Consider the following 143,493-nt stretch of genomic DNA (forward strand, 5'->3'; position numbering starts at 1 on the left):
TAAGTTATAATAATACAAGGCTCATGCCTAAGACAGACAGTCATTCTTTGACAAATTCCTCATTCATGTTCACCGAGGCATAGTCATTGGGTTAGAATGAAACGCTGTAAGACTTTCCAAAAAGCTTCGTAAAGAAAAATATGTCCTTGTCCGGGTTAGAACATGGAGCCATCGCCTGTCCGGGACAGTCAGGACATCCAGCAAATCAAATGGTATGGCGAGAGAGAGCTGATCGTCAATTCCTAGTGGGAACGATTTTGGCTTCTAGAACCGCCTGCCCAAAAATGTCTTACTACATATGGCTGTCGCCGGAAAATGAGTTCAGCGACAGGCAAGCGGGCTGCGGTTGACTCGCGTCAAAGAATATTTGATTTTACCCAATAACCGGCGAGGAAGATGTAATTCTTCGTCTCACTCGCCACATATTGATAAGGTTAACGCCCATTAAGGCATCAAGGAAAACAATTATCAATCAGGGCCGCGTTCACGAAGATTAAGCCATGATAGGGGATCATTCCGAGCGCTGTTCCATTCTACATTCGAGTTTACTTACACAAATACTTTACACGGCCCAAATGGAAGCAAAAGCGATATGAATATAAACCTAATAACTACAAAAGTATTAAGCAAATGTATTGCAAGAAAAACCCAATGGTCAGTACAAGACAAAACCTACAATCAAAACTCGTATATCCCAGTCAAAAAAGATCATTGGAACCAATTGGAAATTTCCGATTGGAACCATTTGGTTTTCCTATTGGAACCAGTTGTGTTTTCGGACACTTAATCAATTGCAGCTAATGGGTGAGACCAACTGCACACACTTGGATCCAATGGGTCACGCCAACTGCATGCAATGAGTCCCATATGGCATACCAATGGGATCCAATGGGCCACACCCATTGCATACAATGGGTCCAATTAGACACCATTTGGGACATGACATACCAATGGGATCCAATGGGCCACACCCATTGCATACAATGGGTCTAATTAGACATATCATTTGGAACAAAAGGAAGACTGACGATTTGAATATTTACTAGGCATGTGGAGACTGATATTTACATGCTTGATAGAAATGAAGGAGCACAGCTAGGGAAGCATATACATCTCACACAAGAATACACAGTTGCACAGTAACATATATATGACACGAGATCGCTACACACACCCAGCAAGCACATTTCTGCTTCTGCTTATTCGGTCGTTTCAGCGATGGTGGCGGCGCTGCGCGGCCTGTTTTTGAAGCAGCGAGCCGGTGGTCGCTCATTGAGGCGCGGGCGACCGCATTAGTTTGGAGCGTGGAGATGTGAACAGAAAACGAATATTTTTGCGATTCCGAGATTTGCAAATCAATAAACTCTTTGACAAAGCAAATATGTTGTTCCTTCCAAGGAGCAAATGTGTAAAAAGCAGCGTTTCAGTTCGCTTGGCCGATTTGTAAAACGTTTTGATTTTACGACCCATGTGGTTTCTGAGCCAAGTATTTTGTTGAGTCAATAAGCCGCGTTGTCGGTGCATTCATGCTCGCGAATCGCTTAAAATTTGGGTTTAATATCATGCCATCATAGCTACACGCAAGTGCTGCAGTGTTTAAACACCAAGCTGATATGAAACGTATGGTGATACTTTTTTGAGGTGGACGTGCAAAAGAGGGAGCCCTTTCTCTCAATAATAACCGCCTACAGTTCTCCGCGTGCAGCTATTCGTTACAGCTGTCGGTCAGCTTTAGTTTATCCTCATTAACCACCAGGAGAAAAATTAATAAAAACGAAGGATAAGATTTGTAACTATGACTTCCTGGCCTTACCGCGTCGACATAACGATACGAAACGCGCACATTCTTCAGATGTATTTTCATTTTCCGACGGGGTGAGCAATGGAAGCGATATTTTTGAAATATGCTAACATTTTAGTTGTATTTTAATTTTTCGGACGGGGTGAGCAATGGATCTGAACAAACGCAATCATTTTTTTTTTTTTTTTTTGAGATGTCTTCTCCCTACTTGATCATGCGCTCTTCTCCCGGTAGTGCAAATAACACACCTCGATAGTTAATTTCGACTGTTTCATTAAGCTCAAACGGCCGTTTCCTTAATATTTTGGACAGTAGCATACGTTTGCCTCAAACTGCTTCATGGTATACGCTGAAGACAAACAAGCTGTTATATACTCGGTATATGAGCACGTGAACAATATATACGTCCAATGGGCGCTCTGAAACATTCCATAAAATAAAATTTGAATATCCGAAAAACTGTCGCTTAAAGAGTTTGCCGCCCTTTAATGCGGCATGTTTAGTACATGCGACAATACTGACGGAGTTTTCACTTGCGAGCTAGCGAATCCATGCGCACTCGTATCAACGAACGTTTAATTTTATTTTGAAACTGTAGGTGAAATCGTAGATAACTTCGTATTTGAAACTGATATGACATACCGCTGCTTATCTAAACTCTAATTCTCTCATGTTTCCACATTGCCATGCATCATAACTGGCTTTTTTCCTCTTCCTCCTAGCCAGTGCAAAGCAGCAGGCCATATAATTATTGTTCTCTCCACCCTGCAGCTTCCTCTCAATCAAGTCTCGTTCTCTGTGTTTCTTTGCGTCACTGCTTTCAGGTTCGTGATCAGCTGAGCCAGTGCGCTACGTGGGATGCCATGCAGGAAGTAGCCACTGAAATCCTTCTCCGGGCCATTCCAGACGTGAGGATGGGCCGCCATGACGTGGCCACGGCGATGCGAGGTTTCCGTGACCTCGTCGTCATCAGCTCAAACTACCAGCCAGACGCTAAATTCTGCGGCAATGTGGTGCTGGTCAAAGCATCTCAACCACGAGAAATGTCGAGACAGCTACCGCCAGACTACGGCGTCTCAGAAGTGAGAGCACATCAGATCTTTCATTTGCATACTGGTATAAAAAAAAAAAAAACCGCAGACGTTTATCCCGGTTAAAGTTTGTTGTGCGAGCGAAAGCTCTCCTAAGCATTGCTACATGGTCATACTGGCTTTTCGTCCCTATGCAAGCTCCTCGTTCTTCGTCCGTTGCTGCATCGAGGCAATCCCGCTTTCTCTCCGGTGTTGCTTCACGGTGAGCTACATCGTCTGGACGATCAGACTCAGCCGGGTGCATGCGCTGAAGCGTTGACGCACTCGGACATACCGGCATGCACCTCATTCATGGCGAGTCTGAGCAATTACCACGGGGAAACACAGCGGAGAGCCTCTCTGTCCACGGTCCAGACAATCGCTTGGTGATCTAGGGTAGTGCTATGACGAAGAAGACTTAGAAGCGGGCAGTGGCGTGGGCAGCAGTCCCGCGTGGCTCAAGGTTTAATGCAATGTCGCTGTTTAAGAGTATAGATTTCTTACGCTTTAAAATGTGTGTCGGGGGTGATTTGAGTGCAAGATGTTTGTGGAGAGGGAGACACTTAATATCCGGTTTCAATCAATGGTCCGACATGACAGCTTTAACGACTCGATTCTGCAGTTTTCCTTGCCTTGCGGATCGTCTTACGCGTACATGCGATTTGCCCTTCCTTTAATCGCGCTAATATTTTAATTATGTTTGTTACTTCATACACACACTGATTGCCATTGAGCCGAAGTTATGTGATCAAAGATCGCCCGACATCGATGTAAAGCCCCGTCTTAACCAAGCCGTACGAATGTGCCTTCATGACCTACTCGGGATTCAGGGGTATCGATGGACTTTTTTTCCTATCTAACCCTCCCTTCTCAAAGGGGATATCCAAGTTTGCAGCTCCTGACAGATCAGGCCGATCACGTGCCAACTACCACCTACCAGTGCCATACCAGTGATTTTAGTGTGAAAGCTTTTATCCAGAGACTCGGGGCCCTAGCGAAGTCGCGCTCTCTCGGTCTCGTCTGGGCAAGTACGCTGGCTTCCGAGACAATAGTCTGTCCAACGAATATCTCGAAGGCTACACGGAAACATCGCGGCGAGTACTATTGCTCGTTATAAGCAGAAATTCGGGTTAAACATCCTCAATTTTTCGCTCACAGTGCCGACGCCGACTATTCTGAAGCCAGATTTTCTTGAAAACGATGCTTTTAACGGTATCAGGTTAAAAAGAACTTTTACTACGGCATTGAGTGGTGCTCATCTCTAAAAAAAAAAAAAAAACATTTCAGGTGATGTGTTTCTGCCATAGCCTCCTTTGTTTCTACTTGATCTCCACGTTGGCTCATTTCGCAGTCATTTCTTTCTTTGTTCTTGCTAAGCGGGTGTTCTCGCTCTATTTCGCGATGAAACTACACATTGAGATGAATACTTTCTGGACATACCGTTAAAGGTTTCCTGCTCCTCTGATGCGCTTTAAAATTTGGTTTGCGATGTGGTAGCTGCGTCAGTACCAGTTTGTTCTGGGAGCGCACAAAAATCAATGAAGTTTGATAAAGAGTTCGAATTTCGCAGTAGTTTCGGAGCTGGTTGTCATACTGGTCATATGGCTTGTAGCAGCATTCACACACGTCTCCCTCTTATATTCGGCAAGGCAAGGGGGAGAGATGCCTGTACGTTGAAATGAGATACCTGATTCTAGTCACATTACTTAAACCTTAAAATTCTGTTCGTTTTTTTTTTTTTTTTTTTTGCTATTTATTGTCAATGCCTCAGCATTGGGCTGAGGATATGCCAATTTAGGCGTCATCTTTCACCATATCATGGAAAGCGCTTGGAAAAAATAGGGTGTGCCGCCAGTTTTATAGATGACATACAGAGATAATGACATTATTTTTGCCCTTCTTTGCACAATTTTTCAGTTCGTTCAAGGGAAAACGGAAGTGAAAGTGGTCGACGGCTCTCACGAGCAATTCATCCTGGGACAAGGAGCCAGGCTTTGCGCGGCCATCATTGCTCAGCAGGTCTTGGGGTAAAGAAAGACCTGAAACAATTAAAACAATCTAAAAAGGCAGGGCCGTTTAAATGCCATTGAACTGCGACAGACATTAAGTGTATTCTACCGCAAGTGCCCAGAAGTAGAAGTACTGCCTTTCCAACACCAGTGGCTGCTTCGTACGAAGAAATACATCCCTTTCTACACAATAAATCATGCTTTTAGGGTCACGCCATTTCAGATTTGAATTTTCTTGAGCTTTTTTTTTTATTGCTAGTGGCTAATCCTAGCATCATATCAGCTCGAGAAGAGCTGTTCCCATGGGTGAACCACGTCCCATCAAAATGAGACCATCAAATTCTAAATCTACTATTTTTGACGTCTCCTTTGCACCGGGAGACGGGGAAACATAGAAAGAGCAATATTGATGGGGACGATACAGAGGTATATATAGCCCATGAATGGAGAACGTTGCGAGACGACTGACGCTACCTCTAGACCAGAGAGCCCAAAACCCAAAAGTTTTCAATACGTCAAGTATATGAAAGCAGAAGCATGCATTCAAGATTATTATGAAGTAGAAGAAAAACATGAAGTTAGCGTTTACCAGCCGCCAAAAAGTGCGCAATACAGCTGACCAGTCTATCTACCAAGGGTAACATAAAAGCATAACTGCAAAATACAAATTTAAAGCTGCATTATAGAGCATCTTTTCCGTAGCGTGTTTCAAAATTAAATGTCGTTGTTTGCTCCCATTCCTCACTTGGTTATTTGTAATATTCTTTTACGCTTGTCCTGTTATCTTTTTTATTTTAATTTTTTGCGTGCTTACTTCGTTCTGAGCGTGATTTCAGAGCCTCCTCTTCATTTGTCAATATTTTGTCATTACATTGTTCATGACTTATATCCGCCTCTTCTCTGTACAATGAAGGTCTGAACCATGAGGCTATTATAGGAAAATAGCTAAATTATTCCTGAGACAAGATAAAATGTGTCACTAGACAATGGCGTCGCGGTGTGGTGTTCATTCAAGGTATACTAGCTATTAAGCATGTGTCGATGAGGCTGCTTGGGGATTCTCTAGGGGTACAGGTATCATGCTGTCTAGTTTTAGAGCGCAGCTTTTTGGCGTGCGTTCCTGCGTTTCACGTCATCGTCGCCGTCGTCGTCGGCGTTGTCCCTCGTAACCACCTCCACAGCCGAGGCAGCACGCCCAAAACAGCACGCGCAAAACCGCAAAACCGCAAAACATCAGCCCATCAGTAGATAAGTCCGATAGAGGACTCCCCACCTAAAGGTAAGTACCGCGGAATAGAAGGAGAGAAAAGAAGTATAGAACAGAATAAATCAGAATGGTGCCAAAACAAAAAGAGAAGAAATTAAAGGAGCAAGAAATTAGAATTGATAGGTGCGACAACCTGAGGAGTGATATTGTGTGGTGGTTGTGCAAGGAAATTCGCGGCGAGAGACATAGAAAAACCATCGCCTGCTCTCTAGCCCCCGCAGCCAAAAGAAGGTCCCGACCCTTCACCAAGTCCTGGGAGCGCGCGCAAGCAGCTTTCAACAACGCGAGTGACAAAGAACGCGAGCGCGCGCAAAGCGAGTTGCTCCCGCGTGCAGAAGCTGCAAAGACACGAATGTCTACAGGCGAGCTATTCACTCTGCCCGACCGATTACATGGCGTTGGCTGGAGAGGGCGCTGTTCACTGGCGCGCGCAGCGCTACCCTGCGATGCTTGGATCCCCTATTTCACCAAGTCCTCGAAAGGACTCTGATTCCTCCTTGAATTTTATTTTCTCTGCGAGGTCATTCATACGCTCATCACCACCGACCAAGAATCTTCTACGATCCTTCTGGTTTGTTTGTTGGTTTCGTCGCTTTCACATTAAAAAAAAAAAAATAGTTGTGGTTTAGCTCTGGTTAACCCTAGTTGAATTGCGAAAGCAACGGAGGAAGCTTCTTTTGCCTGCTACACGCCCTGTCAGTGTAAGGTGCTGCATTATTGGGGACACTTAAGTTCATCCTTTAGGACATGACGCGATAGCGTAAGCTACTAGCCCACATATAAAGTCACTCTTCAACCAAGCCGTATGGACGTGCTTACGTGTCGTAGGGGTAACCAGAATACAAAACTGTTCTAGCAGGCTGATTCTGATATCACCCTCTCATATGAAAGGAGCGACCCGAGTTGAAAGGTCCTGCCCGTGGCATAGGGGTAACGTGAATTCAAATCGGAGCGGATTTATCCCGATCGGGGTCTAACCCGGACACTCGGATTAAACTAAATGTTGACCCGACACGAATTGTAAGCTGCAAACTACTGAATAATTTGATGTTGTTTTTGACGTACAGCTTTTTTTTTTTCTTCGGATTACCTTTAGACGTCTTTTCTGGAAATCTAACTCGCCGGAATTCCTAGCAAAAAATATATGAAACAGAGCGCCGGAGACAAAGAGGGAGAGAGAAAGCGGCTGGTGGCCTGCTTCGCACATTGTTTTATACAAATGGGAGAAATTATTTTCCTCCATTGAGGGTTATAGAATATATATGTTAATGGTTCTTATTAAAACTGACTGCTCACTATCCCCCCCCCCCCTCCCTCCCCTGAAACACGCATTTTCGCTGGCTACTCGCTTCAGCAACTTCCGTCATCGACGCATTGCTATTTACATGGTTACGCTAAACACATCACGCAACACAGTATCAAAAGCAGCGCGCCAGAAAGTTTACTTTTTGCTGCAACGGAAGTCACAAGAGCCGCCTGGGCGTCGTCTGCTAGAAAGTTGCCTTAGAGCGCCGCTATACGGCAAACAAAAAGCAGTAGAGCAGGTATCTGTAGTTTAGTGAACAGGCATACGACGTCGTGGAGGAATGCGCAGGAGCCTGCGCACGAGCCAAACAGTGGCCGAGTGATGAGGAGTTGACGGAAGTTGCGCGCAGCTGCCCAGCAACTGTGTTCAGTACCTGCAGGTTCGCTTTTCCACGGCTATTCGCGCTGGGAATGTTTTGAGCTTTCCGGAGTTTCGCGGCTACGAAATGACGGAATTTCGTTCGCATTGTGCGGAGTACGTCGAGGTGGCCTGCTGACGTTCCGCAAGAATGATGCATGCGGTGCTTCCTGACAGGAGCCACGGTAAGTCCCGTTTTTTTGCAACGCGTGTGGGCAAAACGCGAATGAGGTTGGTTTGTCAGCGGGCAAAGGAACGAAGTGAAAAAAACATCATCAAAACGAGAACATGCTTTGGGTGGGCTGGGCCGGTCGCCCCGTTTTCACATTGCTGCCGATCAGACGCATTCGTTTTGTGTGGTGCAAGGACGTCTTACAACCGCACTTAGCAGCAAAAATTGTGTTCACCGAGCCGTCACTAAAGGCACAAGTCTGCTGGCTGGGAGACTGTGCCCGAGTTCGGAGAGCTTAGTGCGTTCAACTTCTCGAATCCCCGGCTACAGCCTGCTATTCTGAAAAACCATGTTTCCGTGAGGCGCTTTCTAGACGACGCATATATCCAGCCGTGCTTTTGTAGGCCCGCGGCCAAACATTCTTCCCTGCGTGTAAACGCGACCGAAAGGCGAATCGAGATCCGAAGCTCGTTAGAAAGGAAAGTTTGTTTGTGTGGGCAAGCGCCAAACGATTCTCGAACTCCCCTTCTCTTGTCTGCCCCTTCCTATGGTATGCAGTCAATTCGAAAGTGAGCGTAGCTTGTTGCAATTCTCGGTGGATCGAGTCGTGGGCCTGCCATCCGTTATTTTATGTCATATAAAACCCCTGACGAAGTTTGAGGAGCTTCATTTTTACGGCAGCCCCGCCGCGGTATCTCAGCGGTTAGGACTCTAAACTACTGATCCCCGGGATGCAGGTTCGATCCCGGCCACGGCGGCAAGATTTTGATGGAGGCGAAAGTATATTGTGCGACTTAAGTGCGTGTAAAAAGTCCCAGTTGGTCGAAATTAAGCCAAGGCTTTCTACTACTTCGTCCCTCGTAACCCATGTCGCTTTGAGACATTAAACATCATATACAATTCATTGGAATGATTTATAACTATTTGAAAAAAGGAAAAAAAAAATAGGACTGGAATTTGAGTGCTTTGAGCTCGTTAAAATCTTGACTGCAAACCCACAGACAGGGGAAGATGTAGCTAGGCTATATGTCTACAAAGGTAGGAATCCCTTTGCATTCTGGAGAAACTTGTAATCTTTGCAGCATTCCTGTTCCAAATAGTAAAGTTATTGGTGCTCTGACTTTCATATATCGGCATTTACTGCTAAGAAGCATGCTTCGGACGTATTTGGCCAAAGCATGAAAGTATGTTTCTGGAAATCAGTTGTGCACCCTAATGAGCCCCTCATTTTCTCTACTTTTCTCTGCTTAATAGTTGCATACTGTTATTTCTGGGCTGGTTAACAGCCAGCATGCAAACCTCGACATCACTGGATCCTGATGGATGCATCAAGCCTCTTTTGATAGAGTGCTGGCTAACCCAGATGTCACAACTGGTATTAGGTGGCAGAAAATGAATGGGTACTGCCTGCGTCTGTCACATGCTTCCAAGCATGCAGCATCCGAAACTCTGCAGCTAATATGTTTACTGCCCATAGTGTTCCAGTATTCTTGACAATGCATTAGTAGCATGTGTTCATAAGTCATCCTAAACATCTTGTTGCCCATTACATTACCAAAAACTTCACTGTTTATCCTTGTTTAATGCTGAACTCCTTGTTGCAGTAATGAGAATGAAAAGCTGTCAGAGAGTGATGAGTGTTTAGTCATGCACACAGTCATCAGCAGGTTGAATAGATGAGTGGAATTAGTTGGTGGTTGTTAATAACAGAGTTGTTATTTGTCTCCCTATATTATTTGTCTACCAACAGCTGTGTGCCCTGCTGTGGTGGCACAGTGGTTAGGGTGCTGTACGATGTCGGGGCATGTTAAAGAACCTCAGGTGGTCGAAATTTCCGGAGCCCTCCACTAAGGCGTCTCTCAAATCGCCTTGAAACATTAAACCCCACAAACTGAACTAACTAAACTTAGCCAGTAGCTGTTTGATTTCTATGCATTGACATCATGTGGAGAACTGCGTTTTGTTCACTGCACAGCCCAGCAACCAAGTGGAACAACTCCTCTTCGTTGTTGTCCAGGTTGCCATGCACTGTGCTCCAGTCTGCTGCTCTGAGACTCAGCCATGGACCTTGTGGAACCTGAAGTGAGTAAAGCTCTCTGTCTTGTTTGATGTGGAAGGTGCTAGTCAGCAGAAGCATTTGCTACCAAAGGCTTGACTATTCTGCTCCGTCACAGTTTGTAGTTTGTCATGTCACTACATTACAAAGTTTAGAGGCAATGGTAAATTTTGTATTTATCTTTGGACAGGATGGAGTCTTTTGGTTTGTTAATGATGGTGGCAAGTTATTCGAGTCTACTTGAAAAGGGAAAAATGAATGCGACTATGTGACTTTGTTACAGTGAGGTACATGCTGACTTCATGAGCTTGTTTGAAGCGAGAAGAAATAAACGACAAGGGTCGAATCGAAAGTTGGCGCAGCCTGCTGTTGCTGGACTGGAAAAAATTTTACAAACATGGTAAAGACAGGATAACTTCATTAAAAAAAGGTTATGAGGGCAATTTAGGCTTTAGCTCCTTGATTTGTCTTTTTTTCTCGTGAGATGTTTTAATATGTTCATATTGGAACCTCCATTGCAAAAATCTGTTCATTCGTCCGTCCATCTGCTTTTGTTGACAGGTAGCAAAGTGGAGAGAAGGAAGTCTTATGTGTAGAGCCAAACGTTTCACACGGTGATTAATGGACTAGATCATTCCATCTGCTCGCACGATCTGAACCCTTTGTTTTGATAATAGCGGATTACCCCCACAGCAGTAAAATTTCCTATACTTGTAATTAGCAGTGCTGAATTGAGAAATGACCATAATGCCTAGCTTGACAGTCTGCATTAGCGGCCAGAGCACACTGCCAGTAGATTTTTTCTTTTTCTTTACTATGCAAAGATGCTAATGAAGGAGTTTTATTAATTAGAAATTGGAATTTTATTAATTGGGGATTGATCTCACTGAAGCCTGTTTTGCTTTGGCTCTCATCAGATTGAGCTCAATATGTGAATGCAAGTTGCACATAGAACTGTGTACATTTTTGCATTCTTTTAAACAGCTTTCACGGGCAAAATTTAGTATTCCATAGTGGACTGCATGGTTATGTTCGCTCTCACTGAGCCAATCTAAGACATGAGCTTAGCTTAGCCAGCCATATCATTTTTGCATTGCATTTATTATATCATTTTTGCAAGCTGTTTATTTCAGCACAGGTACACTGGTGCATCTTTTCTTGGTGCTGACCAGTTAAGCAGACCCAATATACATTGTGGGCAGAGCACACTCTTCAGCATTACAATGCTTCATCCTTCAAACATATCCATCTACAAGTTGACATGCCATCTGAGGAAGCCTGATAGGCCACTAGCTCTTGTGTACATATAATTTTCAAAACCTCAAAATTCATCTCTGTGTTTACGCTTTGGGCATAGTTTTCGTTGTGTGTATTCAATAATCAGAGGCTTTTCTGGGCGAAGATGCAGTGTCAAATATCCCGAGTAATTTGAGAAATAAATCTTTTTCTTCTTTTCCCACAAAGGCTGACTGGGAGACATGAAGTTTAGATTTTCACAGGTTTTTAAAAATCAAGGTTCACTTCATTGAAGCATGACAGCAATGCTTTGACTACAGAAGGCAAACCTGTAACAGTGCCCTTGAGTGATGACAGTAGTGTAGTGTTGATAGCTCTGAATTGACACCTTTCCTTATGCTAGTGCAGTTTTTATTTTGTTGTGCCAAGTGATGATTGCAGCTACTTTTGCTTCTTCGTGCAGAGGGAATGCCTGCAGTTTCATGTGGATCCTGGCGAGCTGCCAGCAGAGCTAGCCAGCACCGTCCAGGCAATAAAGGAGGTAAATAAATAAATGCCTGCTGCAACGGTGGTCGTTGAGTGCTCTGTGCCACAGCCCAGGTTCAGTATTCTTGACCCAGCTGGAGTTTGGGAACGTGCTCTCGAAGTGTTCATTAGCTGGATAGGTCCACTTCGATCTCTGCTAGTTTGTATAGTACCCCAGGTGTAGAGGTGCGGGCTTCTTGACCACAGATGACCCATCTTTCCTGTTACGTTGGCTTGGTTGAAACTGCTTAATGCGAAAGTGAATACTGCTAAAATGGATTCTATGCTCTAACCACCTGAGCTAAACCCCACTTGCAGCAGCTACATGTTAAAGTCCTCTGGTTATCTAATTCGGAGGAGTCTTCCACTTTCCCTCGTAACCCATGTGGTTCCTTGGGACATTTACCCTGCAATTCGCATTATGTTAAAGCAGTCAAGATTTTTTGCAACTAACTCTCTTCAAGGCACTGACGGTAGCATTTGCCCTTTCTGGATCAAGGGAAGGGAAATCTTCCAGAATACAACCACAGACATTTGCCATTTATGGTACACCTCATACAACTGCCAATGTGCCTACAGTGCACCCCACACAACTCACACAACACTGCCCGTTGTGGGACTTTGCTTGCAACCGTCACTTACACGCGACACAGTAAAACCTCATTGATACGATTTTTTAAAAATAGCAGAAAAAAACGTATTATCCGGGAAAATGTATGATCCGAACTGTATAATATAAAAAAAAATTAACTGCTCAATGAGGTACAAAGGCATTTCGAATTGAGACTTTCGCCGAATAAAAGTGTAGATTAGCATGTATAGACATGAAGTGTGCACAACTCCTTGTATAGCTCTCGCAGAATTCGTTCCGTACTTGCGTTGTCCGAAACACGGAAGAAATTTAGCAACAGATCTGGTTCGTAGAAGGAATAATGAGCCAAGATTACTTCCTTGGTTATTTTAGGATGCTTCACCCCTGTACAGCAGTGACATGTGGAGAAGCCACCTTGAGGGGTTGCAGTCGCCGCTTGTTTGCTTATACTTCTTTCCCCAGACTCGGCCTGCTCGTGTGCAAGCAAATGTAGTAAAAGCTCAGTAATTGAAACTTCTCGGGACTGGGAAAAAAGTTTGAATTATTAACAGAATTATCAACAGAAATACTTATCCATATTTCCGAATTAATAGGGGTCGAATTAATGATTATTTAGTTGCAAGATTCGGAGGTTGCGCAGAAGAGAAGAGCAAGTAGCCGCGGTGAACCCTTTCCCTCTGGCACCGCCGGCCATTGCGCTGGTCGTGACACGATTTAGGCTTTATCCACACTTCCATAAATTTACCTGGTTTCATCTTCTGTCCCCGTTTTGGATGTGCGCAGCCTCTAACTATGTCTCCCTATCGTGGAGGCACCAGGCCGCCCACGCGGCAGCACATACTTTGAATTATCCTTAATGGAAACGACTCGCATTCGAATTAAAGGTCTTTTTTATAGGCAGGCCTCTGTAGAGCTTGGCTGTACCAAGTAGTGTAGTTCAAATTATCTGAATGTTTGAATTATCGAAATTCGATTTAACAAGCTTTCACTGTAGTTATCAAATGGTTCATCCCTATGTCCCTAAGGAACCACAGAGGAGCCACCGCGTTTCTTCTCATAAATTAATGTTTCTGCGGGAACGGGCGTCTCATATGTTGACTCGTTGGCTTTCTTTGATGCTTTGCCCCGTTGCACCCAGGCACTGCAGAGAAGCAACTGTGGCGGGTAATCGCCGATTATCAGTTTTTCATGTCACGGGCGCTCGTTAGCTTATGTCCAGTTGATAGCAAAATGAATTATACGACCGCAGTTTGTCGAAATTTCAAACGTAGTAACCGGGAAATTGTCTTATCCGGAAACATTAACCAGGAGAAAAAGGGCGTAACTCTATGGGACATGTTTTACTAACCGCGATTTTTAACATACAAAACGGAAAATCGTATGAACTGGGAATGTATTAATGAGGTTCTACTGTATCTGCTGAGAACATCGGCTGCTGTGCAGTCGAAGTTGCAGTATCCTGCTTGTTAATGAGAGAAAGGAAACCCCCTCCTGGGAAAAAGAGTGGAACCACTCACAAGTTGTCACTGCTGGAATATTTCTGTGCAGACGGCCGAAAGGGTGCTGTTCCGCTGGAAGAAGTTTCCTCTTCGTCTGCCAGCACCTGTTTTTGAACTTCCACCTGCCCTGCTGGGCACTGATGCGGATGGCCGCAAGGTACGTGTGCATACGTGCATGTTCTTGCACTGCGCTTGTGCAAAGCCAGGCTGGGGGGGCAGCGCACATTTGTACAGCCTGTGAACTGAGGGTGTTTTTCGTCTACCACCACCGCTATACAGTTGAAAAGCTGTCATTCTATCCTTGTTCTGCAGGCTTCCTGCCTGCTTGTGTATGAAGCACCATGGTGCTTTTGACGTGCAATTGTGATTTTGGTGTGTTAATGTTTTTTGGTACTCTATATCAGTTGTAGTCAACCCTGCAGCAGCACACTGTTTGCTTCATTGCCTTTACTATTTTCAAGAAAAATTGAGGAAAGGTTTAATACAGCTAAACCTAAGTAGGCAAAGCGAAAGCACTCGACTCCTCCATGGATGTATTCGAACTTCAAGGACACCACAATTTGGTCTACGACACGAAGGTATCGAGGGAATTTTGAAGAGGGAGGTTATGCATAGTTAATAACTGTCCAGCGACATAGTTCAGAACTCGCACTCCAGATAGTACCGGCGGATACTTATAGTCATTGCTAATGCTGTATAGCGAGTCTTTAGCCTTGAGTAAACAGTCCTTACAATTCTAGGCAACACAAAAGTGTCGGGGGCATATTAAAAGGGAAACTCCTCGGAGGCAAACCAGATGGGCAGCAGTGGCGGTGGAGGGAAAGGGTAGGCAAGGGGACTGGAAGGCTGTGTGACATTGTGTCAGGCAATGTTGTAAATTTGTGAAGATACGTACCGGTACGAATGAAGTTTACGAAGTATGTGAAGGAGGAGAATAAGCAGATGTGCGATGTAGAAGAAAAAGAAGTGAACGCCGTCGGCTCCGCATGCCACACGCGCAAAGTAGAAGTCTGCAGAGGCCACGCACCACTAGGCACGGTCAAGGCCATAGAAAACACGCACCGACCAAGTTACGGAAGGGCTTAGTAAATTTTCGCTTTAAAAAGAAAATGAGATACTATGAAAATTATGTTGTAACACAAGCCCCACAATTTATAAACAACAGATGTACACATATGGGATGGTTGGATAGTTGGTTGATATGTAAAACTCTTAGAAAGGGGGGGTCTCTTTTTGTTTATTTTCTTAATTAGCGAGTTCTGGCATCGCTCATTCGTCCACCGGAGTGTGCTGAAACCCATTGACCTGCATTTGACTTGTACTGCTTCAGTAGTTAAATCTCGTTACAAGAGACACTCGATTATAAGAGACATTTGAAAATGGTTTGGTTGGTTTTCCTATGTCTGCCTGTTAACAACATTGCATACAAGAGACATGGTTACAAGAGACACTCGGTTACTAAGGACAACTTTTTCAGGTCCGTGGAGTAAATTCTTCACTATTTAGAAGAGACACAACCCAGGTGTGCTCATGCAATGCATCGGAACATACCAACTCGTACATGATGCACTTTAGATTCCCTTAGCGAAATTCTGTTCCATATCAGTGTCCTTTTTGTTGTGTGTGTCAGGAACTGAGAAGTGCTTCCCCACGATTGGAAAGTCAAAACGGCATCGCATTACTGTTACCTATGAAGCAAATCAAAATGCATGAATGACATCCAGCATTTTTAACTCCTCACTGTTAAAATTTGATCACAATATGAAAGCGTAAAATCCTGATGTCTTTCTCTTTGTGAATCATCTGAGGGTGACGAGCCTGTAAGCATCTGAGGGTGCCGAGCATGTAAGAGTGCTTCAAAGGTATTAGAGCAACAGGAAGGCTTGCAAAGTGAAGTGCTTTACCTCCAAAATTTGGGAAGCAATACACTCTGCACTCACAAAAATACATACTAGTATGAATGACTTCTTTAAGCTTTCCTGAACAATTTCCTGTTGAAGCGTGTGAATGCATTTATATACCGATGTGCAGTAAACTGATCAACACAGTGATTTTAGAATATTTGGTTACAAGAGACCTTGCTTACCAGAGATGTTTTTCAGGTCCCTTGAGTGTCTCTTGTAACGAGGTTCAACTAAGTTCTCTGTGGGGCATGATGGCCACTTGCCCCTGATTGTTGGCATAGCAGCTTTGGTGTTGTCCATAACGGCGGCTATAGAGACACTGAATGACGGATGCAGAATGTTGGTCGCAACACCATTTTAACGGCGGAAGAAATTCATGGCAGAAAAAACTCCAACAAAGCAACCCGTTTATGTGTTTCATATGGGTTTTCTAGCTTAGCTTACAAGTGATATGAGCACCAAGGTACGAGTTAACAGATTAGAGAGCTAACCATAAAGATGGTGTCGGTAAATATAGTTAGTCAGCGGGAAGTGTGCACAATTTTACATTTTTCAACATTTAATTTGGCTCGTTTCACACCAGGATACAATGCTGTTAATATTGGGCAGCAGAATGTTCATGTCAGTGTTAGTTACTAATTCCCAGAAAAGAAAAAGAAATGTTGGAGGGGAAAACTTGGAGGCAGTTTTAATTTTAATCACGGATGCCGCTGATGTTACATATGGTAGATTGAAGTTGTTTACATGGGGATGATAGGTGATTTCATATCTATCAGCATCATCGGCTTCCTTACCCTAAACCTATGTGCACACCTTTTTAATATTTTTTGCACCCTCAAACGGAACTGTTGTCACCACCCGAGACACTGTGGAAAGCCACGATGAGTGAGTTGGGGGTAAGATTTGTTATTAATTTTGTCTGCTTAGCTCAGCTCCCATGCATCTTAACTAGTGATGTCAAGGACTGGTTAAGGTCTGCTCCGTAAGCCAGTGAAATAAAATCGCATGCTTTGTTGGCTGAAAAATTGATTCAGTGATTCAAGTGGACTGTAGGCAGAACAACAAAGCCACAAATGCTCAAACTAAATGGTTGGAGACGCATTACAGAGCATAAAAGTGACACACATGATTTGCCCACCATAATCACTTCTGTTTTTTCTTTATTGAGAGGTTCATTGCAAATGCATCATAGAAGTAACTCACCGTGCTCGTTCCTCACGGGCGGTTTCAACGTGGAAGAGGTTCAGGAAATGTCGATATTGTTCCCGAGGGGGACAATCTGCGCACCTTACTTAGGGAGTTTACTTTCCCTTAGCGTTCCTTCGATAGCTGCTCAAAAAATAAAATAAATTGTGGCATGCTTTACATGCTTTACCTGCGACGTAGTATATTTGAACCATTGACTAACACAGATGTCTTGAACATTGTTTCGCCTGCTCCCCGATTTTTTTCTACTTATCACGGTAATGTTCACCAAAGTTATTATATTCCACTAATAAAATAGCATATTTTTCTGTTTGAAAGGCGTGTATGAACAGTGCAATAATTCTGCTTCATTTCGCTACATGACAACGTAATGATTCATTTTGTCTGCTGTAAGGGAAAAGAGAGAAGGAGCTTGAGGTGGCTAAAGTGTACCCTTCGAGCCTTCCACTGTGGTGGGCCTCATGACCGTTCTTTGGCATTGGTGAACTAGAATCAAACATGTATTAATTAATTGCCATTATTCTGTTTGGATCCTATTGGACTGTCGATTGTGTTCTGTCCGTTGAGCGGCGGTAAACCAGGAAAAAGGTCTTTTTTTTTGTGCACGTGTACTTTGAGTAGCACTGGCCACTTGTTTCTTCTGAGGTTTATTGAAGGAGTCTATGCGTCACCCTCATCGTTTGCCGTCCCTTTGTGTCGCTTATGCACGCATTCTCAGACGCACACGACTAGCCTGCGGGATGTGTTCACGGCGCCCAACTTTGAGGAGGCAGATGCGGTGACCCGGGATGCCAAGGGCCGGCCACCCCGGTTGGACCAGGCCCAGCTGCGCTCTATCCGGGAACATGGGTGAGCTAACCACAGAAGCCATGCCTACAATTTAGGCTGACAGAGAAGAACTTCAGGACACTCGGAAGGCTCATAGAAAGCTGTTTACTAAAGCTATAAAACGCGCATGAGTAATAGGTATTCAGTCAATATTTTCTTGAATGCAACATTTTTTTAAGCTAGCGTCACTAACACCGAAAATCCCCGGCATCTCCCCTTGCGGATCCTAGTTCATGTGCGTGCCCTTTGCTAGTCACTTAATCACTAATTGCTCGATTTGGGGCCTCTTATTATCTCACATACACTCAATTAACATACAGTCACAAGGTATCACATTATATAAAAGATGACCCTGCATGTATGGAAAGACCCGCGCAAACGTGCGTGCATGACCTAGGAGTAGTGTGTCGGACTGGACATCCAGGGGTCCCCGTGGGTTTGATTTCCATCACAATAAAGCTGCCGAAGTTGGCAGCTTCTGGGGATTCGGCCATGACATGTGATCTTGTGACGTTACGCAACTCGCTGACCAATCTGTGCCGAGCCATGTTACTTGCCGGCTACTGTTTTGCTTGGGACATGCATGTGATTTTTTCCAAAACCAGTACAGCCACCTAACACTAATGCCAGATTTTCTGGAGAACCTTGCCTTTCACGCTATCTTGTTCATCTAGTCCTTCCAAGGCACGCTTGCTTCCCCTGGAGACTTTTTGGCGCATAGGTCATGCTGAAGGGCAGTGTCCGCTAACGGTACTTGCTGCATGGTGCTATGAGAAGGTGACGACAGTTGGCTTAACTCGGCAAGGTGTATTAGGTAAAATCCTGAACTTGCTTCGAATTTTGAGAACACTTTGGCTTTCCGAAAGCTGCCCATTATCTGCTCAACAGTTGATATTTGGAATCACTCCCTTCTCATGAGCGTTCAGTTTACTGGAGTTGACACAAATCCTGACTTTACAGGATGGCTTCATTTCTTGCACGATTGGTGCACACCATTCTGTTGGATTCCTGACCTTTCCGTACATGCCTTTCTACTAAAGCCTATCATGTTCCTGCTTCATTGCTTGATTGATCGGGATGGGGTTGACTTGGCACAGGAAGCTGCATCAGAAGTTTCTAGTTCGTCTGAAAGTCGAGCTGTGCAGGTTTATCATGGGATACTTTGTCTTCTGAGAGCAATTGTTCTTGCAGACAATTTCTGCTTTAAACTTTCTGCGAGAGCAAATTCTTACATCACTGTGTCTATTAGGAGAACTGTGGATACCCGGGAAAGTTTCTTCATCCATCGTGACTTCCACTCGTGCATCAACTTTCATTTACACTTCATGGCCATTTATCTGTGCCATCACTAAACTGCACAGGCAACTTGCTTTGACATGAATGTGCCAAGGAGAATTAGTCATTGTTATCAAGAGGGCGATGCCACCAAGTTTTCTTGCTTGGTGCTTAATTCGACAAGCTTTTTCCAAATGGGCCAGCTTGAAGGCATTTTTGTTGCTTTGCAGGACAACTAGTTTACAGGCACGACAAACCTGCGCAATGAGCAAAACTTTTTCCACAAGCGCATTCTCTGTGGCACTCAAGCGTACCCTTCCCCCTGCTCGTCTGTAACTTCATACTCTTTCAAATTCGCTTGCTGTTAGGTATATTTGGGCTTTCACTAAAGCGGTGACCAAAGTTAACCTGAGTCCTCCTGAAGCTCTTCAGACAGGGCCTTGTCTAGAAGGCCAGTAACGAAGCAGTTCCTCATTAAGCATTTTTCATGCCACCGAACTCGCACTTCTCTGCTAATTCGTTGCGCTCGGTTGCGACCTCATGTACAGCTTAACCTGGCTGCTGCCGCTGTCGGTAGAAGTGAGTGCTCTTGCGCTCAGTTTTTTTCGTGTCCACGAAGTAGGCTTCTGACTTCAACTTTGTGACCTTGTAGTTCTTCAGGTCTTGGTCTTCTACAGCGAACAGCCAAGGAATCTCTCCTGACTTTCAACCCATTGGTAAAAAAGGGGTACTTGAATTTCGCTTTTTTCGTCGGGACTGGATTCAAAGATGTAGTCCTCAAATTCCTTGATCCATGAGAGCCATTCAGTAAGTTGGATGGTAGCTCATTTCATGCCTTAGTAAAGTGATGTTCATTACTGATAGGATTTCCTTTGTTTTTAAGAGGATCTGCTCATAAAAGCCTATTTCATTTGTTCCTCATAACAAAAGCAGAAGTGTTTTTTTTTTTTTTTCAGCCAATATGTCGTTATGGGCTGCCATTCCTGAACTGCTTGCTACAGAATGCTAGTGCAGAATTAGGCCAGAAGGGTGGTTAATTTGAAAGAAATTTTCTGCAGGTATCGGCACAAAAATGGTAATGAGACTTGCAGACACCTTTGGCACTTGGCGAAGTTTCTCTCACAAGAGAAGCCGCGACTTAAGAGCACTTGTGAATTTCAGTAGCTAGCTAGGTACTAGTTGTTGTGCAGTTTCTTTATGTAGTTAGGGTCGAATTTCAGACAGCATTGAAATAATTGAGTAATCATTCATTAGGACCTGTCTGAGTACAGCCATATGGGCACAAAGAAAAACTGTACAGCTTTCAAAGAAACTTTGCAGTTGAATCTGGCTTAAGAACTACTGCCAATGCAGGGTAGTTCTGACAGCTAAGCTGAGAAGGCTGGCTTACAAATGGTAGAACAGTGCCGAGTTTGTTCCACATCAGCCTGTTGATAGCTGAATTTTTTCTGGCTAATGGTGATGTGTTGGGGCTTTTGTGGCCAACAGGGAGTTTGAGGTGGGGAGCCGGGCATTCCCGGGACGTACTCACCGTTGGCGGCTCAGTCCGGCGGTGCAGAGTGGGCGGGCCGGTGCCCAGCGCATTCTGTTGCGGGACGTGGCACTGGCTCTGCGACTGCTGGTGGTCACCGCCCGCAACCGGCTCGACTCACACTTCCTCAGCCTGAGGGCCGCGTGGGTCGCCCTGTCACGCGCCTGCTTCCTGCTGCTGGGTAAGCGAATGCTTGGCACGTTCACGCAGCTGGTCTTGCGAGTGTAAACCTCGTTGCCTGTTGTCCAAGCTAGGGAGGGTTATGGAAAGGGTCGCGGAAGCTGAAGTGCATGTTTGTGCAGATGCCCTCGTGGGACTGCCATCGGTGTCGGCGAGCCTGCTGACATCTAGGCTACAGGAGGAGCGCGTCAAACATCTCGTGGCTGAGCTCACCATTGAGGTGGGTGACGTCATCTGGCGTTGCATCATCTGACCGCACCCACAGTTCTGCCCTCGCCTCTTACTGGTGGATTGCACCAATAGCTGTGCCGCATATTTTGTTGTAGATTTTTTTTTTGTTTTATCAGTAATTTCGGAAATAGTTAATACCACAGGTCAACTTAAATTTAACGAATGTTTTGACTGCCAAGTTAATCGTCTTCTTGTAATTGAGTTCAGTTAAATCGTGGCTGACTTGTCCGAGCATTGTTCTAACTTTACCATTGGCCTTGCCTGCCATTGCGCACTATGTGTATGCGTGCCGTGCACCTGCAAGCACCTTTCTAACACACAAAGGGTGCTTGAAGCTAATTAAAAACGAATGGCGTTGATTGTGCCCATAGCTGGAAGTGTGCAGTCTGTTAAGTAGCCTAGCTGGCATTTTGTGAGGCTAGCTTTTTGCCTGTGCGTCAGCATTACATACCTGCCAGTCCTCCCAATTCTCCCAGGAGACTCCCGATTTTCGACTGAACGTTCCGATTGTACGATCACTGCCCTAAATCTCTTAATAAGTAGTCCGGTGCGTGAATGGTGTTTGCAAAACCGGCGGCACTAAGACATCCACAGCCACATCTTGATCACCCGCATCAGCCTCTGTGGCCGCACCAGCACCACAGACATCATCGGCTATGCACTTAGCCAATCAAAGCCAGTTTGAGCCAAAGCTAAAGTAGGTGTGGCTAGCTGCATAAAAAGAAAATAAATAGATGTGTGCCGTGCTGGTTCTGACTAGTAGAAGCATGGTGGTCATTTCTAGCCGCCGGATATACGGCATCGAAACACAACTGGTATAGCACCTTTCTCTCTTTTTCTCCCTGCTCCGTTTATTTATTTGTTTTTATCTCTCCAGGTTGGCAAGTATGGAATTATAACTTGCGAGCTGAAAGAAGCCCTCATGGCAAACTCCTCTTCCTTCTTCTCTTGCAGGCAGACACTGAGAACCAGCTGGAGCAGCTCTGCCTCTTTGTGCGCTACCAGATCAAGAAGCAGACATTCGAGAAGTGCCATTTGGTAAGAAGCCTACCACTCTTCCTCCACGGTTTCTTTGGCCACAACTGTCAGAAGTACATTTGCAGACCTACCGAAATTGGTTCATTGAACTTCTACAGCTACTAAAGGATAAGCAGAAAAAACAAAAGAAGCTTGTATTAGTTGAGCCTTGGCTTTCTGTTGTAGTGTCAGTTCTGAGGCAGGGTATGCAAGCCTCTCATCAGTTCTTTTTGACCCCCCCCCCCCCCCCCCCCTTTCTTTTTTTTTCTTTCATTGTAATTTTTACACATTAATTACACATAAATAGTCAGCTTAAAATTAACAAGTGGGGAAGTTTGAAGACTTTGAAGTCTTCAAAGTTGAAGTTTGAAGGGACTCATCTTTTAATTCTTTTGGGGTCATCCCACCATAGTCAATGTTGTGATGCAAAAGCCCTTCTTTAGCATGTGAAAAACATTTCGCGACAGAGAAAATTTGTTGTCGATTTTGTTACGGCAGAGTTCACTAGGATAGCCTGCGCAAGCAGCTACACAGTGTGAAGAGTGTTCAGTTTTGCCCCATTGCCTTGGACCTACCAGGGTGAGGAGAGGCTACCGACTGTGCCGTATGTCTACCGGACGCCCAAGGGTCAGCTGATTGACCTCCGTCTCTACAACACCGGTAAGTGCTCATTTCAGCCAATGCGCTGTGAGCATACTCATCGGTTGATTTCGTTGCAGAGCTTCTGCGTAGTGCCATGCCCTTTCTGGCTCACGTCCTGGAGAGGGAACTGCGTGGCTGGTTCCCTGCCTTTCGGGAAGCCCTGGTTGCCAAGCTCAGAGGTGGGACCTCTTTCTCCCCTCTATAGGCGTGTTGATGCTCAGACATGCTTATCAAGCACTGGGCAGGGGGCTATCATTAGGGCTTCATAGTGACAGCTATGTGCGCGACATTCCTCATAATCGTGTTATCACTGACGCAGCTGGTGATCATGCGCACCTCACCATCGGTCCCCGTGACTGCTCACATGCATTTAGCTATTCTTCCAACACTAGCACGGCAGCCCCACGCCCATCCATTCCCCTTATCCCAAGCTCCAACACCATGCCATTATACAAAGACAATTCACATGCCCAGTTCACAGACCATACCTGCTTATTTCTCAGTTTTTAACATAAATATCCGTAATTGTTATAAAAAAGTTACCCTTTATAGACAAAGGACACATAATTGTGGAGAAAAAGGAAAGATGCACGAAAGGCGAGAAGAAAGAGGAGTTTCAAACTGCCTAAAACGTTTGATGAGATTGTGTGCAGGAAATACAGCCAGGTGTACACATAACCTTCATTTCAACAAAATCGTCCTGTGAATCTAAATTCACTCTTTTACATTGAGGCCGATGCATCGCTGCAACATTCTGCGCCCTTCTTTCTTTTCTTTTTCTGATAAAGAAAGCTTCTTTCAGTTCACAGGCAACATGGTCATCATGGCATTTAATTAATGCGACGGTTCCCTCAGAAATGGGTATGCACAGGGCATGTTCACAATCTCCACGATAGAGGGACAGATTTGGTTCCGAGTGTGCAAAAGAAAATTTGTTTGCAAAATCTCCATTGCTTTTCATAGCTTCGTTTTGTAGAGAGGCATATGTATCAAGTCTGAACCAGCAGTACTGGTTCTCGAAATTATATAGGCTTGTCAGTTTAGTAATTTTATTGCAGCTTAAAAATAGATATTCATGCACTTCGACTTGATGCACTTCGACTTGAAGCGTGTTGTGAAGTTCAGTGCTTTTTCATGTCTGTAGTGCCACGAACTGGTGCTTGGACACCTGAGCTTTGCCAGTGTAGTGCAGGCATCTTAAAAGGGAGGACGCTGGACGCTGAGGACAAATCAGAGTTGCCCGCTGCAGTGGCGCAGTGGTCAGGACGCTTGACTGCTAAGCCCAAAGGCATGGCCTGTCTCGGCTGCTGCGGCCACTTTTGAATGGAGGCGAAAAGCAAGGCATTGGTAAAGAACTCCAGGTGGTTGGAATTTCTGGAGCCCCCCACTACAGCATCCCCATAGCCTGAGGAGCTTTTGGACGTTAAACCCTATAAACCAAACCAAACCGAATTAAAGCTGACCTTTGGTGACAAAGCATTAAGGTACCCTAACTACAACAAAGAGACTACTTTAACAGAAAATAGCGTTATGTACTATATAAAGTAGCAAAGGTATACAAAATTAAAAATGGGTGCTTCTGCGACAGACCTTGTTAACAGGTAAGCTGCAGTTGTGTTGAAGCGCTTTTATTTTAATTTTTTTACACAGTTCTCTGAAGTCACAGTTTCCAGCAAGTCTCTTTCAGTCTTCATGTTGTGAGTTTAAAATCGTGGAAGGAAATTTTCTAATCTAAATTTCTCACCAATAAGGCGTGCCTCTTGGTGGTGGATACTACGTAGAGAAAAACAAGGCCAGAATTTCTGTTTATTACGATCAGTATTAGTTAATGAAAATATGTCCAGCTTGCTTTTGGGCACGTTTACCTAACAGAGCTTCTCCCTCTTTTTCTTTTCCACAGCAAAAAAGCTGACGGACAGCGACATAGAAAAGGTGAGCTTGTTCTCTGGTGTCAACTCTTGACAACATATTTTGAAAGTGAAAAGGAAAATGTGAGAGCTGTGATTGTGGTACTGCACCAGTAGGCTGGGGACGGCTGCCCGGCACTTATCTCACCCCGCAGCTGCATCGCTTCTTATAAGTACATAGGCCGAAAAAAATGTTGGTAAAGAAAGCTTTGACTAACATTAAAAATGAGCGGATATGTTATAAATATGCCCTAAATGTCAAGCATTGCCAGTAAACCACATGTTAAGGGGAAGCTGTTGACTGCAACCAGGGTTTATGTACTGTTGCGTAAAGTGAAAGTGTACCCACAACTTGCAGCACTTAGCAGTAGAAGCCCGTTCCAAATACCATGAGCAAGGCGTGTGCATACCATCTCAGTCTGAGCTTGTCGCGCAACTATATCCACCTTTCCATTTTTGCACCAGCAGCTGTCGAGGACAGTGCGTTATCACACGTGATGCATCACAATTAACTCCCTTGAAGCTTGTACTCTAGGTGCATGTGTTGCTAGAATCGACCAACTTAGGATCAGAATGTCCGTAATCTAGCAACTTTGTTGCACAGTTCCTAGAAACTGAAAGGGCCTTGTACAGTGCACGTGGCGAACTTGCTCGGCACGGGAAGGATTGGGGCGGGGAGGTCCGGTTATGTTTCCCCGAAAAAGTACACACCATTGTGAGGAACCGGGAGCAGCCTAAGACAACGGGCTTTGTTCACCGTCATTGTGGAAAAGATGTGGCGTGCGTGGCGAATGAGTTTAATGTGTGCTTTTCTGAATGGATAGAGACCCATGCTCCGTTTAGGTAGTAATGAAGCTTGGACACATGTTGGTAGCTGAGCAATGACTGTTTCTTAACCCAGTGCGTTTCTTCTTTTCCTAATTTATTCTGAATATCACAGTGGGCTTTAATTCAAGGGGGGTTCATAACACTCTTGAACAGTGGATAAATTGATGTAAAAAAAAGATGTTCTGCAGGGACTGCAAAACATAGCTAAAGGAAAGAACATTAATAAAAAAGCAAATGCGTGAACACTGGGTGCAATATAATGCGAAAAATGAAATTGTTACGAACCTGTTAAAAAACCCCTCTCGGAGGAACTAGTTTCTTCGGCTGTGGGCTGAATGTGGATGGGCTTAATCAAATTTTGCTATGCTACAAGCACAGTTGAATGACTAACTTAGCAATGCCCTTAAAGCTCATTTTTATTTAAAGATCTGTATGCATCACAACAATAGTGCATTTATACAAATGCTAGAAATGTGCATTTCCAATTGCAAAAGTTCACCAGTTCTGTTGTGAAAGCATACTTGATTGGCATGTTCAATGATTTTATTTGAAGGATGGTTTCATTTGTAAATGGGCAGTGCGTGGTAAGCCCGTAATAGTCAAACACGGGGTTTTGGCATCATAGGCACATTTGGCATGTTGAAAAAGTGTTATCTCTGGGCGTTATATCTCATGAAAGAAAAATGCTAAAGGCACCCCCTTTTGACTAGAACCGCTCTTTCCTGCCACGTGCCATGTTGTCACTCGTGTTCTTCTCTGTGCATTGCAGCAAGCCAAAGTGGCCGTGCAGGACGAGTACCTGAGGCGCGTCTCAGACGCGGTTGGTCGGGACCCCGGCCTCGAAAATCTGGCGCCAGGTTTGGGCCGGCTGCTGTCTGAACAAGCTCAAACCACAGTGTTGATCCAGCGGGCCCTGGACGTTGTTCGTGACCGGACAGAGCACTACGTGGCACAAGTAAGGCCCTCTCCTACAGCATGTTAGGCAATGTTCAAAAGAGCATGCTTATATGCTGCTGTGTATGCTCACTGTTGTCTTCCTTTATGCCTGCCAGCCCCATTTGTGTATGAGTGCATGTGTCTGATTTTTGGTATTCATAGAGGCACTGAGATCAGTGCTATTAGCAGTGTGTGTGAGTGAAGGCGTCCACTACAACAGACCTACTGCTAGTGGGCAGGGCAGCACGAGTGCACGTTGGAGTTGCGAAAATAAATGTATGGGATCTCACGTGTATCTTGATTTTCTTTCGTCCCTCCAGTGGGGGTATATATACCGACTGGAAAGGCAATAAAAAACCAGTTGCCACTCAGCGCTGTGTTTGTCTTTACTCGTTTTTTCTTCTTGTCCAGCCTGTCACGCTGTAGGTATGGAACATAGGAGGTCATGGCAAAGGAAGGGCTGAGGAATAATAAAGACACGGAAACCACAAGTGTCTCGGTTATGTGTTGCACCACCTGTGGGGCGTCGAGGTCAGTGCAGTTGTTGAGAAGCCCACAGCAAGACTGCCTATGGGGGTACTGTACTCTGCCGAGCAAGAGTTTGGAGTGTGAACTCTCTTTTGTTTGGACTTGCAGGAGCGGGACCGGCTGCAGGAGGAGTTTCCCGTGCTCTCCCTGATTGGGCCATGGCTTCGCAGTCACCTGCGGGCGGTGCAGGGCCAGCTGGAGCGGGAGCACTGCCTGGAGGCCCATGAGACAGCCCTGGCCCTGTGCCGGGAACGGGGCCTCTGCCAGGCAGCCTACTTTGTGGCCAGGGACCTTTCCTTCCTCAGGGAGCAGGCACCGGCCCTGGCCTCAGAGCTGGCGCGGCTCAGGGCCCCCACCCGCACCTTCACCTGGCAGACACACGTGTGGAGACCGTCCCGATGGCAGGTGAGCGTCTTGGTATTGGGCTGCTCTTACAGGAGGTTTTAGAAGCGTTTGCTCAGTTCAAAATGTGTGCACAATATGTGCCTTTCTTGTAGAAGTAGAGCAGTTTGGGCGAGTTGGTAACGATCTACAGAAGAAAGAACTTCGCAGGACGAATGTTCGTCCTGCGCAGTCCTTTCTTCTGTCCCTCTGTTTTCTCGCGCTGTCCGATGAGATGTGCCTTTCTACTTGTGGCTATGAGGAAAACGTTCCACTTTTTGCTTCTTGTCTGTACAGGATGGGGGCACGTGGAGCACTGTTGCAACTGAAGTAGTTAAAGAAAGACTTATGCTCAGAATAAACTGGTTAATAAAATCGAAGGTTGGAGTTCTCATCTGGCTAGTGAGCAAGGCTTCTGTATGAAAGCGCCTTTGGTAGGCTTTGGTGATGACGCCCTAGAAGCAGGAATTATGAACACCCATTGCTGCAAAAAAAAAAAAAAAATGGAAGCTGTGGTGCATTGTACAAACCACCATCATTGGCAGACCGATGGACAGGAATACAGACAACCCTTTGAGTGGTTGGCCTCCGAGCTTGGCTCCTGCATAGTGTGACATCGTTTTAAAAATGTGCAGGTTCGGCGGGTAGGTGGTCCATCCTCGGAGGGTGGCCTGCCTGGTGGCGGGGGTGACACCCTGCTGCTGAGTGAGCGCCCCACGTACGTGGCCGAGAAGCAGAGCACGCGGCTGACCTCCACCCGGCTGCCCCTGTGGCGATGGGGGAACTTCTGCCACCGCACCTGGGCGCACACTTGCAATGCCATGTTCCTGCTTGGGGTGAGTGTGCAAGCCTTCCCTTTCAACCTGCTCCCCGCATGCAGCAGTGCCCACTCTTATTGGCCGCTTAGCCTTTCCAGAAGAAGCCCAGTTGTTACATATAATTTTTCAAAAAACATTCTCTGTTTATTGCTACAGGCACACGCATGTAGGCTCTTCTGTTGGGGTGAGTTGTTTTGAGTGAGCTGTCTTGCACATGCTCTCCAAATGTGACTAGACAGTTTTTGAATGATCACTAACAACTTTGCCTAATTCTGTGACATTTAGGACTGTGGGCAACAGTTTGGAAATGCAGCGTCTGTCGGGATCGGTGTTCAACTAGAGTGTGGCCAACAGCTGTCGTCAGCGCGTTCACTATGATTAGTTGTGCTATCACCATCACTAAGTCGCTTTCTTTTGCTGAAGGGCCCAGTGAACAGTTGACTGCTAAAGTTCTCATTCCTCCTCCTACTACCTGCTTGTGATTGCTGCCACTTGGTGGCACTGTGCCCTAGAAAAATGGCAGCAAAGAATCAGTGGAAAGAGCCTCACATATTTTGTCTTGCACAGTGACAAAGCTGTGCTTGGAACGGTGTCGACAAAATTGCAGTGATTTTTGTTTTGATGGATGTCAAGGTCTATGTCACTGAAACTAGAAGAAAGATCTTTAGCTCCAGATTTAGCCCCCCCCCCCCCCCCCTCTTTCTTTTTTTTAGCTTTGTTGTGACTATAAATGGAGAAGAAATGCCATAAGTTATCCAGCAGTGTATCACATGGCATATGCAAAGCCTCTACACATGCGTCACTTGAAATGTCTTTGTTATGCACGGGGCTGCTAGCATGGCCGTCCAGTGACTAGTTAATCTGAAAGTCCCGTGGAGCTGCTATTGACCGCAGGTACTGTGTCATTTTGCAGATCCTGATCCCATGGTGCAGTCCCCTGAGCTTGCGTAGCCTGGTCCTTCCACGGCCCTTCATGCCAGACTTTGAGGTCAACCAGGAAGATGTGAGTCTCACGTGCTTACCTAACACTGTGTGTTCATGCCGATCATTAGTTGAGGGAGGAATAAAGCACTTCACTTTCACTGTGCTCGAGTGTATAGCCAGCCTATCAGGGATGCTGAAGGGAAGTAGTGTAAATGGGAACAAGAACAGGAGAGCATGCTGCCGGGCTAGTTGGTGTTTCATGATGTGAAGAAGTCAGTGTGAAAATTGGGTGAAGTACAAAACAAGAGCACTGGTGAACTTCTTGTGTGCCTCCCTTCTGTTGTTTGTCGGTTTTTGAGCGAAAGGCCAACTACTGCATGTACATACAAACCAGAGTTTCACCTGGCTCTGACTCAATGACCTTTAAACCAGGCTAAGGTCAAATGAAGCTCACCCTCCAAGACTAACAATGTATGTAAATGTAAATTGGTTTATAGGAAAGGTGCAGTAACTGTCGCACTTTTTCGTGCACACCTCAGCGGCCTGAGGAAAGGGAAGGAGGTGGGAGTGAAAAAGAGAAAGATGTGCCGTAGTGGAGGACTGCGGAATAATTTTGATCATGTGCGGACCGTAAGTCCGCAAGCGTGCAGAGTGGGACAGGGAAATGACTTGGGCTGAGACATTCTAGTCGAAATTAAAAGAAAAAAAAGCAGAAAGAAATGGGCATCGGCATGACATGTAACGCGAAGGGAAGATAACCGACGGTTGCTAAAAGTAACAAATTGAATTCCAAGGGAAGGCAAGCGTGACAGGGGGTGGCAGAAAGTTAGGCAGGTGAATGAGATTAAAACGTTTGCAGAGGTTAAGTGGATGCATCCAGCACAGGACTGAGTTAATCAAAGTGATATGGGAGAGACCTTTGCCCTGCTGGGGTGTAGTCCGTCTGATGATGGTGATGATGGTGTTGATCTTTGACCTTTAATGTGTGCTGACTTTGCACAGTGTACAGATGCCTTTCCATTTCTCCTCCATCGAAACTCAGCCACAAAGGCCAGGTTTGAACCTTAAGCGTAGATTGGTTTATGGAAAAAGAAAAGCACAGTATCTGTCACACTTCTTGTGGTGCTATAAAGTCGAGGCACTGTCAGAGCCCAAGAAGAAATGTTTGCAGAAGCTCTTGCGATCTTGTACTTCTGAATTTTCTTGCTTCGTGATATCAAGGAAAGGCAAACATTTCGCATTTTCCACAATGTGTGGATGCAACGTCAGTTTTTCTCACGGACAGCAAATGTGATTCGAAGTTGAAACTTGAACTGAATTTCATTAGTGTGTGTGCAATACATATGACATACACTGCTAGCAAAAGGCCATCAGTCAGGACCTGGATTTGAGCAAAGCCACAACAAATTTTTGAAGCTAGTAAAGTTAGCTTCTGCAAACTCCGTTCAAGATTAACTCATTGGATACTGCCTAAAAGTTTAGGCAATCCCCTTCACCCTTCCCATTGGCGCAAATGAAAAATGTTCTTATTTTCGATCTCACCAGGTTGAAAAATATGCAGATAGCGCTTCTCGAGCCTCTGCTGCGTGGGGCATCTTTGTCTACATGCCTGCAGTGTGCATGTACTAGGGGCATATGTGACCTGCTGATCGGAGAGCTCTGTTGCTAGGGCACACAATTCCCTAACGGCTTAGTTTCGAGAAAATGAAACAAAGCCTTCTCTTTTCTTCTTTGTTCACACTGCTCCAAGCGCAAGTTTCCAGTGCTTCTTTACACATGGTTCTTTTTCTCTCCCAGTGTGCCCAAGCTGCATGCACTTCACATGCCATGCTGTTTGTGCAGTGAATGCCATATGTTCTGTCTCCACCGTATGAGCATTAACGGACTGTGTTTGTAGCAAACAAATTGACCCAACCAAGCTACAGCTTATAGTTGAAACACTTGGTGAGGGCCGTCATGTTTTAAAGAAACTATCCGTTTAACTGAACATTTTTTGTTCTTTTCATTTTTCTCTCCACGATGGTATTCCTCCTTCTTCTCCCCTGCCTTCTTCTTGTTTTTTGTCTTCTTTTCTTCTGCTTCGTTTTTCTCTCTCTCTTCTTCTCGCCTCACTTGCCCTGGGTCTTAGTTTGGCTTGTCTTGGCTTCGCTTCGATCAGCTTGGGTGCCAGCCAAGGCAAGCCAGACCAATTATAGTACAACAGGCTCCAGTTGCGTGATGGCTCAGAGAGGTTTCCCAATAATGGCTCTCCTTGTGAAACATTTGTGTGCCACTGTGGGAGGGTCTTATGATCATTAATTGCTTATGAAAAGTGCAGCCTTCTGGCAGCTTCCAAAAAGGCAAGGGCAAATTGTGTGTGTTGGTTTAACACAGTCCAGTCGAGTGCATTTCATTGACATCACTGGTGTTGTCCTGGTGTCACCCTGTAGGGGAGACTGCAGCCCCGCAAGTCATCATCCACGCAAACCCTTTGCTCCCGGTTGAATCGGCTGTGGAGGCACATCTCAAAATCGAGAACGGACTTTGAGGCTCAGCCAGATTCCGGTGAGGAGGTTTTCCGCCAGCAGCAACCTTTCCTTGTCCTGTAGCCGTGTCTCTGTTCATGCAGCGGCAAGTTTCTAACCGCTGATGTCCTCTGGTGCTTCCAACTTTGGACCATAAATATGTTTGAATTGAGCCGTGGTTCCATTTCTCGTTCTTGCTAAAAATCTGTTCTGTGTCTCTTTTTTTGGTTGCGTTGATGCTTGGGCGGCAGGAAAGGACACACACTTTCCTGAGAAAATTAGATTCAAACATTTTTACGCCACTCATGTCAACTTTATGGAGTTAAGACTGCACAGGACTATGTGGCTACCATTAATAATGGAAGAGGGTGTAGCCTCGTGTTGGCGATCCACAGTCCAAGTACAGTCCTGACATATTCCTGCAGTTTTGTTATGAATGCGCCCGCCGTTGCCAGCAACAGCGTTTTATTTTCCCTCCCCTATTTCAGCTTATGAAATCTGCGTTTTCAGCAGGAGTAGCATATTTGTCATTAGAATACAGCAATCACTCAATGTGAGCTAACTTCAGTGCTAGCCATTGGTGGTTCTTTAAGCTGACAGAGTTTACGCATTAACCACTTCCCTGTGTCACCCTCCTTCTGCCACCAGGCTTTGTAGGCAAGGGCCTGAGCAGGCACCTGAACCGCATCTGGAACTACCTCTTCAAGGGCCTGGTGGGCACCGTGCTGCTGGTGCTGCTTTTCCCCATTGTGTCGCTCGTCGTCTGCTCAGCATCACTGGTGGCTGCACTCCTGGCACCACTCTGGTGGGTGAACTCCTCGTTTTTCTGCGTGAAAATTCCTTCGATAGTTGGGCATCATTTTGACTTTTTGTACCTATGTTTAGACCATGAACAATCATTACCTTTATGTGTTACCCCCCCCCTTATGTAATACCCACCTGGGGCCTTTAAGGGTATAATAAATTATGATGATCATCATCATCATTACCAAGGATAAAACACGAACCCAAAAATTAGGTGTCTACACTTATTTAAGACGACAGAATTGTAGAACATATAGAGGCACATCACATACGTAGAATTATCATTCTAACAAGTTACGCATTGATGAAGGTTTGAGGCATTTGTGGTACTCCTGAAAGATGAATGCAATAGTGCTGAAGTTTCTTTCAGTGCTCTAACTTGTGGCTGGAATGACTGGCATGTTCTCAGCAAGAAGAACAAGTTTTGGGTAAGCAGCTTCTTCAAAAGTGCCCTAGCTCTAAACCTAGCTCTGAATCTAAGCAAAGGGCTCATTGCGTGGCCAACTACTCAGTCAACTCATCTGGCTCACTGTGTGGCCTGTGTGGCCATCACATTTGCTTTTCACGACTCTGGCAAGACACCGCAACTGCATTGCCTGCGCCAAGAAACATTAGGAAACCCAAGCACCGCGGATGCTTTGAGCTTTGTCCTGCCACTACCGAGGCCATGTTGAGGCAGGAGAAAGCCACAGCAGAGACGCGTGACCGGCGACAGCGTGCCGTGAATCTCAAAACGGATACCTAACATCTGCGTTGGTGTCAGCAAAGCGAAACTGAATGGCCCACAAGCGGCCCTTTTACTCGGTCATTGGCAGCTAGCAAATGTCCACTCACGGTGATGAGACATGGAGAAAACATGAGTGGGTGTTGGAAATGAACTCTGAAGTTATTCGCGTTTTCATAGAAGTGTTCGTGCATATGGTTACCAGTGAAACCATATTCACGTTTTCGTAAAGGTTGCATATGCTCGAGATCGGGGTGCCCGGCCCGGCCTGGCCCATCCTTGGCTCAGGCCCGGCCCGAGGCAGCAGGCTAACGAGCGAGACGGGCCGGGTACAGGCTTTCGGTCCAGCCCGAGCCCCTGAACAGCTCTGCTTCAGAATGCAATCCTGTGTCAAGGTAAACATTGGTAAGAGAGCGTTTCGCTATTTCTGCACGTGCAGGATGCCATGTGTGATGCTCGTCTTTCATCTGGTCATGGTGCTTGCCTACGACTTCGACTCGCCAGGTGTGTTGCGCTCGCTGCTCCTTTGGATGCCTTTTGTCATGTGGCCGTGAAGGAAAGACGAGAGTGCAGTCCACAAGGTTACATGCACAAATACGATCAATTTGTATAAAACTTGTGCACACCGCCGCAATTGTAATGCACTTCATTGACCCGCCAATAGCTTTGGCCACTTTTGTTTGAAATTCTTTGTCTTTCGACACTTTTGTGGGTATGTGTGCAGCCTTAACCCAACAATGCATACTCACATTAAGTGAGTATGCACATTAAGTGAGTATGCATTGTTGGGCCATATTTTTATATGCACTATGCTCTCTCTCTCTCTCTCTCTCTCTCTCTCTCTCTCTCTCTCTCTCTCTCTCTCTCTCTCTCTCTCTCTCTCTCTCTCTCTCTCTCTTTCTCTCCCCTTGTCTCCTAATGTTACATTATCATTTTCCTTTCCATAGCTAATTTTAAGTTCTAGATTTTAATTAGGGCCACCACATTTCTGTCCCCATAAGTGAGTACTGGTATGGTACACCTGTCTTGTATACTTTCCTCTCCAGGGATAGTGTAGGTAGCTTTAATAATTTGAGAGTAATACCTGCTGAATGCACTCCTCCACCCCAGTCTTGTCCTCAATGACTGTCTTTTGTTGCTTCTGTGCACAGCCCCAGAACGCAACCGCATCTGTGTGCTGGGCGAAGCCATCTTGTGGCAGGGACTGGTCCTAGGCCTCATGCAGCCGGTCGTGGCAGCACTGGTGGCTCTCGTCCTATGCCCCATAGCAGCGGGCTGCATCTTTCTGGGTCAGTTGTTCTGCCTTTGTTGCACTTATTGATGGGTCAGAGTATGGAATGCATTCACAGCACACAGTTAATGCCCACTGCTTGTTTGCCAGCTGGTGTGAAGCGTGGCAGAAGGCGTAGGAAGATTTTCCAGTGCCAAGACGAAACAGGCAAAAGTTCATGACGTGGTTCAGCAGTGACGCTGCCCTTATACCAAAACTGTTTCAGACTCGCTCCTCTCGAATTGGGCTGCGCCTTTTGCTGGTTATTCAATGAAACATATCATCGCCACTTCGAAGTGTCGAAGTTTTAGTCTCGAAGCCCGCTTACAAGAAACACGACAAGCCACCATCGTCACAGCGAACTTTTAGTGATATTTTGAGGTGTTGCCTTTTTCTCCATCTTGCTGAAAAAAAACTAGTAGTGTATGCATCAAGAGTGTGGGGATGACATCGGGCTTGCGTGTCTTGCACATTGATTAAGCGGCAGCCGCTCTTGTAAACTTTGTGAAAACCTCGGGTGACGCGGCCAAGAAAAAAAATGGCTGCTAGGTACAATCCGCCCTTCCAAATGGGCGCGACTACATGGAGCTGGTGTGTTTGCTTTATGTAGTTCATTGCAGTTCTCAACGAGGTGACCCCAGGGCTCCGCCATTTATTTCATAAGCTGAAGCTTGGGGAGGGCTAACCCTGCAAGCTCGTGCTCGCTTGGCTGCGCAAGGTTCATGGAGGTGAATGCGTCGAAATGATCGCTTCTGCATAAGGGAAGCACGAGTGTGCATAATATGGCACAGAAGTGGCTAACATAAACGAAAAATCTGAGAGATTTTACGTGGACGAGATTAATAAAGCCTAATGCTTGCAAGGAAAAATGTAGAGCCGCACACTTGAGCTGCTCAGCTGTCGACTGCTGTTAAAAACCTGATTATAGTTGCAACCAGGTTTTCATTATATTCAGTTTTCGCCTGAATATTTGAAAGGACAAAGCAGAGCAGAAACCAAACTGAGGATAAATGTAGAGAAATCTTTCTAGAAAGTGTTTACTTTACTTGAAGTTATAGTAACAGTAAAACACTTCGCGATCCCGCTGAGGTCGAGTGTGACGTGACTGCGGCAGCACCCTTTGCCGCAGCTCGATCGAAGCAACAACGAGTGGGGCTGGGAGAGGGGAGGAGTTAGAGTGTGTTGGAAGCACCATGGCCAGCCTGGTTGAAAGTGCGTGGTTGGTTGGGCTACCGCCACCAGGCGAAGAGACGCCTGCATATTCACTCATGTTCCCGCTCTTGATCTGCCTGCCACCGCCGGCTCATCGCCTCGCATCGCCAGCACTGTCCCGCTGCTGACACACAAGGACTATCGGCGGCGGAATGTCGCGAGTAACCACATGACAACATCGGGTGCACATTGCTCGCCCCCGTGTTTGTTTGTTTTTACTGCGTTCAAGCATGAACTAACGTAGTGCCATGTAGATTCACTGTTGGCACTGAAATATGATTCGTTATATCAACTGCAGTCACTCGTTGTGATTGTAGACGTTCCTCTCATGTCATTTCATGTTTTGTCATCGTGAAACTTACGCAGTTTTGCTAAATTTCCAGTAATTTTATTTTAATACTTCAAAAATTGCTCCAAATTGCATTTTGCCAGTGACATCACTTGCTTCAAGTTGTTAGCGTGTGGTGCGTACTTCCAATCTTCTCCCAGAAATAAAAGTCTATTAGTATCAAGCAACCTAATGCTGTCATCTGACGGCATCTCGTGAGTTGTTTCTAGAGGCAATAAGTCTGTGCATGCAAATGTTATTGTGTTATTGAATAGTGAATTAAATTAGTTTGAACCACAGTCAAGGAATACTGAGAAATCATCTACAAATTTTAAAGCCTTGCTTAAGTTAAATTTTGCAAGGCAGCGACTAAGGCCTCTGTAAAGTGGAGTGGGCGATACAAGAGCCATATTCCTTCTTTTGGCAGATGTGGCTGCCCATCCCACTGAATAGAAATAGATTGAAGGTAAAGGCTAAGTTAATGTTCGGGACATGTTCTGGAAAGCTTAATTTCCAAATCTAACGGTGCAGTCTTGTACGCAGGAGAGCATGTTAGATTATGGTAATGAATAAAATGAGCCCTTTATAAGGGTCTAATGGTCACTTGGGTTGACGACTTTACATAATCCAAAACAGCATCAGAGTAACCACCTGTGAACATGTCACCTGAGCAGCGTGCCTTGAAGAGGATATAACAGAATAACAAAAGCAAAAGGCTGTACGCGAGGGCAGCTAGCAAATGTGAGCAAATCCATGAAACATTTGGCAACTTGCAGAATTATAGGAAAGATCACTTACAAGAATGTTTTTCACAACCAAAAACTGTCGTTCACAGATAGCACTCTCGTACAGTTTATGACATTCTCACGCTTAATCTGGCTGAGAAGGAAGTTGTTGAAAGGGCGCGATACAGTTGCCGAAAAAGCTTTCCTGTGAGTCCGAAATTTCCGCTGACTATGGCAATAATGCCATGTCTTCTTATCTACAACAAATACTCGCAGTGTCCCCTTTTATGTCCAGGTTAGAGCAGTGAATCCAGGAGCAAGGTGAGTCTGGTGCTCTCGAGAAGGGAGTGCCCTGTCCTGTCTTTCTTGAGCTTATATAAGTCTGCAAGCACGAACCAACTAGCTTCGCAACACATATTAAGGGAGTGCATCATTGTACCCTTTTGATAACTGCCCCATACACTTAGTCATGAAATCTGTCTGCAGTAGTCATAGATTAGTTTAAACAGATTGAAGGACGTCCTCCTCTTCCTTTTTTGAGCCACTGACCCATCTCCACATGCACTAGCTCCTTTTGTAAGGCAGAGTGCTGCTGGAGAGAACATAACGCTGAGCCAGGAGGGAGCACAGGTGCAAATCTAAACAATGCTTCATGGATTGTCTTATTGATTTTTAGGCCCACCATTTGCTTTTGCCTGTCTAAGCCATTGACCGTAATTTGTAATTTGTCCTCCTGACACTTAGCAGGGCAATATCATCAGTGTCATTACATGAGGAATTGATTAATCTCATTTGATTGACTCTAATTGAAAATGTAATTGAACCAAATATAAGCCACTTGCTAATTAAATTAATTTTGATTTGATTGAATGTCAACCACCTGCTGGGTCTGGTGGGTTGCAAAGCAGAGTGTCCCCATTTACATTTTAGGGGAGAGTAGGGAGGGGCCGGAAGGTGGCTGCCACCAGGGTCTATATTCAGAGTATGCATTGTTTTCAAAAGTGTCGCTATCCCCCTGACCACGAGTCATCTGATTGATGGACACGCCGGAACTGGAATCGGTGGTGACATCTGCCTCTGGTGTTTCCATCAATCAGGCGACTCTAAGTAGGGGAGGTAATGACACTTATGAAAACAATGCAGGCTCGGAATACGGACCCAGAAGAACCAAGAGAGTAGACACCATGCAAAGGGCTCTGACTAAAGCTGAGAAATGCGCATTGTGAAGAGGATTGGCACGGGAACAATTCATGGTAGCCACTCGCTGAATGTAGTTTCTGCGGCACAATGCCACGCTACATGGCTGGGCCAAAGCTCTAATGGCTTTTGGGGATGATTGCGCTGAGGTGCAACCACAGCTGTGTTCTTTTCTTGGCGCAGTGGCAATGCTCCGGTGGGTGGGAGTCCGATGCTGGGATGCGCTCCTGTTCCACGGTGTGGTGAAACGCCGTGCTCGAGTGCCGCTCGGAGACAGCTGGATGGTGACCAGGGTGGCTGGACCGGGGCTTTCGCAAGACCACCTCTACCAGGTATTGTCCTCCTCCGCTTGCACGCACACACAGACAGTGAGAGAGGTGGGCCAACCATCTTCTTTCCCTGCTAGTATCCTTGTACATGAACATCAATGAATCTGACAGAAGGTAAGGAAGGAAAAAGTACGGCGACCATAGTAGTAGAAGGGAAGACAAAAGTAATTAAAAAAAAAAAAAAAACTTAGAACCCAGCACTATTCAATAGCACAAAAAAAAACTATAGAGATATACAAATCACTAATTTTAAGTGCTAAATGAATGCTGATAGTAATAGTTAAGTGTGAATTGAATCAAATTATACTTATTTTAAATATTTACATTATATACTATACTTGGGATTAGAGAGTGCAGGCGGAGGCCGTGGCCAGGCACACTCACAACTCATCTCAGGAGCCTTCCATCATGTTGCTATCACATCACAACGCGTTCTCCCTTGCACTCAAATCTACTCCTCGCTCTAACTCCACACGCAGCTACAGCTAGTTCATTCCAGTCCAACCACACCTTTGGTTGTCGGCATGCTGTGACAAATGGCAAGCCTCCAGCGTCTCCCACGGGCTCCTTTTCCTCGGTGCTGATTTCTCCTCACCCACTGGTGCCTTCACTGCAGAAGTGACAAGGCAAACTGAAGGAGAAGATTGGAGCACCAGCGCCTGTGCACCGTAACGATCAACACCTCCAATCACACTGGGATGAAAACTTCATAAATGCAAATTTAGAGGCTGGAAAACCCAAGTGGCGCATGAGCTCCAAACAAACAGGAGTGCTTTGTTACTTTTTGTCTTGTCATTGCTTCGGCCTCTAGGATTGAAGCCCTATTTCCTCTGTCTACTTCCCATTCGTATCATTTGTACTTTTGATGAACATGGAGAGCGTCCTTCACCTTTTGAGCATTCGCCCATTCGCCCTCGCTTGTGGCCTGAAGACAACACTTATCGGCTACGATCCTGTTGGTGTTTGTTCGCAGGCGATAAGGTATCGCCTGCTGAAGGAGATAATCACACCCAGGATCGAATACCTGCTTTCTACGTACCCTGGCTATTCCTCCTTCACATGTTCTGCACATACTTTCTCACACATACTTATTAGCTTACGGTCATAAGCTACCACACGGTGCGTAATGCCACTCTATCCTAGAAGGCAGGTAACCCTGACAGATTCCTTTTGCATGTCCCACCCAAACCAATTTTCTGCTCTCAGTTTCCTATGGAGAACTTAATCTTTTCAGATGCTGTTTTCTGCTTCTGACGAAATGAAATGTTTTCCTGCCTAAAATGTGTATAATCAGGCTTTGTCAAAAGCAGTTTGTTAATTTTTTATTGCAAAATACCTAGTGGTTCATTTTTTGCAGCAATATGAAACATCCAAATGCTGCGTTTCAATAAATAAATACTGAAAAGATCGTGGAAATAGCTTCTATTTCAAAGGTGCTCATTGAACCGGAAATTGTGGAAAAAAAAAAAATAGAGATATTACTACTGGCAGCAAAATATGTCGGCATAAAAATGGCGGACAGCATGCTACCCTGCACATTGTTTTGTAAAATATTGTTGACTGCACTTGGTGCATTCCATTAAAAAGAAAAAAAAACCTCTTGTTTGCATTCTGAAGGATGCAAAATTCCTCTGAAACTAAGAGATCATTGATATGTGTTGCGAGTTCGCTTTGAACGCAGTAGTGCAGATGCTGCTCTACCCTGTTGTCTCTTTTAGCATTGTCCCTTTGGTTTTCCTTCTGCGTGGTCTGCTTGTCCTCCGTCTAGATTCCAGTTTTTGTGCTCGCCTCCGAGTTTTTTCTATTTCGGTAAATGCCGGTAAGGTGCAACGGTTTGCGGTGCGCTCTCTTTTTGAGGAGCGTTGGTGAGCTGCCGTTGATTGACAGTGTGGCAAATATAGGTCACCTTTGGCAAAACTTGATGCAGGTCAACCCTGAGCAAGCCTTGGCTGCATTCTTAGCAAAGGTGGAATCGGAACAGCTCCTGATCTATGGGCAGCAGACCGAACAGCAGATCTTGGAGCCACTCAAGGCCTACGAGTGAGTGAGCCTTGCTCATTTGCCGAGCCTTCATACCTTATCGAGGAAAAGTTTCGTTGTACTAGGCAATATCAGCTTACCTCTTCTTGTTTGGAAACAAGTGTCTTTATCCACTGCTTGCATCAGGCAGGATAGGGCATGCCAAGAAAAGCGACCTAGCTGTGGAGATTAAACGTGTGTGGATCGTGTCCTTGAGAGTGTTCCCTGTTATATCTGGGATAGGGCTTCTCGGCTGACTAAGGAAGCAGTTGAGGAGTTTTGGGTGACTTGATTTCAGAAATATAGGTGAACGTATCTTGAGAATTGGAGAGGAATGCGGGGGACAGTTGAGTATTAACCTTCAGCAGTTTATTGTGAACCACGCAGCGGAATTCTGTGAGCACATCATGGCCGGATATCATGCATGCCCAGCAAGGAAATTTCATTACTGTCACTAGTGTTGCACTGAACCTTGTAGTGAAATAGTATTGCAGTGAATGGTCATGACATGCCTCGCTCCATCCGTAGTTTACTACCCGCCGGGGTGGCGCAGTGGTTACGGCGCTCGACTACTGTTCCCAAGGACGCGGGATCGAATCCCGGCCTCGGTGGCCTCTTTTCGATGGAGGCAAAAAGCAGAGTGCCCGTGTGCTGTGCGATGTCAGTGCACGTTAAAGAACCCCAGGTGGTCGAAATTTCCGGAGTCCTCCACTACGGCGTCTCTCATAGCCTGAGTCGCTTTGGGACGTTAAACCCCACAAACCAACCAACCATCCGTAGTTTACAACAAAGTGTTGGAAAAAAAAACAAAAAAAAAATTAGTAGTACTTGCATTTTAGTGCAAGAGAGCTTCCAACCTGGCACGATGAATTTTGCCGATTTCCACATTCCAGTTTCCATGCGCCTAACCAAGTGTTGCTATGGCAGCAACAAAGCCTAGCTTTACTATACAAGAAATGAAGGTGACTTGCTATGAGTGTGACTATCATGACTAAACCTAATTGGACCTAATTGACACTAATTATGTTAACACTAATTGGTCATTTTTCGAGTATTGCTATGGAAACAACTAAGCCTAGCTTTGCCATGCATGAAATGACTATGACTTGCTAGAAGCAACCATGACTACCATGAGTACGTACATGACTAAGAACAAAGCTGATTAGATCTAACCAACACTAATTAGGCGTATAAACTAAGCCAAACCATTGTCTGAGAAAGCTGTAGAGGTAATTTTCCTCTGTAGCCATGTGGCTACTCTCAGGTGGATGCCAACGTTTAGACGGAGGCTTGGACAAGTTGCTACATCACAGAAAGGTAAACCAGCACAGAACACGGGACGAAGACCGGCGCGTTATGTAATCGCGTTCTTTCTTCATCTCATATTCTGCACTAGTTTACCTTTCTAGGAATGCTGGTGAGTTATCCAGCATGTTTTTACTACACATTTTCATCTGCTTCCAGATTAGTACCCATATGCTGCTAATTGTCACCATAAGTGGACACTGCTTCTCCTATCGTGGCGCAGCCGCTTTGTGGAGCAATGCTTCGGTCCATTCGCGGCCACTTTGGCTCGAGACCGGGGTCCCTATCGGGACCTGGAGGCCGAGCTGAGCAACATGGTGTCGGCGCTCAAGGCCGAGGTGGACAAACGCCGGCGTGAGCTGCAGCTGGGCCTTGGGGTGAGCGCTCGACAGCGCACACGTATGTCAGCCGGCGGCCTGCAGTCGGCGCTGGCTGCGGGGGCGGGCCTGGCCCAGCAGTTGCTTCCGCGGTTGCCGTCAGCCTACTGGCATGAGCGGACACTCGAGGAGAAGGACTGGCTTGGTGAGGGCGCACATACATCCTTTGACCCTTTAGCCCTGTAATTATGCACAAACTTGCTAAACGTGTCAGGTGAAAGGTTCTAACTTCCATGATTTCATCACTGATTGTCCCTTCTTTGCAGAAACATAAAAAACTGATAGATTTGTCAAGAAGTATGTGACTAAAAAATAATTGAATTTAGTTGACTGTGATCATTTCTGAGCATCTAAGGAAAGTAAAACTATTTGCACAAACTGCAAAATAACTAAATTCAAAAATAAAAACTTTAGGTGCTGTAATTTTTTTTTTTTCCCCTGTTTTAATGTTACGGTTAGTTCTTGCACACATTTGCTTTATGGCAGGCATGTGTAGTAAATATTGTTGTAGGATAACTATTTACAGACAGGTATACTGCAAGCCCAAAGGTCGATGGCTTGAGACACCAAGTCTGCTCACAAGCATGCACACTACAGTGTCAGAATAGTCAACCTCATTACTGAGTCATTCACTTCTTCGTCCTCTGAGGGCTTTAGCATCACCCCCCCCCCCCCCCCCTTTTTGTCACTGAAAAAGCACAGTCCTGGTAAATACTAGACTGGCAAGATAAAGTTGGAATAAGGATTGAACAACCTCAATCTGTTGTCTAGTGGACGGGGGCTTTAGATGCAGACGGGCCATCTTATATGTCACGGTGGTCACAAGGCATAGAATGCTCTAAAGGGTCATATAGCAAAGCAGAAGGTTTTCGCAGATCCCCACGCAGTGAGGCAGTACTCGTAGCATGGTAAGTGAGCCCTGAGAATAGTAGACATTATAGTGGTGAGGGTCACTGTGGTGTTCCAGTGAACCTGTGTGCTACAAGACAGACAGCGTTAGCTGTAACCTTAGGCTGTCATGTGATGTAACTGTCAGGTGGCCACCCAGCTGAGTGAAAGGGGAAACAGGCATTTTCAACTGCTAACATCAGTGGTGCATCCTGTTTCAGTGGAATTCTTATTTTTCTAGAATAATAGTAATACATCATTTGATAGATACGTTAGGGTTCTGAATATAGCAGCTTACCACGCTCCCCTACTTCGCCTAATACTACCCACTTATTGGGCAGAAACTTGGAGTTTGTTAACTTGAGTTGAGAACCCTGGATTTTATCATGGAAGGGAAGACGATACAAGAGATGGTAAGGGGTGACAAGTTGGTAAGGGAACAAGTGCAACTTAATAATATTATTGCTGAAACGGGAATATAAAGGGCACCCAGGACGAAGAGAAGATGAGCAGTGCTCCTATGGGCTAACTGAGATTTCTTGAATAGGCACACACAGTGGGGAAAGAAGCTGCAAGGAATCGTGGGGGCAGACCAAGTTTGCAGGGATAAGGTGACTGCAGCTGACACTGAACAGCATTAATCGGAGGGAAATGGGAGAAGCCTTTGTCCAGTAGTGGACCCAATTAGGCTGATGATGTCTATAATTACCATAGTTGCTAGGACAGCCTTCTGTATATGCCCTCAAAGCTCTGTCATCTATGCCAGTGAAGTGCTGTGTCCAGAGGCCTGTCCCTGCTAGTGATGTTTTGGTTCTAGATATGTCCTCTTCTTTCTGCAGGTCTGGCCGCCCAACTGTATTCCGAGATATTCTCTCCCGAGTTTCTCGTGCCCCTGCTGGAGGATGATGTGGCCTTTCCACTTCAGGTTAGTTCATTCATCTTTACCTTATGGGATCCGAGCGTTGTTAAGTATCACCCGCGATACAGCAACAGAAGAAAACGGGGTTCTGGAAAGTGAAGCTGACCTCAGAGTACTGTAGCGTTGCACATGGCCTTCTATGATCTGCCTCCACAGGACTTCAAGTCCAACTGTGCTTGGGTCCATAAGCTGAGCCAGTCTTTGTGTAATCATAGTTTAGCAACATGTTGCACGTGTACGCGGCGCATTCTTGTGTAATTTCAGAAAGCGCCTCACGTGCCTTAATCACATGCCCAGATACCTTCATTGAAAATTTTGAGCTGTAAAAAGAAGCGCTGGGTATACATTAGCATCCAGCACAAAGCGAGCCACCACTGACTGTGACAAATTTTAAGTTGCATTTTACTTATATATTGTAACGAGATCAAGTAAAGACTGCTTGGTATGATGAATATCTTTACTTGATGTAGCCGTGGCGTGCTTATTTTGTAACTGCAGAAAGGGAAGGAGGTATGTATATCTTTACTTGATGTAGCCGTGGCGTGCTTATTTTGTAGCTGCAGAAAGGGAAGGAGGTATGTATTCGCAGCAGCTGACAGTCAAGCTTACCTCCATGTATGCTTGCGAATGCATTGATGTGCGAGCTGACCATGGCAAGCTGTTGCTCTTGGGAGCAAGTTAATGCGACAGTGTGATAGGAGAGGTATGTTTTTGGGGAGCACACGCTCCTCTTTCACCCATCGTGCACCTGAAAGTGGCTGCTGTTTGTTTTTCCCATTCAAACAGGCGGTGGACGTTGATCTGAGCAGGTACAAAGAGCTCTCCCAGATGCATTCGTCTGTGGACCTGGATGTCTCTAGAGTGATACACCTTCCCAAAGGTCAGTCTGTCGTACACTGTGACTTTGCACTGAGCAACCCTGGCATGTAAGGTACAGACTTTTAAAGGGGCCTGGGGAGGAATTATAGTTTGCCTATAGACAGTTTCCTCATTATTACTGCCGTATTGGAGAAGTCGTGCCCATGGCTCTGTCAAGCTGTCAAACGGCAGCTTTTACCCCGGGCTCCCGCCATCATTTGTACCAAGATGGCAAATAAATTGAATTGAATTGAATCTAATTCCTGATCTGGGGACAAAAGCCATGCTGGCTTAGTTGGCCAGCCATAGCTGTGTTTGGTTGAATGCGAGTAGTCGTTGAGTATGTTGTGCATGCATGTTATTTTTAACTTATTGGCTTAGGAGGTGCTTGTGTTCTGAATAGCGATTATTTGACAGTTTTCACGTGCAAAGCTTATAGTTTTGCACTGCTGTCACGGTTGATATGTTGCTGGTTCATGTGATTTCCCGTTTCATATGATCAAAATTGTAGGCAGTAAATTATCTCCTATAGATTTACACTATTTTCGCCCGGTTACTATGTTCAAAATTTCAACAAATAGTCATATAATACGTTTTGCGATCAACCGGTTATGTGTTAACGAGCACTCTCTACGTAAAAAACTGATCAGCGGCGCTCATTCGCCACAGTTACTTTCCTGCAGTGCTTAGGTGCGAAGGGGCGAAGCATCTAAAAAAAAAAAAAGCCAACGAGTCAACATTCGAGGCGACCATTCCCGAAGAAACGTGACTTAATGAGGAGCAATGTGATGGCTTCTTTGTGGTGCCTTAGGGGCACATGAGTGAACCATTTGATAACTACAACTATGTGCTTGAATACGAGCAGGCCAGGTCTGGGGCACACAGCATGAGCAAAAACACGGCGACTGTAAGCTATTGCAATGGCTTCTCCGCATTTCACTGGTGTAAGGAGGCCAAGCGTCCGGAAACAATCAAGGCAGCGATTTTCTTACCGGATTTGTTACTAAATCTCTCCACGCTTACGACAACCCAGATACGGACTGAATTCTGCGAGAGCTAAAAAAGGAGCTGGGCATACTGAATGTCTATAAATGCTAATCTATACTTTTATGCACGGGGTTATCAATTCTAAATGCCTTTGTGCTTCATTCAGCAGTTAAATTTTTCTAATCGGGTAGTTCGGATCATACTTTTTCCCGGATAATGCTTTTCTTTTTTACCTTGTTTAAGAAAACATGTAGAAGAGGATTTACTGTATGTGTGCATACAAAATTTGGGCAGGGCCACAAGGAGGCAATTTTTTAAATAAATTACACAGGAAGGAAGTATACTGCTCATAGTGTTGAAAGCAGAACATTCTTCCTCACTGTCGTAGCAGCTTTTTTAAATTTTGGTCAATCTTAGCTGGGAGGCCCTGTATATGCACTCGCATGCATGCACACACATTTAGACACATGTAGAAAAACATTAGAAATGCATCCTTTTTGCTCCCAAAACCAGCATGCATGCACACATACATTTAGACGCATATAGAAAAACATTAGAAACGCGTCCTTCTTGCTCCCAATACCAGCATGCATGCATACACACACACACATTTAGACGCATATAGAAAAAAATTTAGAAATGCGTCCTTATTGCTGCCAAAACCGGCATACATTATTATTATTATTAATTGGTTCGCAGGAAGGGAAAGGTTCAGAATCGTCACTTGTTTCTGTGGACACCTAAACCCGTAAGGGAAGAAGGTGGGATTTAAAGTGGAGAGAAGGAGGAGTTGTAGTGGAGGGCTACGGAGTAATTTCGACCTCCTGGGGATCTTTAATGTGTGCTGACATCGCACAACACACAGACGCCTCTTCGTTTCGCCTCCATCGAAACGCAGCCGCCGTGGTGGGGTTCGAACCCTGGTACTCCGGCACAGTAGTCTGGCGTCTTACCACTGCACCACCCAGGCGGGGTCAGCATACATGTACACACACACACACATTTAGATGCATATAGAGAAACATTAGAAATGCTTCCTTTTTGCTCCCAAAACCAGCGTACATGCGCGTGCACACATTTTGACGCATGTAGAAAAACTAAGTATGTCCTTTTCATTCCCAGGGAGCAAGGAGGGCACACTTTTACCTTTTTTCTGACTCTCTAAATGTGATTTTCAAATACATTGTCTACATATTAGGATTACCTCAGGTCTGATTCATGATATTAAGCACGATATACAATCGCTGCCGAATATTTTATTCGATTTCAAAATTGCACATGTTCCTGCAGGTTTACTTTCTCCTTCTTTCTTATTTATTAATTTTTTTCAGTTTGTGTATTATGCAATGTGTTGATGTTTTTCTTATGAGCTTCTTATTTATGATCTTTTGTAATTAAACGTCCCTCTACAATAGGCCTTACTGGCTGCCTGTGTAATTATAATTTTTACAAAAATAAACTTTGTTTTATGCATTCATGGGAATAGGAAAATAGTTGCCACTTTATTTTATTCTAAATCCCGCCCGTATTTTTTGCTTCACTGCTGCGACTTCGTGATGCACTGTTTTGCAGCCTTGCTGAGAGTTGTTTTCTTCGTGCAGGAAAAATCCACATCCACACCCCTTACTTGGACCTGTCTGCCTTCAATCCGCAGTCGTCAAGCACTGCCCGCACTACGGCATCCAGAACGAAAAGGTGACTGCTAACACAAGAAGCAGTTGGAGGGGACGGGGGTGGGCAGCTTGCACAAATGGTTCAAAATTTTGCTGCATGAATTATTTCTGGTAATCACTTATGTCAGAGGAGGGTCACATTCGGAGCCCACATTACTGAAGGTACAGATCTCTCTCTGCAGCAGTCTTTTTTTTTTTTTTTATTGCAAATTTAGCATCTTAAAGAAAATACATTTCATTATGACACTAAATTTGCCGCACATCATAAAAGGTGCTATTGAAGGATAATGTTATGAAGCATTACAAAAATGCATGCAGCCGAGTTATACGTAAAAAGTCACCTAAACTCCAAGCATAAATGTTTTTCATAACCATACACATGATAGATTGGGGGGAAAGGGGTGCGTACACGGGGAAATGAGAGCACGCAACCGCTGCCTGAGGGAAGCAGATGTCAAGTGCCCCTGAAGCGGATCTTGTGGCAAAGAGGCAGGGGGAGTTTGCGGCATGTCTGTTACCCAAGAAAGCACACCAGCTGTTATGTTAATGACATCTGTGGCAGCTGGATCGAGTGAATGAGTATAGGTACTGGGTGAGATTGACGAGCAGCATGTATGAGCTGGGTATGATGAATTTCCTTATAGGTTTTAGGGCTTCTTCGAAATCAGTCATTATGTGCACCTTAGCTGTAATGCTGCTATGGCATTCAAAATCGCTTGCAGTTCAAAGGCAAGATGTGTCAGTACCATAGGTTTGACTGCTGTTCAGGTGAAGGTGTGTTGGTTGAACCACCTGTTGGCGTACTGCATCTGTATAAGGAAAACAGCCATCAGGGGTTGTTTTAAGGAGCTAGTGGAAATTGCTATGCAGAGAACTGTAACTTCTTAAGGCAAACAGGCTTGTTATAAATGATGTGACACTAGTCCCGTGGAGTTGGCTCAGGCTCAAACTTTGGACAAAGGGAAGCTTTTCATTGTCTTGGGCTAAAGAGGCGTTAAATTGACTGTTACTATCGTCCTTTTAATTTTGCCTCTGAGCTACCGCATCCTCTCTCCCTGTGCTGTGGCAGGCCACCATGGAAGAGTAGGAAAGAAAGCGACAGCGAGCGGCCCAGTCTTCCCCCAGCGGTGCCCCACCCGGCGAAGATTGCGCTGATCATTTTCAACCGTGAAAATGAGGATCCCATACCCCTGGACTCAGAGGCCTGCCAACAAGTGCTCAAGGTCAGTTGTGTGCCATAGGGATGAGTGTTCACTTTGTGCATTTTAGCCCTAGTTCGCCACTTTTGGGCAGCATTTAACTCGCCAGTGACCTTCTCAGAATTTTAATGCCTTTCTGTTTATGTACTTGTGGTTTCTCTGCCATCTTGTACTGCATGATGGCAAAATGAACAGTATTATTTCAAATTGCAGTAGTATGTTAGTATAATTAGTAGTATTAGTTAGTAGTAGTAGTAGTAGTAGTAGTAGTAGTAGTAGTAGTAGTAGTAGTAGTAGTAGTAGTAGTAGTTAATAAATAAGCAGTAATATTTCAAACTGCAGTTGCACAGAAATTAAATTTCAGAAACCCGCCACGGTGGTGAGTGGTTATGACGCTTGGCTGTCGAGCCCAAGAATACGGGATAAAACCCCAGCCATGGCGGCCACTTTTCAATGGCTTGTGTACTGTGCAATATCAGTGCACGTTTAAGAATTCCTGATATTCGTAATTTCCGGAGCCCTCCACTATGGTATCTCTCATATTCTTAGTTGCTTTGCCATGTTAAAACCCTGTGAACCAAACCTAAACCAAATTTCAGCACAGACTTAAGTGGTATGTTAACCGAATTAGCACACTGAAAACTGCATTTGGAATGCTAGTACAAAACAGGGTGGTTCCAATTCATCGTCATCCATGGTCATTCTAGCATTGGGGTTGCATACATCAGATGCCACCTTTTTATTTTTACTTTTCTCGCCCAGTTTATTTTAGGACTAACAGGTTTTGCAACATAGTAGTTGACTCCTTATATAAGTCGATTCACTTATTCATGTCTGTTTTTAAAAAATAAAACATTTCAACGTATATAAGACATTTAAAAAGCATTTCACTTTTTGTGATGAGGGGCTGTGTGATATAGAATTAAGTGAATTCTTAAAATTGAGAAATATGCACCCAACCATCACGGATTATTAAATCAGCGCCTTTCCTGTTCTGTGAACCAATTATTATATCATTATGTCGTACGTAACAGGTTTTATGGTAACAGCTTTAAGGGCACATTTTCCAGAAGACAGCTTCTGTGTACACCTGTTACTGCACCTGTGCCTTCTATGCACTTTGATGTACAGCCACTGTGATGCCATAACAGCTTTCCCAGAGAATACGACAAATGGCTCTGAATACAGGGCGATCTCGTTGATGCGATTTTATTGGGAATTGAAAGATAAAACGTACTACCTGAAAATCATACTATCTGAAACAAGCTCCAAAAGGTCGCAAATAAAGCATAACTGGCACTGATCTTACTTCGAGTACCATGCTTCGAATAAGTTTACTTGTCAGTCTGTGCTGGACTGGTGTTTCCTCAGTGTCCCGAACTGTCTTTTTCAAAACTGGCCGAAATGAGTTGCAGTTTCATTTCTTAACTCTGCAGCCACAATAAAGCTGCAAGGAGCATCTAAAACATGGCTCTCTGCCAACATCACCAAGAGGGTTACACCGGTAGATTGGTAAGCATGCGGTGATGTAATTAGTACACAGCATCTTGCATGCTGCCTAGGTCAACGCTGGAGACACGCCAGTGAGGTTATGAAACTGAGGAACACACTACGAAATATTGGGGGGGGGGGGAGTAAATTTCAACAAAAAAAGTGCGACGGGGCTTCTGCACAAGCAACCAGTACAGAAACATCGACCATTAGTGTTATTGCAACTGCTGTCACCCGTGCTAGCACTTTTTCACTGCCCCCTAGAAGGAAATTCTAAACCATGCAAGCTTTTTATTTGTTTTTGTGATTGTGTTATCCAAACCCACATGAAAGTGCAGTCGTTATTAGCCTTATGAAAATTCATTGCCGTATGGTGTTGGCTGGGGATAATAAAGAGGAAAAAAGTCTCAATGTGCCAAAAAACACACTAAGCGGGGTGGCATCAATGAGATTTTACTTTAAATAGCAGTATTGCCATATTCACCTTTGTGAGATGTCATTGGATCTTGCATGATGCAGTGGTAACCGTCTTGTATTGGCTCTTGTGTAATTTGACTGTGTAATTTGCAGAATGATTGACGATGCTCTCTGTGTGCAGGCCGTGTGCAGCGGGAGCAGCAATGCGGAGCCTGTGGGAAGCAGCGGTGCCAGCAGCAGCACGCCGTCAGTAAGCCTCCAGGTGACACCATCAGCCGAGGACGTCAGCCTCGAGCCTCAGGGCCAGAGAGCCACTTACACTCACAGTGGACAAGCGTACAGCACATGTGTGTGAAACAAGAGAGAGGGGGGGCCAACGCTTATTGAGCTCTGACTGCAGGAAGAGGGAGCTGGATGCCTCCTCTGTAACCTATCGTTATAGAAGGTACCTCGGTATACCCCTCGGTGTACCTCGGTGTCAGCCTCTCGTCATAGAAGGTACCTCGGTGTCTTCAGTGGTGCAAGGTGGGGGCAGGACATGGACAGCCATAGTCATTTCTCAGCAGTTCCCAACTTGTTGGACAGGGTGCTTTGTTATGTGGACAGTGCGAATTAGAAAAATGCGGGTGCCTGAACTTGTGCCTGTTTAACCCCGGCTACAGTTTCTCACTTAATTCATCTTTACAACTAATCCGCCTCGTGCCATTGTGGCCCGTGTAATAGAATTTGTGTGGGCTTTTGAACTTTGTCAATCTCCATTTCGCATTGTACGCTCGGGGACTGAACACGAATCACTGTCTACAAGAGAGGCTGCACTGGGAATCTCTGCTCTGAAGCGGCAGCTACTACTGAGAACAGCCCCAACCCATGACACTGGCCACCACGGGCAGCAGCTGAAGTGCAAAGTATTTTAGGTCATGTGCATTATGGGAGCAGGTTCTGGCGTTTTGGTTTGACATGTGCGAAAATGGGTCAGCAAAAACTTATTCACCCCTGTATCAGCTGCTGTTGAGAGGTCACCAGAAATGCTTGAAAATGGGTGCCAGGCATGTTTTGTTTTAAGGTGTCCAAGGTACTGTTCCTGTATCAAAAAAAAACAGCAAAACATGACAAGGGAGAATGCCGCCTACTGCTTTAGAGAAGGCTCTCGTCCTCAAGTCGTGACTGACCATACCTGTCGTCCTCAAGAAGCAGCGGTGGCACCTTAAGAGTGTGGTGCAGCTGTCGTGTGTCCAGGTTCCAGACAGTTCAAGCATAGAGCTTGTGAAGGAGCTGTCACTGCCATCAGCGTCACGTGGACAGTGTTTGGTGCCTGCAAGGTGTTGTCAGTAGCCTGGACGTGGGTGAGCTCTGAAGGGCAGTTAAAGGGATTTCTGGGAACATTTCTAGACTGATCGCATCAAATGTTTTATAATTTCAAATCTCACACACGGCAGACCGCTCTTCAGAGTGTATGGTGAAGCAATGTTTAAGCAGCAAACTGGAACTCGATTCTACACTTGATGCAGTGACGATTTCACAAGTGTTAATGTACAGTGAATGGCTGAAATTGTTACTAAACATCCCGACTCCACTCATAAAATTCCAAGGAAGACCTAATACAGGCCTTAAAACTTGTTTTACATGTGAGGAGCAAGCGTCAAAGTGTGGGTGATGTTTTTGACATCGTAAATGCAGTGCTGCCTGTATTCACCTGAACTGAGGCTACGCAAATAGAAGGCCTTAAAATTAATTTATGCAGGAATGAAATGACGCATTTTGGCAGTCAAACTCAATGAAGGTGATAGGAACATGAGGTGAGTGACAAGAGGAAAAGCTGAAGTAAAAATTTCATTCGAATTTGTCAGTCTTAAAGAAGTCCCAGAGTTGTCCTTCAAGAGCTTGACGTCCCACATTTTCCACTGCACAAGAGTTGACAAGGCCACTGCTTTTGGCACTCCAAAGAAATATGTTTTTCTTTTTGCATAATGTAGATCCAAGTTGATCATTGCATCACCTGTGTGTTTAGCCATTTGTACCACTGGGCTGCCAACGGGTGTTCCTCGTGAGCGTCATTTTTGAAAGCATGGAACAATGCAAGTACAAAAACGACTGGTGAACCGATTACGCCGTTCCGCCAGCTGTTGAGACTTGGTCTTCTGTACAAGCGAGGCTGTGTAGTCCAACGCAAATTTTGGCTTCGATTGACTGTCTTTTTCATGTCGCGTCTTTTTAGATTGGTAAACTACTGTGTTGTGTGACAGAGGGCTATTGGTTCAAAAAAAAAAAAGAACTAACCAATGCGGTGAACAGGCTTGAGACTGAATGGACACTGGATTGCTTGCTGTGCCTGCTCGCAGTGTGTGTGTTGTAATGGTAGTCTAAAATAAGCCTGTGTTGGCAACACTGAGCAAATCATTTCAGATTATTTTTGTGTTTCATGATTGGCAGCAATATGAGCCTTGGCTCTCGTTTCGTTTCTTATGCTTTGCTTGCATGGCTTGTTTTTGCGGTTGTGCGTGCGGCAAAAATTTTGTCGGCATTAATTTTTTGGTGTTTGACGAGTTTCTTGCAGATTTGCAGTGTCTGCGATATCATTCGTGAGCTGCTAAATAACTTCAGAAACGTCCATTGTCTTGGATGATGGCAGCTTGGGGCATTCCTTACACAGTGCTTTGCCATTTTTTGCAGTATTAGCAACACTACGGTAGTTGTGCTTTGCCAACATGCCCTTAGTGTGAATGGAAGTTTTTTAGTGGTGGTCACTGTTCGGGGTCCTTTGTTTTATGGGGTATAGGGTGGATTTAGGCTTTCAAAGGCAAAGTATATGTGCTTTTCTTGGTGGCCTTGCTAATTGAAAATGTTTATAGCATACTTCATAACCAAGAGTCATCACTTTGTACTTTGTTGAGCACAGGCTAAACCTCATTGCAGGGTTCCGGCATTGCAATACCAGGCAAGGAACAGCCATTGGAATACTTCCTGGAGCCTTTTTTTTTTTCTGCATACACTGTTCTTATATAACCTTTTTTTTTTTAGTGTTCGCGCATAACTTGTAAAAGAAAAAGATAAAAGAGCCTTGTTTCACAGGAAAGTCAAGACTGTTAGATATGACGAGGACAAGGGGCAAGAAAATGCATACTACAACACGAGCGTCGTTTTTATTTATTTCCCTTTCTTTCCCTCTTGTCCTTGCTGTATGCTCTTGCATTTTCAACTTTTCTTAAAATGAACCAACTAGCTTGCACGAACATTCTACTAAAGCATTTCTGCTCTTGTAGTGGCAATGTGGGTGGGAGAGCAGTAAAAGCTTACTTTTACCTTTTGTCACATACAACAATTAATGAAGTCTTATAAATCCTGACTTGAAGAAGCAACTTCTCAAGTCATTTGGACTGCCTAGTCGTATACCATGCCTGCTTGTCACTGCCACCTACAGGTTGTTGTGTTTTAAAGCAGGGTTTAGATGTTGTTTTACAGATGCATCTCTTACAAGTTGTAGCAGCACCTTTGTAACTTCTCATGTGTCGTCAAGGGTATTGATACTTCTTTTTTTTTTATGGCTATTGCGTTGCGAGAATTTCGGCGCACTAGTTGACGACACATTTGCTGCACGCTGCTCCATTCAGAGCTAACCATTCCTCTGGTCTCTGCCCATTCAAAGACAAGAACTTTGACGCCAAGCAGAATTTGGGCAGCCCAAGGAAAGACACTTCACGATAGGTGGGGTTTTCGGCAGCACGAGCTTAAACGAGGGCTTTGTGGAAACCTCAGGCTAGTGAAAACGTTTTTGACACAACCGCGTTTCGTTGGAAGTAGTGGAGGCCTCCTCATCAGTGGTATAGGCCCCAACACCAAGGGTTGTGAAGGAGGATGTAGTGAGGGTGAGATTATAACATGCTTAGGGGAAAAAATGACCAGCAGCAGTATCTTGCCACAAAAAGTTTAGGGTGGAAAAAACACTGAGATAAAGAGAACAACATCTACAGAGCAGGAAATGACAGTACAAAAGAACAGGGGGATAAACATTTTAAGAGGAAACTTAAAATTTTCTACTGTGTATTATGACACAGGTGTTACCTTTTTGTAGGATTTTGCAGCCTGCCAGGGTAGAATTTTATACTTTCACGATGCCCCTGCTATCTGCTATCATGTTCATTTTATCTCCCTTTGTTGCTCTTATTTCTTGTTCTATACCTGATCAGCTTGTTTCCACTCCTTCCTTTTGCTCTTTTTTTTTTTCTGGCATTCTTCTCTAATTGAGCGTGTTTATTTTCATTTTTCACTTTCTTGATTATTGCAGTGTTGCCACATTTTCATAATCGATTCCAGCGGCACTTTTCCTTTTTTAATTCTCACAATCGTTCTTAGTTAATGTGGCCATTACTTTGCTTACTTTCTGAACAAAAAATGTTTCTCTGGTCTGCTTATGTGTCATCATCTTTCACCCTCACCATATGCCTCCGGAAAAATTTCAGTTGGTGGTATGCTCCGGGTGGATGTTCCGTGCAGTAAAAGAAGAAAAATCTCGTAATTACATTAAAAATTCCTTTTTCTGGCCTCATTGTTTTTTTACAGCAGTTTAGAAAAATGCAGCAATTGGTAGGGGAAGAAACCTAGGGGAAAACAAAAGATATATAAACATTATATATAAAATAAAAATATTATTGGTTAAATATGGCAGTTATAGTTTTTCGAATGAAACCTTACTGGTTAAGTCTTTCCTCATGGCCTTTGCTCAGGCTTGTGCTGTCCCTACGGAACTTTATGGGACTCAGCAAAATGATAACCGCATTCCTTTTCCCCTTAGTTAGGGCTGTTTTTGGTGTAGTGGTCCAGAACAGGGTGGCCTGTGCAAATCTGACCAAACCATCCTCTGTGCGCATAGGAGCAGCATCTGTGCATAGTGTTTCCACAGCAGGAAGAGGAAAGGCCTCCTTGGCACAGCTGACCAGTGGAGAGAAATCTTGCTCACATTTGTTCGTGAGCAGTTTCAGTTATCTGCTTTAGGCTAAGGGTTTTAAGCACCACTTTTCATATTTCTTTTAAGAACGAATGTGTTCTCACCATGCTTAAGTGGTGTGTGAATAAAGAGAGAGACTGTATTGAAAGCTGTCTCAGTTCTGAAAATGTTTCTCATTGACACAGCAGAAAGGAATGTCAGTGTACCTATTTCTTGCAATTTCTTCATACATATTTGTGATTGCTTGTCTAGAAAGAAACATTTTCAGCCAGTGACTTTTAAAATATTCCTTTAACATTCACTGATGGTTTTTGTTTTGTTTCCACTGAGCATGATGGGGAGCATTGCGAATTGTGGGCTTGGTCATCCCATTGCTATATAATTATGACATGAGCGTGTTTCACACAAAGCAATATGAAATGTATTCCATATACAAGGAAGTGCACAGAACTTTCTTTTTTTTTTTTTTCTGCTCATGTTTGTGCTATTGAATCTCATAATCAGACTGTCTCATTGTTTTTAACATCTTGCTTTTTTTTTTTTGCCCCATAATACAGGGACCATTTCTTTTTGTTTTTCCAATAACTGAATTTTGGGTGTTGACAAGGGTATCTAAGTGCAATAGACTTGGAGTTCGAGGTGATAGTTATCCAAAGCCAGGCTTAAAGTTTTCACATTTTTTGTAATTAGTGTGGCTTGTGAGGGGGGGGGGGGGGGGGGGTATTCTTTTTTTTTTTTTTTTTTTTTACTTTCTAATTCTTGGAAGATTTGAGCCTGCCAGTAGTGGTCACTGCCCTGCAGATGCTGCTACATTTATCGTCAGCTCTTGAAGATGCTCTGTGCGTTCATATCTATACCTGCAGTCAATGTCAGAAGTTTGTGAGCCATTGCATCAGGGTTGGTATCAAGCCTAGAGAACCTGGATTGTTTGCAGAGTGGCTTATATGCTTCTGCCTCGGACATTACAGAGAGCATGTTTTCTAAAACAGTTGCATGGGAGTTCAGAAATTGCATGAGAGAATGTACCGCTTGCCATAGCACTGTTGATTAGGCCTATAAATCTGATTAGTTACGGCTCCCCACTGTGCAGAGTGCCGCATGTACAGTATATGTCAGCTCCGCCATTAGAATGTATACACGATAGATAGATAGATATATATATATATGTGTGTGTGTGCATATAGTTGCATGTGGTGAATGAATAATAATGTAAATGTTATATTGCCTAACATGTTTTTCAACACTAGTGGTGTAACACACTGAAACGGGTGCCCATTTACTGTGCATTTTATTTAAGATTTGTGTTCATCTATGCTGGTTTGCTCTTACCTGGTGACATGCAGAAGGCTCTAGTGCATAGGTGCGATTGATCAAAATTAGGTACAAAATGCAAGCGTGCATTTTGTGCCTTTTCACTACCAATATTGTTTCTATGAGGGTTAAAATTATGATGGGATCCATTTGTCATTTTACTGTGCTGCATGTGGATGGCATTTGTTACCTTCTGCTTGTTTACAACTTTCAATGTTTATGTGTGTACATATACCTTTGAAATCAACTGTGTATGTTTTTTAAATAAAGTGTACTATATTTGCTTCTTTTGCAACGTTCTGGAACTTCATCTATCTAAATTGGCGACGTAAAGGTGCCATGAAGGGTCAAATTTAAGCAGTTCTTCTACAGGCCTAGTGCAATGGAGGGCTGGTGCCAATTTTAAATGTGGCAACATTAGAGGTTCTGTTTTTTCGAAAATATGATGTTGGTGTCATGAGTTAAAAATCATGAACATACTATTGGCAGCTGTAGTTGAAAGGTGAAATGGCCGGGCGCCAAGTGGTCGGTGGGTTTTGTGACGTGACGAAATCGCCCAATATTGATATCAGGCCCCCTGCCAGCTGCTGAAAAACTACCACGTGTAGTTCTCGCACGTTCTAAAGACAGCTTCTATGGCAGCATCGTCTGCTAGCTAGCTGCCAGCTCATATAGGTCCCAGCAGTTCCGGTAGTCAGCTGTGAGCCGCACGGAATCAAATGTGCTTCCAACAGATTGGGACCGGTGTGGGTGGAACTTAGTGCCTTGCCGAAGCAAAACATTGCTGCCACCGTCTGATAGACGAAGTGCAAGAGCGTTAACTCATGGGTTTTTTACAGCATTACCATGACTCTGTGTACGTCTGACATTTCTTTATTCATCTTCTTGACATCAGGGCTTAAAAACACGATTGCACCATTTTCTTCTAACACTATCAATCTTCATCATCATCTTCAACGTTTTCACCATTATCGTCAACAAACTTTTAACTAAGCAAGCACTGTGCGGTGGTCACTGAAGTAGTTTGCGATGGAATAAACTTTACCCCCATTTCCACCACGATTGAAGTTTGAAAGCACCAAGTATAGAGTAGTTCTCCACTGGGTGGCCTGCACCTATCTGAGGTTGAGGAGTCTCCCAACTGAAACATTCCCTATATATACCCCCTTTCCGCACACCTCGGCATCAAGTGAAGCGCCATGGGCATTGGAAGAACCTGAATTTTGCCACTCCGTTATCTATCGCAGTTATCATCCATCACAACCTCATTTGGCATAGACCTCGTTGAGACAAAACGTTTCGCACCACCTGCATATGTCTACGACCAGTGGTTACCAAGATACATACCCTCCCCCCATCTTAAACGTGAATTGTGACTACTCTGGACCCTCAAAGGTCGTAGGCGCGACTACCACATCATGGCGAGAGTAGATTTAGACTAGTAGTTTTGAGCATACGAACCCAACTAATCGTCAGATACCACTTCGGTCTCCTACCACCACCTGTAGGGCCACAATTTCAGTCGAATGAAGTATACAAACAGTGATGCGTTTAGGGGGGGGGGGGGCAAGGGGGGGCTTAGGTTGGCCGCCATCTTGGGTGGCAACCCACCATGGTTAACACTGCTTTGGACTTGAGAGCAATTCTAACTCAAGCCCTTGGTGGTCACGTGACAGACCCAGGCAAAAAATGTGAAGGAAGAGCTAACGCTATTAAAAAAAAGCATTGGTCTAGTGTAATGGTGGATCTGAGTCTGATAATCGACAAAGCGTAGTGTCTGCACACGACCCAAGAGTCGAGGGTTCGAAACCCGGCTGAAACCTAAAATTAGTTTTTCTTCAAGTGAGTGTTTCTTTTCTAAAATTCAAACTTTTGAGACATGCGATGACCTTCATGATTCGCGTAAAGTGTCATGGTTTAATCATTTTCATTCCACGTGGGATTTTATCTGAAATTGAAATTCCTTCTCGAGGTTATCAGGCTGTGACGTCATGACCGTGTCGATCATGACATCACAGCCTCATGACCTTTTTTTGTTAGCCTTCAGTCACGGTATAGTGAACTAGAAGCATTCTAGTACACTGTAGTCACGGAGGCTCCGGCCCCCGTCCTCTAGGCACTCTAGGTGGGGGTGGAGAGTAGGCGGCCTTCATTTCCGGTGGACAATAAAACAAAAGTTTGTTATCCATCCATCTATCAAAATTTTCTCATCGCAAGGGCAACGCTGACCTACGCAGATTTTCTGAAGCACGGAACCTGCAAAATGCGCCACGTGTACGCTCCCGTGGTTGGCACATGCATGATGACCGCGTTTGTCCTACACGTTTTTCACACATTAGAATCTAGGAATTGTATTTTAAGAGGCATGGAAAAAGAAAGTGGATGATAAAAACAAATTTTGGAGCCATTGCTGTGAATAGCATCTCGCGGCATAGTTTCGTTTTCACGTGCTTTCGGTTTTCTACTTGGCTTTTAGCCCTTCACACGGTTGTAAGTGCAGCAAAAATAATTAAAAATATCTAGATGGTTTCACGTGCCATTGAGAATGACTCGCGTTTTGGGCGAAGGATAGATGAAGTATCACGTGCCGCACACGTTATTGGTGCTATTCGGTCCGTTTCCTGAGACGTCACGTTTTTTGTGCCCTCTGATAGGAGCATTTAAGACATCACTCCGCCGCGATTGAAAATGTTACCGCTGTGCAAGTAAACAAAATTATAAAATTTTAACCGGAACCATTAGTGGACATTTGGATTTTCCGGTTGCTTTCGGGTGTATTTTTAATCGCCTGTTTTAGGCCAAATTGAGCCTGTGTATTTAACAGGCAGCTATAGTGGCTAAATTAAGCTATATAGTGTGTCTATTGTTCGCAAAATTTACCTCATAATTAATTGGTATGTTTTACAATGTGACATGTCATAATTACTGTATCTATAATAAAGGAAACAGATTCAGCTACACGCAACAGCGAACGGTGTCGGGAGAAGCGCGCGCAGCAACATAGCTGGAGGGTCGCCGCCACGGAGGAAGAGGGGGCTGAGAGGGGGGTGGAGCATGGTTATGAGCACGGTGGTTATGAGGCACGACGCCGACTACGACGCCGAAGACGAAACGCGGTAACTGACTGACGCCAGAGAGCTGCGCTCTAAAAATTGTCGACGATTACGACGATGCATGCGTACGCCCGTGATGGCGCGCGCTGTCCCGGCTGAGGAGCTGGTTACGGGGGACAACGCCACGGGCGCCTAAGAGCTGAGCTCTAAAAAAGTTTTATTGGCTTCCTTGCAAAGTGAATTAGGATCGAGACAGCGCTGGACTCAAGCAGTACAGATAAGGAGACTCGCGTTTCGTATATATACTTTAGGTTTCGCATGCTTAAACTTCGCTTTCATATATCTCGTACTATCTTTCAGTCTGGGCGGGAGCCTCTGGCAGCCTGCATCTAATTACACACGAATATGCCGCGCCTATTTCCTCAGAAACGAGAGGAGCAACGTATATCCCAATATATACCATATATATATATATATATATATATATATATATATATATATATATATATATATATATATATATATATATATATATATATATTTCCAGCAAAGTTATGGACCATATGTGATGGAGTTTAAACAGCGGTGCACGCCACGGATTGCAAAACAGGTATAGCTAGATGCTTGGCGCAGATATTCATTTCGAACCTTCAAAGAAGCGCGCACTCACAGCGGACGCTATTCTGGCGTAGGTCAGCAGCAAAAAATGCGGTACGCGAACAATTTCCGGTTGCAGCGATATTTGGGTTGTACTACTGCACGCGCGCGGCGTTTCGCCTGACTGGTTTGTCCGCCGCCGCTACTCAGCGGGCTGGAATTTAAAGAGGCAATGCTTTTATTGTTTTCTAAACTGTATACTCAGCTCGCCACCGCAATGCGGTGACCATTTCCGTCTGCTACTGGTCCTACGGGTTGTCGGCCTGAATGCGCGCATCACGTGATCTCGCGCTTGGTGCGTTCGATTACTACGCTACATTTCTACAGCTTACATAGTTGACGTTTTTGAGCTCAAGCAACGTTACGACTGCAACGTCACAAAAGTTTTTTTCTGCGGTTGTACATGGCCCCACAGGTTGCATAGGAGCGAGCCACGAGGTCACGTGCTCCTAACGCATCGTCGTTGCTCCGTTGCTCTGTTTGTTGCCTACGTTACGCGCTACGAATGTTCGTTGTCAAGGTGAGATACGGCGACCCTGCAAGATATCGAACAGGAACCAGCTCTTCGCTTGTGGATACGAGCGAGACGTGCAGCTTGTGCCTTCGTGTCTGTGCCAGTTGTCGGTGAAGAACTTTTGCTACTGATCAGCAGAAAAGTTTGGGAGAGTTTTGCAACATGGCGGCATACTCGATTGCAATAACAATGGTGTTCCCGACCAGTGGCCCGACGTGCGGCCGTGTTTTGCGATGTTCGTGGGGCGTGTGATTGCGGGCCGTGCAAGTGTAAAAAAGTGCCGCTTAGCGAGTGTCATACGGGCACGCGATACGCCGTGAACGTGTTACCGACTAGCGTTTGCATATCGGCTCTCCGAGACCGCTCTGTGGTGATGTTTCCGAACGGCTTTGCCTCGGCTGAAAGTGTGGACGGGAGTGCGCAAGCAAATACAAAGGACCTTCGAGTACACGCATGTTGACGGACGTAGCAGGATCGAGCCGTTGTGATGCAGGTCCTGGCTTTTAAACGCGGCGGCAACGGAACCCCTGCCATGATCTCTAACCTCCGCGCTGCCTTTCTATGCACATTGTTATGCACTGCGATTGCACAGAGCGGTAAGTGAACCCGCGCTTTTCTTACTTCAGCATAAGCTGTCGTTGCTTCTCACAAGAATGGCTTAATATCGATCCTCATAATTGTTTATCCGTGCTGGAAGAATGTTTTGGCCACTGTGAAACGGACTCTGTGATAAAACAACGAGCACATGGTAGACGCGAAAGTATCGCAAAACAGAAACATGTGCTGCCGCATGAAGGGCCAGTTTTTATATTTCATGCAGTCTGACCATCTGGTGCAGTTTCGGTGCTGGAATTCTTGCGGGCGACGACTATTTTTGGCATGCAGGCGGACAGCGGAGCTACGGAGCGCGGGCACCCCTCTTCGATGATCTGTGTATGCTGCGCCAGTGCATCGACTGCGCCTAGAAACTTCCGCGCGCGGAAGAAAAATTTCAGGATAGGCGATATTCATAATAGGGAGAGAAAAAAAAAAATCAAACATTCATTCGCATGGCTGATCACGGAAAGCGATTATCGCTAGGTCTCTTTGTAAGCAGGAATCGGTATTGTTCAAGCGCCGGATCTATGCTTGACGAAATTTGCACGTTGTGCGGGTGGTTTGGTTTACGGTGTTTAACGTCCCAAACCGACTCGGCCAACGAGGGACACGAAGAGGAGGTCTATGAATATTATGGTTAATGATAACTATGAACTGTATAAAAGCTAAGCAGACGACAGTGTCAGTTGATAAACGGCAGTACTGGAGTATATAAAAAGACAGTGGAACAGATCTTTCAGACGTCTTGAGTTTTGTATATAACACGTCACTTTACTGCCCTTAAAGACCCTGCTTGGGGATGTTACATAAGGAGTTGGTTTATAACATACAGGTTTCTACAGGACTCGTAAATGTTGATGGACATGTTATGGCAGCGATATGGTGTGGAAGTCCATTCCAGTCAGCTGCTGTTCGAGGAAAAAATGAGTTGTGAAAGGCAGTAGTGTGAGCACGTGGACGCAGATTTTGAAGCGGGTGACATGCAATGCGATCTGCGTGATGGGTGTGTGCATATGAATGGTTCTTGTTTTAGTAGTGAATAGAACTTAAGGAGCAAAACAGGACTGATAATGTGATGATTAGTGGGAAGATTGGATAAACCAGACTGCGATTTTAGAGATGATATGCTCACGTCATCTTCAGTGGCATTTGTTAGATATGCTTGATGAGGATTCCAGATGGGTGATGCATATTCCAGACTAGTTCTGATGAGTGAAATATATGCTTGTAGTCTGACGTGTTGCAGGGCTTCCTGCAGATGACGTTTGTTTATTAGCCAATGATGTCGGGTTAGTCACGTGCAAATGCCAAGATAAATCATAAATGGTGACACCTAAATATTTGTACGACTGGATGATGTCAACTGGGGAGTCAGAAACTGCATACTGGAAAACAAGAGGATTGCAACAACAGTGAAAAGGCATGCACTCACATCTGTTAGAATTGAGTGCCATCATCCACTTCAAACACCAGTTTTGCACTTGGTGTAGGTCTGTCTCTAGAGATTTTTGGTCAGAAGGATTAGACCCTGAACGACAAATAACACAATCATCGGCAAATAAGTGAATATGACGAGAGATATGTAAGGTACATTTCACAGAAGTGTCAATAGTAAGCATTTCACTGTCATGGTAGCCACCACTATTCCAAAGTGTTATTTCACTTTGGAAGCAAGCAATAGTTATATTAATTAATGTGACACTTTGATCGCCATAATGTATTAGTGTGGGTTGTATGTGTTAAATGTTTAGTTGATCATGAAGAAACACTTATTGTGGTAGTATTTTGAAATGGCAATAATGAAGCTGATTTTTCTGCGTCATGCGAGTGGTACGTGAGTAATGTAAGAATATGAACTGCGGTGCTAAGTCCTGAATAAACTGTCATATTTATGATATGTTTCCCATGTGGACTTTAGATTAAATCAGCATGTTCTAATGCTGGCGTCACAAGTGCTCTAAAAACATGAAGTTTGATCTCAGGGGGAGCATTGCTGACTTTTCTCTGGAGAAAGCATAGTGTCCCTTCTGCCTTGTGGCAAATGAAGTCAGTTGAGGATGCCACCTTAGGTTGTCAGTGATTACTACTCCCAAGTACTCAGATTAATTACTTTTCATTTTCTTAAAATCTTAAAAAGGTTTCCGTATTATTAAATGTGATACACTTTGTTTTGGTTGCATTAAGTTTCATCCACCACTTTAAACACTTTACCTTACCATGGTGGCTCGGTGTCTACGGCACTCGAATGCCGCACCAAGGACGGTGATTCAGTCCAGGCCTCTCGATTGTTTTTTAATGGAGGATGAAAGCATGGTGGCCATGTACCTTGCAATATAGATTATGTTAAAAGAACCCCAGGTGATTTAAATATTTGTAGCCCTCCACTATGGCATCTTTCATAGCCCGAGTGATTTCGGGATGTTGACACAACCAGCCAACCTTAAACACTTGTTTTTGTACTGGAAATTATGGTTTGCAATGCACTCAAGTTTAAAAAATGGGCACTGACATATTTTTTATATTATTGCAAAAGCAATACTGCTCGCAGTTCGAGCTGTCAGTGTGGCCCGGCGGTGACCACCATTGATTGACCTTTGACCTTTAGACGACCCCCGTAGACGACCCCAAGCTGGAAGGAGCTGGGTCGTCTTGGGTCTCTCTTGGGTCTCTCGTTTCACATGGGACGCTTATGTTAGAATCAGCCTGCCAGGACCTTGGCACTTCGTTACCACTCTAGGCCACTAAGGCACATTCATACGGCTTGCTTAAAGCGGGGCTTTATGTGTGGTCTGGGGAAGAAGAAGAAGAAGAATTAGAAGAATGCTCGGTCACCCGCAGCTATTGCTTTTGCTCAATATTCGGTTCAGCAGTGTTGAACTCTTCTAATTTTTTTTCTTGAATAAGAGTAGAACTGTTTGAGGGCTTGGTGGCTAACTTCAACATTGCGGTCCTCAATGCGATGGTTCACTGGAGTGGATAAATGTGCTTAGACACCATTGCTGGCATTACACGCATGAGACCTGTTTTATTCTCTTGATGGCTTCCTTGGGCTGCAGTCTAAAACACTGTCAAGAATAGAGTTTAAGAAAAAAGACTGTAGACTGCACAACATTGTAGATTCTAAGCAAGACGTTGCATAGCCCTCATGGCTGCATCACTGAATGTTTTCGCAGAGGAGAATCTATTTTTTTTTTTTTTTTTTTTTTTTTGTTTTCCCCTGTCAAGGCACTGGACATTTTAGAACAACCAATGTGATGCTGTGAGTGTTGATAGGTTTTAGCCCTTGTGCATGTGCGCAGATAATGCTTGTTATTTATTTGGATGTTAATGGAAATTTTTGCTTTATGCTATAGTTTTTTGTGCATCTAACTGAGGGTGTACTTTCCATACTCTATTGTTTAAAAATCCAGCCACTGTGCAATGGGTGGCGCAGTGATGCATTGTAGAGTGCAGGCACTGAAACGTTGCTTTCTCTGTCGTGTTCCATTCACTTGAGACAAGAAGAGCACTGCGGGTCTGTGCTATCTACTTTGGCATGTGCTCACCTTATCTTACTGCCAGCTCTTGAGTGGTGGGCACAGGTGCTTCTAAAGGACAACTCGAAGCAGTTTTATTGTCCATAAAAATTCATTTGTTTACCCTTTCTTTTTGTGTAAACATTTGTCCACTGTAAAAAATGCGTTTACTGGCAAGATATTTGGATGTAAAAATGTAAAAATCTTACCGCCTGTCAGTTCAGACTTATGACATCCTCCTGAAAAGAACAGGTTGACACTGCTTTGGAGTGAATGGTGTCGTTTGGATCAATGCAAAAGAATTGTTTTTCACATACGCAGTTTATTTCCAAGATCAGCCTTTGATGGCGATACCTGCTGATTGATATAGGAAGTTATAATGCAACAGCATTGATGGAGTAGGGATAGTGAGGTTAGGCTGCATTTGGTCTTGTTAATGATATGTAGGGCATGACAGTACATAAATCACCACATACAGTTTGCCTATGTTTGGTACATAATTTATAGTCAAATTTCTTTTCTCAGTCGTTTCGGTTTCAATAGCTGAGCAATGGCTATGATTTCGAAGGAAAGTCTAGGTAGGGGGTCCTCAACCTCTATTTGCCTCAATGAATCCCAATGGCCATCAATATGTGCTCCGAATATCTGAAGTATCCGAATACACACTTAATGGGAAAGCGCTTTTCATATATACCATGAGTGACGTTAATGCATCAATTTTTCAGTTGCGTTTGTTACTCGTGGAATGGCTCTGTCAAGCCGTATTACTAACCACTCTAGTTGTCATGCTGTTTTAAAGAAGGGAGAAAAAGTTGCAGCTTGATTCACTCCCGCTATTTTCCCACATAATATTTTGGCTGCAGAATTCATTAATTTGGGGAAGCTGTAAACTTGCAGTGTGGGGTACAGGCGCGGACATAAGTAAACGGAGCATGCTTTTCTGTTCCAATTGCAATCACACCTTCAAATATTACTTGTCGAAAACGCAGCTCAATAGTGGCCATTTCTTGCCTGCATATAGTACCACAGTTGTTGATATCAATTAAGCAGTCGTCATAAGTGTTAGAAGGAAACAGCATGCTCTGTTTCACTTGTACATACCTAGCTGTAGGACCTGTCAAACAGTTGGAGAGGCAAGTCGGCCATGATGCGGTGAGCTGTTTGTATTACTTGTTGTGAGCTGCCAGTGATTGTCATGATTGCAAGGGTTAAGTCCTCTACAGGGGCCCATTCTCCTTGAATGGATGAGTAATAGCCTAAAGAACCTTGCATACTATGTCCTAATTAGCAACCAAAGTCACCCAAATGACACCTTGAGAAACTGTTAGGACATCTTCAGGGCACATTCTTCTCATCTCTGGTAAGGTGCTCAAGGACGCCTTTGTTTTTTTTTTATTTGTCTGTGCAGAGAACCAGCTGTCGCCTCGCTTCCTCAAGGTGCCCGCGGGCGGGTACGTGGGGCTGGGCGAGCGACGGGTGCTTCGCTGCGAGGCAGTCGGGGCGCCCACACCACGCCTGCAGCTGCTCAAGGATGGAGAGCCCCTGACCAATTGGACCACGGCGCGCTTAGTGCATGTGCTGAGCAGCATTAGCCACTCCCACGCTGGCGCCTACCAGTGCCTGGCCGAAAATTTGGCCGGTGCTCTGCTCAGCACCAAAGCTCAGCTGCGGGTGGCACGTGAGTGTGTCCCTTTGAGAGATTGGTTCACTCGGGCTGCTTGAATGTTTTTAATGAGATGGGCCTCGCAGACCTCACTGGACTAGTACTGGGCTGCTGTCGGATACAGCTCAAGAATGTAAGGGAAAATGCCCTTCAAAGGTGGTCCTACTATTAGTTGTACTAGCGTCAGTCCATTGAAATGGCACCATGGCCAGACGCTGCAACTGCCAGCCACCTGGGACGCCACACTAGGTGGTGCGTGACACCTTGCCGCAATCTCATGGTAATAGGTCAGTGCCATCATGCTAAAGTGATGGGAAAAATATATTATCTGGGAAAGCATATGATTCGAACTGCTTGATTTTGAAAATTTTAACTGTTGAATGAAGCCTATGCCTTTGGGTAAATGGTGAAGAAAAAAAAAGAGGATGCCCAATGAAGCATAAGTTCAGATGTGTTGGTTTCAAGGTTGGAATAATTTACGAAATACCTCTCACTTGTGAAAGAGTGTATGTGGGGCAGTCTGGCTGTTGTTTAAATCAGCGCTTACGGGAACATGAAAGATGCCATGAGCAGGGGACCGGGACAAACTTGGTTGTTCATTGTAAGTCTTGATCGGCCGGGGGCATGCGCGCTGTTGCTAAAGCAGACAGTGGTTATTGGAAGAGGAAATGAGTTATCGCTGCAGCTGATTGAGGCTTTCTATGTCAGAAAGAAGGGGTTTGATTGTGTGAGTAGCCCTTCTGTAAAGCTGTACTCTAACGAGTACAAGTTTTTAAATAGGCTATCGAAGAGTGTGTGTGATCAACAGCCTCTTTGGCATGTGTGCATGTATGCATTCTTTGTCTTGTACGTAGGTTTCTGCACATGGGTTCAGTATATAAAAATCTGTTTCTTCTGCTAATAAAATCGATCGAGAGTGGCGCTCTTTCATGTCTTGTGTTCTGTCCTCTTCTGTTTCCTACTTGTCATGCGCTAAAAAGCATTCATTTTCACTGATGAGCCAGCTCGCCCAGCAGAATGTTTTATTGAACTTCAATTCTTGTGCAGACTTGACGCCAGCCGAAGAAGTCCCCGAGACAGTTCCTGTGAGCGCACGCAAGGGTAGCCATGTGATTTTGTCACCACCGCTTGTTGACAGTGTTCCTCCAGCAACATCAGTGTGGGTGCGACTTGACGGCACAACCTTGGATGGCAGAAATTTTGCAACCACACAGGTATCGCTTGATGTTCACCTGGTGTTGCATATTTTTACTACCTGGTTCTCTGGCTGAAAAGATGAAATTGGTGCGCAGCTGAAATTCATGAACACTGCTTAACTTTACTTGCAATAACGAGCGTGAAGGCTTTTTTCTTTTTCTGAACATTTGATTAATCTTATTCAAACTGCAGTGTGCAAATAAATTCATCTAGAGGTTGAAATCTGAGTTATACATGGTTTCCTTAATTGGTCAGATAATTGACTAGAAAACTGCTTCAGCTTCCTAACCTTCTCACTACCATGCCCATTAAGCATCGTTAGCCCTATGACGATGACTTTGCGAGCTGATTTTGAAACCTTTCACATTGCTTACAGGCACACTGCACCATCTGGTGTGGAATCGGACAACTGCAGCTTTGTTTTTAATGTAGTTCTCTTTTCTCTCGACACATCTTTTTTAAAACCACTCCAAAGATGCACCTCGATAGCTCCAAAGTTGAAAAGCGAGGATGGCTGGTTCCAAACATTACAAATCTCGCAACTCCTTTTCGCCTGTGATTGGTTTCATTGACGACTCAATAATCAGCGAGTTGGAAGATGCTACCTGTTCATCAAATTCAGTTCTAGCAGTGCCAGCAATGAAAACCAGCCAGAATCATCGGTGGCCACATGCCATTTAGCTTCATTTTCATTAGCCTCCTTTTTGTGTGTTCGACTATTGTTTTGTGACAAGGATACTATTCAGGATATAGCTTTGATTTTTTTTTCACAGGTAGTGGCTAATAATGGGCCAAATATTTTGTATGCGTAGTTCAGAGCATTTAAAATAATTTTTCCATTTTTTGATGGAAACAGATATTCACAAATTTTGTTCATTTTGCCTCTAATATCTTGTTTTTTGCAAATAACGTATTTGTGCTCTAGTGCACAATTTGTTATTCAAACTTATATGCCTGAAAAGCTAACTATTTTGCTTTCTTTTCGAGTATTACACAAAATTTTAAATCAAACAGGTTTTACAAAAAAAGAAAAGGGCACTGAAACCTACAAAGAACTGTCATTTCGCCATGGTGGGGAAAGAGCCATGCTCAAATGGTGCATAGCTTGCTTGTTGTTGTTTGCAGTTGTTTTTTCGGCAGCCGCCCTCTTGAACGCCGCAGTGAATGAGTGCCGAATGCTTTTCGAACTGAGAGCTCATGACGAAGAATGTGGCTGGCCATCAAGTCATACGCACCAACTCCAGGCAGTATCGAGGAACAAATGATCGGTGTCAGCTCTTTATCAACCATTGACACTTCTTGAAAGTGCCACTGTGTCACGTGACCAGAAGCAGCTGACATGCAAAAAGCGGAGTGCCCCCCGCGGTTGGAACAGCGACACTTTCATAAACTGTCGATACTCCCATATGGGCAGTGTGGGTGCTTGCAGTAAAAGTACAAAAATGAAAATTCTTCCTGAGAAGCGCTCAAAGTAACTGCGTGTTGCGCTTAGAGCTGTTGAGCAAGGAATCTTGCCGTAGACTCCGATAGGTTGTTTGTGTTGCTCTTGCTAAAAGTGCCATTTGGTTTTGATTTTAAGTCGACCCCCCTCCCCCCGCGCTTTGGATTTTCAAATTTTTAGAAGAAGAGTGGTACAGCTGTGCTTAGTGTGCGCGCTCTCTTTCTCTTGCCAGGACAACCGCCTTGTCATTCTTCAAGTGAGCCCCAAGGAGGCTGGCCAATACCAGGTGGAGCTGACCAATCCGCACACGGGAGATGCCCTCTTGGGACCAGTGGTGGAGCTCACCGTTGATGACAGTAATACTGAGTTCTCCACTTTCCTGGCCTTTGTTGTACAGAATAACTTCCGATGTGATGAATCACTCTCTTTCTTTGTCCATTTCGTGGTAGTGAAGCTCTCCTGTATTTTAGTAGTGTATCACAGGGCTGCTGTTCAGACAGCCATTCAGCGTTCCACAAAATATCACGGGGACACAACGGATGAGATTGCAAGCATGTGCACAGAGCACTGAGTGATCTTGTCAAGTTTTTGGCTGATGTGACAGTCCCTTGTGCCTAAGAGCAGCAAAGGTAGTGTCACATCATCACGACATGTCATTAGCCGTCAGGCGTGTTTGTGCGTTCAGTCGAGCACAGATTTGTGGAACCTCGATATCTTGAATTATTGCATACTGTATATTCTCGTCTAAGGGCAGCGCTACTACCCCTGTGTACTGTGAATGGGCCACACCTACAACTTGGCACCCTGTAGCCGTAGGGGGGAGAAGGGTGGGGGGGAAAGTAATGTCAGCCAGAAAGCTGTTTCGTGTGCATAATTTTGTCCCCGTGGTATATTCTACTGGGAGCTACTAGGCAAGGACAGCTGCCCGCAACAATTGTTCTGACCATGAACGCGTTATCCCGTGCGCTGGACTCTGTCTGGAACCGCAATCACGCGGTGCCTCGGCTATGCTAAACTCAAATTGTGCGCTTGCCATTCACTCCAGAGAGGGGAAAAAATTACGCTGTGCAAAAGCCAGAATTAGGAGCAGGAGCTTCGGGTACACCCCGCTGTGTGAGAAGAAACGCTAGCGACTAGTTTCAAAGCAGCAGTGCACCGCCCACCGGGTTCAGGTGCTGACGGGATACGCGTCATACTAGCATACCGTTCGGCTAGTGTCACAAGGCTTGACATGCTTTGCATCAAAGACGCTGGGAAAGGGCTTGACATCTAGTCACAGTTAATCATAAAATACCTAACCGAGTTATTAGTTTTTCTTCAGAGAATAACTTTAGGTTAAGATGGACCTATCATCGATTTTCGCAAGGCTTTTGACAGTGGTGCACGTGGAAATGTAACCCAGGTGAAGGCAACGTCGCGCTGAAGCCATGGGTCGCATGCGTGGAGCACTACTCCAAACCGTCAGCCAAGCAATCACTATGCCAGATCATAGGAGGAGCTTAGATTAAGATGACTTGGCATTTTCTAGTAAAGGGGTACAGTTATCGAGAAGAGCATGTTACGCTTTGGGTCGGCAACTCACTCTGTTCACAGAGTACATGCTATATCACCCACATGTTCAATGCATTATCTATTCAAAGTACAAGCTGGTGCTGCACTTATAGAAATGGGTGCCACGACATAAAAGAGGGGTGCTTAATTGGGACCATGTTGTAGACAGAAAATTTTAGCTGGAAACTGCTGTTCCTATGCAAGGGCCGCACACAGCATAAAAAAATGCGTTGCCCTTAAATAAGTATGCATGATACATTGAACAGTGAAGTGTTGCTGCAAGTTACGCTTCTCGTAGTGTCTCTTTCTCATCATTTCTTGCTCATGGGACAGGTTAGCTGTACGGCCAATAGTGCTGAGGGCTGTACCTTGGCCCCTCATAAAATGAGCATAGCAAAGAGGTCCGAGCTTCGTACCACTGAGCTACGACGGGAGGCGGAGTGATACAGTTTTTTTTTTTTTGCACCGGACTACTTCTGTACCTTTGGCTGCGTTGACTGCTATGCATGAAATGGAGTGTAACGCTGTGAAACCTGGTGACGAGGTGAATAAGGAATGGGCCAGTTGGTGGCCTTTGGTCTCTTGAATTCAGTTTTCATGTTACTTTGCTGCAGTGTGGTTAAGTCAATCTAGCGGTGGCCCTTGCCTGGTTTGCTTCACTGTTGAAGACGTGGAAACCAACTGCACTTCTATCTCGGTGATACAGATCTCACAGGATCACAAGAAAAAAATTTCTAACTGAAATTTTGTATCAGAATGAGCAAAATTAGTACGCAAAAGCATGGGAAATGCAATCATGCAGATTTGTTCATGGCTGAAGGAATTTATTTGAGGTTGCATGGCCACAGCTAGAGCCAAAAATATGTGGGCCGTGCATCGATGCAAACTGCTTGCTGTGCTTTTATTTGTTGTTGCTTGTTGTTTATCCTTGTTCTCTTTGTCTCCAGGCAAAGAAGACCAGGCAGAACTCTCCATTGTTGTACCACCATCAGATCGAGAGTTCAACAACCTTGGCAACGGCTATGACAGTACTCTTGAGTGTATAGCCTCTGGCAGGTAAGAAGGCCTCCTGGGATCGGCTTTAGAAGTAGTGTTTTGGTGAGTGCTTTCTAATGTTGAATTCCAGTAGCAGATCAGGGTACGTTATTCTGCTCCGTTTGGGGCAGTTGTATTCCATTGGCAGATTGAGATCAGGTGTGGATCCCAGACTGCTCCGTGGAGCAACTTATTTACTCCGCCGAAATCGGGGGATTTTGCCGGAAGCTCACATGCCGCGTCTAATGTTTTCGCCTCTACCCCTGATACGACTGACGCATTCTTGCTTCCTCGTCGCTGCACGGTGGTTCGAGCAGCTGTGGGTGACATGAAAGCTTGCCGACCTCGAAGGAGTCAACTTTCACTGCATAATCCTTGCTGTGAAAAATATTGCGCAGCGGGCTGCATCGAAATCAAGCAAGGAGTGGACGCCGCCGGAAAGCACCGGCATTAGGCTTATCGCAGTGGGCAGCCGTCGCAACGACGCTGTATAGATGAGAAGTGGCTACGGGTCGCAAAAAAAGCTGCTACAGCATAAGACGGAATAGCTTATCTGTCGTAAGCCTTTCTTTTATGTTAACCTTACAAAGCACGTTAATTGAGCTGCATGCATGATTCTCAACGTTGTTCCTGTACACTTTGGCAGCAGCAAGACTACGAAACCCTGCAGCCAGCCATGACAACGTCGATATTCGAAGCATATTTTTTTTTTGCATTCAGATCTCGTAAATGATTCCGCATTCCAACCGACGCAAGAACAATGTTTCTAAGCATTCTTTACGTTATTTGTGTTATATCGTGCGAGCTTCTGAATTGCTACAGTGGAAACACTTTTGTTTTCTTTGCTTGAGATGCCGTCGGGCTCCGCTCGGCGTTGGCAGCTTTTTCAAATGGCACCTCTGCCACTTCAAAGACATATGTCAGCTTCAATCCAAGATTTTATTATGCTTTATCAGAAACGTAAAGATTCACGTCATTAGATACGCTTGTTTTGCCAACAGCAGCAAAAATGTGCTCGCAAGAGAGCGAAGGCGACGGCGGCCATTGCGGATTGCGGAGTCATGAGAACCAGTGTGCACGCTGAGTGCTCACGTCCACCACGGAGCACGCTCCTGCGGGAGCGTGCGCTTTCCAGTAGAAAATATGGAGGAAGGGATCTACGCCGGAGCTTTGCGCTCCTTTTGTGATCCGGCCAAGTTCTCGCGATCTGCAGCTAGAATTCAACATAAGGCATACTTCTAAAATGGCCACTGTAATGCTTGCTTTTACACTTGGAGCAGTTAGTGAGTGAAATGTACACATATGCGATTGTGAAATGATATCACGTCCGGTCATGGCCAATGACTTCACCATGCAATTCACACATATACGAAGCTGACCCCACCAGGCGTTCAATCCAGACTTCTGTGCTACGCCTTTCATTTGGTGCTTCCTCGATACAAAAGCAGATGCAGTAAAGCAGGAATCAGCGGTGTTTCAAACAAAGGCTTTCGCCTCATCATACTTTGGTGGTCCAAAGTGCCCTCTAGAATTTTTTCCTTGGCATCATGGCTTCTCTGGAAATGTGTGCCCCTTTCTTCCCCCCTTCCTCCGTAGGCCTCTGGAGCAGGTGCAGATTGAGTGGCTGAAGGATGGCCGCACCCTGGGTGAGCTGCCTCACGTGCTCACCCACTGGAACCGCACCCTGACCTTGCTTCGCCTGGGGCCCGAGCACTCTGGCCACTACTCCTGCCAGGTCACGCTCCGTCATGACCCGGACTCCTCTCCTGTGATGGCCCATGCCAATGTCACTGTGTCGGGTGAGTGTTCCACCGTGCTATATGTATCGGCTTTATGATAAGAGGGGACTATTCAACCAGGTTTTCATGGGAGCAGTGTAGGGTCCTCGCCAGTCACATCTGGCCAGAGTTAACAACGGACAAATGCAAACATTGCGGACTTACAGGATCGTCAGATCATCAAACATTGCGGACTTAGAGGATCGTTAGGTCATAGAGTATGGGAATGCGAAAATAGCCCGGGCAAAAAATCTGGGATCACCAAATCTGTCTGAGTGGCCCTTCTGAAAAGCGAAGACAAGGAGAACCAACTACAAGTAGTCCGACTGGCCAAGGCTGTCGCTGAGAAGACTCTCGGCATGAACCTAAGCTGACCAGACACGCCCAGAGCTCCACTCTGGCCAAAACTGCTATCTCTGTGGCATGAAATGAAATATAGTAAAACCTCGTTACAAGAGACACCCAAGGGATCCGAAAAAGATTTCTCTTGTAACCAAGGTCTCTTGTGATCAAAAATTCTTCCCAACTCTGATATGTGTGGCAGTTTAGATTTCCTTATCTAAATTCTGTTCCATAGCCGTGTTTTTTTGTTGCAATATGTCAGGAACATAGAAAGAGTGCCTCCTCCTGACCGGGAAGTCAAAATGTCCCTGTTGTTTCAGCCACTGTCATCATGTTCCTGTGCGACTGAAACAACGGGGACATTTTTACTTCCCAGTAAGACGAGGCACTCCTTGGTTCCTGACGTATTGCAACAAAAAGAACACTCATATGTAACAGAATTTATATAAGGAAATCTAAGCTGCCACACATACGAGTTGGTACGACTAACAGAGTGCCTCTTGTATGCAATGTTGTTAACATGGCAAACATAGGAAAACTAACCAATCCATTTTCAAGTGTCTCTTGTAACGAGGTTTTACTATATATATATCTCTCTTTCAGCGCCTTGGTTACTGTTGTCTTCCTACCTGACATGCATGCTGATGAGGCATAGGCTCGAAAAATGGCTCAAATCAATAATATCTAGCTGCAAAAGTGAAAGACGTTGCTGTGACCAATTATAGTGCAACTTTTAGATGTAGGCCGAGGACAAGGGGACGGTGAGGCTTGCATGGATTTAGGTGTCCAAAAAAACCTGGATACAGTGCAAATAAACCAGATGTTCCGTGGAACCCAGTTTTTATTTTGCTAACCTGTGACCCTGGTGGGGCATCAATGTTGGTGGCGCAGTGCTGCCCTCCTTGAGCCAGGCGGTCAACGAAGAGACGGCTGTGGAACTGGGCCAGCAGGTTCGTCTTCCCTGTGCGGCCGAGGGCCTTCCAGAGCCCCAGGTTCGCTGGCTCCTGAACGCACGACCGGTGGACCACGGCACGGGGCACTTCCGCGTGGAAGACAGTGGCAGCCTCGAGATTGGAGCCCTGGCCATGGAGGACGCCGGCGTGTACCAGTGCGTGGCTGAGAACCCGCTGGGCGAGAAGCGGGCTTCCACCTGGCTTCACGTCAAGAGTGAGTAGACCAACCATTTGGCTAAGCATTCATGAAGTTTATGGAGAAGCTCTTGCCTCGACGGTTTCTGTAGCCTGGTGCTGCTGCTTGTTCATTTTTGCATTCCCTCATGATGCATCATCACCGTGCACTACTTTCACTTTAGTGGACATTTAGATCTGACAAGTAGGGACGGGCGAATATTTACGTTCTGATCATAAAAAACTAGCTGTACAGTTTGATTCGGCTTTTGATTATTTAATACAGTGCATGCAGTCCACTTGCAACGATGCCGTATATAACGATATATCATTTAAAACAATGAGTTCTTGGAAAATTATCACAGTGTTTGTGCATTGTTCGAGTGGGAAAACAAACTTCATATATCGATACAGCATCTCCCTTCTATCTGTTACAGGGATTGAAATTAGTGCCTTCCAAGTGATGCTCTACAGCTGCACGAGCTTCAGATTTCTAAAATATGCTAAGGGATCAGAGCCAAGGCGCAACAAAATCTTCGCGAATGCTCGCAACACTCACGGTCAGTTGCAGTAACTTTTTTTGTGCCTATCCCAGAGGCCACGGCAAGTTAATGCAGTGCTTTGGAAGATGGCGCTAGGTGCTTAGGCCTTGGATCGTTGGAATTGGCTGTTTGGGATCTTGTGGTGAGGTGCAAAAAGAAATGAATAATAAGAAAAAAACACTCTGATGACACTGACAGCCGCTTATTGTCCGATGGTGCAGAACCATTCGTGGAGCATTTTCGAGCTGTGCTGGGCATCTTGGCACTAACAAATCGCTCGCAGATCTGTATCTCTCGTGATCAAGCTGTTGGATTTTGCAAGATTTGCGACTAGTATTCCAAGCAACTGCTCTCATGAAAAAAAGTACAAATTAATGCAGTCAGCGATCTCGACGGTTCTGAAAAGCGGGAGAGCCATTGTCCAGAAAGGTGGTCTGTCACTGTGTGCACGCTGCAGCTTGACGCATGCATCGCACGGTCGTGAAGTCCCAGCTGCAGGGCAGGTGATTAGGGAATCAAATCAATTTTTTTTGTACAACCTCCATTCCACAACGCCTACTGTTAGACAGTAATCTCGATGGGATGTGTGGGGGTGTGATTTCAAGAGGCTTTTTATTACAACTCGGGTATAACATTAATCAGTTACAGTGATCAAATTTTTCGGTTTTCTAGATATCATTATAAGTGGACTGCACTGTATTGATGTTGGCAGATAATTACGATTTCAAATTATTGAGTATCTAGAGTTGTTCGATGACCTTCAAGATAAGGGTTGCAGTAGCTTTGTGAGAAGCTGAGCATGTTTTCTTTCTCGTGTCTTTTTCGTTTACAAAACTTTGATTACGTACAGTACGGTACAGCTCCTGAGTACGAATGTGCAGAATTGGCATGGCGGAGTGCAGTTGGTGTGCTTCCTGCTGTTGCCCACCCTGTGATTATATTACTGTGAATGATACTGCAGCATTTGTGACAGAGTGCTATTTCTTGAACATGCACATTTGTGTCCTAGGGTGCTTGGTGCTATGTGCAGCCCCTGAACATGTTTAGTCAATTTTGTTTGAGCATGCGGGAAAAGCTTGGAATGCAGCGGCACAAAGTTGCTCTTCTCTTAGCTTGCTTACTTCAGCTCTCCAAGGTGCTGCTAGCAGGAAGAAACCCTGCACATTACATGCCATCACTGCTTTAGCTGAGCTGGTGTCGGTCATCATTTGTATTTCATGACTGTATCACAGCATGTGTGCCTGCCCCTCATTCCTGGATTTCTGTGTGCGCAGTCTCTCCCCCGACGTTCCTACGAGCTCCTGAGAATGTCACGGTTCTGGACGGAATGGATGCCCAACTCCTCTGTGCAGTATTGGGCGCACCACTTCCCAACACCAGCTGGACGTACAATGGTTTGTTTCATTGCCTCTTGTCGTCACCAGTACCGTTATGTCATTGTGCCACTGTTTGCTACAAGCTTTCTGAAACGCATTTTGCTACTCGCTTGTTCAGTAATTCCTTAACTTGTGCCTCTATTATCTCACACATACGCCTCAGCATACAGTTATAAGCAACCCGATTGCAGTTAAGCGTCGTTATAACAAAGTCAGATTTAGAGCGACAAATTTGTTTTTTATTTGCAATATTCGTCTTGAAAGTATGCACGCAGGTTAATGCAAACAAGTCTACTAATAAACCCAAGCAAAAGGTACTCTAATATGGGCAACATATTGATCCAAAAAAAAGCACAGTTTTTGAATTATAATCTTGGTATTAATATGGAACCTGACCTTTTGTTTCTTGTTGGAGAGCAAAAATGAACTCACAGGCAGGGTTGTTGGCCCGCACGCAATCAGATTTATTTAAAAAAAGGGAGCAATCTTGGCCAGGTTGGCGGCACCTGCACTGTTCAGAGCTCGCTCTTCTCTTTCCAGTTCGCCATCATTGTCATTGCTTGCATCTGCAGGAATCACCGTATCGATAACTTCTTGGTCAGTCAGTTTGGGTGCTACTGCGCCACAAGCAAGTTGTCAGCATTGACGAAGCCCTCAAACGTAACATTCGGAAACGCCAGTTGATGCAGTGACAAGACTAATGTGCTTCAGATTGTTTTTAATGGCGCCTTTGGAGTGGATGTCTTCAGTCTTCTCCCTCGCGTTAAAGATTGTTGACACGGTGCTAGGTGCAACACCGAAGTGTGCAGCAACATTGTTTTTCAGTGTCTGCTCTCAACCGTCCTAAATGTCTTAATTTTTCCTCTCAAGCAAAACTGCTTTACGCTTCTATGGTACCATTTTGCGTGGTGGAGTCAATAGGCTCGCGAAGTGCAGTGTGCGCACACGGGTCGGTTGAAGTAGAGGCAGAGGCACGAGAGGCCTGACGAGGCAAGGGTTCAGTCATATGGCGGTCACATGCCTGTCAGCCATTGATGCTAGTTCTTGTTGCTGCTCTTGAATGGTGCAACATATGAGTGCATGGACAATCTAAACACACTTCTGCCGTAGGCAATCCAAATAATAAAAATATTGTGTTTTTTTTTTTTTAAAGCTTTTTTTGTACTGATCTTTTGCTTGCATACGAAAAAAGCTGTTCTCTTACAATTGATCTAGCATAAGTTTTTGAACTTTTGCTTTTTACAGATAGAACTCATAGAAATAAAGCATGGATTGACCAAACTTTGCTTTCACTTCGTTTTATCTGATAACTTGTCACATGCGTGTTTGTTATAACGAGTTTCAAATTTATGTGGAATACCACCAGGCACAGACATTAAGCCCCGGCTTTAAAAAAAAAAATACAACCCATACAAGCATATGGCCCATATGGCCATATGCTTGTATGGCCATATGCTTGTAGGCCCATATGGCCTACAAGGTCCCAGAGGATTCAGTTCCCATCTCACCCACCTATCTCAAAGGCAAAGCCCGAGTCGGCAACTGCTGCCATGTCATGTGGTCTCGTAATGTCACACCACCTGCCGGACTATCAATGCCTGGCCATGTCACCTGCTAATTACCACCTGCTGGAGCCATAGTGATGTTCTGCTCACAGCGCTGACAATGCCACATTCTCAGAACAATGGGGCCTTGATGCCGCCGCATCAAAATGTTCGCAGGAGGGCAATCCAGTGCACTGCGGTGATATCCCGGTGCATTTAGTAAAATGCTACAAGGTGGAGTAAAGCCGTAATAATGGAGCAATTACCCATTATTATCCTCTTAAACGTTTTCGTATGACAGCAATGGAAAAATATAGAGCTTCCTCAGAAGACTTGCAGTTGCAGAAAAATTCATGCCCTGAACATATTAGGGGATTGGAAAGTGAAGCTGGTCTGTATGACAGTGGTTATAGTGGCTCCATATGTACTCCTAGAAGCAGCAGCAGCCGCTTTGCTTCAAAATGCCTGTTCTTCTCTTGGTGCCAGATGTGGTGCCAGTGCACAACGAGGGCCGCAGTCAAATCCTGGAGAGTGGCACGCTGGTAATCGCGTCCGTGGTGCTGGCCGATGGAGGCAAGTACAGCTGCACCCGTGCCAACTCTGCTGGCTCCGCAAGTGCAGAGGCCTACCTCACTGTGCTCGGTACGTACGTCCTTGTCCACAGTTTGTCCAGAAAGGTCCCTTTCCACTGTGCATGTTCTTTCCTCGAGGGGTCACGAATAGTGAAAAATCGCTGATTCGAACCTGGCTAATTTGAATTTTCTGATAATTCGAACTGCACTACTTGGTTTGGCCGACCTTCGTAGAAGTATTTGTATAAAAAAGTCTTAATTCGAACAATGCGCCACTGCGTCTGTATGGCTTGGCTTCTGGCACATGCCTAAAGGAACGCTCCTGCGACAGGACAACATGTAGTTATGAGGCTGTGGGGCTCCAAATCGGAGACAAGTTAAAACTAGATAAAACCATGCAAGAAAGAAGGCGCAAGTACCTCTTGGCAAAGAAAAATTTTTTAATTCAGCAGATCCTAGCGACGAGGCAAGCGACGCATGTATTTCTCTCTTCACGCAAGGTCTTTGTGTGAAGAGGTGCTTGCTGTCATCGCATTTGCGTGAATTTTCGCGTGAGTACATGGAGGTGAGCCTAAATGCTCGAGACTGTCACCTGACCCAGCAGCCCTCAGGTTGTTTCAGATGTTTAGGGCATTGCCTTTTTTCAAAGCTTGGTTGTATTTAGCAGGAGCACTTGATATATTTGGGGTGTTCTTTGCTGCTGCTCTTTAGGCTTTGAAATACAGCGAGTTACCGTGAATGGCTTGTAAACGGTACTGTTTTTTTGCCATTAAAGAAACAAAATTTGATTTTTTTTTTTAACTGCAGTCCGCATTTGTTTCGGGATGTTTCAGATTTAACCTTTCTGCTCGCACTTCAGTTGGGAATATTATACCATGCAGTGCTTGCCTACGTCTAGCTTAGTACTTGTGAGGTAATGTACAGGTGTCCAATAAGTTTTTGGAACAGCAGAGTCACGTAAATCTGAATTTGTTCTCTAGAGGTGCTGCCAAGCATTGAGTAATGTAGTACTGTGCAAGCCGCAAAGGGAACTGTTGGCAACTGCACTGATCTCAAGACCGCATGCTTAGTTTGCAGAGAAATTAGTTCTTGTTCTAATTTTCATGCTCTGAGAACTACTGTGGGTGCCTATGTGTTGTTTTATTGTTTGCTTGTTGCTGCACTTCCTACCTACCTACCTGTGCATGGAAACAAAATATTGTTTCCAGATATGATATGCAGCTGTTAATGCACAGATTGAGAAATGGCTTGCGTCTTGTCTTTGCAGTGCGTACCCAGATCGTGAAGCCACCTGTGGACACACGGGTCATCTTGGGGTCAACGGCGGAGTTGCAGTGTCGCATCTCGCACGACCCAAGTGTTCCTTATCAGGTGAGCTGATGGTCTTGGTGTGATAATGTGGCACTTTGTGAAGAACACTGACGTGACTTTTGATGACTGCTGCCCATTGTGAATGAACCACACAAGAGAGAGAGAAAGCCGTCCTAGCGACCAGCTGTGCACCACACTGGGATAGTGAGATCCTGATGGGAACTTGGGAAAAGCATGGGAAATGCTTTCAGAATGCTGATGGGTTTTTTTACTTATGGGATATATTTGGGTTTTTTTACTGATGGGATATATTTGCAGCTGCTGATGGTGGCCGCGTAGAGAAATGTATGAGCTGTGCTGTTGATTGCTCGCGAAGTGTTTGGAGAAAACTTGATAATCCTATACTGGTTAGTTCACAGGTTTTCTGCAGTCGTGTAATTTGTTTACATAATTAAATTTTACTAGATAATTTCAACTGAGCCTGCATTACCACGTTTAATTTGACATCTGAGGTTCTGTCTGGGAATGCCGATTCTAATATTGTCGCCAATTTGTAAAGTGAGGGTCCTTTTAAGCCACAAAATGTTGCCGATGCTTGATGTGCGAAGCGAACACCCAGTATTCCTGGCGCAAAAGCCAGTTCATGGTACGGCTTGCAGACTGTCTAAGCCATTCCCCAGCAGGGAAGACATGCTTTACTGGAATCTAGCTAGAGATGTCTTAAGATATTCATTAGATGTCCTTAACACCCACTAGATGGCATTGCTTCACCAGGTGTTGCCAAATGCATGCTGGCACTGAAAGATGTTGCCATGGCGGCAAGCACACCAAACTGCCGATCACAGTCCTGTTATGTGTGACCATAGATGGGAGTGATAAGTGTTTGCTGCCTATGATTGGGTGCAACAAGAAGCCGCAGTGGTTCAGAAATTCACAGAAGCTGGATATTACCTACGCCTGCAACAGAAAGGCAGGGATGATTCGCAATATTTGGGTGGAAGCACTTGGAGACGACATGAAGGATGCCGGATGCCACATATTCTTTGTGCTCGACAACTGCTCTGCTCACCATGTTTCGGATTTGGAGCTGGCACACGTGGAATTCAAGCTTATGTCAGCCAACTGCATGTCATTCGTCCGGTTGTTTGAGCAGGGTATAATTAAGTTTTAAGTATACTTGTAGCTGGCAACTATGGTTGATAAGTCGCTCATCGGCACATCCTCGGTAAACTGCTCGTGTAGTAGGATACAGCTAAAAAAAAAAACAGCAGTTAACTATGGGCATGGGTATGCGGCGTTTGTATTACTCTGCTGAACAGTATAGAAGATCAGTTTTTAATATTTAGCTATACCTAACAAGCGAAAAATTTTTAAGGATTTAGTTTGGGCTGATGGTTAGCTTTTTATGTAGGTGACTAGAAAAGCTTCAACAGTAGACTACTTTCTTTGATGGAGCAGTCGTGCATGGCAGTTACTGCAGACTTGAATTATATTCTACTCTGGGCAAGATCTACCAAGGTTGAATAGTTTCAAGCACTAACAATCCGCTGTGTCCTGGAAAGCAGTACCGAAGCAGATCATTGAATATTGCTTTCGAGAAGCAGGGCTAGGAGCAGCCTTGGCTGCAGCAGTTCCTCCTGAGGCATGCATATAAAGTGAAGATGCTGTGCCCACGCTTCACAGAAAGGGTATCATTGCGGAGGGCTTCGAGGTAGAGGATTGCATACTTGGAGACTTGTGTGCTCTCGCGACAAAACTGGTGACCACGGAATTAATGCGGCAAGGTTCGCCGTGGCTTTAGCGTCAGCTTGACACTCTGCTGTTTTCCTCACTCCATTTTTATTGCGTACCAGTTGTTGCTGAATATTCCGTGAAAGTGCCAGAACTGTGAAGCAAATTTCTTATGTTTTTTCTTTCTTTTTTTTCTCGCAGGTGAGCTGGTACTTCGATGAACAGCCGGTTGGTTCGTCGCCCAGGGTGCGTCTGGCACCTGATGGTACCCTGCGCATTGACCAAGCACGCAACACTGACATCGGCACCTACACATGTGTTGTTACGTCGCCAGGAGGAAACGACACCCGCTCAGCAAAGCTCGAAGTTATTGGTGAGTGGTGCATGTCGTTATGCAGCCAGACTAGTTGCCAGCAAAGTTGCCCGCCTCTCTCCCTCCTTTTTGTTTTTATTTTAATAATGTATTCTAGTCATACTGTATATGAAATGAAAGAAAAGGTATATGAATTGATGAGCTAAGTTTCTGATTCTTTAGACCTTATCAGTTAGATATGTTTATACTATATATAGGTGCCACATCTAACATGAACTGTTTTTCCAGAATAAAAAAATCCCCTAAATATTGCATGCACATTAGTGTCTAGTACAGAGATGAAACTGCACCACAATGCCCTAGTGTCATCAGCCTCACTAAATGGCAGCTTTGTAATCCTTGTGCATTGTCATTCATCAATACCACCCACCTAGCTGAAGTGTCCCATCAGTGAGGCAGGTATTGAACTGCGCTTGGACAACATGGAAACATTAGCCACGAAGACGTGCTGAGTTCACTATGATGGCTGGTTGAGAAAAAAATGCTAGTTGTTTATAAAGGCAAATGCCAGTCAGGAGGCCTCACATAGGTTCGGTGTCCGTGAAACTTGTGTGCGGTTAATGGAAGCAAGTTGACTCGAAACAGTCGAAGAAAGGCTGGTTTCCTGGAGTAGAAGAGATTGCCAACTTCATGCAACAGCGAGGTTACCACAGCCCTGTGACTATGGAAGTCTTGAGGAAGTTCGAGCTATGCGGCTTTTATATGGGCTACTTTTTTGAAAATAGTCCAGCCTTCATGGTATGACCTTTGGCACAGTATGTTACCAGCATTCCACATTGTGCGCAGCACTGCTAACCTTAGTGAGTACGACCCTATTCAGCTAGGTAGGGGGATGTGCGTTGGTTCTGTAGCTTTGGCAGATTGCCACGAGAGATCATCCATGAGTGCCACCATGGCCGTGTGGAGTCTCTACTCATCCGGGCACCGTCATGTGATGTCTTGCAGAACTGCCCCACCCTCCGGGTCACGTGAAGGCATCTGTGACAGACACCATGCCGAAAACGGTGAACGTGAGCTGGTCGCCCGCTTTTGACGGCCACAGCCCCATCACTCACTATGTTCTGCAGATGCGGGCCCTTCCCACTGGTAAGCGCGATTCTTGTTCTTGAATGGGTCATTTACTGATCGGCTTAGTCGTTTTGTTGGTGGCGAATAATTGATGGATGAGAAAGTAGTACACTTGCGCAAAAAGTAGATTAAGAAAGAAACGTGACGACGGGACAGAGCGCAGACAGGGAGGGTTGTGCTCTGTCCTGTTGTCACGTCTCTTTCTTCCTCTACATTTTGCGCAGGTGTATTACTTCTTAGCCAATACAACCCAACTTGTCTTGACGAAAGTAATTATTAATGAAAAGGAGTAACCATTACGCTGTGTCAAGTCCATTGAATTATGAGAATGCTTACTGGGAGGGTTTTGTGAACATTCAAAAGTTTAGAATATTGAAGCGAATAATGTGGTAATGTGAATCGTACTTCCAAGTGAATAGCGGTGTTTGGAGACTTCAAGCATTTTTGAAATATTGCGAAGGTCTAGAATTCAGGAAAATAGGCTTTTCGAAGAAGCACTCAATGGTCCTACGTTCACTCTGACACTGCTGCGTGATTGAACCACGCTGGCTGTCAGCAAGCGTTGCACGCGTAGCGCAGTGGCAGCGTCCAAAACGGCCTGCGATGACTGCATGATTTGACGTGTCGCGTCATAGACGAGCGCATGTGACGGGGCGAAGCCCAGATGTGAAATCGAGCATGCTGTGGTGGGAACTGCACTCTGCCTGCCTCATGAAAGTCGTAAAAGGCGAAGATAACGAAAAAGATAAGAATGCAGAACTACCATCAGGACCGAGTCGAGCGCTTCATTGATGTTGGCTCTGATAGCAATGGTGTTGTTGGAAACCAACTTCGAAGCAAGCAACAGTTTAATCTTTACGTCCTTCGATAGTTGAAATGAGAGGAGGTTATAAACACCAGTTATTTTAGGTATGCTTGGATGGGGGTACCATGGAGCATTTTCACATGGATGCACAGTCTATGCTGCGAAGGGGTCCACCATTTCCTTGCGCTCACGGTCTTCGCAAGGGGCACACCTTCCCCGCACTTTTCTGTTGCCTTTTCTCACATTCAAATGTGCACCAAAGAGTGGTCTGCGAAATTTCATTTTCACCAGCATTTTGTTTTCTGGGTTCCCGTGAATAAACAGTTTTAGTCGCAGAGAATGTAGCCATAAATTAAGCCGACGGCAATAAAAATAAAAGTCCTCTAATCTGTGATGGCAACCAAAGTAATGTTTATTAGTGTTTTTGTATACGACAAAAATAACATTTTGATAGAACCACTGCATACTTGTGGTTCAGAGAGCGTGTCACTGAAACAAACCCGAGGCAAGTGAACTACATTCACACTATCACTCCGCATATTACTCCGCCAATGGCAGAGCGGCAAGCTGACATGCCATTGCTCACTCTTTTCTTTCCTGTTTGTTGTCATCGTCTGCTGGCATTAGCTGATTGATTAGGCTGATTGACGATTTGTCGGTCAGTCAGGTTGGGTGCCGCAGTACTATAACTAAGTTGTCATTAGCAGTGATGGAAGTCCTCAAATGCATACACAAACGCCAGCTGACGAGCTGACAAGGCTGACATGCTCCCGGTCACTCTTCCTAGCACCTTTGGAGTAGATCATGTAATCTTCTCCAGAGTACTGATTAATCTTCTGCCTCGTGTTCAAGATCGTCGACACAGTGCTAGCTGCAACACCGAAGTTCGCGGCAACATCCTTTCTGTGCCCGTTCTTGATGGTCTTAAATGTCTTGATTTTTGTCTCAAGCGAAACTGCCTGGTGCTTTTGTACAGCGGACGTGCGGAGGACAGTCCGCACCCACAGGCCAGATGACGTGATGGCAGGGGGGCGCAGAATGATGAGGCAAGGGTTTGGTCAAATGTCGGTCACGGGCCTGTCAGCCGATAAGGCTAATTTTTTTGCTCTCCTAGATGGCGTGGCATGCAAACATGCAGCTGATTAAACAAACTTCTGCTGGAAGCAATTTAAACTATTGAAATATTGCATATCTAGGGAATTTTTTTTTTTTGCTCCTCTATGCATCTTTAGCCATATGAAAGGTAAAAAAAAAATAAAGTGGTTTCTTTGTAACCGATCGGGGGTCGAAATTCTGAATTTTTTTGTTTCATTATACAGATAGAACTCCCATAGAAAGAGAGCTTGGAACGACTGGGCCAAGCAAATTTTGCATTTACTTCACTTTATCCGATAATTCACTATATGTCCGTGTTATAACGAGGTTCGATTGTATCTCGTGCCACGGTCATGCCATAGCCAGGAGCATTGCTCACAGGCTCGGTCGACAGGTCCGAGGGCACTGTGACTAGGGATGGATCTGGTCCAGTCTGCCATTGCAGTACTGCATTTGCTTGGTCAAGATTAATAATCCTTACTCCTTGGTGATGGTGCTCAACATCATTGTTTTGTTTTATTTTGGCATATAGTAAAAATTTCCTAAAACTTGACATCTTTGCTGTGTTTACTGATCAGGAAAATGTGAAAAATCGTTTCATCAATCACATGAAAGAGTGACGCAAAATAATATTTGCCGTTGCATTTTGTTTCACACTTGATTTAAATCTTTTGATTTGTGAAAGTGTCAAAGAGCGCTTATATGAGGAAGAAATAATTTGATGAGGACCACTCACGCAATCTCTTCCAACATGCCCTTTTTTTTTTTTTTTTCTTCTTTTTTGTGCAATATAATAGGTGATGGTTGCTTTTGGAGTCTCAGTAACTCAACATGGAATGGCCCAATGAGCTTTGAGTGCTTACAACTATTGTTGGGCTCCCAACAGTAATTTTTTTCCTGCTTTTTGTTGCATATGTGTGATGCCCGTTATTTTCTCATTGTACGGGGAAATTTTTAATGCTTGTATGTTCGGGATGAAGATTGGCGGCTGCACAGGTCACTCCTACATGTGGATTTCTGGTCCCCGCGTCTTCATGCATTTTTGCTGAAAAAAAAAACTTGTTTCGAGGAAAGTGCAGTTTGAACATTTCAAAAAGGCGTGACTCAAGGCACCACTCAATAATTGATAAAAAAAAATGAGGGAACACTCCTTTAATTTTTAATGACATTTGCATAGATTTTTGCTTTTTATGTGATCTGGGTCATGTATATTGGCACGATTTTTTTTTTCCAATTTATGCAAATTGTAAAATTTGTACCATTTTGTCATTTCTTTTTTTTTTTTTTTATGTGTGAACTGGCTTATTAAATTCCACTCTAGTAGTTTTTCCAATGTTGCTTATCAATCTAAGAGATTAAAAGCTGTATGTTTGAGAGTGCTTGTAATTAATGTTATGATGCTGAAAGGTGCTCAAGGGGGGCAGCTCTAGTACTTCAGACTATTGTGGCGTTAATGTTCTTCTTATCCAGTGTGCTTCCGATTGGAAGTTTAAGTGCTCCAAACATCGCTCCAAATTGTATTTGGCTATCCTTGGTTTACTTGGGTAGGAACCTGGGCTGCTGTGCACCACCTCCACCATCCCAGCACTTGCCGGTGCTTGGATAAGCGCATTGTACTAGCGGAAGGCACAACGTGCTCGTATCAGTAATTGGGTAGCTGTGGAACGGCTTTGGATATCCGCTGTTTGTACCTGGTCGTGTTTTTTTGTGTGGGGAACCTAATTGGCCTCGTTCCTGGGCAATTTGGTTGAGACCTATTAATCACTCATCAGAAGATTTCATTATAATTAAAAGATGGAGCAGCATTGAACATGTTGTTGCATTCTTTGGTCAGCTTCACTCATGTGCTGACTGGTCTGGCTTTTTGTCATTCATCAGTTTGTGTAGTGCTTTTGTTTGTTTGTTTTTTTAGTGTGACTGCTAGTAACAGTTTCAGCAGTGTTCTCTCTTTTTCTCTTCAGCCTGACTTTTTACTGGCTGTTCCTGTAGGCAGAAGATTCTCTTGCCAAACTTAAATCTCGGGACCCAATTTGCACGTCATCTTAGTAATTAAACATTTATCATAGAAAAAAATCATTACGTTTTTTACTTTTGACTCATACTTTTGTCTTTAGTGCAACTTCGGGCATCAAATAGGTGTTAGCATTAACTGTTAGCTATCTCTTGTGTCAAAAATTGTATGAGCAGTGATTAATTGGTTGCTACTTGTTTCTTTTTTTCTTCCTTCCTTCCTTTCCCAAATTTCAACCTCTGCAGAAGACATGTTTTGGTGTGAGTACAGTGCTGACGATTTTTGTCGCCTGCTAATCTTGATGTTGTAGTTGCTTATGCTGCTGTTTTTTGTTTTCTTTGTTTGTTTTCATTTTGTTGTAGTATTTTTCTTTTCTGCTATGTGGCATAGTTGCACAAATGAATTTGCAAAACTCACAGACTTGTGTGCTTCCTGTGTTCTTGATTTTTTTTTTCCTTTATTTTCTTCTTTTTCTCTTGGACTGGTGTATTTGCACTTTGCACCATTTCATTTTTCTTTTGTTCTTGAGCCTTTTTGCTGTCCTCTGCTAATGTAGCACTTATTTTTTCGCACTGTGTGGCATGGTTTAAGCTGACAGTGCAACATGCGCCAGCATGCTGCATTGAGCATACGCGCTTCAACCCGCGACACGAAATCAGACCTTGGTGTGGCGCGGATGTTGATTGCTTTTTTGTGGCTCCCTTGAGAAGGGGCAACCACTGCAATTCGTGCTGTGCTGTGTTTTACTGCATGATACGGTAGAGCAGAGAATGGGCATCCGGAAACCTGGCTGGCACTTACTTGTTTGAAGGACAGTTTGTTGTGTTGCTCTGTGTGGTCGTAGACGTGTGCCTTCGGCGAGGTGCGGCCGCGCTGCTTGCACAAGCTTTTCACGCATATTGGTAAACTAACTTTTCTTGCAATTTGTTGTTTTCAGTGACGGTTGACTCTTTGGCACCTTGGACAACGGCACGCTCCAACATTTCTGCGGATGCCTCTTCTATCCTGGTCTCGCAGCTAAAACCCTCTGTAAGCCATTGGCATCTTTTGTTGAACACTTGTCCCTCTGCCATTGTGAATCGGTGCATAATTGACCCTGGATATATTGAACGCAAAAGGGATATCGAAGTAGATGGATATGCAGTAGAACCTCGTTACAAGAGACTCTCGGTTATAAGAGACACTCGAAAATGGTTTGGTTGGTTTTTCTATGTTCGCCATGTTAACAACATTGCATACAAGAGACATGATTACAAGAGACTCTCTGTTACTAAGGACAACTTTTGCAGGTCCCTAAAGTAACTACTTCACCATTTATAAGAGACACAACCCAGGTGTGCTCATGCAATGCAGCTGACTGGTACGAACTCGTATGTGCAGCAGTTTAGATTCCCTTAACTAAATTCTGTTCCATACCAGTGTCCTTTTTTTTTTTTTTTTTTTTCCAAAATGTCAGGAACCGAGAAGGAGGGCCTCCTCTTGACTGGGTTGTCAAAATGTCCTTATTGTTTCAGTCACACATCAAAATGCTCCTGTTGTTTCACTCACACAGGAATGTAATGACATAGGCTCAATAAGGACATTCTGACTTTCCAGTCAAGAGGAGGCGCTCCTTCTTGGTTTTTGGCATAGTGCAACAAAACAGGACACCGAAAAGGAACAGAATTTAGTTAAGGGAATCTAAACTGCCGCACATACGAGTTGGTAGGAATTCTTTGGTTACAAAAGACCTTGGTTACAAGAGACATCTTTTTCGGGTCCCTTGAGTGTCTCTTGTAACGAGATTTTACTTATCGATAATAGATGAGTTTTTCTGTAACCCAGAAACGTGACTGTGGCGTACAGCAGTATCACGTTGAAGACAAGCACGCCAGATAGAAGGCCACTTTCAAGCGGATTTTACGTTCACCTTGTCAAGCGGCTTTACAGCGTTAGCACAGCCAGCGGGCGCCCAGGGTTGCACAGCCAACCTGGCTCCACACGCAAAAAGTGACCTTGGGGGCGTTATTTGGAGAGGTGCCATTTCAGTGGCACAGCACGCATTTCGATGTATTGAATATTTCGCTTTTTAAGGAGATATTCTCACAGTTCAATACAGCCAATATAATTCATTATATCTCCAGGTTCTGATCCGGGATCGGCATTAATGCTGGCTTGCACCTGAAATATTGACAGAACCAGTCCGTTCTGAATCCTGCTGCAAGTGCACTATTGCTTGCACCCTTTTGCAAAATTGAATTTGTTGGCGAGATTCTTCTTTCTCACGATGCCTGTTGTTGCTACTGCCATTTTTCTTTGTTCTTATGGGGGATTCACTGACCAGTTCTGACTAGTTGTTTTAACTGTTTGTTGATTTGAAGAAATTGCACCAGAATGTACGAGAATGGCAGCCACTGTTTTGAGTTCACCTGTGTTCTAGCTCTGCCCCTTCTGCCATGCTATTCGAGTGGCTGTATAGTAAGGGTCCTTTCGCCTGTTTTCTTTGTTGGCCAGTTGTTGAGCGTACAATGGCGCAACTTTCTATGCAACTTTGCACTGCATTTTTCCCATTCAGGGAAACTGCTGCGAGAAGTCACAGTGGCCGTCAGCACATAGTTTTTTTTACGCAAGTCCTAGGTTTGCCACATGTACACTTTTGCTAGACTTTGGCAGTTGGCTCACTCACTGAATTCAGGTGCCATTTCTAAGGCCGCAAGATCAAATAGCAAGCGCGGTGGCCGCATTCTGGTGGAGACGGAACACAAAAACCCCAGTGCTGTGCGGCGCTCCTGCACTTCAACGAACCCCAAGGGGTCAAAACTGACCTAGAGAACTCCACTGCGGCGTCCATCTTCAGAATGTTTAACTCACTTACCAATACCAGCACGAAGTTAATTGATATGACAAACGTAAGGGGGTGTTAATTAATTAATTGAATTTTTCAATGAATGCTTTGAAGTGTGCTGGATGAGGGTGATGAACTGCGTCGGCAGGAAGGCTCTTTCAGTTGCCTTAGTTGGCTGCTGGACTTAAAAACTGGAGTAGCCAGTTTATACTTGCGATGCTTGTCCATTGGACAGCCATTGTGTAGCCACGGAGTAGACTTCATTTCATCATGACTTGTTACCGCTATGTGCCTCTTTGTAGGTGAGCTACCAGTTTCGGGTGAGTGCAGTAAACGGTGTCGGTGAGGGAAGCCCTGGTGGACCCACAGAACCAGTCTCGGTGCCCCCTGAACCCCCGGGTGGACCACCCCAAGGCGTGGTTGGAGCTCCACGATCGGCGACCTCCATCATGCTCCAGTGGCAGCCTCCACTCGAAGGCGAGCGCAATGGCCGCCTCCTTGGCTACGTCGTGCGCTACCGGCTGGCGGGCTACTCGTCCAGTGCCTGGTCTACGCACAATGTGACCACAACTCGTGCTCTCCTGGAAGACCTGATTGTGTGGCAGAACTACGCGATCGAGGTGGCAGCATACAATGAGAAGGGTCTGGGCGTCTTCTCTCCCGACATCCTGGTGCGCACGCTGGAGGGAGGTAAGACTCGAAGGCATCGTTTTCGCCTTGGCTGCGCATTTGTCTAAAGTTTTTGTCATCCAATAATGTTTACTCACACTCTGTAGTGTTAGCTTTTATTAGCTTGTTCCTCGGTTTTTAGCGACATAATAAAACATACACTTCCAACGGTTAAAAAAAAAACTGAAAAAAGAGAAGATTGACAATTTGACGCTCTTACGGGTGCCTTGATCACAACGAAGCGAAGCATGTAACCCATCGCCAGATGGCATTCTGTACAACTTTGGACTTCGTTCCTCAGTTTTGCGCCATCGTCGTCGTCAGTATTGGTGTGCACAGCACAACCTGACTGAGCTTTCGTGTGGCAAAGTGGGGAGAGGGAAATCCCCCTTCATTTTTAGTAGAGAAGAGGGAGAAATGGTTGGAGGGAGTGGGTTGATTATGCGAGAGAAGAAAATAATTGCACGTTTTGACTGCCCAAGTACGACATGGTGCATTCATTATGAGAACATATTCATTACTTGAGTAAATATGGTGCTTTTGTTTGTTTCTGTAGCAGCAGCAAACTGCTGTACTAATTTCAGCATGTGTGCATCAGAGGGGGTGCAAAATCCACACGTTGATTACCACCTGTAGCTTGAATTTATGCAACAACTGAGAGTGATACATGTGGAACTAGCAGGTTAATGCGATATTACTTTCTCTTTGTGGTCACCGTAATGTGTTGTGAAGTGTGAGGAAGGGAGAGATGAAACTTTATTGTTTAAAATGGCAAAATGCGCTAAATGGCTCACAAAATTAAAGAAAAAGGCTAACTTATTAGGCACATCCTTTTGTTAATGATTGCTGGTGTATGGCTGGATAGACATATGAGATATTTAGACTCTCACAAGAAATCTGTAAACTTTTTTTTCCTGCGTAATAAACCCTCCCCTCAAACTGATGTCAATTTTTTTTTAAGTGGGTTTTATGTGCCGTTGCATATGGTAAATGTGCAGGCTAGTTTCCCAAATAGGTTGGATGACAACACTGTTGATGTAATTTAAATATAATTGTATAGCAGGCTCCGGGGCAATGTTGCAGTGATCTTCATTTTCTTTTTTTTTTTCTTTCTTGTCACAGTGCCTCAGGCCGCGCCAACTGCAGTGCGAGCCGACGCACTGAACTCAACAGCTGTCCGGGTCAAGTGGCTTCCCCCTGACCCGCAACGGGTGAACGGCATCAACCAGGGCTACCGCGTTGAGGCGTGGTCCCGGGGTCAGGCGGTCGGCCTTCCGGGCTCGTCACCTGAGACCACACTGCTGGTTGCACCAAATGCCGGTGCACCCACCACAGAGCACGGGGCAGTCATCACCGGGTTGCGCAAGTACCACACCTACAACATTACGGTGCTCTGCTTCACCAGCCCAGGCGACGGGCCACGCAGCAACCCAGTGCTGGTAACCACCAAGCAGGACGGTGAGGCGCCCACTATCACCATTTCTAATATAGTGTCAAAGAAAAAGGTTTAAAAAAAGAAAGAGAGAGAGAGAACAGAGAATTTTGTCAATGAGTCTGTCGGTAAGCACACTGTGTTATTCCTTTTTTTTACGAATTTCGCAGTTTCTTGCTGCTACTATTATGTACTACATTTAAGCGTTCGTGCAGCAAACCTCTATATAGCGAACTCCTCGATAAGACTAAAATTTTTCGATTCTCCAATGCCGCCCCCGTTGAAGCGCATGTATTTTGAAAACTCCATGTAATGAGCATACCGTGGCCGTTGATCTTCATATAACAAACTTGCCACACCAACTATGTCAAGTGGTGTTGGATTACTGGACCGTTAGCAGAACCGCGCAAGTCTAACGACGATAAAACACGAACTGGCCTGAGAGAAACGTCTACGATTGCAGCAAGCTTAAATCCTCTGTGTGCAGATGGTCACATGAACCAGCCTGTACAAGAGCATGTAATTTCCTGCCTTGTATATGTTGAATGCCCAGCTGTGGGGGGTGGGGGGGGGAACCCTCGTTATATTGCATATTTTTTGGCCACAGAAGCTGCAGAGACTATATAAACTGTTGTCGAAACACTTGGCTATTCAAGAACGTCTGTATTGAGCAGGATTGATTGCTCACTCTGCTTTCTTGGGGCTCATTGTTCCAATGATGAAGTTGGCTACATGTTTTCTGCGAGCGTCTGTTTTAGTTGGCTGACACTGAAGTGTTGTTTTTCCCCACATGGGTTTCTGATTTTGGCAAGAGTGTCCTTGTAGTACTCTTCAGCGTTCTTCTTCATTAGAAGCAGTGAGTGTGTTAGTATTCAACATGTTAAGGCAACGGTCTTTTGTTGGACAGCACTGAGTCATGAGGCAACAAGACTTTGAAAAACGTTTGGTGGGATCTGCACCTTTGTGTGTATGTTGGCGCATCTCTTCCAACATTCTGGGGCGGATGGCACAAATCAGAAAAATGATGCCACTTGATTGTATAGAGCTTTGTCCCTCCGAGCTAGCCTATTCGCGCGTATACACTGTGAAAAAATTTTTCTGTGAAACAGTACAGAGTTTTTTCAGAGAAACAAGTGCGTGGGCTCAAACGACAAGCTCACAAAACGCACGTACGTGTTTGCTGGAAAAGAGAATTTGTTGCCATATCCTGGGCTTATTTATAGGCCAGAGCGAATAAGTTCACATTAATTCCAAGGTGTAAAAACATGGCCATTCTCGCCTGCAAAATCTCCAAGGGACTATTTGCATGATTATTGCAAGCAGTCAACTATAGGCAACAGGTGCTGCTAAAATGGAATTGTTTGCTAAAAAGAAATGGCAAGCAGGCAGGCAAGCATAAAAGTCTTTTATTCAGACATTTACAGGCATTTTCCTGTTTCTCGCATTTTGTGCCTTTATTTGTGCTTGGTGCCGACAGCTGCAGTGAGCTGCACAAATGCGGATGTCAGTGTCACCTACCCAGGGAGCGCTTAGTGCTTACCCTCCTTCCAACAGTTCCTGGGGCGGTGAAATCACTCAAGTTCGATGACATTCTGGACGTGTCTGTGCGCGTGCTGTGGACACCTCCCGAGGACACCAACGGAATACTACTGGGTGAGTTCTACGTGCAACGGCGTTCTGGCTTTCTGCTCGACTTTCTGCAGTGGAATGATTGGCAGGGGGCAATATCTTGTTACCTGCCTAAAATTCATTGGGCTACCCACTGTAATGCTCACCAGCGCCGATTCAATGGACCTGCACCGGCAGTCCCACCGGCAACGAATCCACCAAATGTCGTACCCTGGTTTAAGCTTTATAAAGTGCAGTAAAAGCTAGTTAATTCGAACTTGAAGGGACCGGGTGGGAAACTTCGACTTATAGCATGACCCAGAAAAAACTGGCAAGGACTGCTTGCATTACGACAAATTTGTTTGGTGCAGGACTGGGGAGTGGAGAGCAGCGCAGCAGCAACTGCTTTTCACATTTGCATCAATACTTTACTGTGTGCGCACTGTCAGGAGCAGTGAAGAAGAACTGCTCCGGAATCGTTAAATGCTCAGTTGTTCAGACAATTTCTTCCATGCCATCGAGTTCAAAAAATTGGTCGGCTACTGTACATTTATGCAGCCTGATTTGTGCAAGAAGTCCAGTGACAAAACTAATGTTTGTGCACGGAGGACGGTAGAGGGCCAAACGAGGGGTTCTGCGTTTGTAAGAATGACCGCCTTGACAATGGCATCTCGATGCCTGCTCCCTCTTCTTCCTTTAGGCTACACGCTCAGGTACTGGATTAAAGATGATCCAGGGTCAGCAGTGTTGCTCAACCTGACGGCTGATGAGAAGGAGGCCACGGTGCGAGGCCTGCGCCCGGTCACGTGGTACACCTTCGAGTTATTCGCCTGGACAGTCATGGGGGCAGGACCGAGCTTGGAGGCATCCATCAAGTCGGGCATTCCACCGGGTGAGGTCGCATTATAATTTGCACGGAGCGCCAAAACTGATATCAAGCGACAACAGTGCAGCTCGTGGGAACGAGGCAGTTTTTTTGCTGATAATTGTGTTTGAAATCTAATGCAGTGAAATTTGGCGAGTAGTTGTTGATGAAATTAGGTTTTCTCTTTTTAACTCTTTCGAGACTGCACCCATAGATCATCATTCACTTGTGACCGGCGAATTTGCATGCGTTGACGAACTCAAATTGGTGCGTATTCAAACACATAGCCCCATCTGTGCAATAAGCCTCATCTGTGCAATAGTTTGACAACTGCAGTTTTGGTTTTCTTGTAGCCGTTTTTCATTTTCGGTAGGTGCCGAGAGAATCACCTGGAGGGTGGCAGTTTTGAATAGAAACAAATGGGACCTTGTGATCACATCAGGATGGGCTTAGAAATCTGCATCAGTCACGCGATTTCCCTGTTTCTGCTGCAGATTTTTTTATGACAGTCATAGCAAAGAGTCCGGAAGACAACTTCATGAGTGCTGACTTCACTCTACTGATGATCCAGGTGATGATGACAATCAGCCTGAAACTTACTTTATTTACTCACGTAATGGACCCACCCCCCACTTTCATCTCTTGAGAATTTGAAGAGAAAAAAAAAAAAAAGAAACATTAGTCATTAGCGCGTCCCTCTGTTTCACGTCGTCATCGGCGCAGTCGCAGCGCATTCCTTAGCAGTGCACTGAGATGCTGTGCAATGATAACATCGCGGCATGTTTACATTTTGGTGTTAGCAACCACCTTTTTAAGTGAACAATGCTAAAAGCCGGCGTCGGCGTCGCTGACTGACCACCGTGTGCCTTTATTGATGAGTGATAGTTGGAAAGATGGATGACCGCAGAAAAAAAAAATATTAATAAAAATTGCATCACAATAAAGTTTCCCTCCGAACTGATATCCATTTTTTTTTTTTTTTAAGAAAAGTGGGTTCATTATGCGAGTCATAATTGCAGTGGAGTGAAATTGCTAAGGAGCAATTACATTGTGCAGTGAAGCCAATTTGAAGGCATGCTGTTCTGATAACAACATTGCTGATTTGCTGAAAACGTCCCTTTTCTACTTGGTATTTTTCTGCTCATGGCATAGCTTACAGTTCTGTGTGTTTTTGAACTTTTAGGGGTTTATGATTGGCCTGTTTTGCAAAGGGTGGCAGAGTGCGAGCTGGCTCGCAATTGATCGAAAATCAGATCAAGGAGCTCTTCCTTGAAAGCTGGCTGGTCAAACCTGCTTCAACAAAGGAGCTTCGCACTTCGTTGGTGGTCTGGAGAAGCTGCCAAGTTTACCGGTGTTTTCCTTATGACTGTTGACTCGTATGTCCAGGTCCGCAACCTGCAGGAGCGCCAACAAAGTTTTGAAGTAGGTTCGAAATAGGATCCGTTTTGGGAGTCTTTCCACATTCTAATGCCGTTCACTTGCGCTACCTTCGCGTTGGCCATTCATATTGTTCATTTCTGGCCTGCAAAAATGAGCACGAGTCAATTTTTCCAAAATGCAGGTTGATATGTGGTTATTCATGCTCGTGCAAATTGCTTAAATGTCCCGAGTTGAGAAATGCAAAAAAAAAAAAGTCAAAAGCCGACAAAATTGTTTTTACCTGCTTCTCGATTTCACACCTATGTCATCCTCTAGTGCCCACCAGTTTCCCGTGACAGTGAAAACCCAATCCAATATTGTTTCAGCGCCAGTTGATCATTGCCGTAGGTTGTTTTTTTTTTTTTTTTGAAACCCTATGGAATGGAGATAAAATAGCTAGACGATACAGCATGGTTAAGAGCAAGCTGAAACCGAAAGTATGTAAAGCTGGTGTTCAGGTTGATTGTTGCCTCGATCGTCATCGAAGCTGAAGTCGGAGATCAGGAAATCATCATCAGACTCTTCGCTGCTGCTGTCATAAGAAAATTTCCAGTAGGAGCAAGCGGAATCACGAAACTGACATCAAATTCTCGACATGTCCTGACACGAGTTTGGCACAATTTTAGCTGTCATTTGAAGCCACCATAGTCCAAACAGTTGCATCTTCTACATCTGCCTGTTGGAAAAGGAAAAAAAGAGCTATGCGAAAACCGAAACGGCTGTTATTAAACTACCTCCTAGGAAAGGTATGTGTTGCAGCTCACAGAGATTTGTGTTTGAGAGCATATTGAAAGCCGTCAATCACACGTAATCGATAGCCTTTGGGATAGTCTTCAAAGAGTTAAGCACTGTTCACTGCCAAAAGAGTTATAGAGAAGCACAACCAACCTGTTTGAGTCCTAATTGAGTTGATTTATACGAATGTATTCTGTAACCAGATTGCACAGCGAACATAGTTTAATCAGTGGCAAGACCAGCCAAGCATTGCAGATCAGTATGTTATGTATGTTTCAGCGTCCGTTGAAACTGCATCTATTATAATGTGGTTGCATTGTGAATGTGGCCATTCTTTATCAAAATCATAGAAAGGTCCTTAATGTGTTTTTTTTTTTCTTTTTTCTCTCTCTTTTCTTTCCGGAGTGAATCACTTTTTTTCTTCCACTTTTCAGTACTGCCCAGTGCTCCCAGGCGCCTTGCAGTGTCCAACATTGGGCCCTTCTCGGTTATGCTCCAGTTCACTCCAGGCTTTGATGGCAACACCTCCATCACGCAGTGGACTGTGGAGGCCCAGACGCGGCGCTCAGAGCATTGGATGCCGGTCTATGAGGTTGGTACCTCAGTTGTGTGTGCTAATGGCACTTTTGAAGCAGACATCTCGGCCTGCTCTCGAGTACTTTCATATTTACAAGGATTGAACCCTACACATGTGACGCTGCAGGTTAATCCTTTCAGACACTATCTCATTTCGTTTCGTTTTAATGCCTTATTAAAGACCCCTTTCTGGGTACTATATAAGGGGGGTTTTGCATGGGAGAAGTCGCAGTTATCGAAAATGTCATCACATGAGGAGCAGCTTTCCAGTCGATAGCTGTTCAGGAAAAAATGAACTAGCAATCAGCAGTTCAGGTAAGTGGAACAGCATTATAAAAAAGATGGCATTGCGATGGAATGTACGTAACATGGGGGTGATGTATGAGGGATGGTTGAAGTAACGTAAGTTGAGGACAACACAGAGGGCTGTGGAAAGAAAAATGATAGGGATAACGTTAAGAGATAGGAAACCTGCAGAGTGGGTCAGAGAAATAACTCAAGTCACTGACATTCTAGTGGAAATAAAGAAGAAATGGGCATGGACAGAACATGTAGCGCGAAGAAAGGATAACCGATGGTCGCTTAGGGCAACAAACTGGGTTCCAAAGGAAGGAAAGCGTAGCAGGGGGCGGCAGAGAGTTAGGTGGGCGGATGAGGTTAAGAAGTTCGCAGGGGTCAAGTGGATGCAGCTCGCATGGGACCGGGTTAATTGGAGGAATATGGGAGGGGCCTTCGCCCTGCAGTGAATATAGTCAGGCTGAGGATGATGATGATGATGAGATAACTATGAAATAGGTACCTCATGAAATGCAAAGGTAGCAGTGAGGACTCGTGCACTTTAAATAAAATAATAGCTCAAAGAAATTGAGGGCACACTTTATATCTGCATTGCCTTTAACAGCAAATCAGGAGCGATGCAAAATCCGGCACTAGCCTTTGATCAGCTAGACTGGCTTCAGTGCATGTCTCTGCATGACAGTACTGTTGCAATTGGAAACGAGCACGTCAGATCGAAAGCCGCTTTCAAGCGGACTCGACATTGGCCTCGTTATGCAGTTTTACCACATTAGCACTGCCAACAGATGCCCAAGGTCGCTCAGCAGACCTGGCTCTATTCACGAAAGGTGGCTTTGGAAACGCCCTGGCACTCAGTTCGATATATTGAATGATATGCTGAGCAGGAGTTTGATATAAGCAATAGTTCAATATATCCGGAATTAACTGTATAAGAGCAGTGGCGTAACGATTCAGAGTTAAGTCAAACACATTGGGTGCCCTTGTGTGCTGTGCAGACCAGTGCTCCCGAGGCCCGGACGCTGCGTGTGTCACCGCTTGTGCCCTTCACGGAGTACCGGCTGCGCCTTGTAGCAGCCAATGTGGTGGGCCCCAGCCCCCCAAGCGAGCCATCCCAGTGGTTCCAGACCATTCAGGCACCCCCCGCCCACCCGCCACGCAACGTCACTGTTCGGGCTGTCAATGCCCAGGCTCTGCGCGTTCGCTGGACTCCGCTTCCCCAAGTGGACTGGTATGGTGTTCCACGGGGCTACAACGTCTCCTACCGGGCAAAAGGTTGGTTTCCCTATGGTTCCGCTGCTTTTTTGTAGTTCTCTCTCCTGGTTTGATGCTGTTGCTGGTATTAGTGCCATGCCCGGCTTGCTTCATAGGTCATCTTGGCTACAGCAACAGCATATTTATATTCTTCTGAGCACACTGGCTGGCTTGGCTTGGTAGTGTCATAAGGCCATCATCGTTGTCTTAAAATAAAGAAAACCAGCAAAGCTTAATATGCTTCTTTTTTTCTTTACAAACTCGTAGCTGATTTTCATTTTGGGATATCTGTGTGACACCGGTCCCCTTGTCTCTTATTTGTAGCAAGAGTTCTATTGTATCGAGTTGCGCCGAGGTCATCAGGTGGGACTTAGACCTTGAAGGCTGGAACTTTCAGTTTGGTTTAATGTTAAGCCGGCCGCTTAACATTGCGCTGACCAATCACCCGAATGACTTTGAGCTTGGTGTGATGCTCTGAGGTCGTATGTATTGGCTATATGACCATGTGCATACTTGGTCATGGGACCATAGACGTCACAGGGATAAACAGAGGTGAAGCTGCTGTTTGAATTTAGTTTTGCCATGGAGGAGAGCCCATCGGGGACCGTCTACAATTACTCTGTGTCTGACACACAGCTCTCGCTCTGTATCTAGGTTTAGAAGAGTTAAACCTCCTTTTTTGTTTTTTTCATAATTTGCTTAAGACAAGTGGAAGTGTGGGTATGGTGTCACCTGTAGCAATCAGGAAAGGGGAGATAAAAGAAACGAGGGTGTACTAATAGAACCAAAAATGTAATAGCGAGCCGACTTAGAAGAGCAACGTGTCGTTCTACTCTCGTGTACAGATGAGCCCGACTTCAAGTGGACGGTGGTGGAGGACCACAATGCCAACAGTGTGGTGTTGGACAGCCTGCAGGCGTTCACACCCTACGAGGTGTTCATGGTGGCTTTCAATGATGTGGGTGCCAGCATGGCCAGTGCAATCTCCTCGGAACGCACCCGTGAATCAGCGCCCACAGCTGGCCCATCTCAGGTACTGCGCTGGTTTCCTGTATTGGGGACACTTGCTCTGCAGGGTTTAGTGTCACGAGGCAGGACAGGAACTGCGCTTCTTCGTTGAGATGAACGAGATGGCAGTGTTTAGTGCCTACCAATATATTAATGTGAAAGCATTTCTTGACTGATCATATGTGTCTGCAGAAAGTGACCTGTGCACAGAATGCGTGACCAAAAGACAGATCCAAAACCAATTCAACACAGTCCACATAACAAGCCAAGAAAGACAAAATACCGAATCCGGTCATGGTTACTTGGCTGTAATGCCTTAATAACATTGCATAATGTCTAGCCACATTAGTCATAGCTCAAGTGCAAGCCATAGCTAAGAATACCATCCAGAATCCACATTACAAGCCAATACCAAATCCAATCATGATTAAGCAGCTATAACGCCTTAATGACAATGCATAATGACTTGCGATGTTAGTCATAGCCCTAATCCAAGCCATAGCCAACAGTGCAATCAAGAATCCACATAGCAAACCAACCAAAGCCAACACAAGGTGCCCCTGTCTGTTTTCGCATTACCGCACTTAAGGAGATTTAAGTGCATCCCTTGAATTTTTAAATTTCTGGCTAGAAATTATTAACACAATAGCTTTAAAGGTCTAGTTCTGCATAAAAATCTGGCGGTGGTTTTGTTGGTATTGTCTGCTGCATTGTGAGTGAAAAATCACGGAAATGGCTCTGATATGTTGTAGTTGGCAGCCGACAAGGCCAAGTTGAAATAAGCCGCCACCTTAGGCAGTTCCTTTGAAATTGGAAGGCATGTTTGTGCGGCGTGGTGGAAGTGCAGCTTTTTATCTATTTCAAGTGGTTTTACACATAATATGGTAGGTTACGGCTGTATGCTAACCAGTATGTGTGAGATAATAAATGCAATAATTAAGGGGCTAGTTATTAAGCAAGTAGCAAAGAGCATGTACCCAAATAAGCATCTGTAAAGAGAGCCACACAAGGAAGCCATTAATTCATTCACTTCATACCGCTAAACGTGGAGTTTAAGAGTGTTTTCCAGTTTTTCTTTCTTTTGTTTGAAGAGACAGTGGCACGAGGCTTTTCATTACCTGAGGAACTAACTGGCCTAGATTTAAAATAATTGCACATTTGAAATCAACAGGAAAAGCTGAACAACTCCCTTATGCAGTTTCTCGAAATTCAGTTTGGAAATAAAAAAAAATGAAAACAAACTCTTCAAAAGTCTAGGCCCCCCTTATACCTTGACGTTGCTAAGCGTATTTGCAAACACATAATCAGAAAGGCTGTCGGTTTCATTGTGCAGGTGACGGCAAAGGCCACATCGTCAACCACCGTGGTCGTGTCATGGGGCAGCGTTCCCAGGGCCCACCGCAGCGGTGTACTGGAGGGGTACCGGGTTGTATATCAGGCAGCTCGGGAATCAGCGCCCACCCGCAAGCACATTGAGAGCAATGCCACATTCACAACCACTCTGACGGAGCTGCGCAAGTACACCACGTACACGGTGCAGGTGCTGGCGTACACACGCGTGGGCGACGGTGCCCTCAGCGTACCACCTGTCACGGTGACCACATTTGAGGATGGTGAGTGTTATTTCTGCCGGATTACTTTATTATATCTTGTGCAGTGAAGTAAGTTTGAGGAACTCATTCAAATTAGTTGTGGCGCCATCGTTATGCTAAAGCCCAGCATCAAATATGCTCCGTTAACATTAAAAACAAATTGTGCAAACTTGCGAGACAAACACGGGAGACAAATTTGTGAGGACATGCGCGGCGTTTAAAGCTTGCACATGTCCTGTCAGCCTCATCCGATGTGTTTGTCTTCCAAGCTAGCCGATTGAAAACCATGGGCTGTCTGGCCCAGCCAGAAGTATTGTTATGCTAAGTTGAATTGGGAGCATGAAGAAATCAAAATACAGTAAAAACAAATCATGTGCAATAAAAGCTCATTAATTAATCACCCTGCTGTCGTAACAGAGTGGTTAGAGTGCTCAAATATTAATCCGGGAGACCCCGGGTTTGATATCAGCCACTACTGCCACGTTGTGATGAAAGCGAAATGCAGAGCGCCCGTTTATTGTGCAATGTCAGTGCGTGTTAAAGAATCGGAGATTGCTGAAATTATTGAGCCTCTTATTGTAGTGTCCCACACAGCTTGAGTCGCTTTTTCTATGTTAAACCCCATGAACCAATTCAAACCTTATTAGGACTTCAAGGGATCAAAAGAATGGCATACTATGTTTCCTAATTTGCTCGCATAATACTTCAGCCGCTTCTGCTGAGCTTGTTTGCAAATTCCATCAATGCTTGTGGACCTCTCGTTGGTGCGTAATTCTCTGCTTTTCCATCGTGCCCACCCTCTAGTTCCCGGACCACCTTCGAACGTCTCCTTCCCAGACGTGACAACCACAACAGCACGCATCATATGGGATGTTCCGCATGAGCCTAATGGTGAAATCCTGGGCTACCGGATTTCTTTTTGGCGTCGTTCTTCAATGGACACTGCTTCTGAGGACCCTGGACTGTCGGAAGATGCCGGTGGTGGCCGGGTGACTTCGGAGGTGTCTGCCATGGACCGCACCATGAAGGCCTTTGACCTTCAGCCACACTCGTACTATGAGTTCTCAGTGAGCGCCCGTACCCAGGAAGGGTGGGGCATGGAGGCCCGGGCACTGGTGCTGACTACTGCCAGTCGGGAGAAGCCACAAGCACCGTCACGGCCACTGGTGAGCCCGTCACAGGTGCAGGCCCGGCACGTGACGCTGAGCTGGACACCTGGTCGGGATGGATTCGCCCCACTGCGTTGCTACTTGCTGCAGCAGGTGAGCCAGTTGCATTCTTTCTTTTTTATCGATGCAATGTTCACTGCTCACTGGGCTGCTACAAATAACGGTGCACAGCTCTCTCAATTTTTCAGTAATACTGTAGGATCTCAATACGAGTATCATTATTGTCATCAGCCTGACATATATCTCTTCAATAACTACTAACTAATAATGCTAACTGTAGCCACCTTATTCCTACAGAGTTCCTAATTTCATCCACCTAAATAGCTTTCTGCTGGATACACTTGCCTTCTTTGGCATTCACTCCATCACCTTTGGTGACCATCGGTTATCTTTTGGCAGGTGCAAATAATGAATTTTAAGTTCAAAGTGAATATATAAGGAAATCTCATTTCCATGATCCTGCTTCAGCATATATATATATGCTTATATATATATTTTTTTTTTTCTCATTTCCGGCCGACACCCTATAGACATAATTTGTTTTGTGTGGTTCACCAATCGAGCTTTGCATTCCATGGTAGATCGAGGGTACTGGCCCCTGGAGGGAGCTTCCCCAAAAGCTGGACCCCAGTGCCACGACGTACACGGTGTCTGGACTGAAGCCGGCCACCCGGTATCTCTTCCGGCTGAGAGCCGTCAACGATCTTGGTTTTAGCCCCTGGAGTGAGGAGTCCAACGAGACCTGGACGCTGCCTGCAGGTTAGTGCATCTCCTCTACCTGTAAGCATGACCACCTCAACCTCGACTCTCTGCAAGGCAAGAGGCAGCCTGAAGCTAGCAAATTGGCAATATTTTCATGCCATTGGTCGTGTGGTATGATACTCCAGTAATGGATAAGTTCTGTCATAAGATGGCACTTCAGTGTGTTTTAGATTGTTTTCGATGCCAAATTAAAATTATGAATCCCTTTCTTTTTTTTATATATACATTGCAGTGCTCAATTCTTTCAACATGAAATGGTATCTCTCTGCACCAACCATAATGTCACAGTACATTTTGGTTAGTTGGTCTCTTAATAGTAGCATGTATTCAAAAGTCAACTTGAAATGCATACTGTTTGTAATGAACTTAGTATTAAAGGTGGTGCTTTAGCTGGGCTTCGGTTAGGAAGGTATTGAACAGCGCTTTGTTTGTTTTTCCAATTTCAGCTCCGGAAGTGCCGCCAACAAATGTAGTCGTGACACCATACACCACCACATCAATCACCGTCGTCTGGAAGGTAAGGCTTTTAATCTCAAAACAGAAAGTCAGGTGCATGTCAAACAACCAGGGGCCTTTAGCATTTTTTTTTTTTTTTTTTTGCAAATGATGTTCTTCTTGCTGATTGGAATAAAAAGAAATGTTACAAACATCATAGAGTTATGTTGTGATCACACATTCGATGTTTTCGATTCATCTGCAGCCATGTGGAGCACGGATGGGGCACTAGGTGTAGAGTAACTTGACAATGGCAGATTTTTATGTGCCTGTCTTCCCCCCCATTGTTTAATTTCTTTCTTTTTTTGTGGGAAGTGCCACAATTTATTCAAAGTTGAGGTCCGGGAGTGAAAGCAGGATTAAAAGGCTTTCTTTTTCCTGTTGTGGTGTTTCTCTGTGAGCAAGTAGTTGTGATGTTTGTGTTTGAGAGATAAGCGTGTGCCATGCCACATATTTTTACCTATAGTCATGTTGGTGACTTCATGAAGACAGCAAAGATGTAAGTAGTGTCGGTGCAGTGATGGAGCGTAAGGAGGTAAAGAGGTGTAGTGTGGTCAGAGCGGGAGAATGCAAGATGGTGAAGGAGCGAGTAGGAACATGTGCAGTTGGAAGAGGGGCAAGATTGGCATTGAGTTGGGGTAAGGATGCACCTATATTATGGTAGGTGCCTGAAGCATGTGAGTGCGAGTCTTATCATCATCTTTGTCTTTCTCCGCTGCTGAGCCACATGAGTGATTGCTTGGGACACTGGGGAAATGACAATGCATAATAATGAATACAGGCTAAGTACATTTGTTTTACAGTTGTACCCAAGCAGTTAGGTGCAAAACCAGGGAAGGCAACGTCAAGACCCTCTGCACCAATCCACATTTTCTCGGCACGCCAATGGCGCCTGGTTTTTCAGCGAGCAAGACCTTTCGTGACATCGTGATAAAAATGTAGATTTTGGCCTCTTCAGGCACCGTGCTATGCACATGTCCTCATGCGTTTTTTCCTTCGCTTTTCTCGGCTACCTCCTGAATCACCCACTGCACCACGCCACTGGTAGCTAAATGCTTTTCCTACTAGGGTGGTCACTCCTGTGGAATGGGGGTCCGCCTTGAGCATGATGGAAGAAATAAAGCTCACTGTCACATTATTACTATTACTCACAATTCTGCGTTTACGACGCTGTCACATTGTGAAACTTGACTTAGGTGATGCGCAGTGGCGATTTAAGTTGGTTAAAATCCCCTGCTACCCCCGCCGCGGTGGTGCAGTGGTTGGGGCACTCGACTGCTGTGCCCAAGGATGCGAGATCGAATCCCGGCTGCGGCGGCCGATTTTCTATGCGAGCGGAAAGCAAGGTGCCCGTGCGCTGTGCAATGTGAGTGCATGGTAAAGAACCCTTGGTGGTCGAAGGTCGAAATTTCCGGAGTTGTCCATTATGGCAGCTCTCATAGCCTGAGTTGCTTTGGGATGTTAAACACCACAAACCAAACCAAGCCACCTAATCCCTTACCTTTTCATGTGATTTGTTGTCACTAAAGTGGCCACGCATTCAAATTTCAGCTGACAAGTGCAAGTGCTCGCGTGCTCATGCTTTTGGTTAATGGTTTTTCATTTGGTTCGCAGGGTTTAATGTCCCGAAGCGACTGTGGTTATGCGAGACGCCGTAGTGGAGAGGTTGTTAGTTTTGACCTCCTAGGGTTCTTTAATATGCACTGACATCACAGAGTACGTGTGCGCCACACTTTTTGCCTCCAGTGAGAAGTGGTCATCACCGTCACCGCAGCCAGGATTAACCTGTGGTCATGGAGGGTCATGGAGAGAAAAATAGATATTGTGGCTGTCATTGAATGTTCTACTATGGTACAGCCTAGTATAGCCAGTCAATGTTTTTGTTTTGCTTCACCAAAGCTTTGTGAAGCTGAAACAATGTAAGCAAGATTGCTGGGTGCCCCAGCAGTGGCATAATTGCCTCCTCGTTGTTCAACAGGGCCTTCCAGATGAGGCCTGGAACGGGGACCGACGCCACCCTGGCTACCGCGTGGAGGCCTGCCCCGTGGGTGCGCCCCCGCAAGACTGCCGTGCCCGGTCCCTGGAGGGCCTCGAAGGGGGGCCCCTTACCCTCGAGGGGCTGCAGCGGGACCGCATCTACGAGGTGCGCGTCATCGCCTACAACAGCCAGGGAGACGGTCCACCCACTCGGCCTGTCTCGGTTTATGTGGGTGAAGCTGGTGAGCAGGTCATTCTCTTTTTACTGTGTTAGCTGATATTAGCTTTCTCTGGTTTTACGGTACATATCTGCTGCTGCACCAGTAGTGGCAGAGCGAATATATGTATTGCCAAGCGCTAGGGGAATTGCGATTGCTTGCCTGGTGGGATTGACAACAGGCCAAGACATTGCAGCACAATCAAGGTCATTGTTGCTACCTTTAAAAAAAAAAGAAAAAAAGAACTGGCAAACCTAAACATGTATTTAAAAAAATGTTCTGCAGTTGTTATGTAACAAGTAACGCTTCAACATGCATATTACATGTGCATCATCCCATGAGTTTTTGGCACACTTGACTAATTAGCCGTGTAGGGACCTATTCTGAACTGTGCAAATGCCTGGGGATATTATTGGTGCTTAGAGGTATGGTAGCAAGGCTAGGGCATCTGTCTGTACGAACCATGACAGATTTTAGAAGAGCCTGCCCCTGCATGTTAGGTCAAAGGCAGTTCACTCTTTTTAGTTCTGTACAGTAAACTCTGGTTAATTCGACATTCATGGAACCATCACTTAGCAAATATTAGAAACGCCCATGTACCATATTTACACAATTCGAAGTGCCCCCTTTTTTTTTTTCACGGTTGACTAGACATATGCGAGAAGTGACGAACTAACATTTTATTTAGTTTGGCAAACAAACATGTCAAACACCTTCGCTAAACATGATTATAGTTCACTTGAACTTCAAGCTGTGGCAGCCCTCTTCAAACTCATTCCGACTTCTGTTACGGCAGTTACACAGCTGACAGGTCTGCGATGGCAGAGAAACCTGCCAAGCTCCGCCGAATGGCTGCAGATTCCAGGTCCAAGTGACGACATTCCTATAAAGTTATCGGGGTCGCTTTTCTTTTGTCTGTGTGTGCGTGTGCGTGTGTGTGTGTTCTGTGCCGCCAGCTGTCGTGTAGGGTCGAAACGCAGCAGCACAGGTAGCCGGCTCGACGATGGAGCGAGCAATTGTTGTTGAGAATGTTGAAGTGTTTCACATTCGTAAAACCTCGGCTACCCTTCTCGCGCAGTGAGATGCAGTTGCCCTCTTCACAAAACAGCCCCACTTCGTTTTGAGGATGCTTCACAGCGCAGTTCACGAAGTGAATCATCGCGGTGGAGCGTGCAATTTCAGAGTACCACAAGCAGCCTGTGAATGCATTCGAGGGATATATGTGTAGGCATTAAAACAGTGTGACGCCATTACCCAAGTGAAAATAAAAAAACAGCGACGCGCCAAGCAGTGCCCAAAATGGTGACTGGCCACTGCATGCGCCTGATCACAACTGCGGAAAGGCATAAAGTTAAGGAAAGAGGAACCTAAACTATGCTTTTGAGCTATATTTCGAAAACATACAACTTCCAGTAGTCATTGTGCCTGCCATAGCGTGCACAAAGTGTGCGGACACTATTGTTCTATGCAGTTGAGATTTAGGGGGGTCTATTTTGGGGATCACTGGCTACATGAGTCATGTCTCAGTCCGATTCCCTGTTTGAATTAACTGGAGCAAGCCTGCCCATATTCGAATTAATTAGCGTGCAACACCACAGACTTATGTGGGCATCGGCTGGGACCGCACTCCTGTTGAATTATCTGAATTTTTGAATTAACTTGGATTGAATTAATGAGATATTACTGTACTTGCAACCTGGCCTGCAATGGCTGACCCCAGTTTGTAGTTGATTAAGTGATGATGTCATATTGCAGCTAAGTCCGGTCATAGTAGTGGTGGTGCAGTTAAATGAGTGCGCAAATGCCCCAAAGGGAGACCAGCATAGGAGGACTGACACATTGCAGCAAAGCCTTGTTGACTCGGTTATAAAAGCAGAAAAAAATTGTAAGCTATTCGAATAGTATATCTGAGCAAGGTACAATGGACTGTTGTTAATTTGGACACCTGCTTAACTTTAAGTCATAGTCAGGTATGCGCTGCCATGTTTGCGCCTTTTGTTGCGACTGACATGGTCGATGTCTGGAGCATCTAAGCAAATATACAGTCAAACCCGGATACTGTATTGATAATTTGATGTGCAGAAATTGGCTTGACACTTTTGCAGTGTATGTGATCCGCTTCCTTCTCACACGCAGTCCCCACTGGAAGTCCACGGCAGGTGCGCCTGGAGTCGCCGAGCTCAACTGAAGTGGCCGTTTCCTGGTCACCACCACCCGAATCAGAACGCAATGGTGAACTGCTTGGATACAAGGCAAGCACTCTCTGCATGTGGTGATCTTGTGGTTATACACTGACGGCCATCGAGAGCAGCTGCTTGGTGTGCGCTTATAAGTTAGAAAACGAAGTGCAGCAGCACGGAGCTTGTTGATTGAGAGTTTTTAGTATATCCGTTACCGTAATCTGCCACCGCACATTCTACAGCACATGCCCAGATCCCCTTGACGCCAATAGATGGCGCCACATGCTGGAAGTCGGCGCATAAACCTTTCACATTGGGACCAATCAGCGCATGCAAAGCAGCCGCGCGTGATAGAGGGTCGTGGTGGCAGATCACAGTATACTAAATCTGTCTGATGTGTCTGGCCTGGATGCAGTCAACAGCTGGCTTTGAGCCTTGACTGGCAGTGATTCTCTCATTTTAGTTCACCATACGCATGTACAGTAAACGCTCGTTAATTCAAATTCCACGGGGTCGCCAGGCCAGTTCGAATTAACCAAAATTCGAACTAATGAAAGTGAGCAAAAATGAAGGCGTTTGATGCCCGGAGGACACGAAAAACATTTATTTAGCAAAAAAGTCTGTTATCATCTTCTGCTTCTTCTCTCTGAGGGCTACCGTACTCACTCGGTCTTCTAGCATGCGAATGCGACGCAGGGAGTCTTCTTCCCCCTCTTCAAAGCTGAAGAAAAGGCGCGCGACATTCAGCGCTCCCATAACTTCTGCCGCGGATGGACGCACGGGCTCTTGCTCCTCGTCGTCGTCCTCGTCTTCTGCCTCTTCTGGGACAGACTGCTCCCCAACAATTTCAGCGACAATGTCCTCATCACTTAGGGCACCGCACACTGCTGCATCGCTGTCTACTCCAACGTAATCATCAAAACTGACGTCCTGCAGCACAGCACGCACAGCCGCAGGCAGAGGCTCCGGACTCCCATCGTCGCCACTTTCTTTCATACTTCCGGCAGCAAAGCCACAGTGGTGGAAGCAGTTTGCAATTGTGGACGGCGTTTTTTCCCATGCACACACCAACATGTGCATTGCTGTGAGCAATGTGATGGTGCTGGTCTTCTGGTTTCCAGTGCACAAAGTCATGCGCTCGATCATGTGGCGCCTATAGAAACATTTGATGTTTCTGATCACCCCCTGATCCATCGGCTGCAAGGCCGCAGTCGTGTTGGCGGGCAAAAAGACGAGCCTTGTGGCTTTCAGCTCGGCGTCGACTTTGTGTGCCGAGCAGTTATCCACAATGAGGAGAACTTGACGCTTCCCTAGCTCCATCCTCCGATCGAATTTCAAGAGCCATTTTTTAAACAATTCGCCCGTCATCCACGCCTTGCTGTTGGCGGAGTATTCCGTCGGCAGCGTCCTAATGTTCTTGAAACATCTAGGCTTATGTGCCTTGCCGACAACAAAAAGCGGGACCTTCTCCGTCCCGGTCATATTAGCGGCGACCAGAACAGTAATCCGCTCTTTGCTTCGCTTGCCGCCAGCGCAGCTGTCCCCTTTAAATGTTACTGTTCTGTCGGGCTGGAGCTTGTAAAACAAAGCCGTCTCATCAGCATTGAATATATCATGTGCCGAGTAGCTTTCTAAGTACTGCTGCAGAGCACCGCTTCGCCACGTGGCACAAGTTTCTGCATCCACTTCTTTGGCTTCTCCAGACAACACCCGGAAGACAAGATTATGTCTGTCTCTAAAGCGGTGAAACCATCCTTCGGAGGCGACAAAATCTTCCACATTCAAGCGCAGGGCGAAATCGGCCGCCTTCGCCATGATAATTGGGCCGCTCAGTGGAATGTCAGCGCTTCTCATTTCTTTCACCCACGTGATCACAGCGGTCTCAATTTCCGGATACTTGGCTAACCGAAGCCTTTTTCTGTTGCTGGCGAAATCTTCGGCTTCATAGGCATCCTCGATGGCCTTCCTATTTCGGACGTACGTCGACAACGTGCTTGGTGGAATCCCGTGCTTTTTTGCGATTTCCACTTTGCTGGCCTTCCGTTCATCCACCTCGCGTAAAATAGCCACTTTCTCCTTCACCGTCTTGGCACAGTATTTCCCACGCGAACACATCTCGCGGACACAAGCTCACAACAAGCGGCGTGCAAAACGAGGGCTCACGGAAACCGTGGTCGATAACACTAAAACGTCGTTCCTCGAAGGAGTCGCGGCAGGAAAGACTGTTTAGTACTTGTTCCAGCACCCTAGCGGCGCCCCGATGGTTGTGCCATCTATCGTTCTGCCGTGAAAGCTTCCAACGATGGTTTTTAACAGCGCCGCTTGGCGGCGCGCAGTTCGAATTATGGGTGGCGGCGCCAATTTTTGAGTGAATTAACAAGCTGTTACGCGCATAGACTTCTATGCACTGCGGACCGGACCACGATGACTATTTCAAATTATCCAAAATTTCGAATTAACGAGTTGTGAATTAACGAGCTTTCACTGTACAGCCATTGCTTGCCAATGGTCTTGCGCTCGGCAACCACCGGGTGTTAACCTGAGCATTTGCTTTACCCGCTGGCGTGATGTTCACTGGGGATCAAATTGTTTCACGTAACTCGAAATATTCTGTACATAACATGTTTATATGTGCTGATATTATGCACATATTCTTGCTGCAGAAAAAACGTACTTTTTAACTTTTTTCTGTGCATCACCTGTATGAAAAAGCATTGATATTTTTGTAATTCTTTCTGTTTAATTGCAATTTTCGTCATATTCTCATGGATAAATAACTAAATATATGGTTGAGACTAGTGCCATTACAAAGAGAATTTCCTCCTCTAAAATTTAATACTCTGCCCATTAGTATGAAGCTAGTTCTGGTAACTGCAGATATTAGATTCACCACCCAAAAGCGACCACTTTTCCCGTGGACAGGAAAGTGCTAAGCGAGTGGTCAGACATTAAAAGCCCTAAACAGTGCAGAAGTGCAGTAATAGCCGCAAAGGTGATTCGTCACTGGAGAGGTCACACTCAGTAGCCATTTCCCATCGCTTTCATCTCTGTTTGACCGCAAGAAACTTGTGGAAACTGACACTGTTTTCTTTTCTGTGCCTTACAGGTGATTCTTGTTACCATGTCGCACTGTTACCATAATATTATGTGTATTTCATAAGTTTCTTCTTGCAAATGTCCAGACTCTTTTAGACTGGTGGGTTCAGTGTTGACTGTCAGAATTCCCTGTCGTGTCGTAGATCTTCTACAAAGCTGAGGGTGATGCGGAAGAAGTGATGGAAGCAGTGCCGGCGACCCCCACTGCATACACCATCACGGACCTGCGGCGTTTCGCCAACTATTCGGTGCAGCTACTGGCCTTCAACCCAGCTGGCGATGGTCCCAGGTCCCAACTGCTGCAGGTCCGCACCCAGGCTGACTGTGAGTAGGGTCTTGAATGTTACTTTGATGAGCTGATAAATATGAGGGTGATGCGGTGTTGGTGCAAACTAACTGCGGTGGGCCTTGCTCGCGTAAACAAAGGAATGCGACCTATGCTGGGCTAAAGATGGGACAGAAAGGTGAAAAGCGGCTTCCCTCTGCCTTTGCAGCCGAGTCAGAAATGCCAAAAACGCCTGCTCTTCTGCCTGCTGTTGCCTTTCCTCCACAGGCAATACTACCAAAGAAGAAAGAAGCCACACTTTCGTTTGAGGGTGGTCATTTGGAAACAGAACATTGGCGTCGTCTTCCTTTTCTTTTTTCCTTGTAATGCGGCCTGCTAGCACCTTGACGCATCCGTGACCACGAGAGGCGAAGTCATTTACTTGCACCAAAACACTGGATATGCTTTAGCAGTGTTGGGGGTCGTTTGCTGAACTGCATTTTGCCCGGTCTCTCTACAGTACCGGGGCCACCTGGACCACTGATCTTCACGGACATCACAATGAATTCCCTGAACGTCAGCTGGAGTCCTCCGAAAGAACCCAATGGTGTCATCACGGCCTACCTGGTCAACTATGAGACAGCCGACCTGGATGTGGGTGAGTCTCTGAAGCGTGTTTCACTGGAAGTACTCAGAAGAGAGTGCGCACTTGCCTTCTGTTCGCACAAGTTTGTTTGCTTTTTCTTTTCAAGCAAGCGCTGTTGTAGGCTTGGGGCATCCATATAACCCCTGCCTTGTACATTGGATTCTACATTCTGCTATGGAATGTCCATTTCAGTCAGTCGACTCATTTGACTTGACTCAAAATTGAAATGAATAAAAACCATATGCCACTTCCTAGCTGGATTAGGCCTTAAACCACGAACACACAGTCTGTCGGCGATGCTAATTCATCTCGGGAACGTGGCGTTCGCACTGAGAAGGACAATATTTTATGTGGTGCGAAGTCCAGAATGGGACACAGGCGCTTTGGGCGCACCGTGATGTGCAAAGAAACACGAGCAGCGTGGTGTACAATTTCATTTCCTGACTGATCGCAGTTTCATGCAAAATGCAACAGTGGGTTTCGGCTGCATTTCACCTTGGCTATATGCAAACTCATAACTTAGGCTTCAGCCACCTCTAACAGAGTTCATTGCCGGTGATGCCAAAATGGTAATGGATTTTTTTTTTTTTCGTAACTCTGTTGTGCGTAAGCTGTGGCCATAAGCAGCCACAGGTCTACAAACTCTCACCCCTCTATGTGCTCCTCCTTTTCAGAGTCTGGGAGGCAGGTCCGTCAGAAAGTGGCCCACACTTTCCTGGCCGTCCGTGGTCTTGCCGAGATGACCGCATACCAGTTCAGCGTGCGGGCGGAGACCTCACGTGGCTATGGCGCAGAGAGCCAGCGCAACGTCACCACGGGTCCCCAGGAAGGTTCACCCTTGGCACCACTTGAACTGGCGCTCCAGCGCAGTGCCACTGCTGCCACCCTGTCCTGGAAGGAGGGGCCTCCAGGAGCTTCCCCCATCACGGGCTACCTTCTGGAGGCACGGGCTGCCGTGCACTCAGGTGGGTGCTGTGTTTGGCATGCCGGCAATTCGTCATTTTTATACAGGCAACTGTTCTCGGAAACGTGTGGTTGCAGCCACCACTTTTTAGAAGTGTACAGATAGTGGCGCCATCTGGAATTGGCAAAGAAAGCGTGTGGCAGTTATTTTTTATCATTACCTCCTCAAGAGCCGAGATGCTTTTTAAATAGACAGCAAATTTTGGTGGAATTTTTCTTCTCGTTAAAGATGCATAAGTCATTCTTGTATATCGATCCACACGCAGTTTTCCCCTACGACCGCTAAATAATTTATGATAGAATTTTCTTTTCTCACCTGTTTCGGTTTCAATAGCGGAGAGATGGCTGTGATATCACAATCATGTCTTGATGCGTGGCAGGAAAAAACAGCGATATAATATCTCATTCTTCACTTGTAGTGGTTCCTGTTCTTGAGGTAGGCGGGCTTTATCCTTGTAGTTAATTCAAATGATTCAGCAATGATTATATTGTTACGTGGTGACAAGCGAGAAGACAGCACAACATGGCAATAGGGTGAAGGATGATTTAATGGCTGGCCTAGCGCTAGGACTCCTCTCGCGCCACTGCCTATCTTCTTCTTCGTAACACTATCGCTGTGTTTCCATCCCTCACATGATCTAGACTTGACTGTGAGGTCACAGCCATCACTCGGCTGTTGAAACTGAAACAGGTGAGAAAAATTCGATTATAAATTATTCAGCAGTCGTAAGCAAATATGACATGGTGATTCGTGCATAGTAATGACCTAGGCATCATTACAAATGGTAAAACACGAACCCAAAAATTAGGCATTGATAAACCTTTTAACGCGGAAGCCTTACTGGGCTGATAAGTGGCGTGTGCAGGAAGTGTCTGCAGCAGGCAGCACAAAAATCCCGTCCTCACTTACTAATCTAACCTGCAATAAGGATTCAGTCTCCAAGTGTACCTTAACCACAAGCTACTTGTGCCTTAGTGAGGTGCCTTAACCACCTCACTACACCACAGGACCTAGCGTCGTGGGTAGTGTCAGAGGAAAAGGATGAGCAGAGAGGGCACCATCAGAGAAGCAGAAAGAGTACAGAGGGTGTCCCATGTTACCGACCTAGTGCACTGGCGACGCTACTTGGGTGGCACAGCCCGGCGATATTTCATTATCTTCATTTCATTGCCACCAAAGACGTTTGTCTATTATTGGCTCACTTACTTACCCGATGGATTGAAAATATGAAGCAATATTGTTTAGGTATTGATTGCAACAATTCGCATGGTATGAAATTTCTTTCTTGTCGCTTTCTTCTTCACTAACTTGTGTGTGAAGGTAAACCTGAATATATGAACCTCCATGTAACAAATTGCTCATTATTACAGTTTTTTAATTCCCTCAGCGCGCATATTTGGGTACCTTTGATATAAACAAATTTAGAAATTTTGCAGAACCTCACTGAAGTTTCATGACAAAGCATGAACTTACATGAGACGAGCACCACGGCTGTGACGAGCTAGCGCTGTTGACGCCGTGTGTGACGCTTGAGAACTTGCCCTGTGTGCTTGCAGATGGGGAGGAGGAGGAGTGGCAAACAGTTGCAGAGCTGGACGGCAGCCCACGCACTTCGCACTCAGTGAGCTTCCAGAACCTGCTGCCATCCACGGACTACACGCTGCGACTGTTTGCCCGCAACCGCCTGGGCATCAGCCCGCCAGCCTACGCCCCTGAACACGTGCTGACGCCCAGTGAGTTCTGTAGTTGTCTTTCATCTTGTGCTCATATGCATGGGCTTTTTTCAGCAATAATAAGCTTCATTGTAACAGACTTCACTGTAAGAGATATTTTGGATTCCATAGCTTCACGTTATTAGGACATTACATATATTTAGCTTTGCTATGACAAAGCAAATTTTGCTGCACTTTTAATGTAACGACATTTCGTTGCTTACTCGGAACGAGCTCAAAGAAGACTTCCACTGCGAGCGTGAATCGTTGTGTGGGGCGTGTACCTAAGCATGCACTGGTGCTTGTGCGCCAGGGTTGGGAAAGAGGCACCAATTGTGCCATTTTGACAGAAATGCAATAGTTTGTGCCTACAGCTTGTCAGTTGATTTGCATCGCACTTTAATTATTTTATATGCAGCCACCGACCGATTTTTCTGACCGTCAAGGGGTCGAAAAAGCATTCAGAAAACCAGGCTGTCCGAAAAAGCGAACACACCCGCTACTCTTACTGCCAAAATAATTGCTTATTTCCTCATTGCTGCATAGACGTTCCCATCACTCGTACCCCTCACTTGCGATGTGACCCCCCCTCTTTTCTTGCTCTGCCACCTTACCTCTTTTTATCGCATGACAGTGCAGCTCAGAGCAATAAATGCTTGATGGTACAATCGTAAAACTAGCAGTAAGCTAAACGACTGCCGATAAAGTGCTCTGCCATCATCTGTCACTTATAAAAATGCCTGCCAGCTGCCAGCATTTGTCGAATTGAATGAAAGTTGTATTTTGTGTTTCTCTGTCTTTCCTTTTATTGCATAATAAGTAATTTACCTGTACTGAACTTGCATTGCATTTCACGCAGACAAGCTATTCCTGGAGTACAAGCAGCGGCTGCCATTCTATAGGGAGCCATGGTTTCTGGTAGTGCTGGCTGCCGCCAGCATGGTGGCCATTATTCTGGTCGTGGCCGTGTTGTGTGTAAAAAGCAAGACTCACCGATATAAGCAGGTACTGTGTTGATGTTTACTTTTTTTTCTGTGTGGTTGTGAAACATTTGTTTTCCTGTTCCTGAAGTGACATCAAAATGCTGCGATTCAACATCTGTGATAGCAAAATGATAAATTCATCCTTATTGCCTTAATGCTTTCCATGAACTTTGGAGATACCAGTGGCATGCTCTTTAGTAAGTTCTCAGCTGAGAGATTTTTCTTACGCTGTTGGCAAAAAGGTATACATGACATATTGCATAAAGGCCGAAAACTTATTTTACATAATATTATATGACATAATTGGAATTTCAATGCAAAAATACTAGGAGTGTGCGAATATTGAAGTTTTCAATTGGAAATCAAATATGAATATGGAAAAAAAAATGCCTGAATATTTCATCAGTGAAAAAAAAAAAAAAAAGATGAAAATTAAAAAATAGCGACCACTGTTAGCCTTGTTTATTTCAGAATTCATATGGTATTTGCAAATAAAATTAAACTAGAATTGCACAGAAAGGTATACCCTACTGCAAAATCCAGAAAAAAATTTACAGAGGATTCTGTATACCTATTTTTTGTACTGACCTGCACTACTAAAACAGGCGGTAATGTCATATCGCTGCTGAATACAATAAACTCTCGTTAATTTCGCCTTCAAGAGACTAGAAAAAATGTCCAAGTTAACTGAAAGCTCGAATTGTCGAGTAGGCCTGAAAAACTGCTGAAATGTTTTTATCACAGTACTTTTATCTGATTAACACCCGTATGATGTCTGCATTTGATGCTTCTTCCCGGTTTCGTTAAGTGCTTCGCTTTGTGTGCGCTGTAAGGAAGGCCCTCTTCACAACGGAAGGTCCCTCTAGTTTTCACAAAACAGCCCCATCATGTTTTGAGGATGCTGCACTGCAGAGCCCATGCATTGAAGCATTGCAGTGAAGTGCGCAGTGCAGGGTGCATTCGGAAATTTTGAATATCAGTTTTTCAATAATGAACATGAATCGAATAAGAAATGTATTTGATTTCTATTTGAAATTTCGGATTTCGCACATCCCTAAAATATACACATTCCTTGAAGCTTATCGTATGAAGTGTGAAGTGATTTTTATTGAAAACTTCACCATATTTTTGACAGTTTTTTTTTTTTTTTTTTTTTTTAACTGGTGGGGGTCACAACTTTATCTGCAAATAATTTGGGCATTCTTTCTATTTTCAAGTCTGAATTAGGTACATTGCCCAGCATATTATTCTTAATTACTAGTGTTATGTCAAGTCATAGATTTAATTTTTTTACTCGTGTTCTACATGACCACACTATAGGTCTCATAATGTTATGCTTTCTAATCAAGTAATTTGTGTACGTCACATTTTTTGATGTGACGATGAGTCAGTCCGGTTTCATTTATTTTGGTTGCAAAGACCTCGCACTACTTTGATAAAAGTAAAGTAACATTTGCCACTGCTCTCAGTAAATTGCTGTGTCTCTACCTATCCGCCGCTTTTTAGGATGTGTTGTTTAATCCCCATAGGTTCAATGTAACTGGTGTTCACTCTCTATAAACCATACAAAAAGCATATAGAGTTATCTGAAAGCTGTGTACCCCAGCACACATATACAAGGGAGGGCTGCACGCACGCAGGAGATGCAGCAAAGCCTCCAGAGTGACGACCAGCTGAGCCTGGACGATCAGCAGGCAGCTGGATTTGGCAGCCCCGAGCCGGTAGCCAAGCGGACCTTAACCAGGGGGTCGTTGCGAAAACCTCTGCCTAGTCTGCGGTCGCCACCGCGGCCCTCACCTGCGAGCGTGACCTATTCGGACGAGGAGGACACTAAGGGATACGATGACCACTGTGACAGTAGCAGCCTGACGGAGAAGCCCTCTGAGATGAGCTCTTCCGAGTCACAGGTAGGCCAATCATGCTATATATTTACTTATTTTTATTGATACCTCGAGGGCCCCAATATGGGGTACATTTCACATCATTTTACATCATTTTGCCCTACTGGCCTGTCTTTGTGGATGCACGTGCGGATGCTTATGTACCAATTGTTTTGTGAGCAAACTGTAGAGGCACTCTTGGACAGTAATAGGTTACAGCTGCATGGTAACTGGAGCACTGAACTGCAATTGTTCCTATGGTTTTGTGTTTGGGCACAGCACACACTTAAAAAATTAGCCGTACAGTCGAATTCCTTTATAACAAAGCTCGCGGGACCTAAGAAACATTTTGCTGAAGTGAAGACTACATTCTGCAAAGTCGTTTGAATGCATTATCGCAGCAAATGCCTTTTGAAGCAAATGACTCTAAAAACCAAAGTCGTGATCATGGTCAGGGCTGGCCGCGCATGATTTCGTCGATTCATTGATGTATGGAAGGGTGGACAACTCTCGCAAAAAGAAATGTCATTTTTTTTCTCCCGTGCAATGAACCGTCCCCCCAAACTGATGTCAATTTTTCCTGAACAAAAAGTCGGTTCATTACGCTAGTAAATATATGATAGCTAGGCTATTAAATCTGTACTTCCCGCTTATTTTACAGTGGTGTATGAGGCCTTTCTTGAGCATGACAGTAGGTTCCGGTTCTAAGGCACACGCTTTAAAGGCCGAACTTCACGTACGTGAAAACAAGCATGTACTCGGAAGCGATGGCAACAAGCGGCACAGTTGCGCGTTGGGAGATTTTGGTCTAACTTTTTTTCGCCTCAAATTTTTCCAGGGCTCGGAAAGTGAGGATGACACCAAAGGTGACCCGCACTCGTTTGTCAATCACTATGCCAACGTGAATGACACCCTGCGCCAGTCATGGAAACGGCAACGCATTGCCAAGCCGCCCAGCTACACCGACTCCGAGCAGGAGAGCAGTGCCGCCATGTGCCTCAATGGGGGACGGGTGGTCCTCAACAACATGGCTGGTTCACGAGCTCCGCTTCCTGGTTTTTCCTCCTTTGTGTGAGGACATGGCTGGACCATTTCCTTTCTTATTTCGCGCACACGAAGGGATTTCCTTAGAAAGTCCTAAAGCGACCATCTTCGGCCATGTGACCATTGCATCCTGTGTAACTTGCGGCCATCGAGACGAGCTTTGCCATGGTTTGTGCCATGGTGTGAACCCAATTGTAGTTTTTAGTGGAGGAAGTAGTATACAAACAGCTGTTGTGTAGCCTCTGTAAAATGTTACCATTTTGCTGCTGCTACATACATTTGAGGCAGTTCCTGTCACTGGCACCACTTTTTTTTTTTTTTTTTTGCATTATCTCTGGCTTAGCTGTGGTTCTACTTGGTAGCCGCTAGGATTTCCTCTAGGTAGCCACGATTTTACGAGCAATAGGCAGGTGGCAACAGCATAGCTTTACCTGAAGCCTTGGAGCAGTAGAAGACGTTTCAGCGCAAAGGGTCACAGCTCAGTGATGGAGGCGTTGCAAGAAAGGACTGTGCCTTATGGAAGCATATTCACTGCCGCGGGTTTTTTTTTTCCTAGCTGTTCATTCCTCCTCGGACAAAGGGAAGTTGCAATTTTGAATTTAAGGCTCGGGATTTTTAAAAAGACCGGTTGATTGATATCCCCAACTAAGCCTGCCTCCTTTTGCTCTCATCCTCTGGACATCTTCCTAAAACCTTTCTATGGACTAGCAAGGGCCAATTGTTGTTTTGTTGTCTGGGTGATTGTTCATTATTGTTTTTTTTTTTTATTGTTTCATTTTTTATGTGCGAGAACGCATATCTTTAGTTGAGGCTTTTCAAATGCTTCGCATAAACAAAAGGCAAGACCAGTGGACCAATTTCACTCCATCATCACAATTACCAAAATAGCTTATCGGAGGGATCCAGTGGAACCTGGTAAAACACCACCAATTGTCTTCCCTTACTGTAATGAAATGGAATGCCATTCTTTTTTCTTCTCTCTTTTTTTTTATTGTATCTACCTGGTAACACATGCTAATTCAGTTCTGTTCTGAAAGGTACACTGGCTGCCATTTGTGGTATTGGAGCCTTCATTTTCTAGCTGTCAGTTTCAGCAGAACACTGGGCTAGCGATGGGATGTGCCATAAAAATTCTAGCACTCAGCTCAATGGCTTGCTCATGTGTGGCGTCCTGCACACTTCCGGCGAGGATTGCATAAGCTGTTCTTGGATTTCAGAATTTCGCTTTCTGCAGTTCTGTTTTTGGATAAATGCCTTATGGAGGTAGTATTTGCAGCAGCGCAGAAGCTTGTTAGATGTGATTACACTTTACATGATTACATGTTGGCAGTCGTAGGCTGAAACTAGGAGAAACCCACGCACATACTTGCGCGCCCCAGATATATATTTTTGTGACGTCTGTTTTTACGTGCTGTAAACGACTTATTTTTCGTGAATTTACGTTTTTACGCCTTCTTGGAAAGTCACGAAATCAGAATATTTCACAAGGGCAAAGTCCCATGATACAGAAGGGACAAACATCTTAATTCTCCGTTTGCCTAAACCATTCATGGGACCGGTTTTTCACAGGGTCTGTGTGGTTTGTAAAAAGCAGGAAAATTAGGTGTTCACAAAAATTAAGTTGTTTACTGTACTCACGTTGTGTTCAGCGGAAATGAACGCTGCAAATGGTTCATGCAAGGACGTTGTGAAAAATGTAATGCTGCCATTAACAGTGACAAATTGGGGTTTGCTCAAAGGGTAGGCTGGCAAGCTGTTACATGGACACAGTATTTGATATTGTAATAAAACGTGAACATGCAGGCATTGACTGTAAAATAAAGAAAAACGAACGTTTCTGTTCCCGTACGAGAGCTTTTGCTATTTATTTAAGCAGGCTTCAACAGTGGGCTCCGGGTGTTTGCAAAGGTATTTAAACAGTTGGCACTGCTTTTTTTCTATTCATTGTCAGTGAGGCTCCCGAACAAAAGCCAGCACACCTTTTTTTTTCTGTGCTTTATCGTTGACGTCTGCATTTTCATATTTTGTTATGATATTCCCTAACCGGACAAGTTTTTATCCAGCTCTCAACTTTGTTGGTCTTTCATGTTGGCAAACATTGTGGCAGAGTTCAGGCGTCGATTTTATGTGCGTTTCATACATAACCATCTTTCTCAGAGGTTGATGCCTCTGAGAAACGTGCAGGAACTGTTCTGCCCTCTTTCACGATTTTAGTTGCTTTTAAAGCGTCCACCTGCTGTACGGTAGAAATAATGCCCACAGCATATCTACAGTGCTAGCTCTACTTTTAGTCTCATAGTATGTTTAAGGCATTTTTATCAAGAATGGGCTTGAAACTTTTTTTGCATTTTTGTGGAGTAAGTGAGAATGTATTCACATTACATTGCCGACCACATTTCATTGCCTTGTGTCATAGATGCTTTGTGGTAGTTTAATGTTACAGTGTGCCATTTAATGCTTTGAAGCAGTGCAGAATACTGCTCGCGTAATGTTTTTCTGCTTTTAACTTATAGCTAGTGGCAGGGTTCTGGTTTGCAACTTATGGTACATCAATGTGATTAAGAGAGAATTGGCCTGCAAGCCTTTAAGCACTTAATAAGCAGGAAATGGATCCAGAATTAGTTTATACACTGTATATATACATATATACATTTTTTTATTTTCATGCTGAGCGCGCATTTGATTTTGCAGGGTGTTATCTACTCTTCTCTTGTTCTGTCTTCATTCAGTGTACTGCGTATCGCGACATTCCGTCCAGCGAATGAGAGCAGAGATATTCCATTATTGCTATCCTTGTCCACACCGTCATATGAGATGTAGGTCGTCTGATAGAGTTTGATGAAAAAAAAACCATTGCTCACTTACTCTCCGTCCATGGCACTTCTACTGGTTAGAACAACGATTTTACAAGAATTTTAACATTGTCGCATAGTATTGAACCGTTAGGTGACCATTTCTAATGAAGTGCTGTTCTCACTACTGTATTTTTGGGACAGATTTTTTCAGTCGTTCACGCTGTTGTCATTCCAGTTGTGTCAGCATCTCTACTGCCAGGTAGTACTGGAGAATATTTTCTTGGCCTCATGATACAGCCATATGATGGAAGGGAGATCATTTGATGGACTCCCTGCTTGCAACATTGTGTTAACACTCTTACAGCAGCTGAAGAGTCACTGGGGCCAATAAAGGCCGTGACCCACCAGTGGCCAACAACACAGTGAACATGACGGTGCTGAACATTGTGTGGTTATGAGGGCAAGAAAAAGGTTCTTATCTCCAGTACTGTCACTTGCCATTTTGCTTATACTGCCATAGTGATTTTATAGTTTTTGCAACAGGCTTGAAAGTAATGGTGAAGTCTGTAGCGGATTTCTTTTTTTTTTTTTTTTTTTTAATATCAGTGCAACATTTCTCTGTCTACATGTAGGCTTTGCTTCATTTGCAGTTATTTTAGTGATGTATTTATTCTCGTGCTCATGACACTCGCATTTGTAATGTGATGCTTCAGAGAAGCTACAGTTTTTCTGTACATATGCAAATTTTTGATAAAATATCATTGGGTAACCTTACTTGTTTTATTTCCTTTGTGTATAAGCATCATTTTCTTTGGTGCAAATGGTGAATGAAGTTTTTGGCTAGCGACGTGCAACTGTTGAAAATTTTTGTATAGTTTGAAAATAGAATTTGCTATTCAATTCAATTTACACTGTACTTTCACTATTCTACTTATATCTAACAGCCATATATTAAAGATTTTCCTATTTGTTTGAACCCAAATACAGTAAATCCTTCATCTTGGTAAAATGAATTCTCAAATAGGATGAGCAATTTGAGGCCATTGGTTACTTCTCCAAAGGACTGAATGAACGTAAAAGAAGCCCTCATAAGATAAACTATTTTATATCCTTTGGTTAAGGTGAACGTTTGCGTCATCCATTAACCAGAGCGACCCAGCACAATGGCACGCATAGGTGTTTATGCGGCACTTTTAAGGGAAGAAATATGTAACACGCTATGCAGGTAAGTGCACCTATCACAAGATGTCTTCCCTGGAGTTGATGGCGCATAGAAGCTGTCTTGAGGAAGCACTTTTTTGGTGGGGAAAGGGCAGCATTCTTGTCGGTGTTGGTGGAGGCCTCATGTGGTCAGGTTCTAGTATCTGCCTCCAACAGACTAAAAGGTGTATGCGATATAGCGTGCCTACTTGTTTACCCGAGGATTAAAAGCTCTGAAATTTCAACTGATGTGGCATCACAATATTCATTACCATGGTGCAGAGATGTTCAGATGTCAGCACTATGCGGATTGCTTGTGGCATATGAAAAAGCGTTCTGTGTGGTTGTTAGGGAGTGGGTAACAACTATGCTGCTTATGGAGTGAGATAAAAACTCTCATTTACACTTCTGGACGCCTTTGAAGAGCTTGGGGCAGGATGAAAAACAAAAATTAGATCAAGAATATGCAGCTGCTGTGAGATACATTGATCAGTGTTCTTTTCTCTGTTGTTTTAGTAAACAAAGTAATGAAAATGTCTGATACCTTGAAAACTAATTGACATATCTGAAAAGTGATTGTATAGTTTAAATCGACATAAAGAACTATTTAGGACTGAGCGTTTTCATTGCATTTCATCATCATCATCATCAGCCTGACTATACCCACTGCAGGGCGAAGGCCTCTCCCATATTTCTCCACTTAACCCGGTTCTGTGCTAGCTGCATCCACTTGACCCCTGCGAACTTCTTAATCTCATTCGCCCACCTAACTTTCTGCCGCCCCCTGCTGCGCTTTCCTTCCCTTGGAATCCAGTTTGTTACCCTAAGCGACCATCGGTTATCCTGTCTTCGCACTACATGTCCTGCCCATGTCCATTTCTTCTTCTTAATTTCCACTAGAATGTCGGTAACTTGAGTTATTTCTCTGACCCACTCTGCACGCTTCCTATCTCTTAATGTTACCCCTACCATTTTTCGTTCCATAGCCCTCTGGGTTGTCCTCAACTTAAGTAGAACTCTCTTGGTTAGCCTCCACGTTTCAGCGCCATAGGTGAGTACAGGTAAGATGCAACTGTTATATACTTTCCTCTTTAGCGATACCGGTAAGCTGCTAGACATAATCTGCGAGTGCCTGCCAAATGCACTCCATCCCAATCTTATTCTTCTTGTTGTTTCCTTTTCATGGTCCGGATCTGCGGTTACTACCTGTCCTAAGTAGACATATTCGCTTACTACTTCCAGTACTTCGCTACCTAATGTAAACTGCTGTTCCTTCCCGAGGCTGTTGAACATTACCTTAGTCTTCTGCATATTGATTTTCAAGCCTACATTTCTACTTTTCCTGTCTAGGTCATCAATCATTATTTGTAGTTCATCCCCCGAGTTGCTTAGCAAGGCAATGTCATCAGCAAACCGCAGATTACTGAGGTATTCTCCATCTACCCTTATCCCTAACTGCTCCCATTCCAAGTCTCTGAATACTTCCTCTAAGCAAGCTGTGAATAGTACTGGGGAGATTGTGTCTCCTTGCCTAACACCTTTCTTTATGGGAATTTTGTTACTTTCTTTATGCAGAACTATGGTTGCTGTGCAGCCACTGTATATATCTTCCAGCACTTTCACGTATGGCTCGTCTACCCCCTGATTTCGCAATGCCTGCATCACCGCCGAGGTTTCAACTGAGTCAAATGCCTTTTCGTAATCAATGAATGCTATGTATAAGGGCTGGTTATATTCCGAGCATTTTTCTATCACCTGATTGATGGTATGGATATGATCGATAGTAGAGTACCGTTTCCGAAACCCTGCTTGATCCTTTGCTTGATTGAAGTCTAAGGTTGTCCTGATTCTATTAGCGATTACTTTAGTAAATACCTTATACGTAACAGACAGTAAGCTGATTGGTCTGTAATTTTTAAGGTCCTTAGAGTCCCCTTTCTTATGAATGAGGATAATGTTTGCATTCTTCCATGGTTCCGGTACCGTCGATGACACCAGGCACTGCGTATACAAGGTGGCCAGTTTTTCTAACACGATATCCCCCCCGTCCTTCAGCAAATCCGTAGTTATCTGATCCTCTCCAGCTGATTTCCCCCTTTTCATAGTTTCTAATGCTTTCTTGACCTCGTCCTTCGTCACTGGTGGAACGTCTGAATGTTTTTCCCTACCGCCAATCTCATTACGGTCCTGACTACTTTGGCTACTGTAGAGATTTGTATAGAATTCCTCGGCAACTTTGACTATCTTATCCATATTCGTGATGACGTTGCCCGCCTTGTCCCTTATCGCATACATCTGGTTTTTGCCTATGCCCAATTTCTTCTTTACCACTTTAAGGCTTCCCCCGTTCTTTACAGCATGCTCAATTTTCTCCATGTTATACTTCCTTATATCGGCCACCTTGCGCTTATTGATTAGCTTTGATATCTCGGCCAATTCGATCTGGTCTGTTGGATTGGAAGCTTTCATACTCTGGCGTTTCTTAATCAAATCTTTCGTCTCCTTAGACAGCTTACCGGTATCCTCTCTAACTATCCTACCGCCTACTTCTACCGCGCACTCAGTGATGATATCTCTGAAATTATTGTTCCTTGCCTCTAGGGTAATGTCGCCATCCTCAGTTAGAGCTGAATACCTATTCTGTAGCGAGATCCTGAACTCTTCTGCCCTCCCCCTCACCGCTAATTCGTTGATGGGTTTCTTTCTTACTAATCTGTTGCGTTCCTTCTTCAGATTTAGGCTAATGCGAGACCTCACCATCCTGTGGTCACTGCATCGCACTTTCCCGATTACCTCTACATCTTGCATAATGGCGGGGGTTGAACACATTATGAAGTCGATTTCATTTTTAGTCTCCCCGTTCGGACTTTTCCATGTCCATTTCCGGTTCTTTCGTTTGCTGAAGAAGGTATTCATGATTCGTAAGTTATTGCGCTCTGCAAACTCAACTAGTAACTCCCCCCTGCTATTCCTAGAACCAATGCCATAGTCACCGACTGCCTTGTCTCCTGCCTGCTTTTTCCCTACCTTGGCATTGAAGTCGCCCATTAGTACAGTATATTGCGTCTTTACTTTTCGCATTGCCGATTCTACATCTTCGTAGAAGCTTTCAACTGCCTGGTCATCATAACTACATGTAGGTGCATAGGCCTGTACAACCTTCAGTTTATACCGCTTATTAAGCCTAATTACGATGCCTGCCACCCTCTCATTAATACTATAGAATTCATCGATATTACCCGCTATATACTTATTGACAAGGAAACCTACTCCTAGTTCTCGCCTCTCCGGTAAGCCTCGATAATACAATACATGCCCTTCTTTCAGTACAGTATATGCCTCATTCGGCCTCCTAACCTCACTAAGTCCTATGACATCCCATTTCATACCTTCTAGTTCCTGTAAGAGCACTGCTAAACTAGCTTCACTAGCTAGGGTTCTAGCATTAAACGTTGCCAGGGTCAGTTTCCAATGGCGGCCTGTCCAGCGGAGCCAGGCTTTCTTAGCACCCCCTGCTGCGTCACAGGTCTGACCGCCGCCGTGGTCAGTTGTTCCGCAGCCGCTGGTGACTGAGGGCCGGGGTTTTGTGGAGCTTATCATGAGAGGTTGCGGCCAATTACTGCACCAGGGTGGCCAACTCCTGTTCTGGTGAGGGAGTGCGTTGCCGGAGGTGTTCACCGGCATCAGGTCTCACCCCAAACCTGTTTATGCAATTCCATCGACACGCGGATTTTTTTTTTTTTTTTTTTTTTTTTTTTAATCCGGTGGAGAATTGCGCGGCACCGGGATTTGAACCCCGGTCCTCTTGCATGCGAGGCGGATGTTCTACCGCTACGCCACCGCAGCAGCATTGCATTTAGTCCATAAATAATAAAAATTCAAGAGCCCTGTCTTACCTCTCACCCCTAAGGAATGATTCACAATTGATTTCAGCTGAATCTAGTTGGAATCAATGGGAAACTTTTCTTAATTGCTTATAAAACAAGAATGACAAGCCCCAATTCAGTCGTATTTTTTATTTTTTCTTGCAGGGAAGGTATATACAGACTAGATTGCATTTTATTTGATAATATTGTAGGCTGATAGACAGCAATCAAATAAACTGCAGATGTATGCAGTTATTTATGAAATTTTAAAGATTAACAAACGTGCAGATGGGGGCTAAAGGCAAGGACCTGTGTCCTTTTATAAAGACTGACATCATGGCCTTGCAGTGATATGATGATGGGTTCAACAGCCTTAGATGAACAACAACACACTGTCTCAGTTATTTACAAGTGCTTTCATGCAAGGAATATCTAAAATAAGAAGAAAACAGGTTTATACTAAAAAAAAAAAAAAAAAAAAAAAAAAAACCTAGCTGCTGGCTTACGTGTGCATAATTCTAACTGCTATAATCTCTTGCATGATAATCAGAAACATAGTATTGGCCCTTTGAAGTGGATCATTCCTACTAGCTGCATCGTCATGTTTGCAATAGTTAATGAGTAAATGTTTTCAAATTGGAAAGCCTATTCCCATAGGCCCAGTGTTGGTACTATGCTGGTAATGCACTGGTCCTATGCTGGACCGGACATTCGCAAAGCAGTGCCAACGTTGGGTCAACGGTTCGTGCTGCCTGGGTTCCTATCAAATTTTCTTTGGACGCATGCGATGGAAACATTCAGCAAGCACTGCTTTAAATGATCCAGTCTGCTGTGCAACAAGCACATTTCACATACTATTCTTTATGTGTTTACAAATAAAAAATATGGTATAATGTAAAATTCGGAGTTTTGCACAGGATTCATTCTGCACAAATTTTTGTGGACAGCAAGTGGCTCGGGAATCAAAGGGACAGGTTTTGTATTTAGTCCTCCACCTGAATTTTTGTGTCATGGCATTTGCACACTTGCTTGAAATTAGAGTGAGTGAGTGAGTGAGGGAATAAACTTTATTCAATTAAGACAAAAACAAAGCTAACGTAGTGGGACCTTAGTCCAGGGCCACAAAAAAAATGATAAAAAAAAAATTAAGCATCCGAAAGGACCCTGTTGATATGGCACACGAGGGCCCTCCAACATGCCACCGCAGAAGCTGCAACTGGGTACCACCACTATGTTTCTGGAACATCCGTAGTGTGCAGTTATATTTGAAGATTATTAAGTCGATGATCTATTTTAGTTACTCTCAGGGCTTGTGGAAGCAAGTGTATGGTACAATGCATTCAGTCAGCAAACAGCGTTACAATGAGGCGTTACCCATAACCACACAGTGTAACCGAGTTTATTTTCCAACGCATTCTTTTGATTGAGAATTTAGCAACTGCTTCTTATTGCATTCACAGGAATACACTATGTGCCAGCTTTTTTCTCCACATGAGTATCAGTTGGTTCTGAGCAGAACTCGTCATGTTCGTTTACGCTGTTGTATTCTAGCTTGCAAAGTTTTTATTGTGACATTAGTCAAAGGAAATTCATGGCCCACTGCCACTGTGCGGAAGAGAGTTGTGCACCTTACGTCTGGGCTAGAACGGCTAATTGGGCTAGTTGGTGTAGAATATTATAACGGAGCAGAGCGCGTGGGCAACAGACAATCAAAGGGCACACATCAAAGCATGAGCTCTGTGGTCCAGATCTCGGCATCTTTGTATACGCACGATGCTATTTCACCTGCCTTTTGTACTCTACTGAAAAACAGGACAAATATTTCGCTCTATTTCAGATTAAAGATATATACATGCAAAAGCTGGAAGTAAATTCAATAATTTTCTCAACAAAGTCAGTGGAGTACACCTAAAAATACTGTTTGCTAATTAAAACATTTCTGTCTAATTAAAGTATATAAGTGTTTCAGCGGACAGTCTAAAACATTTTTAGGAATAAGGGATTCTAAATAGAAAAATATATATATATATATATATATATATATATATATATATATATATATTTGCAGAACAAATTCTCAGCCTTTAGAGAGACAGTTTTCTGCAAAGCTCTCCTCCTAATTGTACAATCAGCAAAAAATTTTTGAACATTTAATTAATGCAGTTCATTCGTTAGTGTCAATGGGGAATTTGAAGCCACGGACAAGAAAATGCCTTATCAGTTTTTGAAATGAGCAATAAAAAAACACATTTTTCAAAACCCCCCAATGCAAAGAAATCCAGTGCTATTTTTCACATGAACGAAAACTGAGTAGGTTAATTAGACACATAGGAAGCCAGGTGCAGATGCGACCGCCACTGTTGAGATTTCGCAGTGACTATGGTGCCAAATTCGAACTACATACTCTACCATGCTGTGACATTCAGTTTATTTTGTTCTGTTGCTATCATAAATAATGACCTTGCAATTGGGAACGGCATTACTTTTCTTTGCAGCAAGCTGCAAACGAAATATTGTACATGCATGGCATGGTAAAATACTACTTGCAGTTCGAATTGTGCGCTGCATCATCAGCAGACGTGCTTGCGCCTCTAATGCGCTCAGTTTCGGCTTCGCGCGCCGGAATTCATTGTTTTGTAGAGCTTTAGAAAGCAAGGTTTTCGTCATTTCAAACTGATATTTGGCATCGTCTTGTTCATGACTTCAAACTTCCCTTTAGCCCTAACAATACACAGAGTTTCTTATTATTATATTTTAATCTCTATGCTAACAACCAGACTGCATTAATTAAAAAAGTTAAGAGTTTTATTTAAATAGTAAATTAGAAGCGTTTTGCAGTAATTAAGCTGTATCTGTCGGCACTCACAGTTTGCTTCTGTGAATGTTTTTCTTATTTTGAACTACTCACTTTTTAGAAAATTTTTTTTAACTGTTTGCTTAAAAACATGGCACGGTGCCACTCAAACTGGCGGCATTTCTGCTGAGCGGCTGAACGCCCAGTACTCACGACCTTGTACAGCTGAAAACTATATCAGAATTTCACAGTGAAGATTAGAATATTGATGGACACTGTGAACTGAAGTTATTTTAAGCTGAAAAAGTGATCAAACATCAGTCTGTACATTTTCCTTTGATTTAAAAAGGCAAATTTACGCAATAACAAATCCTGAATCGTCAGAATGCAGCTGGATATAATTGCACAGCCCTCAATCAATTGATAGAATGATTTTGTACACAATCATGATCATATCACGCATTTTGTTTTTCGATTGCTGTACCATAAACTAAATTTGCCTGCAATGTTGCACTTGTCGTGAATTTGTTCACAGACATTGGGGACGGCCATGCCGATCGATTCATGGCCACCATAGGTTATTGCGGTTATTTTGAAAATTATGAATGGAATTGTATAATAATAATAATGATAATAATAATAATAATAATAATAATAATAATAATAATAATAATAATAATAATAATAATAATAATAATTGATTCGCAAAAGAGAAAGGCGTAGTATATATCTGTCACACTTATTTCTGTGGACACCTGAACTGCACTGCAAGGGAAGGGAGGAAGGTGTTGTATACTAGTCTGATTTTAAATCCCTTCAATAGCCGATTTTCTAGTAATTGCTGCAACCAGCTGCCCTGGTAGCAAAAGAACTTTTGGATAAACCATTTGCATAATGTTTCGTTTTTTAGCCTTTTTGAAAAGTTACCAAGAAGCTAGCATAGAAAGCAAGTTTATGATGCGCTTACTGTTAAGCACATTCTTCATATAGAAATTTAAGGAAAACACCTGCAGCCTATGATAAAATGTGTCTCCCTGCAGGACCATGCATATCTGCCTATCAAGAACACAGTTCAGTATGAATGTCATCAAGAACAATATGGCATAGAAAGGTAATTGAAATACATTCTTAGGCAGTACAAAATGTTATGTTGTAACATTATTTATCAAGAATTAATGCATGATGAACTAGCATTATTTGGTATTTAATAATTCATGTTACATCCTAAGGTTAAAATGGAAAGTATATAATTAACATTATTTATTGTCTGTCGAATGTTTACACGACGTGAATTCGAATAAAATTACTAACTCCCAATGTAAGCAATGAAAAATTTGTGTGAATATTGCAACTTAGGAAGTAATATATTTTTATTATCAGAACGTTTACATAACGTCTTGTATAAAACTGAGAATTATAGAAACATAGGCATGCACAATTAAGTTATAACATGCAAATACATAGCACATATATATGAAGCTGTACGTTGTACCTCATGCTCAATGTCAAAGCAGTCAACAGCACTTAAAGAAGTCAAAACTCTTCATTAACATTGGAAGTATATGTTTCAGTATAATGTGGAGCAGCTGATATAACATGTGAAAATATTAGCACAATGTTATAGTGTTACAGGTCAGCAATGCCTACTTCAATCACTTAACACTGCTTTTTTTTTTTTTTCTCCCATTGGACAATAATAGTTAACTTAATTCAACCAACAGAATTTTGCAGTTAAAGGTCTTGGTTCTGTATGCATAGATAATACATACTTCAAGAATTGCTTAAAGACTGCTCATAAGCGTGAGTCCGGGTTAAATAACAGCGTCAGGCATACATGCTTGAGTGCGAAAAATGCCGTTTTTATTTGTGCTATATAGGTGCGTTCTTCCAGCAGAGTTGATTGAAGCTGCTGCATGCGTGCAATATCAAAAGTTCTGCTGGGTCTGATCCTTCAATGTGTTTAAACATTCTAATGTGGAATTGTTCGGTTAATAATTATAACGTTATAACACGTGTGTGTGTGTGTGTGTGTGTGTGTGTGTGTGTGTGTGTGTGTGTGTGTGTGTGTGTGTGTGTGTGTGTGTGTGTGTGTGTGTGTGTGTGTGTGTGTGTGTGTGTGTGTGTGTGTGTGTGTGTGTGTGTGTGTGTGTGTGTGTGTGTGTGTGTGTGTGTGTGTGTGTGTGTGTGTGTGTGTGTGTGTGTGTGTGTGTGTGTGTGTGTGTGTGTGTGTGTGTGTGTGTGTGTGTGTGTGTGTGTGTGTGTGTGTGTGTGTGTGTGTGTGTGTGTGTGTGTGTGTGTGTGTGTGTGTGTGTGTGTGTGTGTGTGTGTGTGTGTGTGTGTGTGTGTGTGTGTGTGTGTGTGTGTGTGTGTGTGTGTGTGTGTGTGTGTGTGTGTGTGTGTGTGTGTGTGTGTGTGTGTAATGGTAATGATAGAGAACATGGCATCAAGAACACTAATTCTAACGTTTTGCTGCCACTTTAACGTAGTTACCGATGGATTGTGTCGTCTGCTCGAGGAGTCTGTTCGCAGACGGGAACGTGACGCACCGCGGAAACCGCGACTTGTCAAAAAGGAGTTCGGGAACAGCAAATCGAATACGCCTAGTGCAAAATGGTACAGCTAAATTTAGAACAGCTGTGCCGGCTGTGCTATCATGTGCGATATTATCTCCTTGGTGCCATTAGTTTCACTGTAGTGCCATCATATATGAAAGCAGACGATGGCGTGTGCGCTGCGATCAAGGGCGAATTTAGGAGCTTAACAAGTTACTCCACTCGGCATCAAGAACGTTGCCCAAGTTCAGCAAGAAAATGGCTGTGCATGCTACGTCTAATAAGCATGCTTGCAGTATGCTGACACTCAAGTCGCGCATTTCGCGCTAGCTGTCGCGAGGTGCGTTTGAAAATCAAATACTTAATACACAAACAAATCCTTCTCTGGATCCTCTGACTGGAGCTGCACCAAGTGCACCCAACCGAACAGACAAGTGTCCCGTGTGTACCGGCCCTTTCCTTTTCTAGCAGCGCATGCGCATTTCTGCAAGCATCTCGCAGTTTCCCACGTGATCGGGAACGAGGCCTCTTTCTGCAAAAATCACGTAAGTGGAAGGAGCAAGTTTGATGCTCTTGTTATTATCCGTTTTAATCGTGGTTATTGTTTAACGCTTTTGAACTGGCAAAAGTAGGATAGGTGGCTAGCATCTCCAATCATTGTTTCACCACTGTAGGAATTTTAAAAGCTTGCCTAATATGTAGTTATTTGAATCTGATTAATGCTCTCTTCACTGTAGTACGTTATGGACGCCGGCATGCAGCAGCTGGTCCATGTTGATAAATTGCGTTATGTAGCAAATGCGGCGAGGAAGTAGCATCGATTAAACTCTTCGTGTGGCCTACTCGGCTAAGAATCATGAAAGCTTGGCGCTGAAGAAACGGGGACGATAGTACTTGTACTGTGGTGTTGGTTTCTTCGCTGTCATCCTTGTTTCTAGCGCTGCGTAATTTTCCACGAATTATTTTGTGCTCGGTCGTTGGTAAGAAATCGCATAACGCACCTAATTGAGCTTTGATTGTCATTTGAAATCAGCCTTACATGAGTCGCTTACTAATATGTGAGCGATCGCGTGTCTGAGCAAATTCAGCTTATGCTGTCGAGAACCTGTGGTCTGCTGGGGCGGGTTGGGTGCGCATTTTTTAAGTACCAAAATAGTTCACTTGCCGTATCGACTTTGTGTAGCATAACCGGCGGCGCTTTTTGGTGGGGGCCATCGCTGGCCATAATCCGGCAGCAGGCGTGCGACGCTGATTTTAGAATAGTTGATTGGAAGGGAAAGTGAAAATTATAGCTTTATTTTATGTGTGCCTAGTATGCTATTCATGTAGAGGCGCCGAGCTAATGCTTTGCGGGGTGTTGGTAGAGAATAGACTCCCCGTTGAATGTGTGCGAGAACTGGCAAGCACATAGCTTCGAACAGAATTACAGGCTGTTGTGCGCAGGAGTAGTTAATGCTGTATTTGATGGTAATTATGGAGCTATTAGCAACAGGTTAAGTTACGCCAACCGGAACGAAGCCGTTATTATGCCTCTTAAGCTTCATTGGGACTGATTTGTGACACTAGAAATTCATTAGTTTAGAGCCCAGGTGGATCTGCTTCTAAGCTGTGTGGTTTCTTGAGCATTTGTGAGTCCCTCCATTCGGAGAGGGTAAGACAAAAAATAAATCTTCGGATTTGGAACACTCTGAATGCATTACGAGTCACTGTGAGAGAAGCAAACCTCTGTACCTTCAGTTCTCGTTCTGTTCATGCAGATCGTGAACACTTACTAGCAGAAATGTTTTGAAGTCTGGTAAAAGCAGGCTTGCACTGACTGTCATACTGGTTGCTATCTTGCTGGACCTGAAGCACAGAGGACGCCTGTTTGTCCGCCTAGTGTCACCTGCCATGAGAAGCATGCTGCAGGCTGTGTGGTCCACCATCATGGTCCCTGTGGCATTATGTGCAAGCCAGGCTGTTTCATGAGTTGAGCGTCCAGTTGTGTAAGAACTCTGCTGTGGTGTTTGTGCAGTATGGCGGACGCTGCTCCAGCCGGAGGACGAGGTGGTTTCCGTGGCGGCTTCGGACGGGGTCGCGGCCGTGGTCGTGGACGTGGCCGCGGACGCGGTCGGGGCCGTGGCAAGGAAGGCGAGAAGGAATGGGTGCCGGTCACCAAGTTGGGCCGCCTGGTTAAGGATGGAAAGATCAAGTCTCTCGAGGACATCTACCCCTTCTCGTACCCAATCAAGGAGTTCGAGATCATTGACCACTTTTTGGGGAGCTCACTCAAGGACGAGGTGCTGAAGATCATGCCAGTCCAAAAGCAGACGCGTGCCGGTCAGCGAACCCGCTTCAAGGCCTTTGTGGCCATTGGGGACTTCAATGGCCACGTTGGTTTGGGCGTCAAGTGCTCCAAGGAGGTGGCCACTGCCATTCGTGGTGCCATCATCCTGGCCAAGCTGTCTGTCATCCCTGTGCGTCGGGGCTACTGGGGCAACAAGATCGGCAAACCCCACACAGTACCTTGCAAGGTCAGTTGGCTGTGGCAGAGGTGCACCCGACTTGAGAAGTAGTATGTTAATTCACCATGATGGGGTTATAATTTACATATGAACGCTTGACAGGTGAAAGTTGTGTGTCACATGCTTACACTGGCAGGGGCACTGAAAAAGACATTGCGGCAAGGTCACTGGCTGCGGCTGCACTGTGAAGTGTTTAGTAGTCTAAAGCTGGGCCTGCTCTGAATGATGCTGCATGTACTCAAGCTGCAGTGGCCACCGCAATGGGATACATACAGCGTGGTAGGCTGCATGTGTCTGATCTATTTTTCACCTTTCACCTTCTGCACCTTTGAAGCTGTTCACTCGGTGCCATCACAATGTCTCACTTGGAGTAGGAAGTATGGAAGTTTGCAAATAAGGCAGAAAACAGATGCTTATATTGTGAAAAAAGGGAATTTTTTTGATGTTGGTAGTACAGCTAGAAACAATATGAATGTGAACACGGCAGCGCGTGGCCTCCACACTTTCAATGCGCTGTCACAGACAGGTGATAAGAATCATCTATAAAGACTCATCCAAAGTAAGCTTGGTCAGTTGCTCCTTCCAAGCATACCTTTGGTGCCACCGATTCTCATCTTGTGTTAGTGGAAGCACTTAGCAAAGCGCGGAGGACAGGCGCTCCCATGTTCCCTTTCATATTGCTTTTAGCTGTACATTGATATTTGTCAAACAGGCTTGCTGTTGAAGTTACCAGCAAACCTAACTTTCAGGATATATTCCTGAGAACCGCACTGTTTGCTGAGCTGGAAGCAGCAACACTTGTAATGCGATGTGGATTCTTTCCAGTGTGAAATGGAACCACAAGGATGAATTTTTCGGTTTTCTTGTGCAGTTTTTGATACTGTTACGGGGCGGCAAGCTGATGAAAACGAAACAAAAAGATAGTCGATGACTGAGATTAATTAATTGTAGCGGGCCTAGCTCGAGCGCTCCTGCCCGCTTCTTCCTCATCCGTAACAATATATACATATAAAGCTAGTAGAAAACTAGAAGGAAAGGTATGCTAAAGTTTAGGGAGTTAAAAGGCAGACCCAACCAATCATGGAAGCAGTGCATATGCCATGTCATGTCTGATGCCAAGAGTCACCAGCTTAATATTGGGATTTTGTTGGGCTCACTAGGTGTGCAAGTGTCTGTGTACCATGCAATGCAAATAAAAATTAACTATGCTTTTAATGTGCACTGCAGGATTCTTTTGATGAAATGGATGCATGTAAATTCATTTTTTAGCAGCCTGTAGCAACAAGTGATTTGCTTACAAGTTGGCAAAACTGAAGATTTTATTGGTTAAAGCAGGATGTCTAGGTGGTGCCTACGGTGCCATTTGGAGAGGGGTGTCTGAGAAAGCTGCTGTGGTGTTCTACATTGCCCTCTGTAATTTCTTTGTCATTGCTGCACTAGTTGATGATTCCTTGCCATGTTCTGCAGGTGACTGGCAAGTGTGGTAGTGTGCTGGTGCGGCTCATCCCAGCCCCTCGTGGAACGGGCATTGTGTCTGCACCAGTGCCCAAGAAGCTGCTGCACATGGCTGGCATTGAAGACTGCTACACCTCAGCTCGTGGCTCCACCGCCACCCTGGGAAACTTCGGTGAGCTTCATCACTCCACCATTCATGTTGCTTCCTAAGTGGGACTTAAACTTCTGGACTACCTTTTTGTGGCCTGATGGCTGTGCTTCAGTAAAAGGGTAGACACCAGGGCCTGTATTCAAGAGTTTGCGTCATTATCGAAGTGTCGCTATCTGCCCGACATCGAGTCATCTGATTGGTGGAAACGCCGGAACATGTATTCCGGTTTTATAGTGGCAACACTTGGTTTTGGCGTTTCGATCAATCTGATGACTCGAGGTCACGTGTGATAGTGACACTTCGATAACGACGGAAACTCTGAATATGAGCCCAGAAGGCGACTATAAGACGTCATTTAGTTGGATCTATTTTACTTTCATCAAATTTTCTTTTCGTGTCTGTGCAGCCAAGGCAACATACTTGGCCATCCAGCAGACATACAGCTACCTCACCCCTGACCTGTGGAAGGAGCGAGAGCTGCAAAAGTCTCCTTACCAGGAATTCACAGACTACCTGATGCATGCCCACCGACCTGTTGGCACAGCCCGCTCAGTCGAGCCGACCCACTGAAGCAGCCAAATAAAGATACCAGCCTCGGCCCATGCAGTTTGAAAATTGACCCTTGTTTGTCTAATCGCTCATTTTAAACAGCCGTTTGGCTAGCACAAGAGAAGATTGTGGAAGAAGAAAGGGTGACTTGCACTGTTTATTTAGGCGAAAGCCTTTAATGGCTCATGCTGTCATGGACAAAATGTGTCCCGCTTTTGCGGCGGCTAATTGGCCGAGGTGGGGTATGACGTCGTAGACGTCTCGACCAATCACAAACCACCACAGTATGTGCGAATGCGTGCCTTATATGGCCGTGTTCCAATCAATTAGAAATTAATGAGTGAATTCATTAAGTATGTAATTAAGGACACAATAATTAGCTACCTAATGACACCAATTAATTTGCAATTAATGTCAGTTGCATAGCAGAATGCGGCACTCGGGCTTTCACTGCTTTAGTCCCTCGTAATGTTTGCATTCAGTTCAGTCGTGTCACTCTTTGTGACCCTATGTACCATATCACGCCACACTTTCCGGTCTCACTATCTTCTAACATCACAACTTCATCTGCAGCGCCTCGAGGATGCCATCTAGCCATCGCATTCTCTATCCCTTCTCCAGTGACCCTCAACCTTTACCAACATCTCTTTCTCCAGCGACTCCTCTCTTCTCATCAGATGGCCAAAGTAGCTAAGCTTTAACTTTAGAATTTGACCCTCCAATGAGCAGTCTGGGTTTATGGTCGACAATATCGACTGATTTGATCTGGCAGTCCAAGGAACTCTCAAGAGTCTCCGCCAGCACCACAATTTAAACGCGTCAATTCTTCGGCGGTCAGCCTTCTTCACAGTCCAACTCTCGCATCCATACATCACAAGTGGAAAGACCATAGCACGAGTTATACGGATCTTGGTTGGCAGTCTAATTGCTCTTTACTAGACGGTCAAGGCTAGCCATGGCTCTCTTTGCCAGAAGCAGGCGTCTCCTAATTTCATTGCTGCAGTCTTCCGGAGTAAACTTGGAGCTCAAGAAGACAAAATCGCACAACTTCCACTTCTTGTCCCTTGATGCCCCAAGACTTGATAGGACAAGAAGCCATGATCTTTGTCTTTTTAATGTTTAGTTTAAGGCCAAACTTCTCATACTGCTGTCACACGGGCACGGCTGAACTCCTTTTAACTCCCTTCAACCAAAGTAGTCTTTATCTCAATGGAGATACGCACCGTGTCACACGGCAGTACTTTAGGAAAGGAAGTTTAACGTAAGGAGTTCCAATCATCTCCCTCGAGCAGGTAAAGGGAGTACTCTGGTTCCCCGTGAGCTTTAGTGCAGGTTTTAAAAGAAACACGCATTAATTTTGCGTTTTTAACTAATTTTGATACTGTAGCACAACGTAGAGCATGGAAAAAAGGAAATGCGCTAATATCTAACCATACACGCAGGAATTTTGCTAGCACATTGTGGCCAGCAGAAAGGACAAACCCACTATGCTAGTAAAAGTACCAGCGCATTCCTTTCATATGAATGAAGGTACATTTATATTTTAAATTCAATTCAAACTTGAAAGCAGATAAAGAATAATTTACATGTTTCTAACTTGATTATTTTATATGCATACACAAAACGAACAGAGCCTAATGGGACCCTGACAGCGTCTTTGAGGAGCTCGTTCTTAGCCGTGTGACACGGCGACAACTCCTTTGGGGCTGAACTCCCTGCGTGGTCCTTTATGGAAAAGAAGTTCGAAGGAGTTGGGACTTGCCCGTGTGACAGAAGTATCATCTTGTACGCGCATCAGAAGTCTCGAGTTCCACTTGCCCCGCAGTGGTAAGACGCCCGACTACTGTGCCGGAGTACCCGGGTTCGAACCCGACCTCGGCGGCTGCGTTTCGATGGAGGCGAAACGAAGAGGCGTCGTGTGCTGTGCGATGTCAGCGCACGTTAAAGATCCCCAGGTAGTCAAAATTACTCCGGAGCATTCCACTACGGCTCCTCTTTCTCCCTTTCCACCTTCACTCCATCTTCCTCCCTTCCCTTACGGCGCGGTTGCGGTGTCCACAGAAATCAAGTGAGACATTTACCGCGCCTTTCCCTTCCTATAAATAAATCAGTAAGTTTCACTTCACTTTCTGCCATTCAAGTGGTATCATCCGCATATCTAAGGTTGTTGATACGTTTTCCAGCAATCTTCACTCCAGCTGAAGACTCGTCCAGACCGCCCCTTCCTCATGATGCACTCAGCATATAGGGTAAAAATAGGCAGGGCGACAGTATGCAGCCTTGTCTCGCTCCTTTCTCAATCGGAAACCAATCAATAAGACCATGCCCAGTTCTGACTGTGGCCTCTTTCCCTTCATACAGGTTCCTGAGGAGACTGAGGTGAATTGGAAACTCCAATCTCTTGGAGAGCTTGCCACAATCTGCTGTGATCTACGCAGTCAAACGCTTCCGCATAATCAATAAAGCAGAAGTGTTTGCATTAGCACCTTCGATTTTAAACAATGCTGAAACGGATTTTTCGCCAAAATTGATGTGGGTATGCCATAGCACCGCAATGGTAACCGCAGCCAGGAATGGAGGTAGTAAAAGTGCATGCACGTTTACCTCCCCATTTCTTAGTGCCAAGCGATGGATGCAGTGTTGGTATTCAATGTTTAATGTTTTTTCTTTCTAATTACACAAAAGCATGTGTAAATGTATCTCTTATCTTGAATTACCCAGAATGTTATGATGTGCAGTACATTGCTATTAATACGATGTGCAATAAATTTTCGCTATGCTCTGCTTGTTTGGATCCCTAATCACATTTTTTTAGGAGTAATGCTGATGCTTCGTACGTATTCTTGAAACTGAAGGAGGTGGAAAACATCGACCAAAGAACAGCCAACCTTTTTTCTTTCATTTAATACCCCTTTTAATTTTCTTCTTGCATCACATTTTATGCTCTGGGGCACAACGTTGTGGAAAAAAAAAAATGCGACCGCACGGAGCCGAAACATCCTTCCATCCTCATTCTTTTGGTTTGTCTCCTACTTTCGACATGCACTATCTCAACCCGACTCATTCAAGACCCTTCAATTCCTGGAACTGAAAGGATAGATACGCCAATATTCTACTGTTTGTCGGGTTTCACGAGCCAAAATTACTCGGGCTATGAGAGACACTGTAGTGGAGGAGTCCAGAATTTCGACCACCGGGAGCTCTTTAACTTGTACTAACATCTCACAGCACGCGGGCGCCTTGCTTTTGCCTCCAGCGAAAAGCGGTCTCCGCGGCCGGGATATGCGATCCCTCATCCTTGGGCACAACAGTCGAACGCCTTAACCACTGCACCACCACGGCTTAAAATTGCATTCTGTCAGCCGTAATCAAGTTCGTCTAGCGTTTAATGAGCTAAACCATTACCTGCAACCATACATCGCACTACGGCCACGGCCAACAGCGCCACCTACACCCGGCTTGAAATGGAGGAGCGGCTTCCATCCGCCGTTGGCGCCACCTCCCCCTTCTGGCTTAAAGCCCCTCAATAAAAAATTAGTTAATTGAGGGGCTTTACTTCTAGCTAAGACACCAGCGCTAAATCCCCCCCCGGCGGTATCGTATGGCATTGTTGCGGAAAGGCGCGCGGCTGCGGGCGTGGCCGCACGAAGGAAACCTTCTGGCTGCGGACTTCGCGCACTGTGGGGTTCGCGTTCAACAGCGGCGACTGAGCGCTTGAAACCGGTGACACATTCAAGTCCTCAGTTTTCAGTGTTGTAAGTTGATGTGTATTTGTTGCTGCAGTCTTCGCTGTTGTCCCAGGACAGTAGATGTATCGCGTTTCTGCGTTGTTTTGTCAGTTTGGCCGATAACTCATCAGGTGACGAAAAGTAACTGGAAAATATTTGCTTTTGTCACCTTGGTCATTTATTACATATGCCCAGGCCTGTCATAAAATAAAAACTGACGGAACTGACGGGTTAGCACCGCGATTGTGTACTGCGCTTTAACATAACCGCTCTTTATGCTAGCATGGAATATATGCGTCGATCGTCAACAAAGGGCGTCGCCCGTAATTCACCGGCGCGACTGGCGCTGGCTTTGGTACCATTCGGAATAATAAATGTTCCAAATGATCGAATATTTAGAGGAAACTCACAATAAGGTGGAGTAGATTTGTAATAAGAGAGTAATTATTGGCATCCACCCAAGCGCAGCCATACGGCTACAAAGGATACAAATTTTGATCCCCCTAAATATTTGATCAACACGTACCATGCCCATTTCAAGTTATACATCAGTTCGCTCTCGGCCTACCATCTGTTCTGGTCACCGTCCTGGTTAGCTCAGTTGGTAGAGCGACTGCCCTGGAAAGGCGGTGATAAATTTTGAAAATAGCGACATTTTTTCGACAATAAAATTGATTAAATTCAGAGGTTTAATTACATAATGATGTAATCGCAAAACCTGTCTCCAAATAATGGGGTTAATGTATCTGTTTGTGACTGGTTTTTAGATTTGATCCTGCCTGAGGCCCAAGAGTGAGGCCGGCAGTATATTGTAAATAAATAAATAAAAATAAATATTTCATAATTTGGACCCATATATAAATTTGCAGACATTACACTCAATGGAATTTATGCCATAAATTTTCTAGAACTTGCATCAAAGTGGTGCACATTGCTGTTAGAAAACATTGAGGGCTGACAGTCATTGTCACATGTGTGACTGCTAAATTGTCGTTCAGGATTAAAGATTAGGTGGTGGAAAGTAAAAGAGTGATCTTTAGCGGTAGAACTGTGCAGTCGTGGTGTGAGCATTTCCTAATCCATCACTGGAATCGGAGGTTACAGTACCAGCTTCTTCTTTTTCTTTCATTTCTTGAGTAACTGGAAATCACCCTGCGATTACTTTTAATGAGGTCTCAAGTCTTTGGCATAACAGGACCTTCTGAATAGTGTTCATGTTTCATTTTGAGTAACAGTAATAATTGGTTTACAGGAAAGGAAAGGCACAGTATCAGTCACATTTGTTCTGTGGACACCTGAACCGCGTGGTAACTGAAGGGAGGAAGGGATGCCGTAACAACAAAACCTGATTTAAAATTTCAATATTTCTCTTTCACAAGTGTGTGTATACATGCATTGTGTAGTCCTCTGCTTTCACAGTTGGATTATTGTCGGCTACCTTATTCCTTCATTCACTGCTCTTCAAGTGAGTTTCTTTATTTTAGGTCACCGTCTTGGAGGCCTGACCTGCAGTCTGTAAAAATGAGTGGCAAGCTAGACCTCCGCACCCAGTCAAAGTCACCACATGAGTTGTTCACTCAACTTGCAGTGCATCAGGAAGACATGTTAAATAAGGAAGACTTTTGTTCCTTTCTGAGCTTACTTTTTACAGATTTGGATGCAGTACCAGCTGATGAAAAGCAAGCAGCAATTACTCTTCTTTTTGATACCTTTGATTCCAATCATGATGGAGGAATAGATATTTCAGAGTTTGAAACAATGTGGACACAATGGGTGCAAGTGATACTGTGCCCAAAGTGGGCCTTACTAGTTGTTGATGTTCAGAATGATTTCATCACTGGGACTCTTTCAGTGAAAAACCCTTCCGAGAAACAAGACCCCGAGAGCATAGTGCCTGTCATTAATGATTTTGTGGAAAACCTTCCATGGGAGCTGATCGTGTACTCACAAGACTGGCATCCGTCGGATCATATTTCATTCTTTGAGAACAAAGATCTCCGCTCTTTCCATGTCAGCAGCAAAGTCAGTGCCGGGAATGTGAAGGTTTTTGACACTGTAGTATTTGCTGATAAAGTTAACCCTGCTGGCATTGAGCAAACCCTGTGGCCTGCTCATTGCATACAGGGCACCTGGGGAGCAGAACTACATAAGGACCTTAGAGTGCCCAACACAGCTTTGAAAATTCTCAAAGGTATAAGTCCAGATGTAGACAGCTACTCTGCCTTCTGGGATAATGACAAACGCTCGTCAACAGTTCTGGACGCAGAGCTTAAGGCTCGAAAAATAACGGGTGTCGTTGTTTGTGGAATAGCGTATGATGTTTGCGTAGCTTCCACAGCATCACATGCTTTAAAATTGGGGTACCGGACAGTTATTGTTGACGATGCATCTTGCGGTACTTGCGCAGCGGCAATAGAGGCCACAAAGAACTGTTTAGCTGCTAAACACTGTGTGCTCCTAAAAAGTTCACAAGTGAAGCAGCTGGTCTCTGGAGATTCAAGGCCTTTGCAGCTAGGGCTTCAACTTGCAAAGGCCATATCAGCCAAAGAGATCTAACTCTCTGAGCATTTATGCATAGTTTGTTAGCAAACTATGGGGAACAATACAGTGACACCTAATAGAACTGCATTACTTTTAGCCTAAGCTTAAGTTGTTTTTGTAAACTTAGGGCACATTAATTCTCAAAGATGCTCTCTGCAAAATAAGGTGCACAGCAAAGTAAAATTTGTGAGAAAGTATTCGAAGTAAAAGTGTTGAGGCACCTATCACTTGCATTACAAGGGAAGGAAACTATAGAGGGAATTGGCAAAGGAAGAAAACAGTAAGCGA

General features: G+C 44.7%; 5 protein-coding genes across 7 annotated transcripts in view; all 5 read left to right on the top strand.

Moving 5' to 3' along the window:
- Positions 1–5,087, top strand: part of LOC146189581 (fatty acid synthase-like) — a 64,508-nt gene extending 59,421 nt beyond the window's left edge. The window contains exons 28-29 of the mRNA XM_084605302.1: positions 2,626–2,883; positions 4,789–5,087. Of these exons, the coding sequence (XP_084461428.1) occupies positions 2,626–2,883; positions 4,789–4,902 (372 nt within the window). The 3' untranslated portion in view covers positions 4,903–5,087. The remainder of the gene's footprint in view (positions 1–2,625; positions 2,884–4,788) is intronic.
- Positions 5,088–7,755: 2,668 nt separating this feature from the next.
- Positions 7,756–54,473, top strand: LOC146189582 (uncharacterized). 2 transcript variants are annotated; one of them, XM_084604343.1, is made up of 27 exons: positions 7,756–7,995; positions 9,958–10,064; positions 11,738–11,815; positions 13,940–14,047; positions 17,719–17,849; positions 20,592–20,815; positions 20,937–21,034; positions 22,000–22,083; positions 22,641–22,722; positions 22,782–22,883; positions 24,605–24,636; positions 26,209–26,394; positions 27,012–27,308; positions 27,920–28,120; positions 29,016–29,105; positions 31,456–31,570; positions 32,179–32,335; positions 33,498–33,562; positions 34,210–34,347; positions 37,974–38,122; positions 40,047–40,159; positions 41,667–41,965; positions 43,548–43,633; positions 44,414–44,507; positions 47,074–47,167; positions 48,215–48,368; positions 50,434–54,473. In XM_084604343.1, exons 2-27 carry the CDS (start codon positions 10,044–10,046, stop codon positions 50,605–50,607), a joined length of 3,372 nt encoding a protein of 1,123 aa, XP_084460469.1. In that variant the 5' UTR covers positions 7,756–7,995; positions 9,958–10,043; the 3' UTR covers positions 50,608–54,473. The 2 variants fall into 2 exon arrangements, with proteins under 2 accessions (XP_084460469.1, XP_084460470.1); XM_084604344.1 differs by having other exon boundaries at positions 10,000–10,064.
- Positions 54,474–60,686: 6,213 nt separating this feature from the next.
- Positions 60,687–119,337, top strand: sdk (sidekick cell adhesion molecule). Its single transcript, XM_084604345.1, has 33 exons — positions 60,687–61,325; positions 66,250–66,519; positions 67,552–67,718; positions 69,375–69,498; positions 71,641–71,749; positions 73,325–73,527; positions 74,740–75,015; positions 76,792–76,911; positions 78,924–79,079; positions 80,277–80,380; positions 82,253–82,424; positions 83,370–83,510; positions 88,341–88,432; positions 90,530–90,917; positions 92,019–92,354; positions 93,883–93,981; positions 94,637–94,828; positions 97,390–97,547; positions 98,824–99,100; positions 99,925–100,112; positions 101,421–101,700; positions 102,484–102,941; positions 103,430–103,607; positions 104,057–104,127; positions 106,084–106,324; positions 108,437–108,552; positions 111,720–111,900; positions 112,362–112,499; positions 113,162–113,452; positions 115,008–115,184; positions 116,023–116,168; positions 117,787–118,053; positions 118,865–119,337. Exons 1-33 carry the CDS (start codon positions 61,217–61,219, stop codon positions 119,099–119,101), a joined length of 6,462 nt encoding a protein of 2,153 aa, XP_084460471.1. The 5' UTR covers positions 60,687–61,216; the 3' UTR covers positions 119,102–119,337.
- Positions 119,338–132,799: 13,462 nt separating this feature from the next.
- On the top strand, positions 132,800–137,006 carry LOC146189584 (small ribosomal subunit protein uS5). Of its 2 annotated transcripts, none has more exons than XM_084604347.1 (4): positions 132,800–132,822; positions 134,292–134,790; positions 136,249–136,408; positions 136,794–137,006. In XM_084604347.1, exons 2-4 carry the CDS (start codon positions 134,293–134,295, stop codon positions 136,955–136,957), a joined length of 822 nt encoding a protein of 273 aa, XP_084460473.1. In that variant the 5' UTR covers positions 132,800–132,822; position 134,292; the 3' UTR covers positions 136,958–137,006. The 2 variants fall into 2 exon arrangements, with proteins under 2 accessions (XP_084460473.1, XP_084460472.1); XM_084604346.1 differs by lacking the exon at positions 132,800–132,822 and adding an exon at positions 132,833–132,852.
- A 3,378-nt stretch (positions 137,007–140,384) lies between these two features.
- The window catches only part of Naam (Nicotinamide amidase), a 4,367-nt gene continuing 1,258 nt past the window's right edge, over positions 140,385–143,493 (top strand). Inside the window, exons 1-2 of the mRNA XM_084604348.1 lie at positions 140,385–140,691; positions 142,149–143,493. The exon at positions 142,149–143,493 is cut by the window's right edge and continues 1,258 nt beyond it. Coding sequence (XP_084460474.1) covers positions 142,186–143,220 — 1,035 coding nt within the window. The 5' untranslated portion in view covers positions 140,385–140,691; positions 142,149–142,185 and the 3' untranslated portion in view covers positions 143,221–143,493. The remainder of the gene's footprint in view (positions 140,692–142,148) is intronic.

Source organism: Amblyomma maculatum, chromosome 5 (genome assembly GCF_055883805.1).
Source record: "Amblyomma maculatum isolate TAMU_Amacu chromosome 5, ASM5588380v1, whole genome shotgun sequence".
NCBI classification, from domain to species: Eukaryota; Metazoa; Arthropoda; class Arachnida; order Ixodida; family Ixodidae; genus Amblyomma; species Amblyomma maculatum.

Bases quoted from the DNA above. Each gene is read 5' to 3' on its own strand.
- LOC146189582 (XM_084604343.1), top strand. From the start codon at position 10,044: ATGGACCTTGTGGAACCTGAA. The intron at 11,816-13,939 runs GTAAATAAATAA...ATTTCTGTGCAG, and splicing joins CCGTCCAGGCAATAAAGGAG to ACGGCCGAAAGGGTGCTGTT. The intron at 47,168-48,214 runs GTGACTGCTAAC...GTGCTGTGGCAG, and splicing joins ACGGCATCCAGAACGAAAAG to GCCACCATGGAAGAGTAGGA.
- sdk (XM_084604345.1), top strand. From the start codon at position 61,217: ATGCAGGTCCTGGCTTTTAAACGCGGCGGCAACGGAACCCCTGCCATG. The intron at 69,499-71,640 runs GTAATACTGAGT...CTTTGTCTCCAG, and splicing joins GGAGCTCACCGTTGATGACA to GCAAAGAAGACCAGGCAGAA. The intron at 79,080-80,276 runs GTACGTACGTCC...TTGTCTTTGCAG, and splicing joins GGCCTACCTCACTGTGCTCG to TGCGTACCCAGATCGTGAAG.
- LOC146189584 (XM_084604346.1), top strand. The intron at 134,791-136,248 runs GTCAGTTGGCTG...CATGTTCTGCAG, and splicing joins CCCACACAGTACCTTGCAAG to GTGACTGGCAAGTGTGGTAG. The intron at 136,409-136,793 runs GTGAGCTTCATC...GTGTCTGTGCAG, and splicing joins CGCCACCCTGGGAAACTTCG to CCAAGGCAACATACTTGGCC.